The sequence below is a fragment of the Quercus lobata genome, chromosome 7 (genome assembly GCF_001633185.2).
Source record: "Quercus lobata isolate SW786 chromosome 7, ValleyOak3.0 Primary Assembly, whole genome shotgun sequence".
Classification (NCBI taxonomy): domain Eukaryota; kingdom Viridiplantae; phylum Streptophyta; class Magnoliopsida; order Fagales; family Fagaceae; genus Quercus; species Quercus lobata.
In genome coordinates, this window is record NC_044910.1 from 47,874,683 (window position 1) to 48,018,861 (window position 144,179).

The following is a 144,179-nucleotide window of genomic DNA, read 5'->3' on the forward strand; positions in this document are numbered from 1 at the left end:
TTTTTGATGCTTGTTTTAGTACTAATTCGATTAATATACATCAACCAGTGGCTGTAGTTTAGTGGTAAGAATTCCACGTTGTGGCCGTGGAGACCTGGGCTCGAATCCCAGCAGCCACATTTTAACTCTTTTTTTTCTTTATTTTTTAAACTTAGTGTTTCTGTATAACTGGGCCCAATTGGGCCTGCCCATACTGCCTTTGTGTATCACATCACAATCTTCAAATTAGCCCAATTTAAATACTCCTGTTTTTTGACTGTTTTTTAAGGTAGCCCGTTCCAATAGTATATAATAGTGATTCCGTTACCGTAGTTTCTAGATACAAAACACAAAGAGAAAGAGAGCTCCCCTCGCTTCTGCATCTTCGTCTTCGTCAACCAGATCGTCGCAACAAATCCCAGCCTCACATCGTAAGCTTCTTCACCTCTTTTTCTCTTTAATTTCGCCAATTCATCATTTTGTGTTTACTCTGTTTTATTTGATCTCAATATTTCGATCTCATTGTTCGTTTTTCGATCCCTCTTTTCTTTCTTTTACAACTGCAACAACAACAACTATAATGATAAAATTAGGGTTTTAGCTTATCAATTTTGGGAGTCAAATTGGTATTTGTGGTAAAATTTTTGATCTGGAGCTGAAATTGGTAATTCCTAAATGGTAAATCTGATCAATCTAATTCAAAAAAAAAAAAAAATCACAGTTTAATTTGTTCTCCATTTCAATTCAAGCCCTTGATCTCTGCTTGGATGCGTGATTAATTGGGTATCTTGTAGCCATGAGTCAATTTTCACTAATCGATCTAAGCAAGAATGAGAAAACGATATTGTGATGTTTTGGGGGTAAATTAATGGTGCTAAGTTGCTGTATTTGCGTGTTGTGTTGTGTTACAGATGATCGACGATCAGGACCTCGGCTTCTTTGCCAATTTCCTTGGAGTGTTCATTTTCGTACTGGTGATAGCATATCATTACGTGGTGGCTGACCCGAAATATGAAGGCAACTAAATAAGGTTTTCTGTCTGTTTTTTTGATGTGTTTGCAATAGAGATGTGTTGTTCTAGTTTTGTAGACTTTGAGCCGTTTCACAAAATGGGCGAAACTTGATGTAACCAAAATGTTCGCTTTGCTACATTGAATGTCACTTTACTGCTTTATTTTCATGAAAACTTAATCCATCCAGTAATAGATTCTTGCTTTGCATGCACATTTTGTTTGGCTGTGTTTTAATTTTGGTGATGCTGTTAATGTCTTGGGGATCATGGTGGCGGTGTGGTTCTATGAATGTCACATGAAATTGTCAAGTATCAATTCTAGTGTTGGCGGTTGGCACTCTTAGCTTTGTAGATTTGAGGTCCCATTTCTACTCTTGTCCAATTGCAAAGAGGATGGAAATAAGTGTGGGTTTTCTTATTCTTGCAACATGGATTAGGCTTTCTGGTTGAGACCTTAATCTGACCAAATCACATGTGGTGTCGAGGAGAGGTAAAGCATTTGTAGTTTTGTGTTTTGTGATTTGGTTGGATGCCTAGAGATGCGTGTTGTAACCTGACAGCCTTTCCATGTGGGACTCTTGAAATCTATTAATGGTTAGCCAAGAGTTTAGGTTTTCTATCTCTCTTCTCTTTCAGGCACCCACTAGTGTTACTAGGTTGTGGTGGTGTTGCTGCTGCTGGATTTATGAAAAGCAAGCACACTCCTGAATGTAACTAGGTGTTTGTAGTGCCAGTATATTATGTATGCAGGGCTTTAACTTTACAAGAAATTTCATACAAATCTATGTGGCTTGAAGGATTTTCCCATATGACTAGTTCTCTTACTTCATTCTTGATCTTCATTGTTTCTTTCATCAAAGTATTGATGCTGAACCCCAGCCCACCTAGACAAAGAATTGTTTCATTTTTAAGCTTGTCCTCACCATCACTGGTATAAATTTTGTCAGCCACTTTTCTTGAATGTTGGAATAAAGAGGCTGCAATGTTCTCAACCTCTTCTTCTGAACTTGGAACCCTGAATGCATTCTCATTTGTTGAAAAAGGGGGCTGCGATATGTTTTTCTTTTGCAACTCTTTTTCAAGTACTGCTAGAGACTTGATTGAAGTCACCTCTTCCAAGCATTTCAATGTAGAGCCAACTTCTTTCTTGAAATGCTCTAAAACATCATTGATATGTTCTTGGAACTCTTCCAAAGGAACTCCAACTCTCAGTGATTCTCGTGAGAGAAATTCAATTGTATGAGTTGCAATGAGTAATAGATCTACCATTTTTGATAAAGATCGTAGGAGGTTATCATAACAAGCTCCATGGAATGACAAGAACCAGAAATTTGGTTCCAACTTTGCTTCTGCAATCAACTTTTCTAATTCCTTGACTTGGGATTGTAGCTTGTTTTGCCTTTCCCTCAATGCGGGAAAATTTGAAGAGCAAATGTTCTGTTTGGCAAAAACTATGTCTTTGAAGCAGTCTTGAAGTGCACCTAAGCTTGTGGACAGTTTAGTTTTGGCCAGAGTTGCTGCTCGAACTGGGTTCACAAGCATTTCCACTGTGATGAAACAAATTAACCCGATTGTAGCCTCAGCGATTCTGGCAATTGCAAACTCGCTAGGAGGGCCATAATCTTTCCTACCCAAGATTAATAATGCTCCTACATTTGCTGAAACCCCACCAGCTTGACCATACATCTGGCTATGTCTTAGTAAACTGCCAAAAATAATCCAAGGAAGAAGAGGTAAAAGCCGTAAAACCACATGCTTATGGAATATAAAGCAACACAGGACTCCGTACACTGATCCCATTGCTGTCCCTTGTGCACGAGCATTAGCAACCGCAAATGTTGCCTGTCGTCTTGTTACAAAACTAATGGCAATTGTGAGACCTGACCAGTATCCATTTTCTTTGTTATATATCAAACCAAATAACACGGCGAGACCCAAAGAAACTGAGCACTTGAATGCAAAAACCACTTGCTGGCTAGTTGGTCTTAATTTCAGAATGTTCCAGGTCTTTTGGAAGGGACACTTTACTTGTTTTTCTGAATAATCCATAGAGTCAATTTCTATAACGCAATTAGGATTTTGAGCAGTGAGTAAATTATATAGGAGTTCTATGCAATAGAAGAAGAATGAAGCTGGGAAATCTTCAGGGGTTACCAAAGTGGTCTTAAGGTTCTGCTCGAATTTATCTGAAAAATTTCCTGTTCTTTCTGGAGCTGTTGTCGCACCAAAACACACAGACCACTTTGCTTGCTCTAGGTTTAAGCCTATTTGTTCTTTTAAACTTTGTAAGACATTTCTGAGCTCCTCATCTTCCATGCCAATAGGGAAGGGATGGCAAGAAGTTACTGCAATTTCCATCCCTCTTATTGGTATTTCCATTTCTCCCAATTTTTCTCCAAGGTCCATGGAATTGGCTGTTACAAAACGCAACTGAGGTCTCTCCCACAGCAGGCCGTCCTGTTAGCAAAGAAATGACATTAGCTATTTGAAGTTTTGAACTACCGAAAGCTCCTAAGCAGAAAAGAAGCTAGGAAAGCTCAGCTACCAATAATAAGCAATAACATGCATTAGTAGAACAACTCCTTATATTTCAAACACAGTACGTGAATATTTGCTTACCAGATTATATTTGATGCTTTCAATAAACTTGGCTCCTGCTGCAGAAAGGGACTTTACTTGGGAGACTAATTCGAGTGCACTTGAGTTGTCTTGAGGAGAGAAGGCCCCGGCTAAGAGATCTAATCTCTTTGAAGCAGTTTCAGCATATAACTGACACGTTTTCCTCACCTATAATATAGAACCCCTTGTCAACTTATTACCATCTATAAATGCATGCATTCACATCAGTTCATCCAAAAATTTTTATCTATTTTAGCAGAAAAACCTACTTTTTTTATTTTACAAACTCATTTTTCAAAATACCTCACATCAGATTATCTATTTTATACTATGTTTCATTCAAATATTAAAATTTTTTTTTTAAATTTTTAATTGATTCTCTTTCTTTACACACAATAACCACTATTCACCCTCTTCTTTCATTCTCAAGATACGTAAAAAAAGAATAAACAACTAAATACAAAATAAATAGTATCAGTATAAATATATATGGTTATTGTAGCCAATTTGTAAATTTACACAGATTGATATAAGTCATTTTTAGGTAGAATTATGTAAATTTTATACATTTTTCTATAATATACGGATTGATGTAAATGCTCTAATGATCCAAATCATGTCCGGCATTCATTATTATAGATCCTCGCTAGTATAGGGGGGAAAATTGTAGGTGTAAGTGAAGGAATTTAATGTTAAACATCTAATGTTAGTACCATTGGACAAATTAATAAAATCTCATAATAATGTTGTAATGGGCTGTCTTTGACAAGCTAGCAGTACTTTGATGTTGTAATTGTTAGGCGTGTCAGTAGGTTGTAGTGAGTAAATTATTTGAAGTATATATATAACAAGTAATTGGGCGATATAACATTGTTTAAAATTATACTAAGTGTAACTTGAACTTAATCATATGTATATATATATAAAAGCAAATTAAATGAGATTTGGTTGGCAATCGAAGGTGCATATCAGCAAAAAAAGAAGAGAAAAAGAAGAAGAAGAAAAAGAAAGAGGATTTCTTTACGCAAATAGGGTTCAGGATTCTGTTTATCAACTTATTGAGCATATTTGGTGGTGTATAGCTACAAGGATGGATTAGATATATGTCTACCTATGAGGCTTCCATAGAGCTTACTGTCCTAGATTGGAGGGAAAAAAAAGGAACGCTCCAGAGGATGCCAAATAGCTTGCACAGGACACCACTCTGGTCTCTGGCTAGCCCGTGGCTTGTTGAGTTCAAGAGAGTCCTGACCCATGTCCAAAAAAGCGGACATAGGAACAAAATCGAAAATACTATATGGAGTCAACTTGGAACCATTATGTTAAACCATACCCAATAATTTTCCCCAATTTGAAATATGAATCGCATTAATTCCTTCCCCCAACAAGTTTGAAGCTGAACGAGTCCAGAAAATTCTCTCTCTATCTCCTTCCATTTGGAGTGGCAGACATCGAGACGTGGTACTTTGGAAATTAAGCCTTTAAGTATGCATGCAAACTTTAGAAAATTGAAGATGCCTTCAGCATAAAGAGCCCCGGAAAATTGAGAAGCAAATATAATTCTATTTTATACAAGCTATGACTAAAGTTAGGTTCTGTCGGTTCATAAGAAATTAACTTTAATATTTTAATAAAAATTACTACTATGTTTAACATTTTATTTGAACTATTAAAAAGTTCTACAAAATCTTTCAAATTAATTTGAAGGTTTATAAAGTTGCAAGCCTTTTCGCCATTTTTATGTGTGAATATATGGAGTCAAGGTTATGTTATATTCTTAACACGTAACTTATTTATTACATTGTCACTTTATAGATTTTTCCCCACCCATGTTTTTGTAGATCATAGAAAAATTTCTTTAAGGTCATGTTATACTTCCAAGCTCCAAGTTTCATGCACCCATCTCAACTATGGAATTGAACCAATCCTAAATATAAGTAAAATTTTATAAAGTGAGGGACAACTAAATCCAGAAGTAATAAAGCTTATACCAGTTACCTCGTTATAGGCTAGCCGAGGATATGGAAAGAACATAGCTAGAACAGAAGCAACAACTCCAAGGGCCGTACTTGATGCCATATGAATTAGGTGCTTAATGATTCCAGTCTGTGCGCCATGAATCACAACCCCAACATACACAATCACAATCTGCCCAAACGCAATTCGTTTAGACATCAAGTGTGTAGACTCCGGCAACGCCACCACAAACGTACAAAGAGCCACTCCCACTGCTGCTAAGCTATTAGTGAACCGAGCAGGACCAACTAGCCATAAGCTTGGTATAGAAAGAATCGTAACCTGAATTGTAGCATAGATAGCATGCCAAAAACTTCTTAGGGTGTCACCAAGTGTCGCGTCTGATACGATTAAGATAGTTGTCAAATAAGAGAAAGCTGGATAAGCTAGTAAGCGTTGGAGAGTTTCTGGACCATAGAGGGTGGTGCAGCCAACTATGGAGCAAGCTAGAACGGTCCTTAACGCTGAGCAAAGACGCACGCGCCACAGTAAATGGGTTGGGTTCATTGAGTAAAAATGGGTGGCAACAATCGTGTGATGTCCAGAGCTGGGAAAAGGGTTTTGTAGTAGAGAAATGACGTATTGGTCTTTTATGGGAGAAAGAAACCTTGCCAGAAAGTCAGCAGTAATTACTAGTTTCGTGGAAAATTGAAATTAAATATAGTATCTATAGAAGGAATATAATCCGAGCTAGTTACTGGATCTTTCAAAGTTATTCTAGAATGTTGGAGGTGCTGCCATGCGAGCCACTATATATGGCAGGTAGACATACGTTTGCGACTTGGCGGAGTAAATTAGAAGTGGAGTGACCCTTGCGTATCAAGTTTTTCCTCTGGTGTTTGATAAGTGATTGGATAATACATAACAAAGCATCAAATTTGACAATACACAAAAAATCGTCAGCCAATTGTCCAAACTTGTAAGAAGACTTGAAGAATTAAACGCATATGGAGTGCACTAGTGTGGTGCTTGCCAAAGACTCTGTAATGGTTGTTAAGTCTTGGGCTGTCCACCATTTGTCTATACTCGACAAATTTGCTCAATCTGATGCCATCTAACCCAAAAACTATCTAATCCAAGCAATGGTTAGGTCGACGACAGGTCATTGGTGCAAGGAACCAAAGAGATTGGTTTGAGTTGCGGCCTGGCCATCTAAGAAACCAACGAATGCAACCCACTGACGACTGGTTCTTTCTTCATGACAAATTGCGAAATTTGGATAAAAAATTCAGTAAGTTTTAACTCTTTCTCTGCAAATTTAAGAAAATCTCAGCCAGATTCAGCATCTCTACCCCTGCCACAAACCTTACTCCGGTCAACACCCACTTAACACCCAATGAGACTCAATCCGAAGCTCCTTCACTATCGACTGCGAGTTTTGATCTTCCCCATCCAAAATGGTCAGGTCAATTACGGGTTGGGCACAAACCCGACTCGAATCGACCAGTGGACACCCCTAGTTAAGTTAGAAAATAACAATAATATCCGAGAACTTTAAAAGTGTGAAAGTCAAGAAATTATGCATGTAACTTGGAATGGAGGAAGCATGGTGCTTATATAGTGGTCTAGGGCTGACCACGTTCCCAAAAATTTAGGCACTTCCCTTGTAGGGAGCGTAATGGAAGGAGTGGAGTTAATGGCACCAAGATCTTTAGGTTCAACTTCCCATACTTAGTGGATATGAATCTATAGGAAGATCTTTTGGCATAGTGTGCAATAATTCTCGTATGTGGGTAAGTATAGAATGAAGTTCATGTATCACTTTAAGGATTTTAGTGTCCTCATTTGTCCATCCGTATGGGTGTCAAATGAATGAATCTGGTTGGACGACTCACATCGATGAATTGAACTTGCGATGGTTCAGCTAGCTACTCAATCAAACATGTCAGATGAGTAGCACATGTTGGACAAGTCTACTTGTCGGACGGTTCTAGCATAAATATTCCCTATCAAAATTCTTGAAAATTCTTGAAAGGACAAGGCAAGATTGGAGGTTGGAGCATACGAGTTCTACTTGTATTTAATTAATATTAATTTATTATTTTTTATGGGGTATAGAAATGTATTATTAGTAGTACAATTGCTACCGTGTACTCTTGGTGCAGTAGTCACTCCACAAGTATAAATGCTGGTGGGATATGAGGGGTAAGGGCTAAGGTTCAAGTCTCCAAGAGGAAACTTTACATACATATACATTTAAATTAAGTTAAAGTAGAATTTTTATCTTATATTTAAAGTAGAATTTTTATCTTATATTAAAAAATAATCAGTACAATTATTGGACTAAAACCTTAAAAACTCATTAAAAAAGTGGAACCTCAAAGTTAATTAAGTTATTAACGATTTATATACATAATAGTCAGATAGTATAAAATGGCCAATGAAGCGCTAGATTGGCAGTTCAGAGCATATAAATTATACATTTTATTTGATAGATCAGTTAGCATAATATAAAAATTAAGTATTCATTATTCTCCATTATTAATTTGGATAGAATCTAATCCATCGAATATTTATTGCTTTACTGCGTCGGATTTATTAGCCATTGAATAAAGTCATGCTGAATTGATCCTTAAAAAAATAATAAAATAAAATTCAGTGTTAATAGTTAATACTTGTGTCCTCATACGGAGGGTAGGCCATTGGCCTTCATATGTGAGCTTTACCTAAATGCCACCATTATGGGGGAATGTTTGTTCATGTTTTAGACTCTGTGATTTCAAAAATTGTAAGAGTTAACCAACACTCTAAATGAGTGAGATGAGTAAACATAGTGGAATCCGCAGATCAAACTATTCCACCTGGAATCCTATTATCATCAATCATCAATGAATTAGAATGCTTTTTTGACAGCATGACTTGTGATGCCTATTATTCAATTACGGAGTCTAGCCTCCAGGAAAATTCCAAAGAACTTGTAGAAGGAATCAGTTCTACCTCTTTTCTTTGCAAATGGTACACTGCTTGGACAACAAAATATGAGAAGAACATTAAAAGTTGAACCATATGCCCTGGACAATGCTAACCTCTAATTTTGGAAAAGAATCTTCTTTATTTTAACTGGGTTCATTTTACGGTTCATAATAAATATTACAAATCTTAAAACATAAAGACTGTTACGTCATTCTAATCTTACGGGGGTGACGACAAAGATCCTAAGAGGACTCCATGTCTGCGATCTGTCAAAAAAGTCATTTAAAATGAAAACAAAAAGGTGACGAAGTAAAAAGGCTACAGTTGTTATAACATTGCTGTATGCATTAAGCTAGGGCTGGGGATAATTGGAGTCATAGAATTCGGGAATAACATTGAAATTTTGACTACACAAGTCATGAAAGTGGAGCGAAAGAAACAACTCATTTCCTTCCTTCACGTCCAATCTAAGAATATATTTTTTTACCTTACCTTTAGGTAAAGAACAAAAAATTCAGACTTAAAATCACCTGTCGAGAGAGGAAACTCCCTCTCCCAAAGAGAACAAGCCTTTGTAAAAGAAAGTTATTCGAGACAAGTGCACCTTTCATAGTTTATTGTGACTGATCAATTTGATTAGGCTTGTGCAATATAATAGTTCCTCAGGTTAATTAGACTAAGGCCTCATTTGAGAGGAAGGAATGGAATTGAATGGAAAGGAATGAAAAAAAAAAATATTTTAGAATATTATTCCCTTCCCTTGTTTGAAAGTTTTAATGGAGGGAATTGAAAACTCATTTCCTTGTTTGGGAGTTTAAGTGGAAGGGAATAGAATGGGTAGAAGGGAACACCCATTCCTCCCTATTTCCTTAAAACCTTAAATTTTCATTTCCCCTGAAATTAGGAGAAATGAGAGGAAATGAAATTATATTTAATGATTTTTTTACTAAAACTCCCAAAATATCCATATTTATTTAATCATTTATTTTAAAATAGGGATCTAATAATAATATTGTCATAAAATAATTTCATTTCATTTCTTCCATGTTTCTCCCAAAACAAGATTACTTACATTCCATTCATTTTCATTTCTTTATTTTAAAACATCCAATTAAGGTTATTTAATTCCATTTTATTCCATTCTTTTCCCTTACTTAAATATATTCCATTCGTTTCCATTTCCTTATGATCATTCCATTCCATTCCCTTATGAACTCTCAAATGGAGACTAAGGCCTAATTTAGGAAGAGAGAATGAAATGGAATGAAAAGAATAATTTTAGAATATTCTTCCATTCTTTTTCATTTCCTTTCATTCCTTTATTTAAGAGTTTAAGTAAGAGGGAATGAAATGGGTAGAATGAAATACTCATTCCTCTCTATTCCCTTAAAATCTCAAATTTCCATTCCCCCCGAAATTAGGAGAAATGGGAGGGAATAAAATTAAATTTACTGAATTTTTTACTAAAACTCTCAAAATACCCCTATATATTCAACCCTTTTATTTTAAAATAGAGGTCCAATAGTAATATTATTATAAAATAATTCCATTTCATTCCCTCTATGTTACTTTCAAACAAGATTACTTACATTCCATTCATTTTCATTTATTCCCATTCATTTATTTTAAAACATCCAATTAAGGGTTACTTAATTCCATTTCATTCCATTCTTTTCTATTAATTTCCTTTACTTAATACATTCTATTCCTTTCCATTAACTTATAATCATTCCATTTCATTCTCTTATAAACTCTCAAATGAAGCTAAAAGAAATTTGATATTTATTTATCAAAAAACAGACAGTTAGTCAGTCTGTCTACCATATAAGATAGTCATGAGAAAATGTGTGGTAAATGTTGTGGTCCTAGAATAACAGGCATGTATTTGGGCTGAATAGTGTATCTTATCCATGAATGATTGAAGGATAGAACAATTCTGTATAAGCTAACAGTTGGCCAAGTTATAAGATATGTTGCAGCCCTCATCTCATGCACGCGGCCTCATGATTGTAGTCATAGGCATAGCAAACCCACTCAAAGAATTGCCCACGGTGGTGGTTCTATCAATATATAATATATCATGTATGCAAAGCATTAACTTTACAGGAAATTTCATTCAAATTTACATGGTTTGTGGGATTTTCCCATTTGACTAGTTCTTTTACTTCTTTCTTGATTTCCATCGTTTCTCTTATCAAACAACCAATGCAGAAGCTCAGGCCAGTCAAACATAGAACTATTTGGCTCTTAAGCTTCTCCTCAATTGCCTTAGCATAAATCTTGTCAGCTTCTTCATTCAAGTGTCGAAGAAAAGAACTCATAATGTTTTTAACCTCTTCTTCATCTGTACCAAAGAGCTGGAACGCATTTACATTTGGTGAATTTCCCAACTCAATGTCTTGAGACATGACTTTCTTTTGCAACTCTTTCTCCAATGCTGCAAGGGACTTGATTGAAGTCGCCTTTTCAAGGTGTTTCAATGAAGAGCCAACTCTTTCCTTGAATAGCTCTAGATCATCATTCATGCGTTCTTGGAGTTCATTAAAATCAAGTGCAAATCTTCTTGATACTTGTGAGAGGAACTCTATTTTATAAGTCACGAAACTTGTAAGGTCCAACATCTTTGACAAAGATTCTAGGAGCTTACCATAGCAAGGACCATGAAAAGGCAAGAACCAGAAATCAGGCTCCAAACCTGCCTCTGAAATGAACTTTTCCAAATCATTGAAATGAGTTTTCAGTTTGTTCTGCTTTTCTCTCAATGCCTGCAAAGTGGAAGCTGGCATGTTCTTCTGGTTAGAGCAAAGAACTATGCTGTTGATCCAATCTTGAAGTGCCCCCAAGGTCCTTGAAAGTTCAGTTTTGGCCAGAGTTGCTGCTCTTGCAGGATTCAAAAGAATCTCTACTATGAGGAAACAAATTAATCCAATGCATGCCTCTGAAATTCTAGCAATTGCAAACTCACTTGGACTGGTATAATTTGTCCTACCCAAGATTGATAATGCCGCTATAACTGCTGAAATTCCACCAGCTTGGCCATACATTCTGCTATGCATTAGAAAATTGGTGAAAATAATCCAAGGTAGCATTGCTAAGAACCTTAAATCCTCAAATCTTTGGAAAATATAGCAACATAGGATTCCATAGACTGATCCCATTGCTGTGCCTTGTGCTCGAGCATTTGCAACTGTAAACGTGGCTTGTCGTCCTGTTACAAAACTGATAGCAATCGTGAGTCCCGACCAATATCCATTTTCCTTGTTGTACATCAAACCGAATAGCACAGCAAGACCTAGAGAAAGTGAACACTTAAAAGCAAAAACCAAACTCTGGCTTGTAGGAAATATGTCAAGAGTGCTCCAGGTCCTATTGAAGCTACCCATTGCTTGATTTTGTGAATCAATATATTCTTCAGTGTCAATATTCTGAGTGTATTCCAAAGCACACTCAGGGACTTGAGCAATTGGTAAGTCATCCAAGAGCAATTCTAGAGAATACAAGAAGAAGAATGCTGACAAATTTTCTTGGGTTATGGATATGTTTCGGAACTTCCCAAGGTACATGTCTAAAAATTGTTCCTTTGTCTCTAAAAGAGTTATTGTTGCATCAATGGGCATAGAGCACTTAGCTCGCTCAAATTTTTGGCCTATTTGTACTTTCAAACTTCCCAAAACTTCTCTGAGCTCTTCATCCATCATGCTGCCAATACAGGAAGCTGTGCTACAATTTAAGGCCATTTCCATCCCTCTTATTGGTAATTCCATGTGTTGCAATTTCTCTCCAAGGTTAATGTAACGGGTTTTTAAGAATTTCGTCTGAGGTCTTTCCCACCGCAAGACGTCCTGCTCACAAAGAATTTAGTGACTTCAGTTAGTTTGATAGCAAGGGGAAGGAGAATTTGAATCCTGGATGTTTTCATTCAAAACACTAAAAAGTGCAAGTTGAGTTATAAGGCTCTTGACAATGACTTCAGCTTATTGGATTAGCTAAGCTCAGCTGAGCAATAGTATAGATGTGAATGTTAGCTTACCATATATTTTTTGATACTTTGAAGAAGTTTGTTTCCTGCTTTGGAAAGGGACATAGCTTGGGAAATCAGGTCACGTGCAGTTGTGTTGTCTTGGGCAGAAATGGCATCGATGAAGTAATTTAATCTCTCAAAAGCATTTTCAGCATATAATTGGCATGTTTTTCGTAACTGCAAAACGTAAGAGTCATTAGTTATGATTGGTAAAGTATATGGTGGAACGCAAAAAGTGAGACAGAGAATTTGTATCCGTATTTCATTTTCACAATCCACATATGAACTCACAAAATGTCTCATAACTTGCCCTATTGCCCATGGTCATGGACATACTTCTCTCTAGGCAGTCCCGTAGCATAATAGCTTGTAGAAGTCATATGACCTTATAATAATGGAGGAAGAATAAAAAAAAATATATATATATATATATATATATTTATGAGAGCCAACTTGGGCGCTTCTCTGCATGGTGGGTTGGATTTTAGATCTTCCCAATCCCAGCAAGCATAATGCATATTCATGATTCATGATTAGTGTTACCGACTGCATATAAAGAACCTGTGAATTGGCACAAGCCCTCACTTTATCATATGCTTCATGCTCTCCTTTTTTTTATTTTAGATGCGCTAAAATATGTCTAGATAGTGTACAATATGCCTTCTAGGATTTTTTTTTTTTTTTTTTTCCCCTCTTACTTTGTTCTTTTAAGTTTTAACTAAGCTTGTTGAAAAAAAAATAATAATAAAAAAAATAAAACTAAGCTTGTTTTGGAGAAGAGAAAGGAACAGATTGAAAGAAATTTTTAAGGAATGTTCCATATATATATATATATATATATGCATTCACATGCTTCATGCTCTCCTTTATAATTTCAAGACGCACTAAAAATATTTATATCTTAATGTATAATGCCCTTCTAAGTTCTAAGATTCGGTTTTCTCATGCTCTTATCTTGTTCTTTTAGCTTAATTCGTTTGGAAGTTTAGTTGGAATATATTAAAAGAATAGGAGAGAATACTCATTGAATTTCATTCTCTTAATTTCCTTGTAAACATTCCGAAATACACTTCCTTTATACATGCAATTTTAATTTTATTCATATTCTTAAAAAAAAAAACTAAAAAAAAGGCGTTTTTTAAGAGGAAAAAAAAAGTTAAGCAAAAAGTGAAGGGCATAATTGTAAAGTTATAATTTTTTTTTTCCCATTTTTCATTCCTTGTTTTATAAACTCTAAAAATAATAGAAAAACTTACCATATATATATATTTTTTCATTTCATTCCATTATTATATAATCTATCCATTTTATTCTCTTCTCTTTTTAAAACTTGGAAGCATAATACTGACCAAGATCTGCCTTTAAGGAGACCAAAAATCTTCGTAAATAAAAATTAAAAAAAAAAAAATTACTTATGCCAGCATGCAGCCAGAGAATGAATAATGCACAATGCATCAGAACCCCATGGTCATGGCCAACTTGAATGGTTATTAAACTGATGCTTCAAGACAAATCTAAAAAGATATTTGTTTGTTCTATTTGGGTAAATGCAATAAATAAATAAATAAAAATTGTTCAATAAGAGGCAAAAGCGCTTTTTTTTTTTTTTTGGTACTCTAACTTTGGTGCCAAATTAGCCAGTTATGTAGCTAGGACCTGCTTAATTTGCTCTGGTTGGTTTAACTGTCAATTTCAAGTCCAAATCAGGTTTTTTTTTTTTTTAAATACCAGAAAATACAAAAAAATTCCAGTAAGTCAAAGGATATTCCAATGATCTTTCATCTAGTAGTTCTCTAATTAAGTATTGACGTGCATGGTATTTGAAAAGCTCGCCCTAATTGAGAAAGTATTAAATCTTCATGGGCTCCGTTGAATGTTTTAATTAAGGGTGTACTTTCAACCCATCAACCTAATGAAACTGACCCAACTGAGCATGACATTTTGGTTTAATTTTTTGTGAGTTGAGTCAGATGGGTTGACAAAAAAACTATATGAATTATTATAATTTAATGAAAAACAATTGGCTTAAATAGTTGATGAATTTTTTTTATAAGAGATGAAACATTTAAGTCCAATCCAACTTAACCCAACTGGTTAAGTTGGTTAAGTCTGATTCAACCTGATGATGCACACCCAAATTACAACTAATTTACCTAAAGAAATAAAGCCATCAAAACTCAACTCCAACTTTTCTACAAAGTTAAAAATAATTAATTCCCCATATCTTGACCATCGGACCGATTGAAAGGGATAGACTTGACAAACTGGTTAGTTTGATGGGGTTCGGGTAAAAACTTTACTGGACCATAATAAGATATTATTCCTATGACCTATATCCTATTTTTCATTCAAGTTCAATTTCATTAGATCTAATTGGGGAACACCTTAAGTCAATTCTAATTAACTCAATTGGTAAATTTTTTATAATTGAATAAGAGATCTAGGGTTCAATCCACATCTACACCAAAAACTAATTAGTGTCTTAATCTGATGATAAAGAAATATTATCATAAGTGAGCGTCATAGATTGAAACTTTCTCAAAATAATAATAATAATAATAAAATAAACTAGGGAAGACCTTGAGTCTCAATAGTTACTTTTCATGTGCTCATTAAAGTGCAAAAGTGTAAAAGAAAGCAAATTAATTACCTCATAAAAGGCCAAGTGCGGGTAGGGTAACAACATAGCCAGGAGAGAAGCCAAAACTCCAAGGGCAGTGCTTGATGCCACATGAATTGGGTGTGTGATAGCTCTAGCTTTTGCACCATTAATGGCAGCACCCACATAGACTATCACAATCTGCCCAGAAGCAATCCTTTTACACATCAAGTGTGTTGACTCAGGCAAAGCAACCAAAAATGCATTGGTTGCGGCTGCCAAAGCTGCTAGCTCGTTGGTGAACCTGGCTGGCCCAATCACCCACAGGCATAGCATGGATGGAAGCAAAGCCTGAATGGTAGCAAACAAGGCATGCCAACAACCTCTTAGAGCATCACCTAGTGTCGCATCAGACACAATTAGGATTGTTGTCACGTAAGAAAAAGCTGGATATCTTAGAAAGTGCTTGACAGAGGCTGGGCTATACAGAGTGGTGCAGCCAACTATGGTGCATGCTAGTATGGTCCGTAACGCGGAGCCTAAGCGCACACGCCACACGGCTCGTGTTCGGCCTGTTCTTGGCTCTGTGGATGACATTTCAAGTGTTGTAGGGCTTTGTATGCAAGCTTTATTGCTCCTAAGAGCTGCAAAGGCAGAAAGGGTTTTACTTTTGCTTTTGCACACACGTTGATCTCAAATGTATTTGTTTTAGGTCCCTCAAAAGATAAGAGTTCTACAGAAAATGAACATGATGTCTTGCTCCTTTTGTGTATAGATGGAAGCCCATGTTATATACAGTAAGATCTAAGGGAGATTAAGGGCTCTATTTGCATAATTTTTCCTATCAAAGAAAACATTTTTCTTGTATGAGAGCATTGAGAGAGGATGTTTTTCCCGTTTCTTTATAGGTGTCCGACACAAGCTTATAATTGAGAGAGAGTCATAACGCTAAATGAGAGAAGAGTTTCAATTGAACTCTAGATTTTGTCGGACCACAAACCTTTCTTTCCAATCGTTTATTTTAAATTTAATTGTTTAATCAGGAAAAAATATATAAATAAAAGAATGGTGGAAATTAAAACACTTTAAAATAATTGTTATATTCTAATACAGTATGATCGATAAAGCAATAAAATGACACTAAGCATGAGCAGATCCTGATGTTGGCCCTTCATTTGATTATTTGTTAAATTACAGCTTTAATTATCTTTATTTGAATTTAATCGTTGACCTTTTCTGTTGTTTGCCATTTAGTTTTTGTACCTTGTGAGGGAGTTTTAAAATTTTAAATTGCTCGATCGTTCCAGTTGTCTTTCAATAAAATCCAACATTTCAGGAACTGCTTATTTATATCTCAAGAAAATAATTTAAAAAATGGTAGTAAGTAATTTCAGAAAACTAAAGGAATGAGCTTAAAAGGCCATTTTGAACCATGAGCGTCGGATGAACGATCAACGTTTATAAATTGATAAAATTATTTTCTTTCTTTTTTCACTTTAATTTATCATCCCAATTACAATATTCCCTAAAACGAAAAATTGTAATTTGCCCATGTTGAAAATCGATTCGTTTTATGCGACTACGGGAACCTTAGTTTTACCAATAAATAAGAATATGTCATTGATAGATAACGTGTTATGTTTCGTGTCACATTTAATGCATTGAAATGTTAGACACAAGCCAAACCCTTCTACCAAAAAATTGCTTTGCCACGCATAACGAGCCAATGTTCTTGTAAGTTGGCAGGAGAATACAGAAACAATCATTTCAAGAATAAGTTCCACTTCTTTTTCATTTTAACACCTGCACACTTGCGATTTGTGGAGAACAGACAACCGAAGAAAATTAGTGAACAAGATCCTCTGCAAGATGCTTACCATATATATATACTCAGCAACTATTCTCACATTGACAGGTCTCTTAGCCGTGTATCCTTATTCCTTTAATGTGAAGAGCAAGAGAGTCGTACCAACTAGCAAATGTTTGTCCTATTTAATCCATTGAGATGCATGATAAGAGTGTTTTGTAGGCCGAGAAGTGTTACATAAAATTTTCGCAATACTTTAGTAACAAATTTTATGTGATAAGTTTTTATTAGTTATAATTCAAATTTACTATTTTTTTTTTCTCTCAATAACAGTTAGTAATAATTTGCCAATAAAAATTTGTTATGAAAATATTTTCAATGTATATATAGCATTTCTCTTTCGTACCAAAAAAGCACACAATATCAAATAATAGATGGTGTTTCAAAAAGTTTTGTACACATATAGTGAGCATTTGGATTACGTTTTCTCCATTACGTTTCAACGTTTGCGTTTACTCACCACGGGGACCCACACTACAGTGCATAAAAATAAACGCGCAACTCTTCCCAGCTAAAACGTAGATGAAATCAACTTGAACGCACCATTTCATTAAAAAGTTGTGTGTGTGCATGTACTGTTCATGGACACAAACACGTTGTACTGTGTACGTGTACTGTTCACACACAATAACCCACGAAGAAGCAGAGTAATAAAACACAAAACGCATTTCAAACAACAATCTAAGTATTAAAATCCAATTCTCAAAATAGAAAGAAACAAAGAGAAAACACACACACAAATCATAGTAATGAGAATATTATGAAAGTAATATATACTTGTGATTTAGAACACAAAAGATCCACAATTCACAAACTCAAAAACCCATTTACCCAGAAATTAAACAAATGGGTCAGCAAGTGAAATTGGAAGAGGCGTGAAATGGGTTTATAGGAAGAGACTCGTGTTAGGCTGGGAGAGGAGTGAAATTGGAAGAGGGTGAAATGGGTTTATGGAAGGAAGAGTACACTTGGGCGTCGGACTGGGGTTGTCTTCCTTGTGGATTTCTCATCTGAGCTCTTTGTTGGCGTTGGACCGATGTAGGTCTTCGTTGTGGATCCCTCTAGTGGGCGTGGAACTCTCTGAAGGCACAGGCAGCATCGGACAGATGTAGGTCTTCCTTGTGGATTCCTCTAGTGGGCGTGGAACTCTTTGAAGGCACAGGCGTTAGCTAGGGTGGGTGAGGAGTGAGAAGAAAAAAAAAAAACGCAACCCTTAAATACTTTTAGCTGCGCTACAGTACCTGTATCAAAAAATAATCATATGCGTTTTTCACTTATTTGTTACAGTGTTTTAGTTTTCAGCAAAATAAACAGTATCCAAACGTACCCATAGTATTAACCCAAAAAAAAAAAGCCCAACACCAAGTGTTAAAAACTTAAAATAGTGTACAGCCGACCAAAAGAAATAAGTGGTTCCTAAAAAATAAAATAAAAAAGAAATAAGTGGTATCCTCAATGTGATCCACTTATTCGTAATTAATATCTCAAATGAAAATATTTTATTAAATAGAATTAATTAATAATATTATAATTTAGAATAAATATTATAAAAGTTTTCAGTCTTCTAATTCAATTAACATTTCTTAGAGTTTTCAGCATAAATTTACACCTTTCAAATTCTCCCCTCCCAACTATCAAATTATTTAAAAATTTATAAATTTTGAAATGAAAATAATATCATTTCATTCCATATTGCTTCAATATTTCAAGATACTTTAAGCATATAAAAGTTATGGGTTCCAACTTCAAGTACAAGCATCTCATGATAACATTTTAAGAAGAGCTTTACTATAACATATAGAAACAGCAATTCATTCTTATGAGTTATGAGTTTTGACCCAATTATACCACATTAATTTGTCAACCTTTATACTTATCTTTTTATATACGAGTATACTATTACCACCCACACATATGTACATAAGGATAATCAATATGCGCTTACAAATAATTTTGTCTTTTTCTTTTGCCTCCTAATCTATAAACAAATATAATCATGAAAAATCAAAGAATTACAAGCACTGGAATACCTTTATCTTTAGCTAAATGACAATCTCTCTACTTCACAAAATTATAGCATTGACAGGACAGAAAATGCACTTCCTTTTTGGACTAAACACCAAATCAAATCTACCAGTTATGCTCTGAAAATAGGATGTCATTTTGATTCAATGGAACAACTAGCTCTGGAATCAATTACTGGGTACCCCCACACTCAGAGTCTTCAATTAACGTATATAAAATTGTATCAAGCTGATTTGTAAAAACCATCCATGGTGGATGGAACTCTCTCTGCCCTAGCCCCTAGGGAATGGGATTCGCTTGGTATAGTGGATTAGGGTTAAACGTATCTGATTGTTTTGGAGGTTTGCGACATAGTTCCTAGCCATTCATTTTTTTTAACGTTAATTACCAAACCACGATACAAGCAAGAATGCCAATCCCAAACAAGAGGCTTATTATATTAGTTAATGGCCTGATAGTGATAATTCAAAGAGTTGGGCTTATAACAAGTATTTTTAAACTTTAAAACTATTAACAAAATATATGAGATTATTGATAAAAAAAAAATATATATATATATATATATATATTAAATTGACACAAAATTTGAAATACTTGTTAAAAACATATAAATTATATAACTATAGATTTTTGAAATATTAATTTTATAAAAATGTTGTAACATTAAAGAAGAAAGACACCATGTGTAATTTGATCCGCATAATTTCTTTTCTTTTTTTTCTTTTTTTCTTTTTTTCTTTAACTTTGATCAATTTTCAAGTCAATCTCCTAATATTAAACTTTTTCCAATATTTTAACTTTTATTTTTGTCAATTCAAATTCAATCCTTTCATCTACTTCCACTAGGTGTTTTCCGTTAACAATCCAAAAAATGAGATAATTTTGCTTTTATTTTTTTCTTGAATTTCGTACATTAAAATAATCCATAAAACTATTTTTTTTTCCTCATAATTGAAAAAAAAAAAAAAAAAAAAAAAAAAAAAAAAAAAAAAAAAATCTTTCTAGTTCGGAATTTTGTTTTACGATTAACAACTTTTTGGATTTTGTATTTTTTTAAGGAAAAACCCTAAACCTATTCCTAAAAAGATCAAATTCCATACATAAAATTTTACATCGGGATTCAAAATTTCTATAAACATATTCATCGAAACAAAAAGACCAATATAAAGATTCAACAAAAAAATTTCTATATATATATATATATCACCAATAAAAAATTTTGAAATTTGATACCTAATTTAAAAATGATAAAGTTTTCCTAGAAATTTAGTTGAAAGGAATCTTCTCTAATTTATTAAATGAGAGTTTTTTTTTTTGTTTTTTTTTTTGAAGTAGAATTCTACTCTAGAATAATCTAATTCTATGTGTATGAAATTCTCTCTTAAAAACTTAAATCCTAACCGTTGCCTTCCCACACTCCACAGACATTTATACTTAGAATGATCATCACGCCTAGAATGTGCAATGGTAAATGAGAGTTAAGACCATTGATTTGTATTTTAATTTCCCCTCCTATCTAATTTAGAGGGTTTCTAATTTGGAGGAAAACCCTGCCACTTAAGAATGTGAATAAAAATATCTGTATTTTCTTTTTCTCTTTTTACCGAATAAAAATATATGTAACATGATTAGCAGGCCAGCCGGCAGCCGACTAATTATTATTATAATAATGTGAATTTCCATCATAATTCAGATAATCTGTCCTAACTCCTATGGATGTCAAGTAGAAACTCTATCATCTGATTTAAAATAATCTAGTTTAACATGCATTATTAGGTGGCAAAAAATCAATAAACTGATCATGTTTTATTAAATTCTGTTCTCTTTCGTCCCACTACAATGATAGGAGAACACTGCACTATCCTTCACGCATTATCACATAGCAACATATAGAACACGACATTAACTTGTTATAAAGAACTAAATCATAATAGTTATAATTTTCTCATGGAACTCACTAGGAACTGACAAGAGGGGTTTGCTACACCTTGGGTGCATGTCTTCTAAAGAAGAAATCAGAATGCATGTAGATTTGCAGGAGATGTCTTGTTGGGTATAGAATCCACTCATGTTTCTTGCACCAAAGCAAGCTAAGTTAGCTTTGCATACTTGGAAATTTTGATTGGCCAGAATAAGGCCAAGTTTAATATAAAATAAAATTTAAACCTATGTATATTGATCATGAGTCAGATCCAATCAAAAACTCCAAGATTGGATAAGAAGGAAAAAATGTGAGCAATTAAAAAAATATAGTGAGTCAGTGTGAAAGTGACATGTAATCTGCCACATTAGATAGGATGGTTATGAAAATGGATATGGAATTGGTTGTAGTCCTAAAATAACTCGATAAGAAGATACTATTTTTATGCAAATGGCCATGTAAAGCATTCTTCTCACACTACATTGCCGTACACTAGTACTGGTAATGGAATTTTATGGTAATTTTTTGAACAAGAACCTAATTCTTTATGGGATACAACAGAGTCTTGGCAAATACCAGCCTCAAGAACACACTCGATTTATTGATTTGGACCCCTTTTATCTTTTTCTTCCATCTCCATGTGTCTTTGGGTAAGCGTGTGAGAGTTTGGGTGTAATTACTAGGTTGGAACTCTTTGCTGTAAGTAGCATGTTCAGTGTGATTCAGTCGGTCTTGGGGGGAGGGGGGGTTTCAAACCAAACCACAACAGTCGATTTTTAAAAATCATGCACTGTGATTAACAGATCAAGCTGGAACCCCACTCCAAATCGGCCTTGATCAGTTCAATCAATTTGATTAATGGCAGCTTTAGGAATTTTTTTTAGGATAGCCAATAAGAAAGATATATCATACCAAATCTAATAAAAAGAGAATTTGAATGTATGGGTCTCATATGGTTTTGTTTTTAGGTATTGGAAACACATTTTAAAAACCCTAACTTAACAATTTCCAATGGATTTTTAAGAGTGTATGTGTGCGCAAAGGGTGGTAGACTCACCTTGTTGAAAAGTACCCTCTCAAGTCTTCCAACTTATTATCTTTCTCTATTTACTGTTCCTAAAGCTGTGGCTATTAGATTCGAACATATACAGAGGAATTTTTTGTGGGGTTCCTCAGAAGAGTGTTTCAAATACCCCTTAGTGGCTTGGGAGAAGGTGTGATTCCCACTTGAGCAGGGTGGTTTAGGAATTCGGAAACTTGTGCCTTTTAATCAAGCTTTGTTAGGGAAATGGCTTTGGAGATATGGCCATGAACCTACTCATCTTTGGCGGGGGGTTATTGCAATGAAATATGGGGAGGGGAAAGGGGGGTGGAGCACTAGAGTTTGTAGGAGGGCTCATGGGTGTGGGTTATGGCAAAGTATTAGTGAAGGGTGGGAGAGTTTTTCTAAGCATTTCACTTTTGTGGTGAGAGATGGTTCTCGTATTCTTTTTTGGCATGATAAGTGGATTGGGGATAACTCTTTAAAAACTCTCTATCCTCAATTATTTTTGTGTTCAGCCAATAAGAAAGCTTCTATTTATGATGTATTGAGTCCTCAAGTGGGTGGAAATGACAAAGTGTAGAACTTAAGATTTTATAGGGAATTCAATGACTGGGAGTTAGCAACTTCTTACTCCTTTCTTCACTTGATCCAATCTCGAGTTCCTAGGGGTGGTGGAGGTGACAGTCTTTGTTGGAGCTTCAATGGAAGTGGGAAGTTTTTTTTTTTTTTTTTTTGATAGGTAAGAAACAAGTATATTCAAAAAATTGCTAAGTGCAAAAATACACTAGCATATCAAACATACAAGAAAAGAAAGAAAAGTCAAAGAAAAAGAGAGCTAAGGAAGAGCGGAAGAGAATCACTAGATGTGAGTCCCCAAGCCCTAGCCCAATCAAAAAGCGATTTATCCAAATTCTCAAATGTTCGCCAGTTGTGTTCCCTCCAAATACACCACATCAGACACAATGGAACTAAATTCCAGATGTGAGACGAACGCTTCCCCAACCAATTCCACCAGCTAAAAAGATCTGACATTGTACCAGAGGGGACCCATGAAATCCCAAAGATTCTAAAGACAAAGCACCACAGCCTATAAGCCTTTTCACAATGTAACAACAAGTGATCCATTGTCTCCCCATAGCACTGACACATAATACACCAATCAACGAAGTCATAGCCCTTAAGCCTCAAATTATCTCCTATGAGAATCCTATCTCATGCCGCTGTCCAAGCAAAGAAAGAGACACACTAGGGTGCCTTAACCTTCCAAATGCCTTTCCAAGGAAAGACAATGGGAGAAGAACCATGTAACTTGTGATAAAAAGAGCGGATAGTAAAATCTCCTTTCTTTGACAACTTCCATCTCATACGATCACCCTCAGTTACAAGGGGTTGATTGGAAGCCAAGAGTCGGAAGAACTCATCCATCACATCTGCCTCCCAATCATTAGGACCCCAAATGAAGTGAACATCCCAAGTTCTCCTATTCCCCTCTCCTTGGCACAACAAAGAAGATTCTACGAAAGCTTCCTTGTTTGCAGCAAAAGTGTACAAGATCAGAAAAGCCAACTGGAGAGGAAGGTCTCCACACCACCTGTTTGTCCAAAATTTCACTCTAACCCCCACCCCAACCTTAAAGTGGACATTTTTGTGAAACATTTCCCATCCCATCCGAATACTTCTCCACAGACCACACCCATGAGCACCCCTTCCCAACTTCGAGGTCCATCCTCCCCATTCTTCCCCAAATTTCAAAGCTACCACCCTCCTCCACAACCTATTCTCCTCTATCCCAAAGCGCCAAAGCCACTTTCCAAGTAAGACTTTATTGAACGTGGTTAACTTCCTAATACCCAAACCGCCATTAGTCATAGGCATGCATGCCTTATCCCAACCCAACAAATGTGTCTTAGTGTCACCCCACAAGAAGTCCCTTTGCAGCTTCTCAATTTTGTTCGCCACATGTGTAAGAGTGGTGAAAAGAGGTAAGAAGTAAGTAGGGAGGCTAGATAACGTGTTTTTAAGCAATGTCAGTCTACCACCTTTTGACAAATACAATTTCTTCCAACCTGCTAACTTTCTTTCAATTTTTTCTAAAATAGGGTTCCAAATAGAGGAGGCTTTATGGGACACTCCCAACGGCATACCAAGATAAGTCATAGGTAGGGTCCCAACCCTACAACCCAATATCTCTGTCAAAGCATGCACATTATTTACCTCTCCTATAGGAACCATTTCGCTCTTAGCTACGTTCACGTTCAAACCGGTCAAAACCTAAAAAAAATTAGCAACAATCGAATATGTAGGATTTGCTCCACCGCTACCTTACAGAACAAAATGGTATCATTCGCAAACAGCAAATGCGAAACACATTCCCCTCTACCCCTCCTGCCATCTGCCCTAAAGCCACTAAGTAAATTGCCCCTCCATTCTCTTCACCATCCTACTAAACACCTCCATCATAATTAAAAATAACATGGGAGATAGTAAATCCCCTTGTCTCAAACCTCTAGAGCTACCAAAGAAATTAGCTGGAGACCCGTTAACTAACACAGAAAACTGCACTGTCGAGATACAAGTTCGAATCTAGCTGCACCATTTCTCCCTAAAGCCCATTTTCTTCATCAACTTCAAAAGAGCCTCCCAATTCACATTGTCATATGTTTTCTCAATATCTAACTTACAGATCACCCCAGGAATTTTACTCTTCGTCCGGCTATCCTCACACTCATTAGCAATGAGAATTGAATCAAGGATTTGTCTACCTCCCACAAAACTATTCTAAGATTCAGATATCAGTTGATCTAGCACCACTTTCAATCGATTAGCCAAAACCTTGGCCAAGATCTTATACAAGCTCCCCACTAAACTAATAGGTCTAAAATCTCGAATGCCAAAGGCATCATTCTTCTTAGGGATTAAAACTAAAAAGGTAGCATTTAGAGATTTCTCAAACTTACAGTGCTGATAAAACTCTTCAAAAACTACTAAAAAACTACTAAAACATCACTTTCTACCACTCTCCAACAGTGTTGGAAAAATGCCATAGAAAAGCCATTTGGACCTGGAGCTTTATCCCCTTCCATATTTCTAACCACTTGTATTATCTCGTCATTCTCAAACCTCCTCTCCATCCAACCCCTCTCCGCCTCCTCAATTTGATCAAACTCTAAACCTTCCACAAAACGTCTCCACTCTTCGGTCTTTTGATATAGAGTTTTATAAAATTGAACTACTTGAGCAGCCACTTCTGCTCCTTCCTCATAAATCACCCCATCCACTTCTAAGAAACTCATATGATTATGCCTTCTATGGGAGTTAGCCATCTTGTGGAAGAAATTAGTATTATGATCACCCTCCTTAATGCACAACATTCTCAATTTCTGTCTCCATGAGATCTCCTCTAGAGAAAGAAGATACTCTATTTGTGATCTCACTTCGTTTCTCTCAAACATCTCTGTTTCAGTGAGTCCAAGAGCCCCATCCTTAGCGTCTAGCGTCGCTAAAGCCCCCAATAATTCTTTCTTCTTGCAGTCAACATTACCGAATTCTTGGCGATTCCACTGAATAATGTCTTCTTTCAAAGTTTTCAATTTTTTAGCGAACACATAACTAGATGTACCTGAGAAAGAATGATGATTCCACCATGAATCAACTTTATCAACAAAACCATCCATTTTCAACCACATATTCTCAAACCGGAAGGGACTTTTCCCCCTCACCATACCCCCTGCCTCCAAAAGAATTGGGAAATAATCTGAAATAGGTTATGGTATAATCCACTGGATCACATCCGGAAAGTGTTGCTCCCAATCATGTGACACCAGAGCTCTATCAATCCTAGACATGGATGGCTGGTTCGTACCACTGGACCATGTATAACTCCCTCCCTCCAAAGGCAAGTCTATCAAATTATGGTCCTCGATAAATTCAGAAAACTTTTCCATAGCCAAGGTAAGTCGAGATCCACCCCTCCGTTCACTAGGAAAGTGGAAAACATTAAAATCCCCAAAACAACACCAGGGAACATTCCAGTACTGCTGAATACCAACCAACTCATCCCACATATAACCCCTCAAATTGTTGTCATTTGGGCCATACCCCCCTGAACAAGCCCAAATAAAACCATCCTCCACCCCTTTCCATTGAACCGACACCGAGAACGAACCCACCAGAACCTCTAACTTTTCTAAAACCCTTCTATCCCACATAATCAAGACTCCCCCAGCCGTCTGATCAGCATCTAGAACTGCCAAATCCACATATGTACAGCTCCACAAACTGCAAACCATCTGTCTATCAATGCCGACAAGTTTTGTTTCTTTAAGCTAGATAACATCACACTTCCATTCCCGTAACAAATTTCTGACAACCAAACGTTTTTGTGAGTCATTTAATCCTCTAACATTCCAAGAAATCATTTTCAACTTCATTAATACTAACAATTCCCCACAACTACTTCTACTACACTACCAACACCCTATCGCCCATCATAATTAACCGAGGAAATTAAATTCCTTAACTCTCTTTTCCCTTTACCCTTTGAGGAGGCTGCCTTTTGGTTAGCCTCTGCTTTCTTCCGTCGTTCAATAACTACCTCCATCTCCCTTTCTAGCCTTTGACACTCGGTCCTTTTATCATAAGATTTGAAATGTTACTCCTAGTTTCCCTAGGAAGGGTATATGGAAAGTAAAGGTTCCTAAAAGGGTGGCATTTTTTATGTGGACAGCAGACCATGGCCAGATTCTCACTTTAGATACTCTTATGCTTCATGGTTGCCCCTTGGCAAATCGTTGTTGTATGTGCTGTTATAACGAGAAATCTGTGGATCATCTTCTTATTTCCTGTTCATTAGCTCGTTCTATGTGGATGCATATGATTTAGTTGTTTGGGATTGATTGGGTCATGCCATGTTCAGTTGTAGACTTACTTTATTGTTGGCACCATTAGCTTGGGAAATATAATTCCGATATTTGGAATTTGGTACCATGCTGTTTGAAGTGGGCTATTTAGACTAAAGGTAATCAGTGTTCTTTTGAGGATATTGAGAAATCAATGGCTCAATTGTTAGATTTGTGCTTGTGGACTCTCTTTGATTGATCTCAGTGTTAGGGTCTTTCGGATTGTTCTACTATTATTGATTTTCTTTTGTCTCTTAGAATAGGATGTTGATTCCTTTATTTCTTTTTGTCATTGTGGTTTTTTGTTCACTACCGTGAACTCTTTGTATCTTTTTTTCTCTTCTAGTAATAGTATTACTTTCTTACCTATCAAAAAAAAAAACTCTTACTATTGTAAATTTGTTTGGAAAATGACATTGACCTTTTTGGGGCTACAAAACTAACCTCAAGTTAGAATCATATAGCCCTCAGGCAGTATTTTGTCTTTTTTCTTTTTCCCCTTGTTTTTTTCTGTAAGGAATAGTGTCGTTCAATTGTCTACTTCCGTTTAAAGCTCATTCTGCACAGCATAATAAAAGAAGAAGAAGAGGGAAAAGCACAAACAGATGGCTAGAAGAGTCCATGTGTTAAAATTTTACTTGATATATTCACCTCAATCATCCACTTCATGGAAATATTCTTCATGATCCCCGTACAAACAAGCCTAGCTTGTCAAAGTCCCATATAATATCCTGGTCCTCCCTTTCTTACTAGAGAATATGTAAAGCAAGACAGCATCAAAAGAAGACAAGTATTACCACTAACCAGTTCTGCTATTGCTGTATTGCTGGAACTTCTATTTTGCACTATTCTGATGAAGGATCTGCTAACGCTTGCCTTGTGAGCGAGTCCGAGGGAGATAGCGTAGTCTGGGAGAAAACCGTGGCGGCTCTTGCTTCTTGGAAGAAGTTGACTTCCTCTTCTGGCCTTGACTATTGCCTGAATCTTTGCCTGCAATATTGTACTACATATGAAATCGTTGTGAAGTTTAAAACAAAAATATTCTTAAAGAGAGAAAAACTCTTAGTTTAGTATAGTTGCTATAAGCTGTTTCTAAGTTACACAAGCATTAAGGCTGAATCTAGCTTGGGTGGAAAAGCCGGGTGGCAGTATATCCCACACCCCCAGGAAGGGCTCAAATTATCCCTTGTCTTAATGGTGCCTCAGAGAGCCTTGCTCATGGGCAATGCTATCATATTGTCCAAACAAATAAGCATAAATAAATGCACCACTCACCCAGAATATAGTCAACAAGATGGGTATGTGTGACCGATGGTTTAGTGCTACATCCTCAACTTTGGCACAATCAGATGTGCATCATCCAACCAGTTTTTACTTCTTTTTGGAAATTACACAGTAAAATTTTATCAAGGTTAAACACAGATTGGTTGAATTGCACTAGAAATAAACTGTGACTTAGTGGATCCTAGACCACTTAACGTAAATCATGAGTTGATATATATCACCCATGAAGCCAACTATTACTCTAGCTTGAATCAACAATAGCAATACACAGAAAACTAGTAGCAAAATGCAGCAACATAAATCTGGTGCAGGGGAAATTTAAAGCATAAAATTGAATCAGATTTATGACAGGATGGGAAGTATATTACAAGTTTGGAAGCTACTTGTAACAAAAATGTGGTTAGAAGATCAGAAATAAGCAGGTAAATATTCAAGATTTGACTTGGGATACTAGGAGGAGGAAAAATGCATACTAGAGAAGCAAGTCCAGTCAGCCACAAAATATTCTTATTCAAGATCATTGACCTGTAGTACTTTCCACAACAAAAATTGGGTTACTTGTACCTAAACTAAAAATTGGTATAATTGGTTAGTAATATTCAGAGTGTTCTAAAAATACTTCTTGGCTATGTCTTGAAGATACTAAAGGGCATTGGAAGCCCAGAATGTAACTGAAGTAATGAGAATAAATTTGCAGATGTTTTTGCAAATATTAGAAACATAAAAACAAAACTTGTATAACAGATGTGTAGCAATTGGGATCAGGGTTGGATAATTAGAATTGTCAAAGTTGGATGTGAAAAACAAAAACAATAATAGACCACACTTTGAGTTCGTTTACATAACCTTCACTTTGCTGAGTGGTTTTGACTTCACAGGAACTCTGCCTTTTATTTCTTTCCTCATCAGGGATATTAATCTCAGCATCAAGCAGTGAAGAGTTTGCTTTCTTCTTTTTTGATACAGCACTGCTTTTTTTAGAAACATTGCTCTCAGGAACAGAGAGACTTCCTTCAGGGGAACATGACTCTTTATTATGACTTGACTGTTTCTCTTCCAACACTTGTTTGACCTCCATAACCACGTTTTTCGTTTCTTCACTAACTGTAGAACGAGTAAACCTTCTCTTGTTGATTGTAGCCGTTAACTTCATTTCTTCAGAACAAGTCTCTATTTGAAAACCCTCATTTTGCATTACTGTAACTTTCTGAACTGCTGAACGAGTTATTCTAGCAGCTTTAGTAGGCTGGCTAACATTCCTCTCTCTTTTTGAACATTTTAAAGTCACTTCAGAATTAGTGAGTTCTGATTCTTTTTTGCCACTCTTATTGACCTTGGTTGTTATTCCAGAAGATAAATCCACTAGTTGAGACATACTTTCAGTTGAGATGAGTGGATTTCCCACTTTGTCAGAGGCTGAAGTGACAGGAATGGAAGCATCTAATATTTCTGAGGAAACTTTATCCTTCATAGGCATGTCAATTAAGCCAGAGGAATTGAACATTTTAGTCCCATCCAGAGCAATACGCATGTGATTAGTTGACATTAATGAGGCCAGAGCTGCACGAGCAGCAAGAGGACTGAGATGGGACCTGTTTTCTGGAAGCTCTTCTTGGATGGAAGCAGCAGCTGATGGTTGATCCTTGACTTGCAAATCTATTGGCAGTTTACTTGAATTCTGTGTTGACCTATTCAACTGATTCTGACCATGAGGAGCTTGAGCATGTGAAATGCTTACTTCACATACTGAAACAGCGTTGGGTTGTATATGTCCCTTGTTATCAACTGCATTCACAAGAAGGAACATAAATGACATTTGCAACATCTTATAACATTAAATAGGATAAGGTAGAACTCTTTTATCATCTTATATTAGAAGGCGTGCCTTGCAAGCACAGCTTAATACCTGAGCTTTTGTATTGCTGTTCGCTTAGTTAAGCCTTCAAAGCCTCATTGTTGATTTTAACATCATTTTCATCAGAAATGAAAAATAGAAGAAAAAAAAAAATCTAGGGTAGCTAAGGTGTAAAGAAATGTGTGAGGCAAGCTATATTAATATTTCCATACCAAGAAGAAAGAGTAACATCATACAAAAACATGTTATAAATATAAATAAATAATATATATATATATATATATCACATCTAAAACAGATAGTACAGACTCATTTGACCATCATTACTTTACGGCATGGACTATATACTTAGTGATGCCTATATGCTTGAAGGTATAAAGGTGTGGCATTTCTGTTGCAATACTTTTTTTTTTTTTTTTGGATAGGTAGATAGCGGGGGAGGTGGGGTTCGAATTAAAGACATTAGACACCATAAGGATGCCAATACCATTGAGCTATCACTTGAACCCCTCTGTTGCAATACTTAAGAAGGGTGTTTTAGGTTTGAGGCTTTAGATGCAAGATAGTATCTTGAGCAAATGCACCAACAGAGTCTTCACCCAATACACCAACAACCTCCCACTGTCTCACAACCCCCCTCCCCCACCTCTTTAAAAATAAAAATAAGAGAGAGAGAGAGAGAGAGAATGGAATTAGAAGGAAAACTGCAACAAGATGCTTGAATTGATCAAATTGTTAAAGTAGTCATGTAGCATGCCCACCTTTAATCTCTAATAAAATGTCTTTTGACATTTTCTCCTTGGATTCAGCAGCTGAATTGCTGATATCTTCTATCTGCTTTTCTAGCAATTTATTGATGTCCATTTCACCATCAGTTTCTTCGAGCACAGTCGGAAAAAGAGATGCACAGGATGAGCGCATCTGTTTTACTGATTTCAAGAAAACGGCAACAGCTGGATGGTCATTTATGCTTTTAGTTGCTAGTTTCATGATTGAATTAGATGGGACAGTGAAGGCTTCTCCTTCCAGATCTTGGTGAAGCCATTTGATAGTGAAAGTGCATCTACAATAAATCTTCTTTGAGTGTCGTACTCTCACTACCTGATAATTATTATTTGTTGGGATGTGAACAGAATTAGAAAAAAGCATTTCTAAAAATTATGCATCTCACATTTAAAAATAACAAAAACTTCAATACACACACAGAAACCTGCACTGTATTTCACATAGTTGACTCTTTCCTTTCTTCTTTGGTGAAATGGGTGGTCTTCTATTATATACTACAATATTTCCAAATCCCACTTGAAACTATGAACCCATTCTTGTCAATGAGCTCTAGCTAAAACAACATCTTTTAAGAGCAAAGTGGAGGGTAAGATCATAGGTCCAAGACTCACCAGTTGCATGTTAATTTACCAATCCAAAAAGGAAAAAGCTATCAACCAGTTCTTGTTGGTCCACTCTTTATGGATCCCACTCTCCTACTGTCAACAAAAGAGATCCTTACTATTTTTCCATGCAATTACCCTAGAAGGAGAGGAAATGTACCTTTTCCACCTTGGCATCATAGAAGCGGCTCTTAAATTGTGATTTATGGGTGGCAAGAACATGATCTCCTTCTTCAATGTGCGTGCAGTCATCACCTTGAAGAGGAGTAGAACGGGAGCGGAGACATGTAAGAGCTTCCTCATCCTGCAATAGCATATCCTCCAACTCTTGGCTCCCAAACTCTATAAGAAGACCATCTTCAGCAGAGCTGAGCGCACAATCAGGAAGCATACTCAAACATTTTGTCTGAATATCTAAGTTGGTGAACTTTTGAAATTGATTGTAATAAAGGAAATGCAAATAACAGGCTTAAGGTAACTTTTGCACTAAAGCTTTTTATGGTGTTACGATTATTCTCCCTCCCAAATCTTTCCAGTTCAGCGAGGAACTCTAAACCATGTTAAATATTCATCAAGTCCTCCCTACATATTCTCACTGAATATCCCACTCCTTCCAAACAAAAAATGTACTCTTTTTCCAAGAGCCTTGTAGCTCAGGTTGAGCTGCTCAATTGGTGTTTTTGACGAAGATGTCCACGGTTCAAATCCCCGCACCCCCAACTATCGAATTATCCACAAAAAAAAAAATGTACTCATTTTTATTTTATTTCCTTTCTTTCGTTCCAATTTAAGGTCTGTTGTCATCAGAAAGTAAAGAAATTGAGGAAAACATAAACAGGAAAATAAATAGATCAAAACTCATTCTATTCACTTCAGATATGGTACAAAAATAAATGAAAAACTCATAAAAAAAAAAGTTAAATAAATAGATAATATTGTCCATGTTATAAAGAAGTAGAGATTTTTACTCTAGCATCTTTTAGATACACACATTAACTCACAATGATCACACATTTTAGTCATAACAAAGTTTCCTTATATATATCTACTATCCTCTTTTGTTGATCAAAAACAAAATTTAAAAATGCAGTCATATATTTTACACCCAAAAAAATCATCAATGCAGAGAAAAACGAAACCCACAAACACCCACACATATAACTAAAAATACAATCACTTTACTTACATAAAAAATAAAACCCACATAACTAAAATCAATCACTAACAATAATTTCTATTTTTGGGTATCCTAAACTGATCAACTTTTTTATTTTTGGGAGATGCCCATGACCACAAAACAAAGGAAATAAAATAATAAAAAGCGATGAGTATTTTGGTCTCACCTAAAAGAGACCTGGCAAGGGTGCCATGATGAGTCTTCCTTGCTCATGGCCTCGAGTTCTAAGGCACACTCTGCCTCACTGATTGTTCCCATTTTGAGTGAGTTCAGATTAGAGAGTGGCTTTGGGGTATAGATGAAGTTATGTTGGGGAAGGGAAACCAGTACTGAAGTTAATAGTCTTCCGAGTTCCGAGATGCCGCAGACCAAGTGAAAATAAATAAATAAAAAAGGTAAAATTAGCAAATTAGAAATTACCTATGGAATGAAATTTTGACCATTATCTTTTATCTATTTTTTAGTTGAAGAGATTTCCAAAATTTCTAAAGTCAACTACAATTTTATTTTAACAACATGGTAAATAAATTAATAAATAAATTTCATAATTATTTTTTTCTAATAAAAATTTGCAATTACTTTTTTTTTTTTTTTTGTAATTGATGATAATACTTGTATATCAAAATTTGTATTATCTCTAATATCTATGAGTACCACAAAGGTCAAATGAGTTTGGTGTGATGACTTAACCAAAATATCTTATCTCTATATGAGTGTTTGGTAGCTTGTTTTATTAAGAAATAAAACACAATGTACACACAAATTTTGTAAGAAAAAAAAATCACACGGTCACGAAATAGTGTAACAAATTATCAATTTATATTTATTTATATGAAAGTGGATACAATCTGTGTATAACTCTTTACAATGAAATAATACAATAAATTCTTTTCATTTGATCTCCAAGAAGTTTTACGATCCAAAGGGCTTTGAAACTTGATCTTGAATCGTGCCTTGTTGTTACCAAGTTGGATATTTTATTAGATGTATTTGATTTGAAGTCGAGGATTGTTGGCTTGATTTCGAACCAAATCAAATGAACTTGAATAAAATCCTTACTTTGATCTGAAGAAGTAGGAATGAGCCTTGATTTTGAGGGAGTAAGTTTTGAACTTAAAGATAACTCTCTATTTTAGCCAAATGTCAATAAGGTTTTCTCTCTAAAGTTTATCACTTTATCTTATATGAGAAGTCTCTATTTCTAGGCAACTCAATGGTCTTTGATTTGCCAAAGGCCTTGTAACTGAATTGGCACCTCCCCACGCACAAAGTGTTTGGGAGTCTAGGAGGGAAAGAGTTCGAGATGCGGGATTAGCAACATGTTGTAATTATTTCTCAAAAAAAAAAAAATAGTCTTTGTTTTGAAATTTTCTCTCATCGTTTATTAAGAGTTAATTATAAATTTTGAATTAAACTTTTATCTTGCATTTAATAAGAACTTTTTATGTGCATCTTTTTCTTCTAATGTTGCCACATGGCTTTCTTTATTTGAAATTGCCACCTAGCTTGGACACATGTCATTTTAATATGAGTCGTGGTAACTCAAAAACTTGACATGTGGCTTGATTTTATTTGTTCATTGTTGACTCATCATAAATTGAAAATTAATTTGATCATGATCAATCGAAAGGTTATAAATCTATCAAAAAAAATTTATGTCTACACACATCTTTATTCTCTTAAAAATTCAAGTTACAAGATAAAAAGAAAAATACAAATTACAATATTTTATTTCCTTGTAACAATCTAAGGAAAAAACACATGGCTATAATTCCGAGTTTAAAATGTAAAAATTACATTGGAAAAGCAAAGCCTTGAAGCCTTGAACTATTAATCCAAGGGCGGATGCTAGGTTACGAGATGCAAATGTGTTGGGTACCTACCTCATCCGACCTAAATCAGTCTTTTAGGAATTAATGTACATCTTCATGTCATGCATTATGCAACTCGTCTAAATAGAAAATTAAACACAATAGATCATTTACGTTATCATTCTTTTTTTCTGTTAGAATTATTTATGTGATCATTCAATTAGTCAATGACAAAATAGTTTTCCCATCATTTAAAACAGAAAAATAAGATTTGATAATGTTTACCATTTTATATCATTGTAATCAAATTCGGATTGCCACATCAGTGTCACAAAGGTCTTTTGATCTTTCTTTGTTTTGCAACATTCCATCAGGCTGAGTTCGTCCAAATCTTCTCGACACTGCAACAACTTTTATTGATACAACACTGCAACAACTGATCCTTCAAATTACATGCCAAAATTTTTTTGGTTTAAAGTCGATACAATAATGTAATAAAATGCATCAAACAAAATCCTGAAGATAATAATTGTTTTTGAGATTTTGATTAGCTATCTTGTAAAAAATGATAATTGGTTGGAATTTGAAAACTTTAAATATGTTAGATGATAATCTCATCATCAAATGGTTTGAAAAATGATTTGAAACCTATAATTATCCTCAAATGGACTTAAAAAATTAAGCAAAAATCAAACGAATTTCAAAATTGGAAGTTTGAACCAAAATCAAACACCTAAACAAACTTCCACTCAAACATCCAATAAAAGGGTAGGGTCTTAGAGTTCCACAACCAACGTCGACGAGTTGGGTGGCCATTCTCCTTCTCCAAAACCCAAGCCACCCAATCCAACTAACTAAGCCCTTGAAAGAGGCCAAAGCTACCCAGATCCAGTGAAAACAAAGTGGTTTTCGCTTAGATCCGGTGAAGATCTTGTGATTTTTGGTGAAAATATTCTCATTTTCATACAAATCCGACTATGATCTAGTGGGTTTTACTCAAATACGACTCAAATCCAATGGGCTTTACTCAAATCTAGCAAAGATCTTGTGTTTTTTTGCTCATATTTGGTGGGTTTTGCTCAAATCCAACGAAGATCCGATGTTTTTTTGCTTAGATCCAGTGGGTTTTGCACAAATCCAACGAAGATTTAATGCAAAATACAAATCGCCATTGAAAGGAACCTCTGGCAGCATCTTCATCAACTTCGACTAACTCGACCACCGAACAACCGAGTTTGATTTGACTTGACCAGTGGGTTTTCACGGTCAACAGTAAGTCATCTTGCTGGAAACTTGATGTCATCAAGTCGGTTGTGGGTATTGACTTGTGGACACCCCTATACAAGGGGGTGGGAGAGAAATTTAAATATTCTAATCCATATTCCTCCATAAAATCAAAAAGAAACCATCAAAAAGGGGATCTTGTCTCGGCTTTAAGCATTCAATTTTGTGTTTAAGAGAAATTATCGTAGATAGAAATTGGGTTGCTTTAATGCAACACCGCTTTTTGTAAGGGCACAACTAGAGATTGAGTGTCCCTTGCTTCCAACCTTCCAATCACCATTTTCACATCATATAGACCTCCATAATCCCCCCCCCCCCCCGGGGGCGAACATTGTAGACTATTTAACGTCCTAAACACTTTCTTATTCGACTCCAAAAGTTTAGGACTAAAAGCGCACAATGAGTAAATTTTAGAGAAATAAAACAAATTGAAATAAAATAAAAACAAAAGTAGGGTAAAATAGTCATTGTAAAGAATATCTTAAATCCATGATTTTAAAAATCAGTATGGTCAAAGAATGAGAAAAGCTCTCGATTTTTATTGGTTTTGGCCCTAATTAAGGACCAATTTTCGATTGAACCGGTTGGTCCAATTTGATTTTTAAAATTATGCTTAAATATATCTAACACCATACCCCATATTTTATTCATTCATATATATATATATATATATATTTGATCAAAAGGAATTTCATTAAAAGACTAACGAGAAAACAAAGGATCAGGATAGCGCCTGTTTACAGCCATTCCCTGGCAATCAACCGCAACAAGAGGCAGCAAGTCCACAGGCGGACAAGAATAAGAAATGAAATCAACTGCTTGACAGCTACCTAAATAAGCTAAGCGATCAGCACATCTATTAGCTTCATGATAGATATGCTTAATACAAATATGAGAAATCTGAGCAGCAAGATGTCTACAATCATCAAAAAGCGAGGAGACTATAGTATTAGCATAAGAAGGATTCTGAAGAGCATCAACCAGAGCTTTGGCATCAAGTTCAACCATGACAGCATTAAGATTAAGTTGATTACACAGGAGGAGACCATCACGCAAAGCCCAAGTTTCAGCTAGGAAGCTGTCCGTTTTACCAATTTTTCTAGTGAAACCCATGATCCAGCTGCCTCGATCATCTCTAATTAACCCTCCTCCTCCAGCAGTCCCTGCTGTAATATCCGCTGACCCATCGGTATTGAGCTTGACCCATCTAGTGTTTGGCTTTTCCCATTTGATTTGTCTAATAATCATTCGGCTACTGCATCTTGGCTGGATAACACAATGAACAAACTCCATTGCTTGTCTAAGAATCAAAATGGAGATATTTGGGTTAACTTTTTTGTTATTGAAGACAACTTGATTCCTCTGCTTCCATAGAGACCATATGGCAAAAGAGAAAAAGGAGTGCCAGGGAATTCCTTTGACAAGGTGAGAAGACTTACAGTTAGAAGACAGCCAAAGATTTAAATCTTGAGAGAAGAAATTAGGATTGCAGCTATGAGACCCCAGCTGTTGCCACACCGGCTTCACAAGGCGACAGTCACGAAGGGCATGGGAGATAGATTCAGGTTGCTCTAAGCATAAGGGACAAGAAATGTCTAAAGAGATACCTCTTTTTGCTAAGCACTCCTTAACACCAATGCTATTGTGCATACACCTCCAAATGAACATTTGGATTCTAGGCAAGGCTTTGAGATTCCAAATCCAAGAACCCGAGAAGGAGTCAGCTTCCATTTGATCTGTGGCAAGCAGATAAGCACTCTTCATATCAAAACTTCCTTTAGCAGAGAACTTCCAAGCCAGTTTATCACTACTTCTAGCAATTATCGGCATAGGAACCGCTTGAATGTCAGCTTTAATTCCTGGGGGAATGTCAAAAGGGATGGCAGCCTAATTCCACCCATAAGGAGCACGAAGATCCTTCAAAGTAAGACTGGCCGAACCTTGAGGGAGGGGGCCTTGAATGTTAGATCTGATGGTACCGCTATTAAGCCAACAATCCTCCTAAAAATTGATATTACTCTCATAGCCTGGCACCCATTTAACCCCTCTTTTGAAGATAGCTTCCCCTTTTTTTAACCCCTTCCAAGTAGAGGAGCTAGGAAGCCTTGACTCATTTCTAGAATTTGTCTGCTGCCTAGAGCCATATTTGAATCTGAGGACTTTGGCCCAATGCGCTTCCTTCTCAATATGAAATCTCCAGTTGAGTTTAGCTAGGAGAGCCGTGTTTCTCCCTCTTGCAGATTGAAGCCCCAAACCACCTAATTCTTTGGCCTTGGTTACTGTGTTCCAGTTAACCCAATGCATTTTCTTTTTGTGATCTGAAGTTAACCCAATGCATTTTCTTTTTGTGATCTGAAGACCCCCACAGGAAATTTCTATTGACTCTGTCTATTCCGCTAAGAATTTTGTTGGGTAACAAATTACTTTGCATAACATAGCTCGGGATAGCTGAAGTCGAAGCTTGAATAAGAACCATTATACCTGCCATAGAGAGCATGTTGGCCTTCCAACCAGCAAGCTTCTTTTTAACCCTGTCCAAAATGGCTCCAAAATCATGCCTTTGTCTCCCTGGATGCTTTAAAGGAAACCCCAAATATTTGCCGAGATTGGTGGTTGCACTGAAGCCCAACAAGCTAGATAAAACATCTCTTTAATCCACGTCAACATTGGGAGAAAAGAAAACACGGGACTTTGCTTCACTAACTTTTTGCCCAGATTTAATACAAAATTCTTGGAGCACAGAACTGATAATAGTACAATTTTCTGGAGTTGCACTGGCAAAAAGAACCAGATCATCTACAAAGAAGAGATGGGAGAAAGCTGGACCACTTCGGGAAGCTTTAACAGGGGTCCATAACTTAGCAGCACATTTTTCCTCAATTAGGTGGCCAAGAAACTCCATGCACAATATGAAAAGGTAGGGAGAGAGGGGGTCGCCTTGCCTAATACCTCTCGAGGGAAGGAAAGGATCGAGACTGCCACCATTCAAGAGAAGGGAAGTGGACACTGAGGAAACGCAGCTCATGATAAGCTTAATGAGGTTCTCCGGGAAATTAAATAAAGTGAGCATCTCTCTGATAAAGCTCCATTCAATTCTGTCATAGGCTTTTTCTAGATCAATCTTGATGGCCATGGTCCCTCTACTACCTTTGGTTCTACCAATGGTGTGGATTAATTCTTGGACAATGATAGCATTATCAACACCTCTCCTGCCTGGAACAAAAGCAGTTTGGTAAGGGGAGACAAGCTTGTCCAAGTAAGGTCTGATCCTGGAAACTAAAATCTTGGTGATGATTTTGTAAACTGAATTACATAAGCTGATTGGTCAGTAGTTCCCAATAGTTTCCGGGCCTTGAATCTTGGGAATGAGAACAATATGAGTGTTATTGAGATACTCGAGAACTTTCCTATCTAAGAAAACTTTTTTGACCTCTTTCCTCACTGAATCCCCAACTAAGAGCCAAAACCTTTGAAAGAACCCAGCATGTAGCCCATCCGGACCCGGGGCCTTGTAAGGTTTCATGGCCTAGAGAGCCTCCTTGATTTCTTCAGTAGAAACCATGGTATCAATTAGCTGTTTTTCCTCCTCTGACAGCTGAACATGCCAATGACTCAAACCAGGGGGGTTCCAAGAGACGGACTCTTGGGAAGTAGTGTATAAATTCCGGAAACCAGCCCTAAAATACTCCATAACCTCCCTTTCCTCAGTAATCCACAACTCCCTCTCATCTTTGACTGCCGCAATGTGATTTCTTTTTCTCCGAGCAAGGGTAGAAACATGATAGAAAGAGGTGTTTCTGTCCCCATGGATCATCCAATTCAGCCTAGACTTCAATAACCAGAGGTCACGCTCTTGATCCAGAATATTTTCCAACTCACCAAGAAGCTGGTTCTCAAGACAAACAAGAGAAGGGCTAGGATTGATGGATAAAGCCTTCTGGGTCCCATGAATTCTAGCCAAAATCCTTATCTTTTTCTGATGAATGTTCCCAAAGTGGTTTCTATTCCACGCTGCTACATCCTTAGAGAAGTGATCAATGGACTCCTCTAACTCCCTATTACCATTCCAAGCATTGGACACAATAGTGGGAAAGGATATGTCGGAGAGCCAAAATTCTTGAAATCTAAACGACCTATTGAGCTTGACTATACTGGCTAGAAGAGCTTCCATGAGAACAGGGCAGTGGTCAGAGTGACACCTAGGGAGATGAGTTACTCTGGCATTAGGATACATGACGCACCACTCTGGGTTCATGAAAAATTTGTCAATCCTTTCAAGAATCAAGTTACTACAGTCTCTCTTGTTGGTCCAAGTATATCTAGGACCCGAAAAACCCATATCCACCATACTACATCTATCAATACAATCTTTAAAAGCCAGAGAACGATTGATGCTAACACCTCTACCCCCATATTTGTCCTCATCAACTAGCGGCTCATTAAAATCTCCAGCCATAACCCACGGCAACTTATGTATTTCTGCAACTTTAGCTAAATTTTCCCACAAAATATTTCTTTCCTCACTCCTAGGACTAGTATAGATAGCAGAAAATAACCAAGTGAGTCTAGTGTTTCGTACCTGAACTTCAATGTGAATTTCCTGCTCTGTCTTCGCAAGTAACTCCACCTCCACAAAATCAGAATTCCACAGAAGCCACAGCCCTCCAGAGTACCCGATGGTGTTTGTGTGAATGGCACCATCAAAAGGCAACCTATCAGTAATTGCCTTAGCTCTATCACCTCCCAATTTTGTCTCCATAACCACAAAGATAGCTGGATTATACTCATGGACTAGACTACGGATATGTCCCTAAAAATTAGGCTTTAAGGCACCTCTACTGTTCCAGATAACAAAATTCATGATGGATAATAGGAGAAACAAACTGGAAACTTTAGAGGAAAGGGGCGGCACCACCTCCCTCATCGGACACCATATGGTCAACAGCAAGACTACCATCATCGGACACCATCTGCTCACCGGCAAGACTTCTATCTTCGCAATCCACACACTGAGTTGGGAATTGAACTCCCTCATCTGGCACCATATGCTCATCGGCATGGCAACTCTCTCCGACAACCTGAGCACAAAATCTTCCATCATTCTCGCTAGCAGCTGGCTGGTCGAACTCAGCAGTGGCTGCCGCCGAGAATTCAAAGGCGACTTGGTTGAGCTGGATGGGTTCAGACCGAGTACCAGGCGAGAGGGTTAGAGGCTGGGAGCTGCTTTCCTTATCTGAACCGGCTTCACCTAAAGGTGCGGCGCACTTGAGTGTTGAACCAGTGGCTAATTTTCTGGCCAAATGCTTTTTGTTTTTCACTGAGGAGGGTTGAGGTAAGTCTACACGGATGGATGGGCTTGGGTTGTTATTGAAAGATAAGCTAGTCACTGCCTCCTTAAAACTGTCCACAAATGATCTGGCCAAATTTGGGCTTGAAATGGGCCTAGCCTTTATAGTAAAAGCGCCAAGAGTTTTAGCAGCCCAGGGTTTCGCTTCCTTCTTGAATCCGGGCCCAGACTTAGGCTTAGTACTCCTACGTGGCTCACTAATGCTGGATGCAGGACCACTAACGGGCATGTTCTTCCTTTCCACAAACATAGGAGGCAGTTGGTTCGTGGCATTCCATGCCGAGCTGCCAGCATTCCCAGAATTGTACTTTGTCCTATTCTCTTTCAGTGCGTAGCGTTTCATGCTAACCATCATCCACGGCCTGTAGTACCCTTCCTCCTTTGTCGCCTCACATGCATTATGCTTGACAGTACCTTGCTTATTCTGCCGATCAGCACTTCCGTCCACACCGTCGCTGGTTTGGCTAGCCTGAGTTTTCTCCGTCGGGACTAAAGGCTCCTTACCCTTATCCTTGCGAATAGTATATGGGCAAGCTTCAACCTTGTGCCCAATTCTTTCACATGAAAAACACAGCTTTTGGATTCCCTCATAAGTCACCACCTGCTCAAAACGTCCAATAAGAATGCTGTTGACAATCGGTTTGTTGATGTCGATCTGGATACATATTCTAGCATATCTGCCGCGAGCCTCCACGGCTGTGTGTGAGTCAATCCTTAACACCTTGCCAACGTGTTCACTGATTTCCCTAAGAACCTCTGTCTCGTAAAGTTCGATGGGGAGTTCATTAAGCCTGATCCAAACAGCGATAAGAGAAACATTTGCTGAGGAAGGCTTGAAAAATGGCTCCCACGGTCTCAATGAGAGGAAATGGTCCCCAATGAACCACGACCCCCTTTTAATCACCCTCTCTTAGTCATCTTTGGCGAAGAATCTAACCAGGAAAAAGCCATAACTGAGGTCGATGCAGTCCATCCTACCCTCAGGTGACCATAGTTGTGCTAACCTGCTCTGCATATAGTTCAGTCCTACTACTTTCCCAACAAGTTTCACTATGATAGCCTTGGACCAAGGACCACGAATACGTTTCTTAGTTTCTCTAGAAAGCTTCATTCTCACCTGCCCCTCCCAGACTGAGTTGGAATCCTCACCATTCTCATCATCAGAATCTGAATCTTCTTCCATTTGGTCAGACAAGTCGAAAGCTTGTGCAAATGCACCTGGTATTTCCCCTACAAGCTTGTCTTTAAAAGACGGTTTGGCATTAGTACCGGTGGCTTGGTTATCCAGCGAGGGAGAGGAAGCCCGGAATCCACCGTTAAACTCCGCATGGTTGATGTCTTTTACCTTTTTGTTACTCCGGGGTAGCTCGGCTTCTTCCTCTCTTGAGAGCGTTCTTGGTTGCATGTTGAGGCCTTTTCACCACCTCTTCTCTCTTTCTCTCTCTCACCTTCACGCTTGACTCATTTTACAAAATATTCATTCATATATATAACTACTAGAACATTCTAAACTCTTTTACATCTAACTAGTTACTTATACCACTGGGCATCTTTGACTCAATAGTTACTCTACAAATATAAGTACTTATGAGGTGTAGAGGGCAGAGGCCAGGGTTTAAGTCTTCAAGAGGAAGCTTCACATACATTTACTTTTAAATTAAGTTAGAGTAGAATTTCTATCTTATATATATTATAATAATAATAATAATAATAATAATAATAATAATAATAATAATAATAAATCTAGTTACTTATTTTGAACAAATTATTAGACAATAGTAAAAAAAGGGGGTATAGTTCCTGCATGAGGTTAATTGTAATGACAATAATTAAAATAAGTAAATATATTAGTGTTGGTATTAATATCTGTTTCTGTTTCAAGGTTGCAGGAAAAAGGATAATAATATTTGTTACTTGGGTCTTGGTTGAAATGGAATTACATTTCTCTCAAAAATAAAGAAGAGTTTTGGTTGAAGTGATACTGAAGTGGGCCTTTCGGAACGGGGATGGAATGGGTTGGGTTTTACGTTCTCCACCGTTCAAGAAAATTGGGATATGCACTAGTTGTTTGAGGAATTATGGGCCTGTAGGGACAGAGTTCAATAGGCCATACCTTTGGTGAATTAGCTCACTTAAGTTTGAAATTGATGCCTCTGTTCTGTGCGTGTTTTTTGTGTCCTTTAATGGAAAATCCGGACTCTCACAACCATTTTTGAAAGACAGCCATTCATGATTTGAGGTAGCAGTTAGTAGTTACAAAGGAAAATGACCGAACACTAGTTACGCTACTCTGTCCAAATCCACTTAGCCAAGCAAGGAACCAATCAAACATCGGAATGGATAAGATGTCCTATTGAATCTTTCAATTTCCTCCAATTTTTATTTAGGTATAAGAGATGCGGCAATTAAAAATCATATAAATATCATGTGTTCCACGTCCTACTAAAAGTCTAAAATTGGGAGGAAATCAAAGGAGTCATTTTTCGAGATTTTTCAATTCACCAACAATAAGACATGTAGCAGTTAAAAATCAAATAAATATCACGTATTACACATTCCATTAAAAATGAGAGGGAATCAAAGTAACGAATTGGAAGGAGTTATTTTCCCCGGGATTTCTTAGTCCACCAACAACCACCTCTTGATTTAATTTTTCTTTTACCACATTCTTAGTTCTATTGCATTTGCATTTTTATTTAGCAAAAAAAAAAAAATCATTTTCTTTCTTTACCCCCAAATATGGGCCAGGATGAGCCCAATTCAATTGACCATAAAAGGCTAAAACAAAGGCCGATCGAGCTGAGAGAATAGAAGTCAAGTCGGCAACCCAGGCCTAAACGTTTTCACATGGTCCCCACAATGTTCGTTGCGTGGCCTATATTGCCAATATTTAGCGAGCAAGCCAGCAAAAGTAGCAAAGCAAAAGTCTTCGGTTGCGTTTGGATTGGGCGTTTTCTGCCCAATCCTGCGTTTGCATTTTTCCAAAACGTTTTTTTTTTTTTTTTTTTTTCACGCGTTTTGGGGCGTTTTGGGTGTTGCGGTTACTGTTTATGTACTGTTCAATGAACAGTAGTCGCAAACTTTGACTTTTCAAATTTTTTTTAACCAATCACAGCACATCGTGTACTGTTTACGGACCCACAAATTTTATTTTTCAGCAACTTTTTCATTAAAAATGGATCCCACGATACTATTCACACATTTAAAAATTATTTCGCTATAGTGTTTTTCAGTTTTCAATTTCAATTTTCAATTTTCAGCTGTATCTAAACGGACCCGAAGTCGTCTTCTCGTGCTTTTTCCTGAGGAAGATGCTATCACCAATCACAACTTGCAAATGTGTACAGCTGCATTATTCATCAAATGTGTACAGCTGCATTATTCATCTCAATACCCATTACGTCACACCCAATGACAGCCAACTTCTTCTCTGAATTTCCCCATTACTAGATTTCCATCTTAATCCCTCTCCTCCTCTGACGTGTCACATTTTTTGCTCAATACAGTCATTTTAATTTTTGAACTCTATTAAAATATATCAAAATCAATCATTGCCTTATTATTATTTTATAGCAAAGTTATTGCCTTATTCTTGAATCTTCCTACGGTCATTTTGTTAATGAGAGGGAAATTTTTTTAATGATAAGCTATACAAGTATGATCAGTTTGGTATTTGATGCAGGAAAGTACAGTTTTTGTTAACAAAAATTCTAGAACCGCATAAAATATTACAATTATTGTCACAACAGTCTATGTGACTGACTATGAATTGCCAACGTAGTATTGTTGACATATTTGAAATAGAATAACCATCTGTTTTGTATTGTATGCATTACATAGTGGGTATAAACTATAGAATCAAATAGAAAAATTCCTGGGATGATTCATGAATTTGAAATAGATCCATGGGAGTAAGGAGTTATTATTGAAAGATCTAAAACTGGAAATAAATCTTATAAATTTTATGAATATGGAATCATAATCTAAAAAAGAAAATATAATCATGATCTAAAAAAAACGCATCCATTAGAAACATAGTATAAAAAAATTAGATCGATTGATTCGTTCTAATTCATTGATTAAATCTTTTGGTATAAATATTGTAATGTAATAAAGAATAAATATTGGAAAAAGATGTGACTTCGCAAAAATGAATAGATATATATATATATATATATATATCTATTCTTTTAATAGTTTTCACAAAAAAAATGTATCCCCCCCTTGCCCTTGAAGGAAGGCTTTTTCTTTACTGAATCGTTTTCTATATTTTTATAGTTAGAATCAACGCTACATACCTATTCAAAAATAGAATATGAAATGACTCACTATTCACCCGGTTTTGAGGCCATAATCATTGTGTAGGAAAGTTGGCCGAGTGGTTGAAGGTGTAGCATTGGAACTGCTATGTAGGCTTTTATTTACCGAGGGTTCGAATCCCTCTCTTTTTGTACCTTTCAACCAATTCACCGATCTTATTGACAACAATGGATCAAAGCAAATAACAATAGATACCATTATTCCTTAGACCTTGAGGGAAAAAAAATTAATGTAGTACTTGGGCTATGTTTGATTGCCGTAAAACGTTTTCCGGAAAATATTTTCTAGTGTTTGGAAAATATAATTTCTGGAAAAGGAAAATATTTCTGTGTATTTGGTTGCATTTCAAAAAATTTTCCGGAAAATATTTTATAGTGTTTGGAAAAAAAGAAGGAAAACACAAATCCAGACACAAGCCACAACCCAAAAAACACGAATCCAGAAAACACGATCGCGATTCGAGATCGCGATCTCGCCAGAACGCGAGATCGCGATCAACGCTTCGGGAGATCGCGCCGTCGATTGCGATCTCGATCCGGCGCGATCTCGCGAAGGCGAGATCGCGATTGATGGCGCGATCTCTCGAAGCGTCGATCGCGGTCGTCGGACTGGTCTTCTCCTCTCGCGCGCGCGGACTGGAGATTGGCACGGACTGGAGTTCGGACTGGTCTTCTCCTCTCGCGTGCGCGCGCTCTCTCTCTCTCTCTCTCTCTCTCTCTCTTTTCGGAAATCCTTTGAAGTGAAAATAGAAGTAGTAATTGATTTTCTTGGTCAAAGGCCTTTTTTTTCGGTCAACGGATTTCAATTTCAGGAAAATAGAATTTTCCGGACCAACCAAACAGCCTCATTTCCGGAAAAGCATTTCCAAAAATGATTTTTACCCAAAACAAACACAGCCTTGATAACAGTGAAATCGAGTACTTTCTTTTCCCTACTATTTGTTTCGTAGTAGAAGACTACTGAAACTTCCAAGCAAGTGACTCTGGACAACTGACTTTTCAAAGATTGGTTCTACTTTTTGTTTCTACTTTTCGATTTTTGTCCAACCATCCCACTCCCACAGGACAACTTTACTTTTCAAAGTCATTAGAATTATTAAAAACTCTTTTCTCTTATCTCTTTCTTTACACTGCAGTCAGTGGCTTCATTAAAAACCCATTCTTTACATTGCAATCAGAAGTTTCAGCAGTCTTCTACTACGTATCAAAAAGTAGAAAAAGAATAAAATAAAAAAACAAGGTACTCCATTTCGTACCACATTAGTTTTTTATCTCTACATAAGAACTCGAATTTATTGAACTTAAATACTATTTAAAATTCGATTTTGATAAATTTAAATACCAAAAAAGTGGTACATTAATACTTATTTTTAAAGTAGTGTTAATTTGTCATAAATTTTACCAAAACTTAATATTTAGTTAACTTTGGCATATAAACAGAGCTACTGTACTGTTTCTTTAGCTCTCCCTCACTCAGATGTCTTTTTTGTTTTTCTCCAAAAAAAAAAAGAAAAGATCTCTTTTTTGTTCAATTCTTCTATAGGAAGATCATAATGGCCGGAAAAGGAGAAGGACCGGCGATCGGAATCGATCTCGGAACCACGTACTCCTGCGTCGGAGTGTGGCAACACAACCGTGTTGAGATCATAGCTAACGACCAGGGTAACAGAACGACGCCGTCTTACGTCGCTTTTACCGATACGGAGCGTTTGATCGGTGATGCGGCTAAGAACCAGGTCGCCATGAACCCTACCAACACCGTCTTCGGTAAGATCTCTGAGTTCACTGCTTCGTAGATCTGAAAATAGCTTCTTTTTGACTTGGCTTGACTAGTTGCTTTATGTGAATATATCTCTTTGTTGATTATAGCTGAAGCTTGTGGATCTGTCTAGCTTTGTTTTGAGCTCTCCGATCTACTATTCTGTGTTGTTTGTTTTTACTTGTGTTTTAGATCTGAGTTTTTGTTGTTGCTGATGATATGCTATTTGCAAGTTCGGTATGGTAGTTTTGATGTTCATCTCTGGAGTTAGATTTAATGTTTTCTGTGATTCTGTTAATGAAACACGTATTTACTTATGATTAAAGTAGTTGCTTAAGTAAACAAAGTAATTGAGAGGCTGTAAATAATTCTTAATTCAAATAGGTAGTCTTAGATTCAAGAGAAATCATGGTTTATGTCCTATGTTAATACTGTTTATTGAATCGAAGGTTAATGTTAGTTTTATTGAGATGTAATGGTTTCCTAAAAGGAAATACTAAAACCGTTACAAATTGCTGATCAGTAACACATCAGTTTGTAAGCTTATTGTCCATGAACTTCAATGATTGGAGAGTTGTATTATAGTCAATTATATGGAATTTAAGAGGCTGATTGGATGACTTGTTTCCATAACTCAATTATTTGTTTTGATAACTCATAATTCAAAAATGGTGGGACCCATAGCTAGAAGTCCGTTTGACTGCACCATAATTCTGTTTTCATCACTCATAACTCAATGGCATTTTTGTAATTAAACACACATGGAACCCACTAGTCATTACTCAGCCGCATTTTTTGACCATCTTTTGACTTTTTTTTTTCCTTTTCTTCTCTGGATTCGGTCTTCTCCTCCGGGTGTTTTTTTTTTTTTTTTTCATTCATTCATTAGGTTCGATCTTCTCTTGGGTTTTTTTTTTTTTTTTTTTTTTTTCACTGGGTTTGGATGATCTAAACTTTTTTTTTCCTTTCTTCTTCACTGGGTTCGAGTTTCTGGGTACTGAAAAAAAAAAAAAAAAAAAAAAAAAAAAAAAAAAAAAAGCTGCACTGAGTGATAGGTATGGGACCCACAAATAGTGTGAAAAATATTGAGTGATAGCAAGTAAGTGATGGTGCCAAACACCCTTGGTATTTTAGAGTGATGAGTGATGAGTGATGGAAATTGAGTGATGAAAAAAATGGATCCAAACAGCCTTTAAATTTAGTTGAAATAATATGAAATTTAGAAAATAATAAAGGGCTATTTGTTTTTTGTGTTTCCATCACCCATAACTCTGTTTCCATCATTCATAACTCAAAATATGTGGGTCCCATGACTAAGAAGTCTATTTGGCATTATTTCCAGTTTTTGTTTCCATCACTCAATTCTCTGATTTTTGAGTGATAAGTTTAGGTGTTTTTAGTTTCCAAAACTCAGTTTTTAATGGTATTTTCGTAATTAAACACACATTGAGGGACCCACTAGCCGCAACTTTTTGACTCACTATTTTTTTTTCACTTTTCTTTCTTCTTTCTCTATTCTTCAGTTAGGTTTTTTTTTTTTTTTTTTTTTTTTTTTTTTTTTTTTTTTTTTTTTTTTTTTTTTTTTTCATATCTTAGATCCATAAAAAAAAAAAAAAAAAATCAAGAAACAAGGCTAAAGGGGGAAGGGGAGGGAGCTTCTTCTACGGCGGAGACAGTGGTAGAGTCACCATCTCCGGCGTTGGATTGGTGGGCCCCGATTTGCTGTGCCGATGTGAGTGTAATGTACGGCGTCTAATCGTGGTGGGACATCACAATCGGACCACCACCACCATCACCATTGATGATGTGGTGGTTGTGGTTAAGTCGCATGTGGGTGTGCTTCTTGTTGTTGGGTTGCTGATCGTGACCGTTGAATGATTCTTGTGATGGCGTCTCGAAGTTTCGGCTTGACCCCACCCCTCCATTTTCAACCACGGCCATGGTTTTTTTTTTTTTTTTTCCTTTTCCTTCTTCTTGTTTATTTTGAAGAAAGTAAGTAAAAGGAGCATTTTTTTTCTTGTTTCATATTTTCGAGTTTTGCTTTGGGAGAGTAACAAGGCTGAAGAGGGAAGGGGAAATGAGAAAAGAGTATAAGATGGGGATGAAACCTTCCTCGGGTAGGCCAGCTTTGCTCTGACCAAGTTACAAGTATGGGGCTCACAAAAAGTTGAAAATTTTGAGTGATGACAAGTTGAGTGAAGTGTGCAAAACGGGTGGGTATAAGAAATTGGGGTATTTTAAGTGATAAGTGATGAGTGACGAAAATTGAGTAAGGAGTGATGAGTGAGGGAAAAAAAAAAAAAAAAAAAAAAACCAAACATCCCCTAGGCTTCTTGATACTCGTTATTATTGGCGAGTCATGTTGGACGACTATATATATGTGAAATAATCAATTTTGATTCATTGAAATTTGGGTCTTTTCTTGTTTGTTTTGTTTGTTATAATCAATGTTTTGTTCTTTTTTGTTTGTTATAATCAATGTTTTGTACTTAAATTGTGCCTATCCTTTGTAGATGCCAAGAGGTTGATTGGACGGAGATTTAGTGATGCCTCAGTTCAGAGTGATATTAAATTATGGCCATTCAAGGTCTTTAATGGACCTAGCGAGAAGCCCATGATTGTGGTCAACTATAAGGGTGAGGAGAAGCAATTTGTTGCTGAAGAAATCTCATCCATGGTTCTAATGAAGATGCGTGAGATTGCTGAGGCTTACCTAGGTTTCCAAATCAAGAATGCAGTGGTCACTGTCCCAGCATACTTCAATGACTCTCAACGTCAGGCTACCAAGGATGCCAGTGTCATTGCTGGTCTTAATGTCATGCGTATCATTAACGAGCCCACTGCTGCGGCCATTGCTTATGGTCTTGATAAGAAGGCAACAAGTGTTGGCAAGAAGAATGTTTTGATTTTTGATCTTGGTGGTGGTACCTTTGATGTGTCGCTTCTTACTATTGAAGAGGGTATATTTAAGGTGAAAGCCACTGCTAGTGACACCCATCTTGGTGGTGAAGATTTTGATAACAGAATGGTCTACCATTTTGTCCAGGAGTTTAAGAGGAAAAACAAGGACATCAGTGGCAACCTAAGAGCTCTTAGGAGATTGAGGACATCATGTGAGAGGGCAAAGAGAACTCTCTCATCCACTGCCCAGATTACCATTGAAATTGATTCTTTGTATGAAGGAATTGATTTCTACTCCACCATTACTCGTGCCAGATTTGAGGAGCTTAACATGGATCTCTTCAGGAAGTGTATGGAACCTGTTGAGAGGTGTTTGAGAGATGCCAAGATGGACAAGAGCACAATCCACGATGCTGTCCTTGTCGGTGGTTCAACTAGAATTCCCAAGGTCCATCAGCTTTTACAAGACTTCTTTAACGGGAAGGAGCTCTGCAAGAGCATCAACCCTGATGAGGCCGTTGCTTTTGGTGCTACAGTCTAGGCAGCTATTTTGAGCGGTGAGGGCAATGAGAAGGTGCAGGATCTTCTGCTCTTGGATGTTACCCCTCTCTCCCTTGGTTTGGAAACTGCCGGTGGTGTCATGACTGTGTTAATTCCTAGGGGCACTACCATCCCCACAAAGAAGGAACAGGTGTTCTCTACCTATTCCGATGACCAGCCTGGTATTTTGATCCAGGTCTATGAGGGTGAAAGAACGAGGACCAGGGACAACAACTTGCTTGGTAAATTTGAGCTTTCAGGAATCCCTACTGCTCCCAGGGGTGTTCCTATGATCACAGTGTGCTTTGACTTTGATGCTAACGGTATCTTGAATGTGTCTGCTAAGGACAAGACAATCGGTCAAAAGAACAAGATCACCATTACCAATGACAAGGGTAGACTCTCAAAGGATGAAATCGAGAAGATGGTACAAGAGGTAAAGAAATACAAGTTTGAGGATGAAGAGCTCAAAAAGAAGGTTGAGACCAAGAATGCTTTGGAGAATTATGCATACAACATGAGGAACACAATGAAGGATGAGAAGAATGGTGCCAAGCTTGCACCAGCTGATAAGAAGAAGATCGAGGATGCCATTAAGCAGGCGATCAAATGGTTGGATTAGCAACCAATTTGCAGAGGTTGATGAGTTTGAAGGCAAGATGAAGGAGTTGGAGAGTATTTGCAACCCAATCATCTCCAAGATGTACCAGAGTGCTAGTGGTGAAATGCCTGGAGCTGTTGATGATGTACCTGCTGGAGGAAGTGGCGCTGGCCCCAAGAGTGAGGAAGTCGACTATAATGGTATAAAATTGTATCAATTTGTAAAAGAAATTGATAGTAGTTTTGACAATTTCCTTTCTATAATGGTATAAAATTGTAGGAAAATGCCATATAAAAAGAAGGCTAAAATGCAAAACTGACTCTCTAATTTTCTTCAGATTTCATTTTAGTCCTCTAACTTTGCTTTCATTCGTTTCAGTCCTCTAAATTTCAAATTTATTCAATTAAGGCCTTTTAGTTAATTTTTGTTAAAATTTTTTGAAAAAAAAAATCTGGAAAATATTTTTCAATCATTAATTCAATTTTTTTAATTTAAAAAATTTGAAGAAAAATTTATAAAATTGAAAAATTAACTACAACATATAACAAAAGTTGATAGAAAAGTCTTAATTAAATAAACTTGAAAGTTAGAGGATTAATATGAACAAAAGTAAAGTTAGAGGACTAAAATGAAATCTGAAGAAACTTAAAGGGTCGGTTTTACATTTTACCCTAAAAAGAATCATAAGATAAGGTACTGATAGGGATGGCAATTTAAACCCGATCTGCGAGTACCCGGTCCGGCCCGACCCTAATGGATCGGATTTTACCCGGCCCGATAAATAATAGAGTCGGGTTTGGGTTTTTTTTTTTTTTTTAAAAACCCGGAACGAGTCCAGGTTGGGTCTGGGTTTTAGTAATACCCCGCCCAAGCCTAGGGATGGCAATTTTTGCCCGACCCGCGGGTACCCGGCCCGGCCCGATCCTAATGGGCCGGATTTTACCCGGTCCAATTAGGAATAGGGTCGGGTATGGATTTCAAAAAAAAAAAATCCGAAGCGGGTCCGGGTTTTATTAAAAAAAATTCGAGACCCGACTCGAGACCCGGCCCGAAACCCGACCCGTGCAAAAACCAGCACCTGAAATTACAAAACTACCCCTTATATATATATATATATATATATACCTTAATCTAACCCTAACTTTCTTCACTCTTTCACTCTTCAGCAGCCTCCCTACTCAGTACGACAGTCCCTCTCTCTCATTTCAACTCCGACACTCCATCACCCTTACTCCCACACCACACTCCGACACTCCCTCACACCGCCGTCCCTCAGTCCAACCCTCACAAGCCTCCGTCCCTCAGTCCGACCCTCACAACCCTCACTCCCACACTCCGTCCCTCAGCGTATCTGGTACCCTCCGTCCCTAAGTCCCTCAGTCCGACCCTCACAAACCTCCGGCTCCGGCTACCCTCCCTCTACTCCTGGTTACGGCAGCCGTTCGCGTCTCTGGTACCGTCGGCATCTCTGGAACGTCGTCGCCTGCTTCAAGATCGCCGATCAGGACGGGAGTGATCTTGGACTTTCGGTTTCATCACCTACTCCAACCGCAATCACTGAGGATCTTGGACTTTCGGTTTCAGAGGGGTGAATCTGCAGGCTTAATGTAGGCAAAAATTAAGATTTGCAAAATTTGAAGCATGACTTTAAGTATATTTAAATGGTCAAATATGTAGTTTGTGTTGTAGTTTGTCTTCTCTTTAATTTTTTTAATTTTTTTCCTGATTTTAAAACATTTCTGAGTTTTCTGTTTTGTAATTACCAATGTGGAAAGTGTACAATTGAAATTAATGGAATGATTGATTGCGGACATTTTGTCTATTGGACAGAATTTGAAGTTATCTTTGTGTTTTCGGTGCCACTGTCTCCTGGGCTCAATTTTTTTTTTTTTTGGATTGGGCCTAAAAATGCAGGCTTAATGCAAAATTAAATTTGGGCTTTTTTTTTATTGGGCCACGAATTGGGCCCAATCCCTAAACGGGGCCTGCGGGACCCGCGGGGCCCGACTGGGGCGGGTCCGGGTCCCGGGAAAAAACCCGGTATCCTAAACGGGCCGGGTCTGAGTTACGGGTCTTGCCCCACGGGTCGGGTCCGGATATGAAAAAAACCCGGCCCGAACCCGACCCGTTGCCATTCCTACCCAAGCCTAACCTGTATACATATAATATTAAAAAAAAATTAAAACCCTACTACCCTAATATAAATACTCTCTTTCATTCTTTCAGACTTCATTTTTTTTTAACTCTCAGCTGCCTCCTCTCTCTCTTTCTCAAGCTCTCAAGATCTCTGCCACCCTTTCTCTTTCTCTCTCTCTCAAGTTCTCATTGCCGGCCACCCTTTCTCTCTCTCAAGCTTTCACCACCGGCCACCCTCTCGGCCTTAGAGGCTCCCTTCACGGCCTTTTTCAGCCTCACGCTCCTCACCTTGTTCAGCCCCATGGTCTCACACAGCCACGCCACCCTTTACCTCTCATCTCGGTCCTCTCTCATTCTCACTCTCGTTTTCTCTCAACCGACCCTCACCCAATCACAGAGGAGCACAGATCTTGCGGTGGCTGTTGTTTGTCAAGGAGGAGCACAGGATTGTTAGATCAGATCTGAGAGAAATGAGATGATCAAAGGACGGAATTGTGTTTTTTGTTTGTGATTTGTGTGTTTTTTTTTTTTTTTTTGTGTAAAAAAAATCTGTATTAACAAAGGAGCAAAAAAAAAAAGTTGATTTGTGTTTCTGTTATGTTTGGGATTGTGATTTATATATATATATATATATTTTTTTTTTTCTAATGAGGGAAAAATCTGTATTAACATAGAAGAGCAAAAAAAAAAAAAAGCAAGTTGATTTGTGTTTCTATATATGTTTGACAATCTAGTATAAGTATATGCATCATGGGTTCTTAACTATGCCATAGTGTAAGATTTTTTCTCCCTTTATTTATTTATTTATTTATTTTTCATATTTTAAGCTAATTGGGCCTATTTTTGGCATTTGGGCCTTTAAAAAAATAGATTGTGATTGAGCCATGATTTGGGCCGAGAATCGGGCCTAAATCTGGCCTAGATGGATGGGGCCCGCAGGGCCCGGCGGTGGATCTGGAGCCCGAATAAAAATCCATTTAATAAACGGATCGAGTTCGAGTCACGGGTTTCAGCTTGCAAGTCGGGTTTGGGTATAGTAAAACCCGGCTCGAACCTAACCCGTTGCCATTCTTAGGTATTGAAAAAGAAAAAAGAAGTGCAACGAAGCTTGCCTAGGAAATAATAAAAAATAAAAAAAAAAAAATTAAAAAAAAAATAGACAAGCCCATGTGCAAATGCACATGATATTTTTGTCATTTATTTATTAAATTCCTCCCACTCAGTTTTCTCCATTTTGAAGAGAAAACATTTTGGTGGGCCCGGAGAGAAAACACTTGGGCCCCATCAATTTTTTTCCCTCCCCTCCCTCCAACCAAACACCCACAAAAAAAGTTTTCTTTTCTATTTTCTCTACAAAGTTTTTCATCCTCTCTATTTCACCTCCAAACAAACACACCCTAAAATAATTTTATAAAATCTTAAATTGATTAAGAAACTACATCATTGCATAATTTACTCTTGTATAATTTCAATTTATGCTACAAATTGATGAAGAAGTCATTACTTGAACGTGCAATGGCTTACAAAAAATTTGTCAAACAATTTCAGATACTACAAAAAAATAACTAAAAAATTTAGGTATTAAAACTTCTGAAAAACCAAAAAATATTAAAGAAAAATTATCAACGTTTGAGTTTGAGTTTGAGTTTAAGTTAGACTTGTTAGAGAGATAGAGTTTCACTCCTTGTTAAGTTGGGATTAAACAAAAATAATTTTGTTTAAAAGAAATGATGAGTTTGAGTTTAAGTTAGATTTGCCAGAGAGATAGAGTTTCACTCCTTGTTAAGTTTAGACTAAACAAAAATAATTTTGTTTAAAAAAATGATGAGTTTTAGTTTAAGTTGGGTTTATCAAAGAGATAGAGTTTCAATCCTTGTTGAGTTTGGATTAAACAAAAATAATTTTGTTTAAAAAAAATGATGAGTTTGAGTTTAAGTTGGACTTATTAGATATATAGATTATGGAGGTACATTATGAGGTTTTGAGGTATATTATGGAGGTACATTATGAGGTTTGTTACGGGTTGAGTGTCAAATTATGATGCACAGTGATGTGTAAAAACTGATATGTGATCGATCAGAAGTTTCTACAAGTTTTATTATTTGATCTTACAAACTAATGTGTGATCAATTTAAAGTTTAGCATTTTTTTATTAAGATAAAAAAAATGATACAAACTCATGGATAGAACTCACCCTTAAAAACCGGCTTGCAAGGGAAGGGTGGACCAAGAGTTTATATACACATGCTTAAGCTTGCACTTAATTCATGTGGGATACTTGGATCGTAACATACCACCATACTCCACAGCCAACGTACACGACATTTCACTCAATCGACACTAACCCGATGGTAGCCCTTTCTCATTTTTGGTGACTCCACTCACCTATCAGTTATTCAATGACTTAGCAAGACATTTTAATCTAACGAGTTATGTTTGATTACTCAACATGGTAGTTGGCTTTGATACCGATGTTAAGAATCATAATGGGATTAGGGATATTGTAGTAGGTCACTTCAAGGGCACCTAGACCTCCATAGCACAGAGAGAGAGAGAGAGAGAGAGAGAGAGAGAGAGAGAGAGAGAGAGAGAGAGAGAGAGAGAGAGAGAGAGAGAGAGAAGAGAGAGAGAGAGGAGAGAGAGAGAGAGAGAGAGAGAGAGAAAGAGAGAGAGAGAGAGAGAGAGAGAGAGAGAGAGAGAGAGAGTCATAAGCACAATGTTAATCATCAATGACAAGATACAATGAACTATTCTCTTCTTATACAAGCATCAGCTTCTAACTAACCTCCAGATTAGAGAGAGAGAGTCATAAGCACAATGTTAATCATCAATGACAAGATACAATGAACTATTCTCTTCTTATACAAGCATCAGCTTCTAACTAACCTCCAGATTATCAGCTAAGCTAACTAATCCAACTACTTATTGCTAACTGTTATACCCGTCACTTACAACACAATACTATTCTACAAACATAGGTACAGATGCCTAACATTCTTGAAGTACAACCAGAAGTTTCTTTTTTCTTTTTTCTTTTTTTTTTCTTTACAAATTTTCCATAATTCCTCAATCCAATAATAGCTTCTCATGGAAGAAGAGGTGCAGCACGTGGCCGTGGGAGTTTTATCCATTTATTTTACCTTTTATCATCAAATGGATCTCATTGAACGCTGTATATTATTATTCATTTTTTTTGATAATGAAAATCTTTCATTTAATTTATGATCTAGCTTATGTATTTTCAGAAACTGCTACTTATTATGATATTAACTCATACTCGCTGATTTATTTATTTTTTGTGCTGATCGTTGATTCTCCAGATGAAACTTTTGATGTCCCAGACTCTGAGAAACAAAAGCCATTACCATCCCTTGGCAACCTCTCAGATTATTCTCTGAAGCAATTTTCATTTGAAGATTTAGCCAAGGCAACTAACAATTTCTCCGAATCCCTTGGTGAAGGTGGTTTTGGTTATGTTCATAAAGGAACCCTTTCAGGTGGCAAAAAGGTTGCAGTTAAGCAGTTGAAATCTGGAAGTGGACAGGGGGAGAAGGAATTCCGGGCAGAGGTTAATATCATTAGCCGTATCCATCACAAAAACCTTGTTTCACTGGTTGGATACTGCATAGATGGGCCACATAGAATGCTTGTTTATGAGTTTGTCCCAAACAAAACATTGGATTTTCATCTACATGGTAAGTCTTTTTGGTGATTATATTATTTTGTTTCATCTGTAACCTTTTTTCTTTTTTTTGGGGGGGGGGGGGGGGGGCGATAATAATTCATGTTGGTGGTCTTAAATGTAAAATATATTTGTCTCTTTTGTTCTTACAAACAGAAATGCCCTGTTGTTGTTGAAAGAATAGAGCAAGAAGTTATCATTTCCCCAAGATAATCTATTAAAAAAGTGAAGGTCCTTAAGCATAGTCATGATTCAATTGGTTAGCTCCACTTAATTTTTCCTATGTTGGTTCTAAGTCAATCAAGAATTTGCATCACTAGTTCACAAAGTACAGGATTACTGGAATGTTGACCTCAAGAATTACATAAAGTTTCATGAGATAGAAAAAATGACCAAGGGAAAGCATTTTTATGGTAAAACTTGAATGAAAAAGCTGTAAACTGAAAATATTTAGTGTGCGTTTGAGATTCGCTTATTTTGCTGAAACTAAAATTTTTTTGCTGAAAATACTGTAGATAAAAGTAAACGTTAGCTGAAATAGTATAGTGGGACCTATGAATAGTACCAAAAAGTGTAATGGGACTCATGAATAGTAGCAAAAAATAAGCTGAATAGTAAAATAAATTGGCAAAAATAATTCATGCCAAACAAACACCTAGAGTAATAAGATTCTTGAAAGATTTTAGTTGTATAAGTAGAATTGTAGAACTAGTAAATAAAATTGTCAAACGTAATTGAATCAGGGCTTACTTTATGAAATGTATAATGATTTAAAAAAAAAAAAAAACAAAAAGCAAATAAATTAATACTTAATTTACTATGAACTCGAGTTGCTTCAAAATATGGTAAAATATAAGCAAAATTAGAAGATGACATATATCATTATATGATATAGAGAAGTTGAGTTATTGTAGAAGAAGAAGAAGATCTTTTGCATTGTTAAATATTTCTCTAGATTTCTCTATTTGATACAAACCTCTTAAATGTAACTTAATTGGCCGAAAGTATTAGTGGAGAGGCATAAACCTGTTTAATAACCTTATGTGAAAAAGAGAGAGAGTAAAAATAGTCAAATTGGTGATTAAACTTCGCTGAGTAGCATCATTGGGTTGTCATTTCAAGTAGCATTCCTATAGGGTTTTACCGTCCTGAGAGTTTTAATGGCAAGTTGGATCACAATGTGTTGTTAAGATTGAGATCATTGTTTTTCAATTTGATTTTGGTCTAGTAACCTTATTTTCTAAATTACCATACAATGTTTTATTAAAGAAAAATGACATTGCAGGAGAGAGGGCACCGACTCTGAGCTGGCCAAATAGAATGAAAATAGCTCTAGGCGCTGCAAAAGGATTGGCATATCTGCTTGAGGATTGTGAGTTTCCTTTATGTTCTATCTTTACATCGCTAACAATAAAAATATTTTCTGGTTATAGTTTCACTCTCCTTTGGAGCTATATGTTCTTCAGGTCAGCCTAAGATCACTCACCGTGACATCAAGGCAGCTAATATTCTTATTGATGATAACTTTGATGCAAAGGTAAGGTTATTAAGTTTCAGAAGATTATTTGTTAAGTTTCAAATATCTATACATGAATGTCTGCATTGTTTATTTTTGACTTGCTTCTCCATTTATTCTGTGATTGAGTTTTGAAAGTTCTAGATTTAGATACATTTGGATTATCCTTGGCTTGGAATGGGTCAGGAGATGCTGCCATGATGGGAAAAATTTTGGTTCCCTTTTCTCTTTTCCTCTGCCCACAACAAACAGAAAGTTGTGTCATTTAATTGCATGGTGCTGTTTGCATGGCATAAGTTATGTGGAAAAACTTCATTCTCATTTTGTAATTAAATACTTTTTTAATATTGACTTTTATGATAAATAATGTACCTGGGATCTTTTGTTCAGGTTGCAGATTTTGGGCTTGCTAGGTTTTTACCAGATGCTGATGCTTACTACACTAGAGTAATGGGAACTCTTGGGTAAGATCCATTTCTATGTGTTCTTTCTGCAAAGCTGTGGTGCTGCCATGACTTTTAGTTATGGAGCAGTCTAATTAATGCTTAAAAAGCAATGATGGCTTGGCTATTACATATTCTTTTTAACTTTTGAATTAATTGTTTCTTAATATCTTGAAATAATCCTGTATTCACCAAATGCAGTTATTTGGATCCAATTTATTATAATGATGGACAGCTCACTGATAAGTTGGATGTTTACTCCTTTGGTGTTGTGCTTTTGGAGTTGATTACTGGACTCAAGCCTATCAGACAAAATCCACCCTTCAACATGGTTAATTGGGTATGTATTCCATGATCACTAGTCCTTAATTGTTCACTATACTTTGTCAATGTAATCAGATCATCTTGGGATATAACTTTTTTTTGTTGTTGAAATATTAAAAAGAACAATCACTTTGTTTGGAACAAAAAAATCTTCGCAAGTACGTGTTCATTTGCATGGGGGCAAGGGTTTTGGACAAAGTTTACTGACAAAATTGGTTGTAGTCTTAAATTACAACATTACTCAATAAAATAAAAATTACTACATATTTTGAAAATCTAATCGTCGAATTGCATGTTCTTTACTCTCTTAATACACATGTCAAATTGCGTGTCAATCAGATATTATTTACTATATAATTTATAAGTGTTTATATTTTATGCATAATTTTAAACTACAAAAAACTTGCAATTTAAACAATTTATTGATAACATAGCTATTGATTTTTAATTTTCTAGAAATTTTGCAAGTATGGAGTTTATAAAAAGAAGATGTAATCCAATAGTTGATTTGTCAAAATTCATCTTCAATAAAAAGATATTGAGTAAGGTTGTAGTCTCAGACTATAATCAATTTTGTCCAGGGTTTTCATTGTTCCTTTATGGTGTCCTATTCTGTGTTTGTATGTATGTGTGAATTGATTTTAGGTTCTTCTCTTAATGAAAAAATTTAGGTTAAAGTACAAATTACACCTTTTAAGTTTGGAAGTTTTTAAATTTTACACTTTGAAACTTTAAAATTTGAATTTTATCTCTTGAAGTTATATTGTGTGCATTAGCAACCCCTTTGTCCTTATTTTTTATTAAATGTCATATAAGCTTGCCACACGTAATTAGTTCTTCCAATAAAATAATGCCAATATGGCTCTTAAGAGAACACTTTTTTTGATAGGTAAATCCTCTTAAAAAACTGGTGGTGGAAAAGAGTGTAGGGTACCTTCTATAATAATAGTATATTGATTCATTGATTTGATTTAATTTTTTGTTTTGTATAGGATAGTTGATATCCTTTCAGTTATGCGTTTGAGAAAGTAAACCCATGTCATTTCTTGTTCATTATATTTTAATAAAGCGTTCTAAATTCATAGGTTTTCTAGGCCCTTTAGACATGCAGATACAAAGAAATTTTTTAGTGTATCCTCATTTAGTTTAGGCTGTTATAACTTCTATATTTTTTTTTCTTCTTAAAAGATGCAGCATTTTAATTGCATAACTTGAGTGACATGAGACAAATAACATTTTACTCTTACGGAATTTTAGGCAAAGCCTTTGCTCCCACCAGCTTTGAAAAAGAGGAAATTTGACGATCTCGTTGATAAAAGGTTGGAAAAGAACTTTGACTCTAAAGAAATGGCTCGAATGGTTAGTTGTGCTGCTAAATGCGTGTGTCTATCATATGAGGAACGGCCAGGAATGAGCCAGGTAACTCTACCACTTTCTAATATTGAAAATTTGAAATAATTACTTCTCTTTGTCTAATCCTCTTATCTTCATTCTTTTTAGCATTGCAAAATTACAAATAATAAACCTCCTTAGCCCTTACTTATTGTGTTTGTGAACTGTAATGCCCATCATCTTGTTTAGTACGAAATTTTTATAGTTGATTATTTTGTAATTTGTAAAGTATATGGAATATCTAGGTTTTGTATCAATATATTGCTAAGTTTTGGCAGGTTGTTGTCTTTTTAATGTTCAAAATCACCAGAACGTTTATGAAATTTAGATTTTCCTAGTTGGCTATCAAAAGCTGAATTGGTTTTGAAACTGGTACAAATTACAAAAGCATTATTCTTTGCGATTGTGCACAATCCTTATTCATTTTTCACGATGGAATATAACCCTATTGCTATTCTTGCTAAAAAGCAGATACTTCGAGAGTTAGAAGGAGATCTTTCTCAAGCCGAAAAAGGATTTCGCTGGTGGTGGCCCAAAAATACTTCCTAAATAGCCCGAATATAGATATGTAAGAGAAATGCTATGTTAAGTGCCAGGTAGAGCATTCTCATCAACAATTGTAAAAATTTTAGCATTTACAATTTTAACATCAACAATTTTAAAAATTTTAACATCAAACATTCTATTTGTTTTACAATTTCATTTAAATATTTTTTCTTTAATATTTTTGTTCATTTTTTTACAACTTCATTCAATTTTTATTATTTCTTTAAAAGAAAGCGGGCCCCACTTAAATAAAAAAATAATACAAGTTTTACAATTTGTGAACAGTGCGGTCTCAAATTTGAGATTGCACTATTCATCAATGTCAAATATTACGGCATTTAAAATATTTGATGAAAGTGGTTTTTTAAAGTTTGGTGTGTCAAATGCCAAATATTTGGCATTTGACATACTTGATGGGAATTCTTTTATGATTGTATATAAATACGCAAAAGAAATGCTATGTTAAGTGACAGGTTGTTATGGTTGTTACAAGTGGGCAAGAAAGCAATTTTAATTGTGGGTTCAAGTTAGAATTTTAGAACCAATAACAATTTACCATTTATGATTTGTTGTGAAAATATTGTGAATATTTTTTTTTTTTTTTGAAAATTTTGTGAATATAACGTTTCTCAAATATGTAATGTAATGTAATTAGGCTTTGGTAGCCTCACAATTTTCCATGTCTTTTTTTTATAGGTTTATTTATTTATTATATTAAAATGACAGTTTTAAACCTCCACATAAGCTTTGGTAGTGTTAATATAAAAAATAAAATAAATAAATAAATGTAGTAGTTATTTATGCCATATAGTAAATAAATTGGCAAAAAGATGACATTTGTAAGTGATAGTTATTTTCTACGCGTAATCAACCCCTTCTTTGATTCGTGGGGTAGTTATTGGCTTAAATAACCACTGCCTATTTCCTATTAGTAAAAAATTGAAGTCTACAAGCAAATTCTCTTCAACATGTAATCCTCTATCAATAGCAACAATTCTCGATCAACATACGGATAATTTCATGTTTGCAAAGTGTGTTTCATTTCGTATGAATTATCTAAAAATAGGCTTGTGACTTAACTAGGAGTATTGTAACGTAATTGGTGTGCAATCTTTACCAATTTCAGTTTGTGTTCAATTGTAATCAAGTGACATTCTACCCGTGCTACTATGATATCAAGTGAGTTCTATTGCCTGATATTTCTTGTTTGATCATTTGTGCATTTGATTTGTTTATATTCCTCTTTTCTTGGTTGAATTTAGAACTTGTGAAGTCCTTCAAGTTTAGGTAGTACTTTGGGTAGTGGTAATGCTCATCTTTTTGGTGTAAAATTTAAAAGCCCCTCTCTCTCTCTCTCTCTAAAAAAAAAAAAGTTTTATAATGGCCTCAGAGGAAAGTGACACCGTCTTCGCCGATGAAGACTTCGATGACGACGATGACGAATTATCAGAAGAAGACGACGAAGAAGAATTAGACGACGATGAAAACGACGACGTTCTCCTTGATCCAGAGGACAATGACATCATCAACTTCGCTTCTCCCTCCACGTCATCCCCTACCGTCACCGTCGCCGTTCCTTCCTCCTCTGTCACCAACGCCATCCTCGCCGTCGAACCGCCAATTGCCAAGTTAGCAATCACCACGACGGTCATAACAACCGTTGCCACCACCACAGCTGCAACAGCAACCACCACGCCTTCCCCGAAACGACAGCGTATCACTATCGAGCCACACCTCGAGGAGAAGAAGTCGCAGCCAATTCCTATCGACGATTCGCGGAGACTTTTTCAGAGGCTGTGGACCGATAAGGACGAGATCGAGCTTCTCCAGGGGTTTTTGGACTACACGACGTCGCGTGGTGTTGGAAAAATAGCATGGAGTGAATAAGAAATTGATGTGTTATATATATTCACTTGAAGATGTTATTATAAGTGGTGAAAATTCTTGAGTCCCACATTGGAAATAATAGAAAATATAAGCTTTGGGCTGGATATTGGGTTGGGCTTTAAGCATGAGTGGACTAGGCCCACTTGTCCAATTAATAATAATATTTTATTATTTTATTATTGAGTCAGTGTCTGTGCACAGAAGTTATCTCTGAAACAGTGTTTCAGTTTTTAAGTTATGTATAGTTTCATTGTCCCTCATTCATAAAATAAAACTTTTCAGAGAAAACTCTCCCAGTGAGAAATTTTTGGTTCATTCATTTTTTGTGTCAAAGAAAGAGAAAGAGGCATTGAGTAGTTCGTAGAGCACGACCCTGAGTGCTTCATCTTCGTGCTGTTTGATCATTTTATCTTGGGAGGCAGATGTCTAAGAGTCTCAAAGTACCACAGTGAAAGTGTGAGGGGCGAAATCCGCTTAAGGAGATTGGGTAAAACACAAGACTTAATCTCAATTATTCATCCTTTTAAGCATCTGGTCTGTGAGTTTTCAATTATTTGCAGATTTCTTATTATTTATATTCAGTATTTGTTTATTAATTTTGCCTATTATATCTATTTTGTGTTATTGTTTAATTTTAGATACATGTTTTGTTCCTTTTACTTTATCACATCAGTAAATTGTTGAAACATATCCAACACGTGGCTCCAACTCTTGGCTCCCAAACTCTATAAGAAGACCATCTTCCGCAGAGCTGAGCACACAATCCTGTGTGGATGTTATGGAAATAGAGAAACAAGACAATTTTTGAAAACTCCCCACTCAACCTGAAGCTAAAAAACCTTTGCATTCAAACTACAAGAGAATATTTCTATTATGTAAGCAAAGGCCAGAAAATAAACCGACAAATTTCTATCCAAGTGCGCTGGAACAAACCGCCAATGGGCTGGTTTAAGTTGAATACCGATGGTGCTTCTTTTGGCAATTCGAGCAAGGCGGGTGGGGGTGGTCTTATACGTGATCATCTTGGGAGTTGGGTAAAAGGCTACATGAGGAACATCGGGTTTACATCCAACATTATAGTTGAGTTTTGGGCTTTAAAAGACGGACTGATGCTTGCTTCCCAACTCGGCATCACCAGCTACTTGTGGAACTGGATGCTAAAGTAGTTGTAGACCTGATGCTTTCTTCAAAATCCTCCAATAACTCCTTTTCTGCTTTGCTTAATGACTGCAGGTACCTTCTTCGCCATTTCAACCAAGTCAGGATCAGCCATGTTTACCGGGAAGCAAATAGATGCGCCGATCATCTCGTAAAAGAAGGCTGCAACATGATAGGGACTTTTGTAGTTTTAGATGCTCCTAACTCGGATGAGCTTTGTATCAAATTAGAATCTGATGCTTATGGGTTGTACTCTTTAAGGCTTTTTAGCCAATACTTTGCCTTTTATGGCTAGCTAATCAATGCATATCATCCTTTTCAACCAAAAAAAAAAAAAAAGAGCACACAATCAGGAAGCATACTCAAACATTTTGTCTGAATATCTAAATTGGTGAACTTTCGAAATTGATTGTAATAAAGGAAATGCAAATAACAGGCTTAAGGTAACTTTTGCACTAAAGCTTTTTATGGTGTTATAATTATTCTCCCTCCCAAATCTTTCCAGTTCTGCGAGGAACTCTAAACCGTGTTAAATATTTATCAAGTCCTCCCTACATATTCTCATTAAAAATCCCACTCCTTCCAAACAAAAAATGCACTCATTTTCCAAAAGTCTTAGGCTCATTTGAGTAACATTGTTTGTATTCTTTTAAAATATGTATGAGTGAAAAAGTGAATGAAAATATGTGTAATATTGTTTAAAAACTGAAAATGAATTGTTTAACAATTCTACCAAACGGGCCCTAGAGTTTTTGACGAAAATGTCCATGGTTCAAATCCTTCACCCCCAACTATCAAATTATCCAAAAAAAATATATACTTATTTTATTTTATTTCCTTTCTTTTGGTCCAATTCAAGGTTTGTTGTCATCAGAAAGTAAAGAAATTGAGGAAAACATAAACAGGAAAATAAATAGATCAAAACTCATTCTATTCACTTCAGATATGGTACAAAACTAAATGAAAAAACTCATAAATAAAAAAAAGTTAAATAAATAGATAATATTGTCCATGTTTATAAAGAAGTAGAGATTTTTACTCTAGCATCTTTTAGATACAAACATTAACTCCTAATGATCACACAGTTTAGTCATAACAAAGTTTCCTTATATATATATATATATATATATATATATATATATATATATATATATTTATATATATATATCTACGATCCTCTTTTGTTGATCAAAAACAAAATTTAAAAATGCAGTCATATATTTTACACCCAAAAAAATCATCAATGCAGAGAAAAACAAAACCCATAAACACCCACACACATAACTAAAAATATAATCACTTTACTTACATAAAAAAATAAAACCCACATAACTAAAATCAATTACTAACAATAATTTCTATTTTTGGGTATCCTAAAGTGATCAGCTTTTTTATTTTTGGGAGATGCCCATGACCACAAAACAAAGGAAATAAAATAATAAAAAGCGATGAGTATTTTGGTCTCACCTAAAAGAGACCTGGAAAGGGTGCCAAGATGAGTCTTCCTTGCTCATGGCCTCGAGTTCTAAGGCACACCCTGCCTCACTGATTGTACCCATTTTGAGTTTGGCAGAAAGAGTTCAGATTAGAGTGGCTTTGGGGGATAGATGAAGTTATGTTGGGGAAGGGAAACCAGTACTGAAGTTAATAGTCTTCCGAGTCCGAGATGCTGCAGACCAAGTGAAAATAAATAAATAAAAGGTAAAATTATCAAATTAGAAATTACCTATGGAATGAAATTTTGACCCATTATCTTTTACCTATTTTTTAGTTAAAGAGATTTGAAAAATTCTAAAGTCAACTACAATTTTATTGTAACTATATGATAAATAAATTAATATATAAATGTCATAATTACTTTTTTTTTTTCTAATAAAAAGTTGCAATTACTTTTTTTTTTTTTTATATATAATTGATGATAATACTTGTATAACAAAATTTGCATGGATAAAATTTAGTTACAAAATTGGTTGTAACATAAGATTACAACATTACTCAATAGAATAAATATCATTACATATTTTAAAAATCTAATAGTTGAATTGCGTGTTCTTTATGCCTTTAATACACATGTCAAATTTTGTGTCAATTAGATATTATTTACTATATAATCTATAAATTTATATTTTATGCATAATTTTAAAATATAAAAACTTGCAATTTAAATAATTTATTGATGACATAGCAATTAATCTTTAATTTTCTAGAAATTTTGTAAGCATAGAAGATATATAAAAAAAAATGTAACCCAATTATAAATTTGTCAAAATTCACCTCCAATAAAAAAATATTTAGTAAAGTTGTAACCTTCAATTTTGTACCTAAACTTTGTCCAATTTGAGTTATCTTTAATGTCTATGAGTACCACAAATGTCAAATGAGTAAAGATTGCATGTGAATTTTGGAAAAATAGCTTTCAAACTTCTCATTTATTTTTGTATTGCATGTGAATTTTGAAAATATAACCATTGTATTAATTACATGTTCTTTTTATATCATCCACGCTTCCAAATTTTCAAGAAAATTAAAGATCAATAGATATGTCATCAATCAAATGTTTAAATTTCAAGTTTTTGTGGATTAAAATTATGTATAAAAAATAAATTTATTGATCGAATAGTAAGTAACATCCGATTTGAACAAAATTTTACATACGTGTTAAGAACATAAAAAAAATGCAATTCGACTGTTAGATTTTCACAATTTTCATCCAATAAAAACATATATGAAGGATTTGAAGGATTTTTCTCTAGACTAGAGAAAAACCTTATCCAATTGACCCGTTATTATTTTTTTATTTTTTAGAAGAAGCTTATATCTATTTTTTGTTTAAGAGATTTGAAAATTTCTAAAGTCAACTACAATTTTATTTTAACAATATGATAAATTAATTAATATATAAATGTCCTAATTACCTTTTTTTTTCCTACTAAAATGTTACAATTATTTTTTTAATAATTGATGATAATACTTGTATAACAAAATTTGTATTATCCTCAATATCTATGAGAACCACAAAGATCAAACGTGTTTGGTGTGATGACTCAACCAACCAACCTATCTAATCTCTAGATGAGTGTTTTAGATTTGGAGTGGTAGCTTGTTTTATTAAGAAATAAAGACAAGTAAATTGAGAAAATAAATAAAACACACCTTTATTCCATTAAAAATTCAGGTTACATGATAAAATGAAAAATTACAATTACAATACTTTATTTATTTGCAACAATATAAAGAAAAATCACATGGCTATAATTTCAAGTTTAAAATGTAAAAATTACATTGCAAAAGCATTGCCTTGAACTATTAATCCAAGGAAGGATGCTAGTTTACAACTTACGAGATGCAAATGTGTTCGGCATCTACCTTATCCTACATAAATCAATCTTTTAGGAATTAATGTACATATTTATGTCATGAATTATGCAACTCATCTAAATAGAAAATTAAACATAATAGATCATTTTTACGTGATCATTATTTTCTTTTCTTTTTTTTAGAATTATTTATGTGATCATTCAATTGAATGACAAATCAGATTTTTCTTTTAAGCATGCCTTTATTCAAAACATTAAAAATAAGATTTATTCATATTTACCATTTTATGTCATTGTAATCAAATTCGGATTGCCATATCGGTATCACAAAGGTCTTTTGATATTTCTTTGTTTTGCAACACACCATCAAATTGAGTTCATCAGATTCTCAACAAAAAAATTTGAGTTCATCCAAATCTCCTCGACATTACAACAACTGATCCTTCAAAGTACATACCAACATTTCTTTGGTTTAAATTCTAGACAATAGTGTAATAAAATGGAGCAAATAAATTTTAAAGATAATTATTGTTTTTGAGATTTTGATAAATTTTCTTTGCAAAAAAGGATAAGTAGTTGGAATTTGAAAACTTTAAATATGTTAGAAGATAATCTCATCAGCAAATGGTTTAACCTTCCAATCACCATTTTCACATCATACATACCCCCATAATCAACCCCGCCCTCCCACCCCCCCCCCACCCCCACCAAAAAAAAAACCCTAAACACTGTATAATGCTCTAAACACTTTTTGTTTTGACTCCAAAAGTTTAAGAATCTAAAAGTGCTCATTGAGTAAACTTTAAGGAAATCAATATTTTTAATTATTTTAAAGGTAAGGTAAATCAATATTTTTATTTATTTTAAAGGTAAGGTCAAATAGTCGATGGTAAAGAATCTCTTAAACCTATCTAACACCATACCCCACGTTTTATTAATTCATAGATATAACTACCAAAACATTACAAACTCTTTTACATCTGAACAAAATATTAGACAATAAGAGAGGAAAAAAAAAAGAAAAAAAAAAGAGCTGCATAGCACTGCAGGATGTTAGTATTAGTAATAACAAATAACAATAATTAAAAGAAATAGATATATTAGTGTTGGTATTAAATTATTAATATTCGTTTCTATTTCAAGGTGCAGGAAAAAAAAATACTAATATTTGTCACTTGAGTTTTGGTTGAAGTATGCCCTTTTGAATATACACTACTATAAGTATTTTTAAGACTTTCTCTCATCTTTCATGTGTAGTACTCTCAAAAAAAAAAAAAAAAGTTTGATTGAAGTAGAATTACCTTTCTCCCAAAAAAAAAAAAAAAAAAAAATTAAAAAGTTTAGGCTGAAGTGGGCTTTGGGGGAATGGGTTGGGTTCTACGTTCTCCACCTCTTCAAGAATAGTTGGGATATGTTTGTGGAATAATGGGCCTGTAGGGATGGAATACAAATATACAATAGGCCCTGCCTTTGTGAATCAGCTCACTTAAGTTTGAACTTGATGCCTCTGCTGTACTTGTGCGTATGTTCTAATGGAAAAATCTGGAATCTCACAACTATTCGTAATTTGAGGTAGTTATTACTGCAAAAATGGCCCACTATCAAGGAAAAAAATTAGTAATCTATCACTGTTTTGAAAATATGTAGAAATCTTTCACTTTTTTGAAACTCGAGTATATGAAATTCGAGTTTGCTGTGAAACACGAGTTTCAAAAACTCAAGTTCTTTGAAAAATATACTCTAAAAGATTTTGAAAAATTTTCCACAGTACTCGAGTTTAAGGAACTCGAGTACCATGGAAAACTTGATTTTACCAAATTTGAGTATCTAAAAAGTGTTAGAAACCTATATATTTATGAAACAATGGTAGATTGCAACATAATATGCAAAAATGTGCTATTTGGCTATTTTTGCCTAGTTATTACAAAGGAAAATGATCGAACACATATCCTACTCTTTCCAAATCTACTTAGCCAAGCAATGAACCAATCAAACATCACAAGATAAAATGTCCCTCTTATTGAATCTTTCATTTTCTTTCTATTTTTATTTAGATATAAGACAAGTGACAATTAAAAATTAAATAAATATTACGTGTCGCACATCCCCGATCCCACTAAATATAGGAGGAAATTAGGGGTGAGTTTCAATTAGCTCAACTGATAAAATTTATGATAGTTGAATAAAAGATCTGGGTTCAATTCCCATCTACACCAAAATCGATTAGTGTCTTGATCTGATAATAATAGTTATCATCAAGAGCAGATATTATAAGTTGAAACTCTCTTAAAAAAAAAAAAAAAAAAAAAAAAAAAAAAAAAAAAAAAAAAAAGAAGAAGAAGAAGAAGAAGAAGAAGAAGAAGAGAGGAAGTTAAGGGAAATACTGTCATTTTCTTGTTTTCTTTAGCCTTATATGTTGGGCTCAAAACAAGGCCGATCGAGGTGAGAGAATAGAAGTGAAGTCGGTAACCCCAGCCAGAATATTTTTGAATTGTTGTGGTCCCCTCCCCACGATGTTCGTTGCGTGGTCTATACTATACGGCAATTTATTTAGCGAGCAAAGCCAGCAAGGGAAAGCAAAAGTCTTCGTCGACGTCTCGTGCTTTTTCCTAAGAATCTTCCTTAGGCGCTGCCCCCACCAATCACAACGCTCTCTCTCTCGCAAATGTGCACATCTGCATTTGCCCATTACGTCACACCCAATGACGGCCAAGTTTTTTCTCTGATTTTTCCCCATCACTAGATTTCCATCTTAATCCCTCCTCCTCCTCCTGACGTGTTACATGTTTTGCTCAATACAGTCATTTTAAAATTTTAAATTCTCTACTATTAAAATATATCAAAGTCTTTGCCTTACTATTATTTTTTTTATAACAAAGTCATTGCCTTATTCTTGAATCTTCCTACGGTCTTTTTTTTTTATATGATAAGCTATACACTTATGATCAATTTGGTATTTGATGTGTTATCCAAAAAAAGAAAAAGTTTGGCATTTGATGTAGGAAAGTGCAGTTTTAGTTAACAAAAATTCTAGAATCACATAAAATATTACAATTATTGTTACAGCTATCCATGTGACCGACTATAAGTGATGGGTCCATATGAAAGAGACTTAAAACCAATCGCAGTCATAATCAACTTAGAAAAATATATATATATATATATATATGCATTCTTTTAATAAAAATATTTAATACATTTTTATCTGTGTTTTCTACAAAATCTTTGATATTAAAAATATAGTTATTTGCGGGCTATACCGCGGTACCAATCTACATACAAACAAAACTAAGTAGATTTTCTTTGACGTATATTTATGTGAAAATATTTAATTGTATTCAAATATTTCTTAATTGTTTTTTAAAATTTTGTAAGATTTTTTTGAGAAAAAATAATACTGAGGTGTGAAGTTAAAAATAATAACTAAAATGTAAATAAATAAATAAAAAGGTAAAATATAAGAATTATTCTTGAGATTGGGGCTAATATCATAAATTATTAAGACTTTTCAAAAATATTAAATTTGCTTTCTAAACATAAATGACAGACAATGCACACCTATTACATTGTAATTGGAATAATAATGTTGCAGGTCCTATTGGAATAGAAGCTCTCGGAGCTAATAGTGCCTAAAATTATTCCAAACACCGCGTCAAAAACTCTACAAATATAAATTGAGTAGACTTAGGATCTGGTTGGATATCATTTATTTTACTGAAAACTAAAAATACAGTAGCAAATAATTTTAAAACTAGACTAAACAGTGCACACATGGGTCCTAGCAAGGATGGACAAACTATTACGCAAATAAATGTTGAGACATGCACAATACACAGTGGCTGAAATGTGGTATTAATACCACAAAAAGTACACGTGGATCCTAGCAAGGATGAACAAACTGCGTGAATGGTTGAAACGTGTACAGTGCCGTGGGTCCCACTGTTCAAACGCCAAACACAAAACGTGCAAAACGTTATATCCAAACGCACACTTATACTTATCTTTGAGAGAGAGAAAGATTGTTTTCCTTGAACATCCTTTGAAACTTCCTTACTATTCTAACAACTTGTTTGGATTGCATAAGTTTCATTGGAATTTTATTATGGCAATCACAAACGCAAAAGAGTGTCTGCATAATTAATGATAAATAAATAACTATCAAAGATTGATAGAAAAGAAAGTATCACGAGAAATTTTAAACCGTGTTATGTAACGTTTGTCATTGCTATGCAAAGGAGTGTTAGGTAATCAATGGTAGATAAATAACATATCTCTCTCTCTCTCTCTCTCTCTCTCTCTTTATATATATATATATATATTAATAGGTAAAGTTAAGAGAAAATCCAATTAGGTTTCAAGTTGAATTTCAATTGTTGTTTAATTTTGCGTCACGTGTTCTATTTAAGTTTTTTTTTTTTTAATTTTTGTTTTAAGTAAGTTAATAAAGTGCAAAAGACGAAGGGTCTAATTTGAATCCATATATATGTAATTATAATTTTTTTTAATTGTACCGTACATACGCACAAGTGATGCACTAGTAAGATATAAATGATGAAGCAACAAGAGAATTTTTAACAGTGCCAAGTAACTTTAAAAAAAAAAAAAAAATGAAAGTTAAATGGAGTAGATCAGACAATTTTGAACTCTATTGTCTAATGTCTAGAGGGTAAATCAGACAAATTCCAACGGTAATAATTTATGTATATTACTTGTGGATTTTGCCAAAGAATAAAAAAATTCAAAAAAATGTTAATGATTTTAATTTTGGTCGGTGATTGGAAGGAACTGGAAAGTGGAAATCGTATGAAGAGGGGGGAATTGACGCGGATGCACACAAGTCAATAAAGCACTGGGCGGCGAAGGAAGGCACCTCATCTAGACAAATCTGAAACCGTTGGTTCCCACACGAAAATCGGACGGCTCCAATACTATTGTGCGATAGAACATTCTCGAATTCTTAACCCTTACACTATATAAACAGAGCTCCACCAAGCTTTTTCTTACTTTCAAACCCTAGCTGTTTGTACTACTATTCTTTTAGCTCTTACACAGATCTCTTTTTTACTTTTCTATTAAATTCTTCTTCGTCGACACAACTAATAGGAAGATTATAATGGCCGGAAAGGGAGAAGGACCGGCGATCGGAATCGATCTCGGAACCACTTACTCCTGCGTCGGAGTATGGCAACACGACCGTGTTGAGATCATAGCTAATGACCAGGGTAACAGAACGACGCCGTCTTACGTCGCATTTACCGATACGGAGCGTTTGATCGGTGATGCGGCTAAGAACCAGGTCGCCATGAACCCTACCAACACCGTCTTCGGTAAGATCTCTGAGTTCAGTTCACTGCTTCATAGATCTGAAAATAGCATGTTTTTTTGACTTGGCTTGACTTGTTGTTTTATGTGAATATATATCTTTGTTGATTATAGCTGAAGTTTGTGGATCTATCAAGCTTTGTTTTAGAGCTCTCCGATCTACTATTCTGTGTTGTTTGTATTTACTTGTGTTTTAGATCTGAGTTTTTTTTGTTGTTGCTGATGATATGCTATTTGCAAGTTCGGTATGATAGTTTTGATGTTTATATTTGGAGTTAGATTTAATGTTTTTTATGATTCTGTTAATGAAACACGTATTTACTTATGATTAAAGTAGTTGCTTAAGTAAAAAACGTAATTGAGAGGATGTAAATAATTGTTAATTCAAATAGGTAATCTTAGATTTAAGAGAAATCATGGTTCATGTCCTATGTTAATACTGTTTATTGAATCGAAGGTTAATCTTAGTTTTATTAAGATGTAATGGTTTTCTAAAAAGAAAATACTAAAAACTGTTACAAATTGCTGATCAGTGATACGTTAGTTTGTAAGCTTATTGTCCACGAACTTCAATGATTGGAGAGTTGTATTATAATCAATTATATGGAATCTAAATTTAGTTGAAATGATCTGAAATTTGGAAAGTAATAAGCTTACAATGTTATGGGTTTTATTATTAGCGATGCATGTTGGATGACTATACATGTGAAATAATCAATTGTGATTCGTTGAAAATTGGGTCTTTTTTGTTTGTTTGTTTGTTATAATCAATGTTTTGTTCTTTTTTGTTTGTTTGTTTGTTTGTTATAATCAATGTTTGTTCTTATATTGTACCTATCCTTTGTAGATGCCAAGAGGTTGATTGGACGGAGATTTAGTGATGCCTCAGTTCAGAGTGATATTAAATTGTGGCCGTTCAAGGTCTTTAATGGACCTGGCGAGAAGCCCATGATTTGTGTCAACTACAAGGGTGAGGAGAAGCAATTTGCTGCTGAAGAAATCTCATCCATGGTTCTAATGAAGATGCGTGAGATCGCTGAGGCTTACCTAGGTTTCCAAATCAAGAATGCAGTGGTCACTGTTCCAGCGTACTTCAATGACTCTCAGCGTCAGGCTACCAAGGATGCCGGTGTCATTGCTGGTCTTAATGTCATGCGAATCATTAACGAGCCCACTGCTGCGGCCATTGCTTATGGTCTTGATAAGAAGGCAACAAGTGTCGGCGAGAAGAATGTTTTGATTTTTGATCTTGGTGGTGGTACCTTTGATGTGTCTCTTCTTACTATTGAAGAGGGTATCTTTGAAGTGAAAGCCACTGCTGGTGACACCCATCTTGGTGGTGAAGATTTTGATAACAGAATGGTGAATCATTTTGTCCAGGAGTTTAAGAGGAAGAACAAGAAGGACATCAGTGGCAACCCCAGAGCTCTTAGGAGATTGAGGACCTCATGTGAGAGGGCAAAGAGAACTCTCTCATCCACTGCCCAGACTACCATTGAAATTGATTCTTTGTATGAAGGAATTGATTTCTACTCCACCATTACTCGTGCCAGATTTGAGGAGCTTAACATGGATCTCTTTAGGAAGTGTATGGAACCTGTCGAGAAGTGTTTGAGAGATGCCAAGATGGACAAGAGCACAATCCACGATGCTGTCCTTGTCGGTGGTTCAACTCGAATTCCCAAGGTCCAGCAGCTTTTACAAGACTTCTTTAACGGGAAGGAGCTCTGCAAGAGCATCAACCCTGATGAGGCCGTTGCTTATGGTGCTGCAGTCCAGGCAGCTATTTTGAGCGGTGAGGGCAATGAGAAGGTGCAGGATCTTCTGCTCTTGGATGTTACCCCTCTCTCCCTTGGTTTGGAAACTGCCGGTGGTGTCATGACTGTGTTGATTCCCAGGAACACTACCATCCCCACAAAGAAGGAACAGGTGTTCTCTACCTATTCCGATAACCAGCCTGGTGTGTTGATCCAGGTCTATGAGGGTGAAAGAACAAGGACCAGGGACAACAACTTGCTTGGTAAATTTGAGCTTTCAGGAATCCCTCCTGCTCCCAGGGGTGTTCCTCAAATCACAGTGTGCTTTGACATTGATGCCAACGGTATCTTGAATGTGTCTGCTGAGGACAAGACAACCGGTCAAAAGAACAAGATCACCATTACCAATGACAAGGGTAGACTCTCAAAGGATGAAATCGAGAAGATGGTTCAAGAGGCAGAGAAATACAAGTCTGAGGATGAGGAGCACAAAAAGAAGGTCGAGACCAAGAATGCTTTGGAGAATTATGCATACAACATGAGGAACACAGTGAAGGATGAGAAGATTGGCGCCAAGCTTCCACCAGCTGATAAGAAGAAGATCGAGGATGCCATTGAGCAGGCGATCCAATGGTTAGACAGCAACCAGCTTGCAGAGGCTGACGAGTTTGAAGACAAGATGAAGGAGTTGGAGAGTATCTGCAACCCAATCATTGCCAAGATGTACCAAGGTGCTGGTGGTGAAATGCCCGGAGCTGATGATGATGTTCCTGCTGGAGGAAGTGGTGCTGGCCCCAAGATTGAGGAAGTCGACTAAATTTCTGAGCGGCATTCCCTATAGTATCGTAGGCGGTTATTTTAAATTTCAAGCTGTTTGTTTATCTTAATTTTGACTCTCAATTGGGGCTTTGAAGTTATCGGTAATTTTGTTCAAAGCCATTTTATATGTCCTATGCTGCCACTACTTTCTGTTACTGATTATTGTGGCATTGATGCCTGGAACTATTTCATTGCCAGGCCTTTCTTATATTTTTAAATGAAGTGTTTACATTTAGACACATATTCTGCTTAAACTATTCTATTTTGTGTTTTTTAAAAATTTTAAGAGTCCTGATTCACAGATGAGATGTTTTTTGCTTCTACATCATCAGTTGCAAGTTCAAACCCACCAAAAGTATTTCGAACTAACCTACTTTTTCAGTGCTGCTGTATTCATTCATAATTGAGGAAGTGGGCAGAGGCTTGGGACAATATTGATCTGCTTCCAAAAGTTGTTTACCTTGGTGAGAATGAATATAACTTGGTTAGGAGCAAAATTTATGGCCTTTGTTCCTTAAGCTTCATGTCCGCGAGTTTCATGCCTAACTTTAAAAACTCGAACCAAATTTAGTTATTTTTGCCTCTTTTTAAATCATAAATCACTAGTAGCACGTGCAAAGCACCTGCTTGGTTTATTGGAGGATTTCATTTTTTATTTTTTATTTATGAACAATTGGAGGATTTCATTCTATCAATATCACTTAGCACTAAATATATGCAAATTCCAAGGTTATATATTTATATGGTTAATAAATAAATAAATAGATGTGGAAGCCTTTATTTATTATTTCAAAAGCGCAAATATATATATATATATATATATATATCTCAAAGGGTCGGCTGGTATGCTAGCCAAACTCGGAGTCACTCTTATTTCAAGTTTGGCAGGAAAACAGAGAATTATTACATTTTTATTTTTCACAATAAAATCTTACTTGGTAAGTTGGTGAGCTTGAAAAGAACTAATTACAGCTTGCTGAACCTCACAGTTCATGTGAAAATGATAGGATGTCAGTCATAGTTTGCCACATGACAAAAGTTGTGGTTCTACAATTAGTGTGGTTCTACAATTACTCGTGTACCGGTGGTGAAAAGTCTTCTCAAACAAGACCGGATGGTGGGTTGGTAATGGAAGAGCCGCTGGAATTTGGCAGGACAAAACGATTACCAAACCCAACCACGTTCAAATTTATTTCTCCTGTTGAACTTGAAAGTGCTCAATCCGAAGAAGCAAGAGTATGCGAGTTGATTGATCCTGATACCCGCTGGCGGAAGTGGAACTAAAGTAACCATTATTTACATCCTTTCTTCCTTCCAATTGATGTTGAGAGCGTAAAGAAAATCCCCCATCCAATTTTAATGTTGCGGATCACATCTTTTAAGTAAAAATGAGGCCATCCAAATTTACTTGGAATCACAGATTAGAGGGAGAAAAATGACATTTGCGGAATTCATTGAGCACATATATCTAATTTCTTCCCTGCCCAATATCCATTCACCATTTGCTTTTTTTGAGATAGTCAATGGAGCTGAAACATCGCCTGATTATAGTGGATAAAATGGAGAGCCTTCCATTCAAATCGGAGTTACTCAGCTCCTTTACTCTAGAGTCTTAGACTCAGGTAAAACTAATGTCCCAATTTATTCTTCTCATGAGCTGGCCACCCTAGCATAAGATTTGGCTCCCCCAACTTTTCTTTGCATGTTTTCATGTTTTGTCCATTAGTTTTTATCCATCTTCCTCTTAACATGTCAACTATCCATATTTTTACTAGCTTCTTTAGTTGAGCTTTTTCCTAAATACTTTATAGCTTTTACCTTTTAGTCACCCCAAAACTTTTTATCACTTAGTACTCTCATATTCTCTTCGATTTCAATTCATTAAAACTCTTCCTTAACAAAGCATATCTTAAGAAAAAATTAAATTATATCTTCCTTAACAAAGAGTTTTATAATATGAAGTTATGTGAATTTTGAGAGGTAAACAATTCTTGTTTTGCCTTTTCATTTCTATTATAGTTCAATCTTTTCTTATTAAGTTAAATTTGTATATATTTGAGAGGTACAAAAGTGATCTTGAATTTATTTTTTTGGTTGAATTTAGATTCAATTTATTTTATGGTTGCTAACATTTATTTTGTTATATTTAATTTCTATTAATATTATTTGTTCTTGCAATGTAGGCTAGCTTTATTATATACTTATATTTTATTTCTATGAATATTATCGACTTATAAGTGTCTAAAGGAATAGGAAAAACTTAAGAGAGAAAATAAATGACCTTAAAATGATCAATTGGTTGTTTAGTTTTATTAGTATTTTGAGTACTAATAAGAATTACATTGATTAAAAATTTCTAACAAAAATTTTGCAGCATACTTCCAAGTTAATTGAAAGACCTTTGTTATTATTTTTTATTTGAAAACTAATGCCTGATATATATATGAGAAGGTTTATAGATACAAAATTTTTCATATTTATTGATGTGACTAATTGTTAGCTATAGGTATTAAAAAAAAGGTGATATCTGCAGTGGGTGTAGGCTTAAAAGAGAACTAATAAAAGCTAATATGAGGCAAATCAAAGTAAAATTTCTAGCTCCGTCCTGCCTAGATTTATTCCTTATCGGTTTTCTTTCTCTCTTCTGGCGACTGGCTTTCATCCAGTTTGATACACAAGTCTACCTCACACTCAATATTATCAGATGATGGGGACAATTCTAGTTCAATCACTTGATCGTGTAATAATCAACTCTTTAAGGAAATAGGTCTCATAGATAAAGAAGTTGCTGCCACTCATACAGTTCATTAGATCAGCACATTAATTAAACTATATTTTGGCATCATGTTGGTAATGGAGAATGAAGACATTGGGTTTTTGTTTTTAGAGTGGACCGCCCGCTTTTGGTCAACAATTTTATGCTATATGTATACATCAACATTTTGATAGATGGCTACAATAATAATAATAATAATAATAATAAATTTTATTGGTAATGTACACATATGATATAGTGCATCTTAGATTTATGACTACTCTCTCATATTATATTAGGACATATGTGAGAATTGTTAGAGACATATGTTATTGTAAATTGGCTAATCCTTTGACAAAATGCACTTGTAATTTAGTAGATCTAGGATGAGTTTAGTATTTCAAGAAACATATTGTTCAAGTCAAGTATTAAAGCCATGAAGATTGGACCAAGAAACAAGTGAAGAAAAGCCGTTCATTAAAGCTGAACAGAAGTTGGATAGAAAATCTATCGAGATCTACAAAATTAGAATTTTCAGATTTGATTTTCGGCCCAAGCTGATGTGTATGTGTAAGGTTTCCTTTCTCACAACTCTAGACATATATAAGGCTTATTTTAAAGGCAGTCACATATGTATTGATTGACTATACATGAGAACACATGCAAAAAGTGACCTAGTGCCTTATTCTCTCTGAAAGAAAGTACTACGTCTTTGCACCTTAGAGTTTTGTAATCAAGTGCTTCTTGATCTTCATTGTTGATAAAATAAAGAACTTTGCAACACATCCTCAAATTGGTGTGTTAGTCACGTACTGAGATCCGTGCATCATTGGTTAATCACGTATTGGGAGTCGTACATTAAAAGGTAGTGTTCATATATTTAAGAGTTCAGAGATTCTGAAGCGATAGAAGGTTTCTACTATAATTTCATCTGCGAGGATAGTAGAGTCTAAGGACAAAAGTTTGGTACTAGATTTGAAACTTCTCTTTATTATAGTGGATTACTTTTCGAGAAGGTTTCCCGCCAAGTTTTTTACTGTGAAACTAATTTATTTCATTGATTTTCCTGGGTCATCATATCTTGTCTTATTTACTATTCCGCTATGCTTGATATTGACATGGTATTGATGTTAGTTTGTTTTAACAAGATTTATTCATAATAAATCTAATTAACAACTTGGATTTAAAACTGGTTAATTCTATCAACTGGATTCTAAATTTCCCAACATATTATTATCTATATATTATTATTATACGAGAAGAAAGTATTAAGTGAACTATAAATCATTTGCAGGGCACTATAATAGTACTATTGTTATAAATTGATTATTTTTTTTCTTATATTATTCCTAAATAATTTTATTTACTTTCCATTCATTTCCTTTCAAAAGATAAAATGTTTGATAATTTGCAACTCATTGAAGGATTATTTACACTATGTTTGGTTGGAGTTGAGTGAGGGAAAAGAAAAGAAAAGAATAAAGAAAAGTAAAAGGAAAGAATAAAGAAAGGGAAAAGAAAACATTTCTCTAATGTATGTTTGGAAATAGGGAAGGAAAGAGAAAAGAAAAGAATATGCTTATCCAACCTTTGTTTGGTTTGCAAAGGGAAGAGAAATGAAAAGAAAAATATATAATTTTTACTTTTATACCATGATAAAATAGAGAAATGACAAAGTTTAATTACAAAGTTGGTTGTAGTTTAAGGCTACAACTTTACTCAATGAAATATACATTATTGAAAATCTAACCATTGAGTTGTATGTTCTTTACACTTTCAATACATATGTCAAATTTTGTATCAATCGGATATTTTTACTATATGATTTACAAGCTTATATTTTATGCATAATTTTAAACTACAAAAACTTGCAATTTAAATAATTTATTGATAACATAGTTATTGATTTTTAACTTTCTAGAAATTTTGCAAGTATGGAGGATATAAGAAAATGTAATTCAATGGTAGATTTGTCAAAATTCATCTACAATAAGAAGATAATGAGTAAGGTTGTAGTCTAAGGTTACAACCAATTTTGTAAGTAAACTTTATCCATAAGAAATGGATAAAAGAGTTAATAAATAAAATTGCAATTTTCAGAGCCAACTAAAATTAAAAAAAAAAAAAAAAAAAAAGTGGCTAGAATTTTTTATTACTGATTTCTCTCCATTTCTACACAAATTGGACAGATTATAAGAAGAAATTATAAGGTTCTCATGGTGGACAAGTGATATGGTCCACTATTCCACTTAAAGACTCCCACCTGTTTAAAATTGCTGAGTCATAATTAATTTTTGTTTAAAAAAAAATTTTTAACTCAGCAATTTTAAACATGTGGGAGTTTTTAAGTAGAATGGTAAATTACGTCACTTATCTACCATGAGAATTTTATAATTTCTCGATTATAAGAGTTGTCCTAATGGATTGATTTTTTTTTTATTCACTTTTTTTCTTTCTTTTCTTTTCTCTCATACCAACCAAATAGCAGAAACTCTATCTTTTCCTAATTTCTCTTCCTTTCCTTCTTTTAGCTATTCCAAATGTGGTGTTAGTGTCATTATCAACTGACCTGCAGGCTGCACATTGGTTCGTTTCATACTATTCATGGTGAACTATCAATTCTAGGATAACATCTTGAGTACCCCATTTTCAAGAAAAAAAAATTTATATGCATCAAGTATACGTAACACCCCTCTCATATTGAGGTAACCCCTCTCACATTGGGTACCTCACAAGTATGAGACCAACCTCTATATAAAAGGGACAGTACATATATTTGATACACATACCTTCTCCATTTCCAAGCTAGTAGCACTGTAACAGGCCTGAAACTCGAAAAAATAAATTCACCTTTCCTGGCATTATCTAGGAAATATGCTATAGGCACCATACACCATAAAAAGATCAGTAAATATAATTGTTGGATTGAGATTTGACTATTGCACCATGCAATTAACATCTCATGTGAAATATAAAAGTTGATAGGGTAATTTTTTTTCATAATTTTTTAACCTTTTACTTTTCATCCTATGAATTTTTATATTTCGCATAAATATAATAATTACATAGTGTAATAGCGCTAGGCGCTTAGCTATTATACTGGATCCCAATCCATTTCTGTTTTACATGGGAGCCTAGTGGTATTAAGTTATTAACGGAGATAAATATTTATGTTTTCTATACACAAAAAGAATAGATTTCCGTTTAGTTGAGATGTTTGAATCATTCAACCAAAAACAAAACAAATTTTTTGAATCAAAATATTTTGTTTTTTGTTTTTTTTTTAATAATGCCTTTTTGTCCTTTTTAGTTTAAAATAATAAATAAAAAACGGAAAACAAGAAGACATGGAACTGACCTCACTCATGACGAAAATGCATTTTCCTACTTTCCTTAACAGCTCTATCTCTAAGCCAAGCACCATGTTCCTTCAGCTATTATATGTCTCTCTAATCTACTGACAGCAATGCCTCCCTCGTCAGCTGTATATAGTATTGCCTTTTATTTATTTATTTATTTTTTTTCTATGTTCTCACTTCAAAATCTCTTTCTTTATATCTCAAAACCAATAGGCAAAACCTAGGAAGCACAAATATCAATATAGATATAATAAGGTGATACAAACGATTTTTGAAAAATTATAATATAAAATAATCAATACGACACCGATATGACATGAATATGACATAAATTTAACACAGAACGACATCTGGATGAAATATCTGTGCTTTTTAGCCGAACTTTTAAGGGTCTTAATTTGATCCAGGGGAGGAATAGAAATGGCTGATCTGCTACAGTTTTACTAGGCCTCAACTGAGATTGGCTGGTTGTGTGCATTCCTTCCCAGCGGAATCCACATGTCAAATGTATAAGGAAACACCTAGGACTTGGAAAAGTAAACAAAAGCACCATTAATTGACGTTGTTGTATTGTAAATTCACACACAAAAATATCATTCAATGCGACGCCGTCCTTGGCCTCACCAGTCACCGCCACCAAAGTTTCCTCCTATGGCCCCCTCACCGTATCCAAATAGACAATTAACGTTGACTCAGCGTTCACATTATTGATCAAAACGTTTTGGTTTGGCCCTTCTTTTATCCCAAAATATCACTCAAAAAAGTCATTTTTTATTTATTTATAGAGAAACTTCCTTTTGCTTAAGTGGCAACACAGTATTGGCTTCTGAAAACTTTGAGATATGGATTGGTGCCTTTCACAATAGTTAGGCACCATCATGAAAAACAAAAATCATGATTTAAATATTAAACAGGTACTGTCTTATCTCTGTCAATAAATGTTTTTTGCAAGGATTATTCATATCAAAATACGCTACCAGTCTTTACCCACCTCAAACAGACCCAAATTAGTTCTGCAATCCGATGATGTATTCTTTGTTACTAAGTTTAAATAAAATATTATATGTATAATCAATTAAATAAAAACTATTTGATTCTGCTATAGATTAAGACCAATATAGGAATTGTTTATTTTTTTTATTTTTTATTTAATAAAAAGACCAACATGGGAACGAAGGTGTGAGTGTGACCATATTTTAAATATTTACATGTAAATTGTCAGAGAAAAGTTTGGGTGCTTAAGGAATAGGTGCTTAGTCTTAACGTTATACTTTATGTTCCCCAATTGAATTCAATTTATACAATTGTATTGACCAATACAGTAAAAATAGTGTTATCTTCTTTATATAGGGTAATTAAATTCAATCATATAGTTATTCAACCAGGTTGTTCATTAGTTAATGCAACCACATGGTTCAATTTGATTGAGGAACAGTACTGCATTTTTGGGTCACCTGAGGCTGAAATACTCATGCAGCAGATGATTTCAAGAGCAAACTTGGCCCCCACTTGTGAACTTCCTAGCTGAAAATACTCAAGCTAGGCTTGATATTTTGATGGATCTGTGCTTGCGCATTGTTTGTTCACATACAAAAAATACCAATAACGTTAAGTCATACTAACTGATTGAAGTCAATGGCTTCTTCCAGGAGAAAGATATGCAATGAGAGAATGGAAAATGGAAGTGATTTAACAGTAGGCAAGATGAACAAGCAACAAAGTACTTGGCCGCAAATTTTGTTTTTATTGGAGACGCTAGACTACACGTAACACCTTACGGAAACCACAGCAAATTAAATCAGAAAGAAATTATTGATGTCAACGTACAAGCTATCACAGCAAAATCCCTCTGGACACCTCATATCCAAACTTTATAAGCTATCAATAAAAGGTGCGAGAGTGAGACAGAAATTTACAGATGAAAACATATCCAAGCCATGAAAGGTTATTCAACTGAAGATATAATGACTTTTATAAATAACTTGATTCCAATATAGGTTGAAAAGAATCATTACAGTCAAAAGCTGAACAGATTCATGGGCACAAATACCATAACAGTTAGCGAGCAAAATTTGCAAAGACAAATGTGAGATGCACAATTTGTTTCATAGAATACACTGTATGGTACAAAGTTAGTAAAACAATGAAGCACCAACCATGGCAACAATGCCTACAAATTTTAATAAACGCCTATCTCAAGTCAACATAAGATCATTGCCTCCCAGGTGAGGGCGAAGGCAAACACGAACCTCATGTTCTTCAGGCCCCACACGAAGTTTTGGCACTATAATCTCAAGCACAGATCCTGGCCCATCATAATAAGCTTCTATGTTAGCGTCTTCGGGAATCCGGGTTGAAAGTGAGATTTCTCTAACAAATTCCCCTGGAGGGCAGTGTTCAGAAGATGGATCTGTAAGCTTGAAAGTCCTATCATGTCTCTTGATAAATGGCATGCGAGATGTGCTCACACAAGATACCTTTATGATACCACGAGTGAGAGTATTCCTCCAAGAAACTTTCACCTTCTGAAGATCCACAAAGGGCAAACTGACAATGATCAAATATCCTTCTTCATCCTCATAGATTGTTTTTGCAGCTGTAACAGGCCCATATACATTCTTCATTACCCCACTAAAGTCATTCAACCAGAGTGGCTCATTATTAGGGTGAATTTCAATATCCGGAATTTTAACAGCCAAGTAGCAATCATCATCATTCACATGTGGGAAAAAGTCCTTCTTCCTCTTGCTGCTGGGTGATAGGTCCATCGCATCACCATTGCTATGATTAGACAGCTGAGTAGACAAATTCAGGCCAGACCCATTAAGCAATTTTTTGGAGTTGGAATTTGAGGCAGTCTTTATTGGAGGAGCTGGCCTCTCAAGCTCAAAGTCTGTGTTAGGCAGGTTTCTCCATGAACTAAAATCACTTGCTTCTGTAGGGATTGTGAAGTTCAAGTCCCTGCCTGTGAGTTCCATCCACCTCTTCCGCTCTTCCTCATCGAGACCCATAAGATTGGGCGCTGGAACAACCTCAATCCCATGCACACACTGGGGATTCGACAGACCCCTATAATGCTTCCGTTGCATCCTGTGAGATCGGACAAAACCCCTATCAACGCTGAATGGAAATGGACGCTCACCTTGACGAGAATGTCCATTCATGTAACTCCTCAGCTGCATCTTGCCCAATGCATTCTCTGGCCTCTCCTTGAATACCCACATGTACATATTCTCCATGTCATGCTGAACCATGAAGACATCGAGCTTGAGATCAGATTTGTCAAACCCAGACACTCCATTGCTGTCCCGGACAATCTTGGCTTTCGATTTCTCATTTAATGAGGGTTTAAAGTAAAAGCTAAAGAAAAACCAAGCACCCCAAATACTATCAATCCGCTTGGCACATTTCCTTCCAGCCTTGGGGATATTAAGGAAAGTCTCAGTCTCATAGACTTGTGGAGCAAGCCCAACATCTAAAATATCACAGGGCTCTGAATTCCACGATGGCGGAGGCGGGCTGCGTTCGGCTGACAAGGGCAAATTGATGTCGGGTGGACGGGACAGTATGATTTGCCGATTCATCTCCAAATCTAAATCGTCGTGGGAGGAGGCGCTGGAATCCATGGACAAAATGGTGGATGGATGATGATTCTCCATTGAAAGGGCAGTGATGAGAGAATCTACCATTTCTCAGCTCATCATCTCCTTGGTTGTGTCTGGTGAAGTTGAAATTTTTGCCATCCCCAATACAAACAATTCAAGAAAAACAACCTTTTTACAAACACCTTCAATCAAATCACTCAATCCCCAGTATATCTCCCCTCCATCAAAACCCTAGATTTTTCAAATCAAATAACAAATTCCTCACAAACCCACATCAACAATAACATAATTATTCAATTACCCCAACTCAAACAACAACAACAACAACAACAAAAAGATAAATTTTTTTTCTGAAGTATACAAGCAGTATCAAAACTAAAAACAAAAACCCAAAAAATAGAAAATAGAAAAAAAAATAAATAAATAACAGTTTTCTCTTCAATCTCTACCTATGGAGAGAGAGAAGGAGACTCAGAAAACGCTAAAGAAAGACTATATCCAACCCTAGCCCAAGAATCTCCCGAAATCCTCCAAACACAGGTGGGAAACACTGAATCCAAACCATCAAATCCATCAAAAAAAAAAAAAAACACTTAAGAGACTACTTTTTTATTCTTTTACTTAACTACTACTACTACTACACACACACACACACACACACTAAAACTATATAAAAAAAAGCTTAAATATCCAACCCAAGAAGAAGATTGGGGATCTTCAAAGAGTACCTTTTGGGATAAGCATCAGAGAATTGAGAGGAAGAAGAGGGAGCTCCAGAAGCGAACATGATGATTCTCATCTCCACCATATCATCATCATCATCTACAACGACCATTTCCTTTCTCTTTCCCTTTCCCTTTCTTTCCTTTTCTTTTCTTCTCTCTCTTTTCTTTTGGGGTTTTTTTTTTTTGGTTGTTTTTTCCGTCAAAAGAAACAGATGAAGAGAAGAGTGAGAGTGGAAGAGAAAATAAAAGCTGTGACACAGCGTCTCGTTTTAAAGACAACAACCTTGAACCTTCGTTTAGTAAAAGCCCGCACGAGATAGCACCACGTTTGATCTCTCACCGTTTGTTTACGGTGACGGTGCACTTTTTTGGGCTAATGTGTGCGTGTGACTTCTCATTTCTGAGGTCAATACTTCTCAACAGAGAGCTGTGGTTTGTGATAGCTGTCTAGTCTAGTGCTTATCATCTCGTACTCCTACCAATAGAGAGATTTTTTTTTTCCTTCTTTCCTTATCCCTTTTTCTTTTAAAACTGTTTTTTTTTTTCGAACTTTTTAAAAAATATTATCTTTTTCTATAAGTACAAAACTACAAATACAAACACAAATACCTTGATTCAAGGTTACATCGGCTTGAACACATATCGAGGGAAGCCAATGGTCATGCAGATGCTCTCTCTAAAATTGGAAATTCAAGTATTGGTAATTTTGTTATTTTTAGGATCCGCTACTTGTGGTGGAAAAGTTTCTACTCCTGAATAAAGAGAGAGTTTATTGTAATAGACTTATGACTTTGTAACTGTTTAATGTTGTGCATTTTTCTACCAAAAAATATATATAAAAAATGAGACGGTTATTAAATAATAGAAAAACACACGTTGAGGGAAGCCAATAGCTATGCAGATACTCTTTCTAAACCTAAAAGTTCTAGTTCTTGTAATTCTGTTATTTTTTATGATCCGCTACCTATGGTGGAAAAGTTTCTATTCCTAAATAAGGAGGGAGTTTATTGTAATAGACTTGTGACTTTGTAACTGTTTATTGTTGTGCATTTTTCTACCAAAAAAATATAAAAAATGAGACGGTTATTAAATAATAGAAAAATACATGTTGAGGGAAGCCAATAGCTATACAGATGCTCTTTCTAAACCTAGAAATACTAGATCTTGTAATTTTGTTATTTTTATGACCTGCTACTTGTGGTGGAAAAGTTTCTATTCCTGAATAAGGAGGGAGTTTATTGTAATATACTTGTGACTATGTAGTTGTTTAATGTTGTGCATTTTTCTACAATATATATATATAAATGAGACGGTTATTAAATAATAGAAAAACACATGTTGAGGGAAGCCAATAGCTATGCAGATGCTCTTTCTAAACCTGAAAGTTCTAGTTCTTGTAATTCTATTATTTTTTATGATCCGCTACCTGTGGTGGAAAAGTTTCTATTCCTAGATAAAGAGGGAGTTTATTGTAATAGACTTGTGACTCTATAACTGTTTATTGTTGTGCATTTTTCTACAAAAAAAAAAAATATAAAAAATGAGACGGTTATTAAATAATAGAAAAATACATGTTGAGGGAAGCCAATAGCTATACGGATGCTCTTTCTAAACCTAGAAATACTAGATCCTGCAATTCTGTTATTTTTTATGACCTGCTACCTGTGGTGGAAAAGTTTCTATTCCTGAATAAGGAGGGAGTTTATTGTAATAGACTTGTAACTCTAGAGCTGTTTAATGTTGTGTCTTTTTCTACCAAAAAATATATATAAAAAATAAGATGGTTATTAAAAAAAAAATACACACGTTGAGGGAAGCCAATAGCTATGCAGATGCTCGTTTTAAACTTGGAAATTCTAGTTCCTATAATTCTATTATTTTTTATGATCCGCTACTTGGTGGAAAAGTTTCTATTCCTAGATAAGGAGGGAGTTTGTTATAATAGACTTGTGACTTTGTAGTTATTTAATTTTGTGCCTTTTTTTTATCAAAAAAAAAAAAAACTAAAACGGTTATTAAATAAAAGAAAAACAATATATTTTTTCATACAATTTTTATAGATATGATTAGCACAATACACAAATCTTTAGGTATATTTCCAACATTTCACTCGGTCCAGTCATGCCGGGTTATAAGAGAAAGCAAACCGATTTCGATTGGTCATCAAAAAGTTATCAACTGTCAGATCCATTGAATTCTCAATTAATGAGTTGATGATGGGGGAAACACTGATGAATGTGGGGGAGATCTTGATCTCCATGGTCTTTGGAGTCGCCGCTACTAGATCTCAACCTTTGCAATCAAATTTGGACATCTGCAACCAAATCTTGGCCTCATCTACATTGAAAAGAATTAGATCTTGACATAAACTACTGAAAGCTTTTGTGGTCGTCGAAGATGAAAGGGGGAAAAGATAAATGGGAAATTTTGATGGTTTTAAGCCCTTACCATCAATATCCAACAAAACCAAGTTAGGTTTGATAATGCATAACCTGCCACTAATCAGTATCAATTAATGCTAATTGATGCTTCTATTTGGCTCGGGTCAGATGAATAAATTGAGTCCACTTGTTGGACACTCCTATATATGGTAGGATTTCAATTTATGATATTCATTCCATGATGATCACTCTTTATTATCAAGTTAAAACATTAATTGATTTTTAATATAATCGTGATTTGAACTTAAGTTTCTTATGTGAGGGCAAGAAACCTTATCACTTGAGCTAACTATTACTAGAGCACAAAAAGTCACACAATGTTTAATAAATATAAAAGGTTATCATTGAATTTTTCTTATTGAGAAATTCAATTTGTTTTTAAAAAATGTGATGATCATATAAAATTTTTAATAAGTAAGAACTACAAATTTTAAAAAGTGGACATGTATTTTCAAATGTAAAAAAAGAAAAAGAATATATATATATATAGAGGAAAAAATTGAAATTGAAATTAAAGGAAAAAATAACTCATAGTTGTGCAAAAACCTTTGATCAGAATGATGTTTAGCACGTAGTAACCATAAAATATAGGCTAAATTGTAAAATACACCCCTAAAATTTAGGTGTGTTTGGATTTTACACTTTAAAATTTTAGAATTTAGATTTTACCCCATGAAGTTTTATTCCATTTGCATCAGTAGTCCTACCATCCATATTTTCCGTTAATTGCCATATAAACTTGCCACACATGTTTAGTACATCTAATAAAATGATGCCACATTATTTTTATTATGCCATATCATTTTTAATTATTTAATTTGTTTAGACTACAAAAATGATATGACAAATTTTGTATTGGACAAATTAAATACGTGTGGCAAGTTTATGTGACACTTAACTGAAGGAATGGCTAATGCAAACAAAATATAACTTCAAGGAGTAAAATCTAAATTCTAAAATTTTAAGGTGTAAAATTTAAACATGCAATTCTAGGAACTTGACATACAATGAAGAAAAATTTAAAGTAAAGTTTTTTTTTTTAATATATAAATATTATATTTTTTACTGAATACAATTCTATAATGAAATGCGAACAAGTGTTAATTTAAAACTAAACATGAGACAATAAAAAAAAAAAATATAGCAGTACAAAAATAAAGTAATATAAAATGCCTCCTAGTTTGACGTTTGATTTAAAATTCCTAAAAAATAGATTTCAATTGACCTTATTTACTAACATTAATTAATAATTTAATAGGCAACCTTACAACAACAGTAACTCAATATCCACGCTCCATTACAATTGGTGATGGTAGTTTCTTTGACTCGAACATTATGTTTGTCAAAGATCTTGTAATTTAATAGTATAACATATTTGAACTTTTATTAGAAAAAAAGGGGTTCGAATCCTCTCCCCCCATAATGGCAACTATTAGATTATATTTATAAAAAAAAAAATTATGTTTGTTTTTAACTTTGTATCATTTCTTTTTTATTAATTATAATTGCAACTCAAAATTGGACAAATTAAATTCTAATATTGACAATTTGACATATGGATGAAAGCTCTATTTTGTTCCTTCTAAAAAAAAAAATCTCTATTTTTATTGTTTAACTAATCACAAACTCATGTAGCATACGAAAAAGTTCAAAAAAAGAAATTTATGTGGTAAATATGTAACTAAAATTTTTTAATAATAAAAATTCAAATTAAAATTTATATTAAAAAAATAATTTAATAAAAATTTGTTTAAAGATCAAGCATAATTGAGTAATACTACAGTCACAAATTATTTTACAAACTGTTGATGTGACCAACTTTTGATTGGATTTCATCTAAACTCACTATTAACATGAAATCTCTATTTGTAGTTCTAAATTTTTTTTTAAAAAAAATACTTATTAGATTGATAATGTGACCAAATTTGGGTATTCAAAGGCTTATGTGGCAACATTAGAGGTGTAAAAAAAATTAAAAAATCAATGGTTTCAACTTATAATTATATTATATATAGATTTTTTTTTTGAGAGATAGTTGACCAAGACACCAATTGATTTTTGGTGTAGATGGTGATTGAATCTCAGATCTCTTATCCGACGACAAGAGACTTTATTAGTTGAGTTAATTAGAACTCACTTTATATAGATATATAATATAAATAAGCAGAAGACAAGATTAACATACTTTTTTTTAACGATGCAATTGGTAATTTTTTAACTTTTCAAACATTTTTTAGTTATCTTACAAAAATTTATACGTATAGATGTTCTAAAAGTCATAAAGTAATTCTGTCATAGAGTTCTTAAAATCTCAATTGTTACATTGTTACATGATTGGTTAAATTTTTCTATATCATCAATTACTCAAATAAATGTGAAAACATTACTAGTATATAATTATTTAAATGTTTGTGTTAATTAGGAAAAAATTTTAAACCACACCTTTTAAATTAAAAAAAAAAAAAACCAAACAACTAATTTGATGATGAAAGATTGAGATTTTAATAACTCATAGAGTCTTATTGTATCTAATTTAGAAGTAACGGTTTCAGATTTTAATAATTCATAATATAGTAGGTTTTATAATAATTGCTCTTTATCACAAGTCAAAATATTAATGAATTTTATTTTTATATAAGTGGGATTTGATCCCAATTTTTTTGTTCGATAACAAAAAAAAACTTTTATCAATTAAGCTAACTAGATAATGCAAAAAGAATTTATAGTAGTAAATCTAGTATGGTTATATAGCTTGGAGGATCCATCTATTCTCTCTCTCTTTTCCCCTTATTATGACATAGAAGAATAAATTAGGACATTAAGCATGTTTATTACTTATTAAACTATACTGATTTTTTTTTTAATAATTCGAAACGAAAGGTTATAATTTGTTGATTAATTGCTTACCCTTAAACAACAAATGCTGATTTTTCAGATGCAAAACCGCAATTGAAAAACAAGTTTGTAGAAGTCTAACACAAAAAACCTTTTTGAAGGGACTGAATATAGTTCTTATACTTAAACAGGGTAACATCCATTAATTCATTTCATAACTAATACTATAATTGAAAACCCAATCTCCCTCGTGTATATATGTGTTTGTTTCTTAAAAAAAAAAATTGAATACCCACTCATGCCTCAATTCAGACCAAATAAAACTAAAAGAATATTAAAAATTATGGGGGAAAAAAAGAAAAAGAAAAAAAAGAACAAGATATGCCAAAATTACTTCCGTATAAAAGTTACACAAAGAAAGCTGATTCTTGCAGATCAAAAAGCTGAAGAAGATATAAAGCGAAGAGAGAGAGAGAGATCACGGCCGTTAATCGTTGCAGCGAGCGTTATATGCTACAGCCCTTATCACAATTGGGCAACCTTTGAGTGAGGCGGTGGCTTTTTAATACATGCAATGTTTCTTCCTATCACCTACTTTTAATAAATTTCATTAGGCATGCCATTATTGTCAAAGAAAGAATTATTAACTCATCCAAAGAATTGTTAAGATTCTACCATATAATATACATGTTGACCAATTCTACCCCTCTACCAATCTTTATATACTTTCTATAAAAAAAAAAAAAAAATCAATCTTTATACTATTTGGATCATTTATTAATTTTTAATATGTATTCTTAAGATATTAGTTAATTTGACGTTTTAATAAAGTAAAATCATATGATCTGAATCGTAATTTTGATAACCTTATTTGTACTTCCCATTTGTCTCTCTTCTTTATAAAATAAGTGTCAAAACAACCTCGTTAACGAGATAATAAAATACCTCCAACCTACCCCTTTCCTCTCATGTGGGCTTTTCTCGCGTTGAAGATGGAGTGAGACATTCACATTCATGATCTAACCTCACCTCATCTCGCCTTATTGCCATCCCAAATGGTGGATAAGAAGAGAGTTGGTTGAAATTTTTTGAATTTTGACTACCTATGCGTGCCTTTTATATTGAAATAGAAATAGCAACTAATCTAGCATTTAAAGATTTAGGGCATGTTTGATAAACTGTAATAGTTATTTCTATACTTTAGTTATTCTTTAGTTTGATTATATTTTTATTACAAGGAATAGTAATTCTTTATAAATAGCTATTCTTCAAAATGAAGAATAATTATTTCTCTTTAAAAGGTTGTATTAGTTATTCCTTAGTAAATGCAATAATTTCAAAACTTAATATATTTCCAAATAAACAAACTTTCCATATTCATCTAACAATTATAAAAATAAAAAAATCATAAAAAATAACACATATCTCTCTTAAATTTAAAAATAACAATTTTAAAGGAGATATAATTGTATAAGTAAGATATTTCCTAAAATAAATGTTAAGTTTCATTCAAATGTTATAACTCACAACCAAACTAATAAATATGTTTAATTATTACATTACAACAGTTTATTACTAGTAATAAATATTATAATTCATGTCGTAATCTTCATTCAATATACCAAACATACCCTTAAGATTTTTAAATGGTGTCATACATAGATAATTTCGTTGTTAGTAATGGAAAGGCTAACGTTTTCACTTTATTCCAATGCACAAGATGGAAAGTGTACTATTGAAAAAGTAGAGGCAATGTAATATGACCCCAAGTACAGGAGAGTAAAACGTATCCTGCCCTTTTTATAAGAAAATAATTTAAAATAAATAAATAAATAAAAATCTGTTATGAAATAAGTTTCAAGAGTTTTCATTCCAGGCGATTGCCAATTGGTTCAACAACTCATTAGTTTATTCTCATCTAGCATATTAATTAAAAAAAAAGAGAGGATAAAATTATATGTTTGATCCCTGAAATTCAGTCCAAGCTTTATTTTAGTATGTAAAATTTAATATTTTCATTATTATTCATAAAATTAAATCAAATTGTACCAAGTTAATTATTTTTTCTGTTATGTTTCCATTATATTGATTAGGTGTATATATGGCTAACAGGGAGTTGATGTGACACATTTCTCTTTCTAAAACAAATATATTTTTGGTATATAAAATTTGGTCTAAGTTATTCAGTCCCAAACATTTTAAAAAATCATTCTTAATTCTCTCTCTCTTCTTTTTTTGATAATTCAATAGTTGGAGAGATATAAATCCTGAATGTCTTCTTTAGAAATACCAAGAGGTATCAATTGAGTTACAAAACTTTTGGCTAATCTTAAAAAATTAAAATTTAACAAATTTTTTCTTCTATCCCATTCCCATTGTCATGCAAGGCTAACACAGAGTATCAACTTGGCCTTTAAATTTTCATAAGGATAGAGAATGGATTTTGTGATCTCAGTGAATCTTTAAGGGAGAAAAAGATATTGTTTCAAAAGATCATTTTTTTTAATGATTTGTTTCAATCTTTAATATTATGTATATAAATAAAAAGTCATTTTAACGTTTGCAATTTGTTTTACTTTAGTTGGAAATGGAAGATTATTATGGCTTACGAGTTACGATGACTCATGTTCATTGTTTTAGATTTTTTTTCTTTGTTTTATCTTATTATTTTTATTGGTAATCTTTATCTTATTATTTTTATTGGTAATCTTTGAAGAATTGTTTTTTTTTTTTTTTTGAGAAACAGAAGAATTGTATTTGTGCCAAGCTTTAGGGGAGCGTTTGACAAATATGTTTGGGATTTATGCTCATTTTGTGTGTGTGTGTGTGTTTTTTTTCACTGAAATATGGAAAGTTCTGTCGTGGAAGTTTAAAAAGGTCATAGAACCCACATACACCATGAGTGACAAATATATGGCCACGTATGTTGCCTAGGAAAAGGTAAAAATAATTTTTATTTTAAAAACAAAAAAGGCACATCAACACTATTATTAGTCTTTCTCCAAAAAAAAAAAAAAAAAAAAAACACTATTATTAGTCACACCTTCTTCTTCTCTTCTTCTTCTTCTTCTCTTCTTCTTTTTTTTTTTTTTTTTTTTTTTTTTTTTTTTTTTACAAGATAGAAATTATATTCTAACCTATTCTAAGGATCTATTTGTATATCGCTTATTTTGTTAAAAATTGAAAATTGAAAACACTATAACAAAATAATTTTTAAATGTGTGAATAGTACCGTGTGACTCATTTTTAATGAAAGTTTTGTTAAAAAAAGGTTTGTGAATCTGTGAACAGTGCACAGACCCATTGACAGTGCCATTCCAATGAAAAATTTGGACGTTCAAAGAGGTAGTGGGTCCCATGCACTGACGTTCAAATAGGTAGTCGGTCCGTACACAGTGCATGGGACCCACTGACAGACACGTGACAGACACATTCCAACGTGAAATGCGCTTCTCAATTAAAAAAAGAAAAGAAAAAAAAAAGAAAAGTAAAATGCAAACGCAGCACAGCCAGAAATGCAATCCAAATGCAAACTAAGTGTATAAACTCCTTCCTGGAAACTTGAACTCTGACCCTTACTTCTTACATCCCACAAGTACTTATATTTGTAGAGTGATCATCGTACTATTATTAATCACTTAAATAAGTATTTTAACATCCAAGATACTTGTAATTTAAATAATATTATTTGTTCTCTAGTATGAAGATAACCATGATTCAAATCTTCTCCCTCATTATTTTTAATATATATATAAAACAGGGAGTGAACGGGAGAACTCATTTGGTACGTTTTATATGTTCAAGGACTAAAAAAAAAATTTAATTTCAGGAACTTAAATAGAATATGAATCAAATTTCAAGGACCAAATGTAATTTTTAATTTTTATTTTAAAAAGCCACATCTGCCTTAGCCACGTAAGCAAGCAATATAATGGAAAAGGAATAGAATGACTAACTTGGAGGCTGAAATAGAACTTAAGAACAAATTTTAAGAACTTTTTTATTTAAAAAAAAAAAACCCAAAAGTATATTTTGACATTAAAAAAACACATGAAAAGATGGCAACATTATCATCTCATATGACTAATCTCAATACACAAACTATTTGTTTAATTTAATAACCTTTGGAGATTCGCATTCCATTCTCTCTGCCTAACAAAAAAAGCATTACTAGTTTAAAATTATTGTGATTGGAGTTCCCTTTTTGCTTAAAGAAGAAAGTATTCTCCACCGGTCCTCTCTCCCTTTTTAATGGTGGGTGTGGCTATCAGTCCTATCACACTGAGACTCAGCTTAGGAACACATATCACTAGTTATTCCTAAACCCACGTCTCTCTCTCTCTCTCTCTCTCTCTCTCTCTCTCTCACCCTCCAATGAAAAGTGGGATTGCTTTTGTAGTTTTGTGATACATATTGAGTCTTGAACTCTTTTGTTGTGTTCATGTAAAAAAAGATCAGAGGTTTTCTTTATTTAAAACAAAAGAACAACTAGAACTGAGCCACCTAAGGAAGGTTTGGTTCATTTTTATTATCATCAAATATATATTACTTATTAATTATTATAAGCAAGTACATATAATTAGTTTTGTCTCATATGCGCACTTTATGGACCATTAAATATTTTTCTGATGAAAAAGGAGGTGTAAAAGAAAATACTTATACGATATAGTTACCTCATATGCTTAGCTCATGTCCAATTTTTCAAAGTGTAAAACTTTGTTGCACGTTTTTATTTATTTATTTATAAATGTCAAATTTAAAGTTCTTATTCTTCATCCTTTTGGAGAATATGTAACCAAATATGAGATTTATTTTTGACAAAGTTCTGGTAAAGTAAACATAGGAGGTGTCCATATACAAGGAAACTCTATTATTGTTATTAGTCATACAATTAAGTATAATGACCTAATAAGTCAAACCCCAAAACATTTATCCTAAAATGAAATGAGTACTACTACTAAATTTTCAAAGACTCATAGAGAACAGGTGTATAAAATTCCCCTTTGAAAACTGTGATGAGCTTAAAAGTTAAGTCACCAAAAAAAAAACATAAAATTACTGTAAATACACTGTTTTATCAACGTGTGGCCACTGTCTCATAAGACAATAATTGACAAAGTGGAGTGCACTCTACTTACGCTCCACACTTTCGTGGCACTTGCTCATAGTTTATTAAGAGAAAAGTGAAAAAAAGTAACAATACAAGGCTTTGTCACTCATCCATTTAAAAAATAAGGGACATGTGTATGAGTTCTATTAATTTAATAATTAATGGGGGTTGAAACATTGAAACTGGAACTAATAACCAATATTTTAGTCCATCCACTTATGTAACAAATTATGATAATTTTTTATTAATTTTCTTTTCAGTCACATTATGCCTCAGATGTGTATGAGTCTTATTAATTTAATAATTAATGGGGATTGAAACATTGAAACTGGAACTAGTAACCAATATTTTAGTCCATCCACTTATGTAACAAATTATGATAATTTTTTATTAATTTTCTTTTCAGTCACATTATGCCTCAGATAACACCCATGCCTTTAGTTCGGGTGTTTCTGTCTTTGAAACCTACCTAGTAGTTTCATGTTTTCATATACGTACGAAGAAAAATGGAAATGGGGTCACATGGTCCCATAATTATTAAAATGCAGGCCTGCCTATCACTTTGTTTGATAAATTGACAAGTGCATCACGGAAGTAATGAATGAGAGAAGAATGGGAAGCAACCTCCCTCAGTAAATAATTAACTCTCCATTGAAAAATAATGAAATTATTTTATTCCCTCTATATAGGCTCTATTCATGTCAATAGTTTGCTCATTAATTTGTCGTTAGTAAAAGATCCACTAGCCTTAATCTTTATGTCAACTGGCATTTTTTGATATTTTTAACCTGGACTCGAATTTCTCTCCCGAACCTTCCTAGATGTATCAAAAATGGGTTTAAGTAATAGTCCAATGATAATAATATTTTTTTATGGTGTCCCATATAACCTCCCCTCCCCTCTTTTATTATCTACTTATCAAAAAATTTATTAAAAAAAATTAAGAACTACTTAACCTTTAATTGAGCTGTGCCTTATTCATGATTTGTATAAGGTCTCATAATTTCTTCTAAGTAAATCAATATCTTTTAATAAAAAACTAAATGCATCATTCTTTGATGACTGTTTTATTTGACACAATAGCACCCAATTAAACATTTAATAGTAGCTCATTACAATAAATTGCAGATTGATCATATACAATGACAATTGCAATAAATAATAATTAAACCAATCAACAATTAGTTACAATAAGTTTCATATTGAGAAATTTTAGAAATTTTATAAATTTCACAAATTTACAAATTATAAACAAGTAATACAATAACAATAGGTGGTTGAAAGAAAAACTCTAGCATACAAGGCTTATTTATTGATGTAGAAGAACTTTTACAAAGAGTTTTTTCGCAACATTTTTTTTAGTGATATAAAATAATTACTAAGTATTGTTTTAGTCATTATGAAACTTAATCTTTAAAAGAAAAGGCATTTAGCTATTTTCACATTAACTCTTATAAGTTACAATTCTAAAAATAGAGCAATCATTTTCCTAATACAAGTAGAATACTAAGAAAATAAATTGAAAACGCAATAGATAAAAGAGGAAGACAAATATATTAGATAAATTAAGAATGAATTAATCCTAGTACTACTAATTGATAGATTTATTCATTTTTAGAAGGAAACATTCCACTAAAAGTATACCTCATTGATAGATTTCTTCATTAAAAAGGAAACATTCCACTAAAAGTATACCTAATTACATCTTTCCATTTGCATTATTAACAAAAAAGAAGAAGGTTAGTTTATTTCAAAAAAGCTAAATTATTTGCTAGAAAGTTGAGACAAAAGGCAAAAAAAGCCAATTTTTATTCAACAATTTCTAAACGTACACGTATTAATCAACCAGCATAGCAATTAAAACGCACCCACCTCATTGTCATCATACCATATTTAACAACCAATCATGGTCATTTATATATCAACTAAAACCTTAAATGTTATCATTTTTCTTCTCCATAACTACCTCCCCAAGGCCAAACACGCCTCATCTATCCAAGGTCTGATTTTCTTAACCGACCAACCATGGACAAGTATATTGGAGACCATGATGGCTTTGGCGGAAAAGGGAGAACGATGACTTATTATGATTGGAGTAAAATCAATTTTACTAAAAACAACTATATGAAAGAGTATTGCTAAGAACATAACATTAATCTCAACTGTAAACATCACTTATTATGATTAGAGTAATATCATTTTTACTTGAGTATACAATCAACATCACTTTTATTATATGCATTAATCATAATAGATCTTATCAACAGCTTTGAAAATTGATATTTCCCAGACTATTTGCATCAGAAATGAATAACTTTGGGTAAACCTTAACAGGAGAAGGGAGGTCCTTCCTCCCCAATCCCCATAGCTAAACAACAAAGAACCAAACCTTCAATAATAGGACTGCAATCATATGAATTGGGCTGAAATTCTAAGTCTGATTGATGCTTGGGTTAGGTCGGATTGAACTCAATAATTAAAAGGATCCCATAAAGAAATAAAGAAGAAATAATGCAACTGTTAAGAATATATATAACCCAATCCAATGTGCACCCCCCCTCATAATTGGTTTATTATAATTTGTGTTTTCACACCAAAAAAGCGAAAAACAGATCCTATATATTAAAGTTATGGCTGTAAATTCTTCACCAAAAAAAAACAAAAAGAAGTTATGGCCAGTAACAACAATGAAAGTGGCACTGTCACTATAGGAAAACTTTAGGATTAATTTTATTAAAAAAAAAAAAAGAAGGTAAAAACCAGAGAGGTGTGACCATGGTGGAAATGGAGTAATGGGGTTGGTGGAATTGGTTCGAGCATCATCAATAATAGCTGCGTTATTGTACTTGTTGATGACTCTAGTCTTATGTGAAGACTTAGAAAAAGTAAAATAGATAGGGGTTGCCATTGGGCCATGAGAGTTGTGCTTGTGAATAATTTAGATCTCTTTTAATCTTTATAGATAAGAATATCTCAATAATTGAACCCAAAACCCTGTGTATAGATATTGACAGATATTGGTGGCATTTGGGATCCTACTCGTATCACAGATCAAAACTGTGTCCAAAGCCTTTTATTTTTTTAACATGGAAAAGCAACATCTTAAGTTGGTGGGAATCAAATCTTCCATATCACTAATATTGCATTTCATTGGCTTTTGGGTTGTAGAAAGAGCTTAGTCTGACAATAATATATATATATATATATATATATTTAAATATTTTTCTACTGATCATTCTATGCACCAACTAGCAAAGTCTGAAAGTTCATATATACGCATGAGGTTTTAATGGTCGGCCTTGTTGAATTGGTCAATAGATTAAATATAAAATTAACCCATGAATGTAAAATTTAGATAAGGGATAAATATCTATAGCCACCCTTAAATTTTGAGAGTAATTGCAATTTGGACCTTAAATTTAAGAAATTTATAATCAACGTACACTCTAATTAGATTAATTTTGCCAAAAAGTAATTATAATATGGGTTGTACTGTATGGTTCATCAACTGTGCAGAAATGCCCAAGAATGGGTTATACTGTACTTGTACATGACCAAGCCCCAACAAAATCCTGAGCCCAGCAATAATTCACACAATTAATTTAGCTTTGTCATCATGCTCATGCACATAATTTAACTTTGTCATCATGCTCATGCACATAAAGTCAGCAGTCACCGACTACCACTACAACCGGTCTAAGGGTTTGTTTGATTCAGTTTTTTCAAATAATATATTTTTTTAAAGTGGCAGTTTTAAAATGTGCAGTATGAAATTGAGTTTTTTTAGGTGGAAATATAAAACTGACTCTCTAAATTTAATCATTTTTCATTTCAGTCTTCTAAGTTTGGGTTTTGTCATTTAAGTTCTCTATGTTTCATTTATTCCCAGTTAAATCTCCTGTTAGTATTCTATTAGTTGCTGTCGCTAATTTACAAAAATGACGCGTTTTGGACTTTATCTTTTATTTCTTAATTTTAGAAAAATTGTTAAAAAAAAAAAAAATCCCCACCCCCACCCACCCAGTCTGAGAAACCTAGAATGAGAGAGAGGGAAAGAGAAAGAGTGAGAGATCAAGAGGGGGAAAGAGAGATGGGGAGGGGGAAGATTGAGAGGGAGAGAGCGAGAGGGAAGATCAATAAGATTTACCAGCAATATATATGCCTTTCAGTTCCAAAGAGGTCCTGATACATTACAGTCCAACAAGTTTTGCTTATATACTTTGTTGCAGTTGCAATGAGTAGGAGATTGACATATTATATATCTCCATTTTACACATGGAACAATTTCATTTCAAAACAAACAAAAATTAGAGAGGACAATGATGCTAGAGACAGATTATAGACCAACCCAAAGAAACAAGTTACAACAAGATATTTATGCTGCCAGTACAATTTGATGCAGATAAAGCACTACTACATAGAAAGGTAAAGTGTCATATCCACAACAAAGGTCAACAATTACTCAACTTAGCAGTAAAAGAACTACAAACTACGGATCTGCTTTGCAATTGCATCTTTAACTGGTTTGATGAAACAAAAGACAAAAAGGGTGGGTGATCTTCCCTCTCGGTCTCTCCCTCTCGATCTTCCCACTCCCAATCCCTCTTTCTCTCTCTCTTTCCCCCTCTCTCATTCTAGGTTTCTTAGATATCGGGCGGGTGGGGTGGGGATTAATTTTTAAATTTTTTTTTTATTTAACAATTTTTCTAAAATTAAGAAAAAAATAAAAATAAAAAATAAAAAAGAAAGTCCAAAATGGTGTCTTTTTGTTAAGTTAACGGCAACAACTAACTGAATGCTAACGGATGACTTAATTGGGAATGAATGAAATTTAGAGGACTGAAATGACAAAACCCAAATTTAGAGGACTAAAATGAAAAATGATGAAACTTAGAAGGTTAGTTTTGCATTTTGGCATTTTTATTTTTATTTTTTAAAAGTAGAGTGTTTGGTAAAAACTGTTAAAAAATATTTTTTGAAAAAACTGAGTATTTGGCTAACACTTATGGACACAACATTTTTACAAAAATTTCACAATAAAATCTATATGACAAGTTGTTGATGGTAGATAAAAATAATAATAATGTCAGTAGTAAGTCCAGATGAAAACCAATAACAACTTACTGTGTAAACTTTATTATGAAATTGTTATGAAAATATTGTGTTAATAGCACTATTTTTTTTTTTCTAAAGAAAAATGGCACAAATTTAAAAAGTTCAAAGATACAATAAAATGTGATAATATTTTCACAATATTCTTTATTTTTAGTTGTGGTCAATCTTAGTCTAATATTATATTAAGTTATTTAATTTTATTTTGACATATGAAAAATTTGACATCTCAACTGTTGTGATAATTTTGTAATAATTTTTTGCATCCTAACACAATTGTATTTTTATTTAGTAAATTTTCTTGCATGATGGACACGTATCTCACTCAAACCACGTTTTACTTTTATTTATTTATTTATTTATTTTGCTTCTCTTTTTTCTTTTTTCTCAACCATAGTTTCTTTCACCCGTATCTTCTTTCACCTTTATCTTCTCCCATCCACAATTATCTTCTTTTTGCTTCTCCTTTTCTCTAATTTCATCAAACAGCTTCCAAGAACCAAACCGAATTCCTCTCAAATTTGTCATCCAACCTCACGCATGCCAATTAAAAATCATTGAGGGTGAGTTTATTTTTCTCAATTTCACCCAAAATCAACTCCTCTCTCTCTCTTTCTCTCTAACCCCAAAACCAAATTGGAAGTGAAATTAGATGTTGAGATTTGAGAGTGAGATCAACAGTGGAGGTTTCTGTCCTTTTGTGTATAATTTGTCGCATTTTTTGTCTATTCATCAGCCAATAATTTTCTTTACATGTCCTTCTTTGTCTATTTTGTGGTTGGTTGGTTAAAATTTGGAGGAAAGGAAAAGAAAGAAGAACCACTACTACCGGTACAGTGGGATTCTTCTCTTGGGTTTCTTGCAATTGATGAGGAGAGAGCATAAAGTGTAGAGAAATTCTTCTCCAACTCCATGACGGTTTTTTTTTTTTTTTTTGGGTAGAGATTTGGGTAAAATTGGGATTTCAAAATAAAAACAATGGTAGATTTGGGATAATACTTAAAATGACCAACGGTAACATTACAAATCATATTTGCGTTTTTACATCGCAGCTCTAAGGTTAAATATGAAAACGCAAGAATCCTTCGTATTTGAAAAAGCCATTTTTGGGCAACGCGCAATGGCAATAATTTACCAAACACGCATTTTGGGTTTTGGGCTTGGAAATGCGCGTTTTGGGTTTTGAAAGTGGAACCAAACTCACACTAATACATTAGAAAGAAAATTTAGTCCCTTGGTTAATTTTATGTATTATTGATTAACTTAAAACATTAGCCGATCATGAATTCAAATTGATTTCCGGTTAATTATGCAAAGCAAACAGGTCACCAATTATAAGTAAAGTAAATAATACAATCAACTGTGAAGTGAAGTGAAAAACCTATGGAACCATTACTATAGTTAACCCTAATTGTAAGAAGAATTTCACTATTTAAAATCAAAGTTTACAACTAGGATATATCCATGTGGGGATCGATCGATTAATGGGCCCCTAGGGTTCAGAATTGGTTCAGAATTGTTGGGCCCGTGGCCCGTCCCAGGCCGTATACCCGTCCGAGAACACCATGCTCCTCGGCAGTACGCGTCCAAGGACGATCAGGACGTGGTCTCACTGCGATCAGATCTCAGAATTAGGTCATCGCAAAGGATAAAGTAGCCGACTAAAGATGAAAGAGATAAGACAAACAAATATCTGAAACTACAGCTGCCTCCGCATTAATGACCTCTCAACCAACTCTCTGGCCGCATTAATGTGGAGGTGATACCTGAACAGTAGGGAAGTAGCCTTACAGCTGCCCATAGGAAGTTCCAGGATGTCCCAGATGGGACAGAAAGAAATCCTCCGGACACAACCTACACGTGTGCGGCAAGGATGGAGCGCAAAGGGGGGTATATAAACTAAAAGAAGAACATGAAGAAAGGGATCGGACAGAAAAAGAAAAGAGAAGAACAGACATAAAAAAAGAAGAAGAAAGGAAGAGAAGAAAGAGAGAATTGCCCTAATCACGAAAGGAAAACGTTCGATATACTAACCTTAAACCTTGGACGTGCTTGAGAGTAAATCTTTGGAGGAGATATTACAGTTAACCTAGTTCTTACACCCACGCTCTACAAATCATATTGTCTGGGCCTTTTACGTGCGAACCCAATACTGTTTAGGTTCGTCACAAAATCGTGTCCTTACAATTGGCGCCGTCTGTGGGAAGAGCTTGTGTTAGCTTGTACAACCTCTGGTATAACGTTTCCGATGGAAGGAGTGGAATTACCTCATCCTGCAGCGGGGCTGCATCAGGACGATGTCAACTTGCATCAGGCGGAGTCAAGGGGCTCCCAGCATGGTGGTCCTCGAAGGAGTCCCGAACGAAGGGAAGTCCGGGAGGGGAGTATACATACCACTCATACAACAAGGAGCCATACACGCGGGAAGAGTCACGTTTCCCACGCGAAGCATGGTGGGGATCTGCAACGTGAGATTGCGGACTTGAAGAGAGAGTTGCGCCATGCACGCCGGGAACGTTCCCCACCTCGCTCTGAACCATCATCCGGGGAGTCGGATGGAACTAGCTACAGGCGGAGGTCGAGGACTCCGCAAAGCGAGACTTTCTCCTACGAAGAGGAGCGTCGCCGTAGGCGTAGGCGTAAAAGTCCAACTAGCAGGGGCTAGGTTTGAAACAGCAGGACTTGACAACCTATAATTCCCCTCTGGTCAGTTTTGAGGGAAGGTTAGTCATTCCCATGGGGCTAATCAGGCTACCCGTGCAGTCAGGCACAGAGGTGGTGGAGGTGGATTTTATTGTCGTAGATGTTTATTCTCCGTATACGGCTATCTTGGGCAGACCTTGGCTTCACACACTTAAAGCGGTTTCATCCACCCTACATCAGAAGGTGAAGTACCCATCCGGAGACCAAGTGCTGGAGATAGTAGGGAACCAAGCGGCTGCTCGGCAATGCCAAGTAGCGGCTATTTGGCATCGGCCGGAGGCAGAAACCTCGGCTACAGCCGATAATGAGTCATAGCAATTAAAGTCCCCAGCATTAGGTTTAGACGTACCAACCAATGGGGTAGGGTGTGAAGATCTGGAGAAGGTGACTGTTGCTGATGATCCAGAGAAATTCTTCCGGGTTGGGGCCAAGCTGCCTCTGCAAGAGAAAGCGAGTTTGCTGGAGTTCCTCCGAGCTAATGTGGACGTCTTTGCATGGGACCCGTATGAAGCCCCAGGAGTAGACCCAAGTTTCATTTGTCACCGACTCAATGTAAACCCTGCCGTTCCCCCCAGGAGGCAAATTCCTCGGCGACCATCGAAAGAGCATGTCGAGGCAGTCCGAAGTGAAGTTGCCAAGCTAAAACAGGTTGGGGCTATCAAAGAGGTCTTTTACCCCCAATGGCTGGCCAATACGGTAGTAGTGAAGAAGAAGAGGGGGAAGTGGCGAGTGTGCGTGGATTTCACGGATCTTAATAAGGCATGCCCCAAGGACCCATTTCCTATGCCAAAGATTGACCAGCTGGTGGATGCGACCGTGGGCCACCCTAGGATGAGTTTCTTAGATGCCTTTCAAGGGTATCACCAAATACCGTTAGCCGCCGATGATCAAGAAAAGACCGCTTTCGTGACCCCGGTTGGGAACTACCATTACAAGGTGATGCCTTTTGGTCTAAAAAATGCTGGATCTACCTACCAACGCATGATGACGAAAATGTTTGAGCCACAGCTGGGCAGAAGTATTGAAGTTTATATTGATGACATGGTAGTGAAAAGCAAGGTAGTGACTGAACATGTGGAGGACCTCACCAGCATCTTCGGGATACTGAGGGAACATAAGTTGTGCCTGAATGCTTCGAAGTGCTCCTTTGGTGTAGGTTCTGGGAAATTCTTGGGGTACATGGTGACCCATAGGGGAATTGAGGTGAATCTAGATCAGATTAGGGCTATTAACGATTTGCAAGCGCCCCGAAATCCAAAGGAAGTGCAGAGGTTGACGGGGATGACTGCTGCGTTAAACCGGTTCATCTCCAGGTCGGTTGAAAGGTGTCGTCCTTTTTTCCGTCTGTTACATAAGTGGTAGGGATTCGAATGGACCGAGGAGTGCGCTGAGGCGTTCCAGCAGTTGAAAGACTATTTATCCAAACCGTCGATCATATCTAGCCCTGAAGTGGATGAGGTGTTGTATGCCTATCTGGCGGTAGCTCCTCACGCAGTCAGTTTCGTCTTGATCCGAGAAGACAATGGCGTCCAGAGGCCAGTTTATTATGTAAGTAAATCCCTCCATGAAGCCGAGGTGAGATATCTGTCGTTAGAGAAGGCCATACTGGCGGTCGTCCATGCAACACGTAAACTTCCGCACTATTTTCAAGCCCACACTGTAGTTGTTTTGACCCAATTGCCTCTCAAATCCATACTTAGAAGTGCTGACTATACCGGCAAAATTGCCAAGTGGGGAACGATTCTGGGTGCTTTTGACATCAAATACATGCCCCGCACCTCTGTAAAGGGTCAAGTTCTCGCCTATTTGGTAGCTGAATTCGCTAAGTGCCCTGAGGAAGTTAGTAGGAATCAAGATCACATGGATGAAAAATCGGTTGGCGTGATATCAGCGCCAGGAGGGCCGGTATGGAAGGTATACGTGGATGGGGCCGCAAACCAACGGGGAGCCGGATTGGGATTGGTCCTGATATCTCCCGAAGAGGTCATCATCGAGAAGTCGCTAAGACTAGGGTTCTCGGCTACTAACAATGAATCAGAGTACGAAACTCTGATAATGGGAATGAGCATGGTCCATAAAATGGGTGGAAAGGCGGTGAAACTGTTCTCGGACTCGAGGCTGGTCGTTGGCCAGGTGACTGGAGAGTTGGAGGCCAGAGACTCAAGGATGCAAGGGTATCTGAACCGGGTTAGGCATATGCGAACTGAGTTCGAATCTTTCGACGTATTACATATTCCACGAGGTGAAAATACCCACGCTGACTCCTTGGCGACCCTTGCCACCTCTTCAGTACGAAATTTCCCTCGGGTAATTATCGTCGAAGACTTGCGTACTCCCACTTCACCAGAAAAGGAGGTTTGCCAAGTTCGTCAAGCTAGTTTGACGCCATGCTGGATTGACCCTATATTAAAATTTCTCGACAGTGACGTGTTGCCCGAAGATAAGGTGGAAGCTGAGAAAATACGAAGGAGAGCTCCTCGGTACTGGTTATCCGAGGATAAAAAGCTATATAGACGGTCCTTCTCTGGGCCATACTTGCTCTGCGTGCCTCCTGAGACAGCAGAATCAATCCTGGAAGAGTTGCATGAGGGCATTTGTGGAAGCCATACAGGAGGAAGGTCCCTGTCATGCCGAGCACTAACGCAAGGATATTGGTGGCCGAATATACAGAAAGAAGCGCAGGAGTACGTTAAGAAATGCGATCAGTGTCAAAGATATGCCCCGAATATCCACCAACCCGGAGGAGTTCTTAACCCTCTCTCAAGCCCTTGGCCCTTTGCACAATGGGGGCTGGACATTGTCGGCCATTTTCCTAAAGTTATAGGAAACAAGAAGTACCTGCTGGTCGGCATAGACTACTTTAATAAATGGGTTGAAGCTGAACCCTTGGCGAACATCAGAGATGTAGATGTGAAGAGATTCGTCTGGAAGAACATTGTTACGCGATTTGGGATCCCACGAGCTCTTGTTTCGGACAATGGGCTCCAGTTCGATAGCAATGCCTTTAGGAAATACTGTTCAGAACTGGGAATAAGAAACAAATATTCCACTCCAGCTTATCCACAAGGGAATGGGCAGGCTGAAGCTGTTAACAAAGTCATTGTCAATGGGCTTAAGAAGAGACTAGATGACGCGAAAGAAAAATGGGTGGAAGAACTACCACATGTGCTTTGGACGTATCGGACAACACCCCGACGTTCGACGGGAGAAACTCCCTTCTCCATGACCTATGGGGCCGAGGCCGTTATTCCCCTGGAAACTGGATTCCCAACGTTGAAAACCAGTGCATTCTCTTCGAGTAGTAATGATGCGATGTTGGGAAAAAGTTTAGACCTGATTGACGAACGAAGGGAGAGCGCGATGGTTCGGCTAGCTTACTACCAGCACAAACTCAAGCAGTGCTACGATAGCAATGTGAGGATGAGGCCGTTAGCCATAGGAGATCTGGTGCTGAGAAAAGTCCTGGGGGCCACTAAGAATCCAAATTGGGGAAAACTGGGACCCAATTGGGAGGGACCATATCGGATTACTTCTGTAGCAGGAATAGGGGCTTACTATCTAGAGGACCTAGATGAAAAACCTGTACTCCACCCTTGGAATGTAAATAATCTCAGAAGGTATTATTATTAGTAAAGTAGTTTTTAATTCAAATATTCTCTTTTAACTTACGTCAAATATGCATCCTGTAAATCTCGCATCCTGTCATATCATACTGAATTGTTAAACAGAAACTGAGTTATGCCAGGTCCTCGGATCGCAAACTTAGTGGAAATTAACATCCTATCATACTGAATTGTTAAACAGAAACTGAGTTATGCCAGGTCCTCGGATCGCAAACATAGTGGAAATTAACATCCTATCATACTGAATTGTTAAACAGAAACTGAGTTATGCCGGGTCCTCGGATCGCAAACTTAGTGGAAATTAACATCCTATCATACTGAATTGTTAAACAGAAACTGAGTTATGCCAGGTCCTCGGATCGCAAACTTAGTGGAAATTAACATCCTATCATTCATACTGAATTGTTAAACAGAAACTGAGTTATGCCAGGTCCTCGGATCTCAAACTTAGTGGAAATTAACATCCTATCATTCATACTGAATTGTTAAACAGAAACTGAGTTATGCCAGGTCCTCGGATCGCAAACTTAGTAGAAATTAACATCCTATCATTCATACTGAATTGTTAAACAGAAACTAAGTTATGTCAGGTCCTCGGATCGCAAACTTAGTGGAAATTAACATCCTATCATTCATACTGAGTTGTTAAACAGAAACTATGTTGTGCCAGGTCCTCGGATCGCAAACTTAGTGGGAATTAACATCCTATCATTCGTGCTGAATTGTCAAACAGAAACTACGTTATACCAAATCCTCAGACCACAAACTCGGTAGAAATTGACCTGCTAAGTGGTGTATTGAATTGTTAAATGGTAAATAGAGTGGCGATGAGTTTTCCAAATCATAAACTTGGTGAAAATAATGCCCTATGAACATTCATTAAGGAGTTAGAAAGAGAGAGTTTCGAATGCAAGATTGGCGTACAATGAAAAGGGTGGTTGAAATGAACCCATACAAAATTACGACGACAAAGTAAGTAAGTGTGAAGATAACTTAGAGCCATCAGAATGATAAGAAAGTAAGCGAGAAAGTCCTCTATTAAGTGTCTATTTAAAATTACAAAGCAGTTTCTACATTTTTACTTTTAATTGGTAATGCCCCCAGTTGATTGAACTGTGGAGTCCAATTCTTGTTGAAAACCCTGTGAGATCGTCTCGGCCTTCGAAGCAATGGTGGATTTGTTTGGGGAAGCTCCTGGAGGGGAATTGCGAGGCAAAACCTCCTCGTTAGGGTTAATAGCTGGAGAAGGAGTATCAACCTGGTATGGTTGAGGAGCCGAGGAGCGTATCACTTCGGGGTAATATACGTTCTCTGGTTTACGTAGTTCAGATGAGGCTTCAACCCCAGCGCGGTTAAGAGCCTCGCTCCAGGTTCTCGCGCAGAAGATGCGGCACACCTCCGGAACTTCGGCTCTTAAGGCTTTCTCAGTTTCAGCTACCCCAATTTCGTAGCCCCTCTGCTCGGCTTCATTTATTGCTTGTTCAGACTTGATTTTCGCTTCTTAAGAACAAGAACTTGCTCCTGAGTCTTCTTCAGCTCGGCATTCGCCTCGCGCAGAAGCTTGGCTTGTTCCTCGGCCTGCTTCTGGTAGCCTTCTGATGTCGATTCAGCACTCTTGCGAGCTTCTTCTTCGACCTGTAGTTTTTTCCTTGCGTCGAGTAGATCCTGTTCAGATTTGGACAAGGTTTGTACAGCCATTACCCTTCTTTTCCTTTCACCATCTAGCTGGTTGGAGTAAGCATTGAGCATCTCATCTAGCTTGAAAGTATTTTGGATGATCTGTAAAAAATGGGAGGGGGGTGAGTTAGTGTTATAGTTAATGAAAAGTGCGCATTAGTAAGTAACAGTCACAAAATGAAGCAGTGCAAAAGACAGCTTCTCACCATGCCCAAGTATCGTTTATTGTCAAGGATGAGTTGATTCTTCCTCACATTCCTTATCTCAGCCATATCCTTTGGGAGCAATAAGGCCTCCTCTATGGCCGAGGCTACATGACACCCAATGCCGCCGTTAAAGTCCCTTACAGAGGCATCGTCTTGCAGGGGCTCCCCACCAAGCATAGGAGCTGGCAGCCACGCTTGTGAATCGGGATGTGGGGAATCGAATTTATCTTGGCCTCGCGTAGCGGGGTGCCTAGTTTTCTGCTGCTTTGCAGCTCGTTGGACATCCTCCTCTCGAGTGGGACGAGATTTGCTTGCATCTGCCACCCCCTTACCCTTCTGTTCTCTGCGCTTCTCTTGCTCGGTAGCGCTAGGCGGCGCTGGTTGCGGAGATGATCGAGGAGGGTGGCGAGGAACTGGAGGAGGAGACCTGACTGGAAGAGGTGAAACCTGGGATGGTATTGTTTGGGCAGGTGCAGACTTTCCCTGTTGACCTCCTATCAGCTCCATCAAGCTTTTCTGAGGTATCCTTTGTACCCCCATCTCGTCAGAACTTTCCTCGGGGCTTGAGGGCTGATCGAAAATCTCGAAATCGTCCTTGGATTCAGATGCTGTTACAACGGTTTCCTTGTTTTTTCCCCTTTTCCTTCTTCTATTGCTTCCCTTTTTCTTGAGGGAAGGTGAGGGTGAAGAAGGTCCCGCCGAGACGCCGGCCACGAAAAGAGGCTCTCTGAGAGGTGTGTGTTTGGGAAGTGGAATACCCTCTGGAACCATGAACCCTTCGTAGGCAACACTAATACGGCGAAGCCGAGGATCGCGTGCCCTAATCACGCACTTCGGCGCCTGAAAGCCAAAAGAAAGAGGGGTATATCCAAGAATTAAATGTGCTGCCCGTAGCTGACCATCAGCCTCGTTCACGTATATTTCAACTTTCAATAACCTGTCTAGGCTCGCTTTATTGACTAATCTGAGATTGGGCTTCGTGTAGCGTCTATCTGCAAAACCGTTAATTTTAAAGTTAAAAGTTGTAAGACACGAAAATAATAAAGGTAAGTAAAATGTGTTCATGGGCTAAGTAGCATAGGTCTATAACTTCGCACCCACCTGGTGTTCCCTCTACTGTCGGGCAAGGTAGACCATCATGCCATTCCCCAGAAAAAATAAGGAAATCCTCTTTTAGGTACTTATTTGAAGTAGGGAGGCACTGAATTAGCCTTACTTCAGGATATCTCGACTTGAGATAATAGTCCTGGTCAGCTAGGCGGTGAAGGCTGTACACCCAATTCACGTCGTGATGGGATAGATTTAGATCCATTCTCTGATTCAGAGCGGCTACACTTCCCAGGATCCTAAACATATTGGGAGCACATTGGGTGGGGGATAGCCTAAAGAAATTGAGGTAACCCCTAGTGATACTACCCATGGGGATGGTCATCCCGCCTTCAATAAAGGCGATCATGGGGATAACCACTTCCCCAGTTTGCCTGGCATCAACCCACTCCCCTTGGGCTGCGTACCTCATCCCTACCGATGGTGGGATCTTGTACTTAGAGCGGAAGTTTCTAATACCCTCCTCGGAGTCAACGAGACACCGAAAGGGATTCCTCTGTTTCCCCATTTTTCTAAGAGACTTAGTAGAAAAGACTTTTTGGTTTTGAACAGAAATGGTAAAAGCTTCAAGAGGACTTACAGGTTCAAAGGAAGGACCTCGGACAACGTATGATTATTTGTAGTCGCCAGGAGAATAGCGAAGACTGGAAGAAGGCAGATTCAATGTATAAGCCCTGGAACCACGTAACCATTAAGGGTAAGGTGCAGGTTCAATTAGGAAGCGCTTTTATAGTTATGTGAAGATTGTGAGCGGTGAAATTCCCGCTCACAAAACAAGAGAAGCCCCCTACCGTTTGATTTAGATCTCACCGTCGAACGTGGGAGACAAGGGAGTTGTCAGAATTTAATGCTGCCAAAATCGGGGTACTGAAGCGTCAGGGGCATGCCCCAAAACGCGCACAGGTGCAGGTTTATGACGTCAAAATCCACCTTTTTCTCCTGAGGAGTTGAAAAGTAGGATTTTGAGGGGCTATTGTGGGGATCGATCGATTAATGGGCCCCTAGGGTTCAGAATTGGTTCAAAATTGTTGGGCCCGTGGCCCGTCCCAGGCCGTATACCCGTCCGAGGACACCATGCTCCTCGGCAGTACGCGTCCGAGGATGATCGCGTCCGAGGACGATCAAGACGTGGTCTCACTGCGATCAGATCTCAGAATTAGGTCATCGCAAAGGATAGAGTAGCCGACTAAAGATGAAAGAGATAAGGCAAACAAATATCTGAAACTACAGCTGCCTCCGCATTAATGACCTCTCAACGAACTCTCTGGCCGCATTAATGTGGAGGTGATACCTGAACAGTAGGGAAGCAGCCTTACAGCTGCCCATAGGAAGTTCCAGGATGTCCCAGATGGGACAGAAAGAAATCCTCCGGACACAACCTACACGTGTGCGGCAAGGATGGAGCGCAAATGGGGGTATATAAACTAAAAGAAGAACATGAAGAAAGGGATCGGACAGAAAAAGAAAAGAGAAGAACAGACATAAAAAAAAAAAGAAGAAAGGAAGAGAAGAAAGAGAGAATTGCCCTAATCACGAAAGGAAAACGTTCGATATACTAACCTTAAACCTTGGACGTGCTTGAGAGTAAATCTTTGGAGGAGATACTACAGTTAACCTAGTTCTTACACCCACGCTCTACAAATCATATTGTCTGGGCCTTTTACGTGCGAACCCAATACTGTTTAGGTTTGTCACAAAATCGTGTCCTTACAATCCATATTTCTAGTCTTTGCACTAGATATTTGCAAAAGTGATCCCACTATCCCTTGTAAGCTACTTGAACTCTTTTAAACTAAAATTCTACTATGAACCGTGTACGTGACTTTAAGGACCACTTTAAATATTTCTTCTCTGATTTAAACGAAGAAGGATTAACTCTATGGCTTCAGGCTTGATCACCAACTTGAAAGCATCGTCTTCATATTCACTTTTTGAATACGTGGTCAATAGAGCATTTAGAGTTTTGGTTTGATGTGTATGTCGATCGACGACTCTTCATATGTCGACGACTCTTCAATAGATTATAATGTGCACTAATAAATTTTAGTAAGTAGGATACAATTTCAAATCCATCAGCCAATTAATTTAGTGGGCTTGATTAAATTAGGTTTTTCGTGTCTCGATCGATCAAGACTCAATCGAAAGTGAGTTGAGATTCCAGAGACTTCCTTTTCTTGAGTTGATTCTTGGACACTTGATCTTGTACAAGTGAATTTGACGATTACAATTCCATGACATGTATCAATACGCGTCATGGAATTTGCCAGCACTACACCTGATATACATGAACATGAGATTCTCACCCTTGCAGGAAAAAAATGTAATTCACTTCTAGGTCTAAGGAATCTCAACGTTGAAATACAAAATCCCTTCGCATGCCCTCACTTTCACAACTGGGTAAATGACTTTTTTCTCTAACTGTGAAAAAAAAAAATTACTATGGTTATATGCGATTGCAATTGGAAGAGTCGTTTTCATGCATAATTTTTTTTTTTTTTTAAATTTTTTATTATCATTATTAAACGGGAACTGATTTCTTATAATAAAGTATTGAAGGTGTCCCTCAAATCTGTTCGAAGTTATGCATTTCAATTTTTTTTTTTTTTTTCAATGAACGTGCATTTCAAGTATTTCTCTCCTGAAAAATAATAGCAATATTTGTTTGCTACGTACCTTAGCTTGGTTGATATGAGGGGTTGCAGTTTGAATTGGTCCTTGTTTCAGCGAGACACAAAATGGGATATGATCTGGGTATCTTAGTCCCAAAAAGAAGACGAAAACGTTACTCTTTGTTGGCCTTTCATATATTTAGACTTGACTTCTGGATTGAATATAGCCCTAAGACCTTGAACCTCTTTGATAAAATCAATTTTGGGGCACTTGTAAAACTCAAACAAGTGGAATATAATTTTCCTGCCAATATCAAGCTAGTCAACAAGTATATAACTAGGATTAGATAGACCTTAACTTTATACCAAAAAAATATAACCTAAAGGTCATTTACCACGTCTAATAATTCGGCCATGTCCGTGTCACCCACGTCTATTAATGAAAATGAAGCCTTTACTTTGTTAACATATAGAAATGTACAAAAGAAAATTATAAAAGATGTATAGCACGAGCCATAGTCACCTAGATTTCATCGCCTAGATAATGTCCTAATACCCTAGCAATTCTGAGCAGCCATGCCATACTTTCGTCCCTAATGGATAGCAATAAGCACCCCCAATTTAGTCCATTTTTTATTGGTCTTCTTGGGGTCATAGCTGAAGCAATTGTGGTTGTAATCTACCATTTTTTTGCTGTTAGCTGCTGCAACCAAAGGCGTGAGCCAAGTCCATCAAATAGGCCTCAAACCAATCAAGAGGATAGGCCTAGTAGCACAAGCAATTCATTGGCGCAATTGATTCCAATCTTCAAGTACTCCCAAGAGAGTGGAGAAGAAACGTGTGCTGTGTGCTTGTCCGAGTTCAAGGAAGGCGAGGAGGTTCGGGTGTTGCCCGAATGTCTGCATTTGTATCATGTTACTTGCATCGATGGGTGGCTTAAATCCCACTCAAATTGCCCGCTTTGTCGAGCTGATACTATTCCTCCACTGCATGCGGTCTTGTCTACTCCAAGTCCAGGTGAAACTCTGCTGCCAGAGCTCCATATATAGATTGCCGAATTTATAAGCATAAACTTCAAACGATTTATAGATGGCTTTGCATTCCAACTCTGCTACTCTTGTTTGCAAGATGAAATTAATGTGTTTAAAAGCTTGGACCAATGTCGTAGCTAGATTGTGCATGTGAAATATGGCTGAAAAAAATGTTCGGTCATTGCATTAGCAATTTAACATAGATATGCTGTGTAGAATATTTGTTCTTATCAATTAAGATAGATACTTCTTTTTGATAATAATTAAGATAGATGCTTCAATCCTAATAGTTTTGTTGTGTTCATTTTCATTCAAAGACTATCATTAAAAACCTAATGCATGTAAAGGTTAGTTTAGCAATCCTGGTTTAATTTACAATCTTGGTAGTGAAATACTAAAAGCTAAACCCAATATATCGAATTTAAGATGATTACAACAACAATTTGAATCTAGTTTGTCTACGGCATACAGAGAAAAAAAAAATAAAAAAATAGATATTTATGATAATAAAAAAGAGAGAACATTCATTTAAAGCAACTAGTGAAACTTCTATTATGTAGAATATATAGCATATGATAGTATATAATTTGCGTTGGCTTTTGACATATGGTAGTATTGCTTGACTAATTAAATATTGAAAGGTTATTATTTAGATTCCAAAAGAATAAGTAGCATATTAATTAAAATCAAGGATAAATTACATGTACAGCGAAATTAGACGTATTCAGTTATTATATGCTATTATTTTTTTGAGAGGAGAGTTATTATATCTAATTTTACAGAAATGATACTTTGCCCCACAAATGCTCAAAATGATTGACACACTGCACCCCATTATTTTTTGAATTATTTTTGGGGTGAAGTATTAATTGTTTTGATCATTTGAGAGGTTGGAATTGGGGTGAAGTATCAATTATTTTGATCTTTTGGGTATAGCAAGTCTAATTTCTCTACAACTTGAGGGTGTCAACGTAATTTACCTATTAATTAATAGAACAAGCTTGATAATACCAAAAATTGTCAATTGGGTCACTCGTCTAATCTAGAGCTTTTGACAATCGTTTAAGATCTACAAGAAAATACGGAGTTGATCGAAGAGATCATCGAGTTGTGCCTTGTGGGGGAGCCTCCGATACTTAAGTTAGTATTAGCCTCATATATTTTGTATATAGATAGTATTTTGTAAGATTTTTCTCATACCTTAGCAAGTGAGGCAAATTTATATTTTTATAAGTGATTTAGGTAGTTATTGTACATAATTGTAGGTGATTATTACCCTAAATGTAACAGTCATTGTCTTGATAGGAGTTTAAGACATTTAGGTAATGATCACCATTGAATATATTGAATGTGTTTGAGTGGTTACTTATCTTTCTTTGATGGCTTACTAGTGACTTAGAGAGCGTTTGGATTCGGCTGATAAGTCTGCGTTTGCGTTTTGTTTTTTTTTTTTTTTTTTTTTTTTTTTTTTCACGTGTTTTTAGCTTTTTGAGTGCTGCGGTTACTGTTCATGTACTGTTTAATGAACAGTAACCGCAAATTTTGACTTTTCCAATTTGTTTCAGCCAATCACAGCACATCGTGTACTGTTCACGGACCCACAAATTTCACTTTTCAGCAACTTTTTCATTAAAAATGGGTCCCACGATACTATTCACACATTTAAAAATTATTTTGCTACAGTGTTTTTCAGTTTTCAGTTTCAGTTTTCAGTTTTCAACTGTATCCAAACGGACCCTTAATGTCATCTATTAATGTAGACAACCAATTAATTTTCCTGGACTCATCAAAGCTGTTAATTTATTGATTCCACGTAAACAATCGTTCAATCACATTTATTAATCACCAAATCTAAAAATAATAACAATAAAAGAAATAAAATCAATACACAAATTTTGGTGATAAATTGGAAATCTAATGAAGAGCCTTTTTAAAGGAAAAAATCACTTAGGGGGATCCAGCCCCTTAGAAAATTCACTAGAAGAGACAATAATAATCAATCAAAACATACAAAACTTATGTAACTTAAACACAACCTCAGTCTTTCCATCGAGGTGGCCCGGAAACTTGAGAATTCTTTTGCATGAGACTTCTTTATGAATAAATCTCGTTCGCAACGTCAAAACTCTAGACAGTAGATTCTCAAAAAAAAAAAACTTTATAGACAGTAACAATAGCGACCCACTATCGAAAAAATTAACTCTGTGGGTTTAAAAATATGTAGTCTAAGCTTAAGGGTGAATGGCAATGTAACAAGTTTTATGTTTAGGAACAGCTAAAAGGTGGTAGCATGATGGTAGGAGTCTTTTGAACCATCACCCTTACGAGTTTAAGGGTTGTAGTTTGAGTCATGGCGCTTCAGTTTAAAATGCTGTGTCCACATGGCAGTGGTGGAGCCATAAATTTATTTTTAGGGAGGCCATATATAATTTTTTTTTGGTATGAAATGTAAAATAATAATGTGCAATTTTTTTTTTTTTGGCTTTTTCTTTTTGCTGGAAAGGCCTTAATATATTGTTAAATGGACAAAATTATGGACCAAAGTCTAATTTTATTGGGCATAAAAAAACTTAGGGTGGTCACAAATATTTTTTTAAGGTAGACAATGTTTATTATCAAGTATGGGGGCCAAAATGATAAGATTTTTTTTTTTTTTTAAATTTTCAAATTATTTAAGATATTTCCAATTTTTTTTTTCAAAAATTTGGGGGGTGGAGGGGGAGGCCCCCCTCAATCCTTTAATAGCTACGTTACTGCCAAATGAATAGACCCAAACAGCTTCAGTGGTCCCACACCATAAAATTTGAATTTAAGTGGATCAGGGTAATGATACCGCACTGTATGAGCTATTTTTTTTTTCATAAAAAAAAAATAAAAAAGTTTTATGTTTATGAAGAAAGTTGTATTATCACAAATAAGGACTTATCTATTTTGGCTCAAGGAGAAAGGCTTTTAATGGGGCTTATATAAGTAGGTTTAGGTTTTGGTATAAGTTAATTAAAGACTTTTGAAACTTCTGAATAAGGTTTTCACAATTTCATTCAAGTGAGTTTTGCACGAATTTTTTTCATGCTTAATTGTTCCATTCGAGCGAGTCTTGATTTTGCTCGACTAGAATTACTGGTCTTCAAGTTCTTTAATCTTGACAAACATTTGCACATCATGAAAACTCAATTATAATAGATTACAACCCTCTTAAATCTTAACACATGGTTTGTCTTTGTCACATGAAATTTGCCAATCTCTAAAAACCTCACAAAGATGCTGATATATGATCCACAAACAAAATTCTGCAGAAGGGCCTTGTACATGCACATAATTTTAAGCCCCAACCCAGCTAGCCTCCGATGTTATATAAATTCTTCACAGCCCTGGCCCAGCCTGATTCTAGTCCGCTCTTCTGGTCCATACTCCATAGTCCATACACACTCATAACTATAGAAAGAAAATAAAATGCTTTGTAGTGTAGCAATCATTATGTAGGTTTGTCCTCTAACCTCATTTCCCGTCAAGTGTCAATTATTGCTGCTTAAAATTCCAAAGCAAACCCCACACCCACCGTTCACGAGGCACTAATCTAGTAATCTTCTGCATAAAGCTGCTTTAAATACAAAACAAAAAAACAGGAAAAAGCAAAAACACAAAAAAAACAGAAACAGAGTCTGACTACTCTCTCTCCTCTCCACCATGGAGAACGCACCCTCAGTTCTTCTAAGCTTCGAACCAGCCCCCTTCCCCGCATCGCCAAGCAGCGTGGACTTATCTCCTCTTGAATTCGTTCTCGCTCTTATTGCCGTGGTCACCATCCCAGCCTTAGTCTACGTCTTCTTCTTCGCCGTGAAGTGCCCTCCGAACCCTTTTCGAGGACGAAGATACCGGAGCTCCTCAAGCGAGACCGATGGAATTAGTAACTTAGATGGGGTTGCAGATGTTGTTAAGGTTGAGAAAGAAAGCAGCCACGCTAGTAAAGATGTTGTTGGTAGTGAGTGTCCTGTGTGTTTGATGGTGTTCGTAGAGGGTGAAGAAGTGAAGCAACTGAGTGTGTGCAAGCACTCTTTCCATGTTCCTTGTATTGACTTGTGGCTCAATTCTCATTCTAACTGTCCCGTTTGTCGTGCTTCTGTCTCTGTTAAGCAAGGTTCGTCGGATGCATCTGATTTGGTTTGAGTTTCACACTACTATTTACTATATATCTCTAGCTAGATTCTTTATCTTCTTCTTATTTTTGTTTCTTTTTGCTTTTTCTTGATCAATTTCTTAGGGGTCGGGAAGAGATCAATGTTTTGTTTTATGAATTCTGTTTGCTTTTCAATACCTTCATCACCGACAAGTTGTAGTTATAGTATTGTTGTTTGAAGGAGAAAAAGATGAGGGAATCCAAGGCAGACAAATAGGGTTAGTGATGTCAAACATTGTGTTTCGACATCCTTGTCATTTTTGTTTTCAACAATTTTTAAAATCTAAAAATTGTTGTTCATGTCTTAATTAATTAGCAAATTTAATATCTTGTTTGTTTACTGTAGTGTGACACCTTTCTGGGTATAGCTAAAGCATTGCTTCTTGAGAGATCCAAAATCGGATTGGTCATTGAATAAAATTGTGACTACATTCATAGTTTGAGATGAAAAATAGGTTGAACATGGAATTCAGCCCTTAATTAGAAACTGGTAGCCCCCACTGTTTGGTGACTATGAGTTTTTTATTTTTATTTTTATCACAGTACTAACTACCAAGACAGTATGATTACTTTGCTGAGCTAGGTGTAACTTTAATTAATTCGTTTGAATTTTTTGCTCCAATATCTAGTTTAGGTCGACCAATAAAACCCATTAACCTCAGGCTAAGAGACATCGATTGACAGCTTACCAAATTCGTTAAATAAGGTTTAAGAAAGTGTTTTATCGGAAAAAATTAAAGAAGCATAATCATTTTAAAAAAAAAACTTCAAGCAAGACAAGAAATAACAAAAGGGAAAATGATTCTTTTTTCACCCTTATCTTTCATCCTAATTACACTTATCCCTCCATATTATCAAAACGTACTATTAATTCCCTAATTTGAGAGTTTCGTTACAATGTGCCCCCTACCATCTAATTTGGGGTTAAGTCTGAAGCAAAAGCAAAACCCTCCATTCTAACCATCGAACTTTATAGAGACCCCAAAGTACCCTTTGCTCCCGTTTTAATTTTTCCCAATGCCATCTTTGTCACTCTCATTGTTGGCTCATCGGCTCTTCAACAATCTCGTTGTCAAAAATATTGCTGGCATGGAGTTCGTCGTCACCTCTAACATGATGTTGAAGAGGAGGTAATTTTCTTTTAGATGCTTAGAATTTATTTTGCCTGCTTCGGTTTTGTTTTGTTTGATGGAAAATGTAGAATTTTTCCCAAGAAACATATGCTAATCTGAACATATTTTCCCTAGAATGTTTATGAATTTAATTTATGTCAAATTATTTCATTTATTGTTGAAAATTGGATTTTATTTATTTATTTATTTTAAGAATCTTGGAAATTGGAATTGAGGGAAGAGATTGAAGTTGTTGGCAAAATTTGTTGTAGGTTTGGGATGGCATTTCTTGACGCTTGTTTGGTTAATGAGGGAAAAAAAAAAAAAAAAAAAAAAAGTCTCTTTCTTTGATGTTGGATTCAATTATCAATTTATTTCCGTTGTCTTCGGATTCTCTTAGATATCAAATAAGTTTATTGAGCGGTTTTGCAATCTGGGATGATGTAATTTTTAGTTTGGATTAAGTGGGTTAGTAACTTAGTATATATAATCTACTTTGATTGTGAAACGTGTGAGTGAGAGTGTTGCTGGGTTTGCTTCCTTGACTGGGTCTATCTGTTTTTTACTTCTTTTGCCTTTTGGATCAACGTTGGTGTAATATGCAGTTCGTTGTCATCTTTATCTTTTTTTCTTTTCTTTTTTATTTTTTATTTATTTTAATGAGAAACCAGTTTGTTGTCATCAATTGTTACTTTTAGATTGGTGATAAGAAAAGAGACCTAAGGGGTATTTTAGTAATTTCAAATGGTAACAAAATTACCAAAATACCACTTTATTGTTTAGATACCACGTGATTTTCAAGTACCTACATTCTTCGTTAGACTTTACAGTTTACACTAATAAATCAACTGTAGAGGGAATACTGAAACAAAAATATAACCTTGGAAGATCAATATTTCTGTGTTTCGATAGTTTGAGAGGTTAATTGAGATTAAAGATAAATGTGAAAAAGTGTAATTTTACCTAACCAAAAAAGAAAAGAATAGAAGAAGCAAGTAATAAATTAAGATGGGAATGCCAGAAGCACTTTAATTTTATTAAGAAGTAGTCGCAAACTCACTCGATGCATGGGAAAATGTAATATAATTATTGTAAGGACGCAATTTATGGCCCAAACCTAAGATGTATGGGATCTTAGCCTGATGAGCTCTATATAATAAATTAGTAGAGAGAAGGTCAAATAACTAGACCCTAATGAGTTGGACAACGGCTAGTACTGAATTAAATGACAATCAAACACAAATAAAAGATTCTGATATCAATGAACTTTTAGTCCGAGGATGTCACACTTATATAAATTGATCACAATTGGATACAAAGACAATTTAGATTGCTACAGTATTCTTTCTCTATTTTTCCAATCCTCTTCTCATGGAGGGTCTTTCACGTTATATAGCACCTATTAGATGATCTTAATCATACACTTGTTGATCATCTGATCCCTTACTTGAGTACCTGTCCCATCAGACACATTCTTTGGCTTTCTGTGAGTCGTGGTAGCTAAGACAACATTGTTCAGAGGCCTTCTCCACATAAATACGGCCAGAAAAGTAGTTACAGTCCATTTAATGCGGTGGTAGTAGCTTTTCCTTAGATATTTTTGGGTTTCCTTCATTCTCGTATGTTCATGAGGCACGTCTATATCATTGGAGCTTCCTAGAAGGTCATTCTAATTGCTGGAATTGATACTTGAGCTGCATTCATCATATCCGAGGAGGAGCTCCTCCTCGGCCCACCTTCCATTTGTTCCTTACTAATGAAACTTTAAATTGGAACTCCTAATAATTATTTGTTCCACCTCAGACCATTCAACGTTCTCGGACAAAGCCCAAGGCACAACATATGATCTGGGCCCTTATCCTTACAATTATTTTATAATAATATAATGTAAAATTTATAGGTTAAATAGTGCATGTGTTATCTAAAAGTATTTTTCTATTTTTATAAGTTTAATGTAATGGAACACATAATGTATTTTGTATTCAACACTACATAGTAATATATATATATATATATATATATATATATTACATAATTATAATGAACATATCCAAGAATATTTAAAAGAAAATGTACACCCTCATTTCATGAAACACATGTGTAAGGACTCAAATTGTAACGATCCCAAATTCGTATTGGGTTTGTACGTTAAAGGCTTAAACAATAAATTTGTAGAGAGTGGGCTAAAAGGCGAGGCCTTGGTGAACGGACAGTCGTTGGTCATGGTGTTCAAGATGCTTGCACAGAAGTGAGCTAAATTTATTCAAGAAGACTTTCTCTTTTACACGGCCTGCATGGCTCCGGTTGTTGGATCCCCCCCCCCCCCACCAAGGAGAGATTCTTAAATTATATAGCCTCTCTCATTTGATCCTGACCTTCCATCTGTCGGTCAGGCAGGTAACTACTTGAGTGCACGTCCCATCAGCCGCCTTCCCCCACCTTCTGTTAGTTGCAATAACCGAAATCATATTGTTCAGGGGTCCTTTCCCCATTAATGTAGCCAGGACGTTTATTGATGCATTCAATGCGGAAGTAACAGTTTTTCCTTGAACCGGTCTTACGCTGTACTCCCGTGCATGTTCTACTGTATTTGCCCTTTTTTCTGGGAGCACTTTGGGGGCTGTTTTTGATGACGTGTCGTTCTCCCCTTCTAGGTTTCCCTATTAATGCAGCCAGGACGTTTATTGATGCATTCAATGCGGAAGTAACAGTTTTTCCTTGAACCGGTCTTACGCTGTACTCCCGTGCATGTTCTACTGTATTTGCCCTTTTTTCTAGGAGCACTTTGGGGGCTGTTTTTGATGACGTGTCGTTCTCCCCTTCTAGGTTTTGGGATGCCGAGGACGATCCGATGCCGAGGACAGGATCATCCTCGGCCACATTTCCAGGATATTTGGACTTTCGTTGCATGTCCTAGGTAACATCTCTCCTCAGCACGGGCCTTGGGCCCTAATGTAAAGTAGGTCGGGGTCACAAATTCTCTGACTCCACAACATGTAACATAACATTGTTTAAATTATTATGTAAGTTTAAAATTGTAGCTTTTTTTTTTCCTGTCTAAATATAAATATAATACCTATATTATTGATACTTGAGTTTTAAGATAATCTTGTAAATATTTATCATTTTATTGCCTTTTTAAGGCCCTTATCTCTAATTTGTAACACCTATTTTATTTTTATTTTTAACCTAATTAAATTAAAGAGTGTGCCTAAATAGAATATAATTTCATACTCTTCAACCTAAAAGTTAAGAAAAATAAATAAATTTGAGCAAAAAACTGAAAAAACAATTTACAAAAAGAATCAATTTAAGGCCCTAATTAGTCTGGATGAAGTTTATTTCTCCTAACATCAATAATATTTTTGTATCCGATTTATTAGTTATGAAATAAAATTCATACAAAGCTGTTTCTAAAAAAATAATTAATTAATTAATAAGGCTTGAAATAAACTAAATTTGACTAAATTAGACCAAAATATATCAAAGTAGACCAAATGGGTTGAGTAGATCAAAATGCTATGTTGATGTGGCTTTAACAAAAACATATGTGTGTGTGTGTGTGTGTGTGTATTCTTAAGATAACAGATCGCATAATCATGATTTCCAATAGAGATTCAACGGGCAAAAGAACCTATTCTTTGTTTTGAATTAATTATTTGGCTGATGAGACCTACACGTCCATAGCGCTCCTGACCAATTCACATGGTTATTGATGAAGCGTGAATTCGTCAGTCAAGGTGGGCAGATGGAACTCCTTATCAACGCGAATGTATCCTCTATGAGGGTCACCGGTGTGGTGCTTGCCACAACGCCTCCGATGCCAAAGTTAGAACAGAAAAGCACTTTGTGAAATGAAAATGGAAGAACAAGATAATGATGGATACTTTCTTAGAGTGTGAATGTATGTACCTTCTGCTGACAATGTGAGGGCTTTATATATGTGATTTTGGTTGCTAGCAGTTAGGGTGTTAATGCCTTTCTTAGTAACGCCTTCTACCCAATAATGGGGCTTTTAATAGGCTCCCAACGGTTTGCTCGGCTGGTTTCGTAACTGCTCAAGTCACTGGCTGGCTTCATTGAATGACTTTCTTGCCCTCGTCAGTGATGACTGATTTCCTCGTCAATAGGGATGACCTCGTCATTAGTGTTGACTTTGTCAAGGGAACGTAACCTCGTCACTCCCATCAGCTGGCCCCTAGGTTCTGTGGTCATCTGTGACGTGTCATGAGGACCATAGAAGATAAAAAGTTTTCCTGAGTTGTCTGTGACTCTTGGGGTTCTGCTCCAAATTTAATGCATGGTGGCGGCGCAACACGCAATGTGGCCACATGGCGCGTGCTGATTGAGGGCGTTAATGGCATGACCCTTGGGTTTCCCGCTATTTTTCAGTTTCCTTGGATTTTTGGTTTCAAAACTTTTCTTTTCCTTCACTTTAATTTTTGCTCTGAGTATTATTTTTCTCGTTTATTCCTGCGATTGCTCCCACCTTGCTCCGGCGACGTTTCTCTTCGAATTTTCCTGGCTTTAATCGTTTTACTCTTCAAGGTATGCTACTCTTTTATTCCTCTTATGTTCCCCTTTCCTCAATAATCTTCCTATGAGTTCCTGATTTTTCTTTTGCCCCTTGCTTTTGTTGTTTTTTTGTGTTTGATTTTTGGGTTTTTAGGATTGTATTCCCTTTTCATGGTCAGTTCTGCTGAGGTTAGGGTAGCTTGCCCCTCGGTCTCTTTCTTTTTTGCTCGCTTAAGGGCGGCTTTGGGTGTTTCCGGTGACTTTTTCCCTTTCGTTGGGAACTATATTTTTGAAGGTTGTGGGTTGAGTGTACTTTTAGGGGAACTATCTCCAATATTAGGCCAGTCACTTGCTTGGTTTGAGGGTGAAACGAAGAGGATGTCGGAGGTGAGATCTAGCGAACTAGAAACTGGGTTGTCGTCCAGCGAAGGCCCGGTGGAGGGTGATATGGCCGTCTCCGTCCCTCGTCCGGTTAGGGCTTTTTACGCCCTTGGGGAGGAGTGTGGGCTGGACGCTGACACCGTGGCTAGGTTCAAGGATAGATTTCAGTTTCCTGCGTGGGTCCGTGTTCGTCGGCCCGATACTAAGGATCAGGCCTGCCACTTCTTCCCTGGTGAAGTATGCTTCTACGAAGCTGCTTTCACTTGTGGGCTTAGACTACCCGTCCATCCGTTGGTGATGGAGCTTTTGGGTTATCTTAGTATTACTCCCAGGCAACTTATGCCCAATTCCTAGAGGATAGTGATCAACTGTATGGAGATATGGTTGGCCACTAACGAGGACATGATCAAGGTGAGTGAGTTCGTTTACCTTTATCGTCTAAAAGAGTCAAAATAGTATGGGTATTATGAGCTAGTCCCTTGGACGAGGAGGACTAGAATCGTCAAGGGTTTAGCCTCGTCATTCAGGTACTGGAAGTCTCGTTTCTTTTTTATGTCCGGGGACGATTTTGAGACCCCTTCTAGCGAGGCTTGGGGTGATATCCCAAGGTTACTCCGTCGGTGGGGAACCCCAAACTTAGGTGCGTCAATGTTTCTCCTTGTTTGTTAATCTTCATCTTGCATATGTGGTCGTCCTTAACCCCTTTGGTTATTTTTCTTGGCAGTTAAAAGACGCCCCAAGTTAAAGAGCAAGTACGAGGGTCGTATTGAGAAGGCGATAGAATACGCCAAAACGATTGAAAGTTGGGAGGATCTCGTGGACCCACGGACGCTTGCATTCTATTGCTTAGGCCCGGACCCATCTCCCTACGTCTTGCGCAGCATCAATATTGAGGAAAAGAAGAGTAAGTATTGACTTCGTCAGTATTGATTTTCTCGTGTGTACTTGGATCTCTGAGTTTTTTTTTTTGTTTTTTTGTTTTTTTATTTTTTATTTTTTATAAAGAAATGACGACCAGGTTTAACAAGGACATGTACGCTAAGATGAGGTCCAAGAAGGACAAACCTTTGGCGAATATTGGGAAGAAGGTGGTCCGTATCACGGGGAAGGGTCCGTCCGTTCCCCGAGCTACAGACGCCACTCCCATCGTCTCTAGAGTTAAGAACGTACGAACGGCTTCTCCGGCTACCTCGGTTGAGGAAATCCCTACCCCTTCCTCCAAAAGGCAACGAGTGTCGGGTAAGGAGAAGGAGAAAATGGGTTCGTCCGTCTGGGATGACGAGGGTGTGGCCGTGGAGTGGGCACACGGTGTTGTGAATGCTGAGGACCTCAAGGTCTTTTTTGGAGTGCCCCTTAATGTAGTTGCGAGTCAGCACGTGCACAGGATCGTCCAAGTAAAAACACTTCTGCATTCTCTTTGTTCCCCTTACATATATTTTTTTTACTGACGGACTTAGTTTCCTTCATCAGGTGTTGGGGGAGAGCCTTCACCTTGCTTCGGAGTGCCTTACTCAAGAGGCTAAAGTGGCGTCTCTAGCATCCAAGATGGAGGCTTTGGAGAAGGAGAACTCCACATTGAAGAAGAAGCTCATCGATTCAATGGATGAAGTTGCCACTCTGTAGGAAAACGTCAAGGCCTTGAATGCCAATCTTAGGGTTGAGCATTAGCTAAAACTTGAGAAGGACGACCAGCTTCAGGCGGCCAAAGAAAAGCTTAAAACCATCGCTGCTAGGTTCGTTGAAGTCTTCCAGCAAACTGAGGAGTACTCGACAGTGCTCTTCAGTTAGTACTTTAAGGGCTTCAAGCTCCTACGGAGGTACCTTGTCAAGCATCCTACTGGAGTTGACCTGCCGAGCCTGGACCTTGAAGTGGTGGATTAAGAGATGGCTGTGGACGAGGCTGCCCAGACTTCGGCCCCTGAAGGTGATGCCCCTGGTGATTCCCTCCCATCTGGTGACGTTCCTGCTGCTGACGATCTTTCTGCTGACGTTCCTACTGATGCTCGGACCTGACACTTGTGTAAAATTTTATCTCGTTGTGTATGCCCTTTATGTTTTGGGCTTTTTGATAGCATTTTTTTTTATTAATCTATTTTGAGAACAATGTTTCTTGGCCCAGTGTTTTATGGGTCTTTAGAAAGAAAAAGGATAATTGCCCGCTGTTTTTGGGCTTTAATTGACTTTATGATTTCACACTTACCTGCTTGAATGATTGTGCTTTTGTTGGTACCTGACATGTTTGTGGTGTTTTGAGTTCATCCATACCTTGAACTTAGCATAAATTTCTTAGTTGTGATCTCTCCATTTGTCAATGACTCGTTACTTACTCATGACCATTTAGAAGGGCTTGGATACAGCCTGAGTTTTGTTTTGATTTGTTGCAAGGTTTTTGTACCTTTTCTTTTTCCCCTTTTTTTTTTTTTTTTTTGTGTGTGTGGATTCGTCGGTAGCCAGAATCCGTCAAGCGGGATCTTGTCAATTGCACCTGCTAAAGGATTGTGCCTGCGTCAGTGGCTTGTTCCCGTCAAGGCGGGGTCTTATTACTTGACTTATACTCATTCAAGGGATATTTGTTGCATTTATGGCTTCGTTAGTGACTTACATCCGTCAAAGCGGAATCTTATCACTTAGCCATTTTTTGGTGACGTACATCTATCTAAGGAATCTTGTCACTTAGCCATTTTTTGGTGACCTACATCCATTTAAGGAATCTTGTCACTTAGGCGTCGTCAGTGATTTACATCCGTCTTGGCGGAATTTTATCACTTAGCTTTTATATGCCTTATACCCGTTGGAGGGATCGTTAGTAACTTACATCCGTCAAGGCGAAATCTTGTTACTTAGCTTTTATATGCTTTATACCCGTTGGAGGGATCGTCAGTAACTTACATCCGTCAAGGCGGAATCTTGTTACTTAGCTTTTATATGCCTTATGATTTACTAGACCTGCTTACATAAAGACATTAGAGGAATAATTCTTTTATTAACTTCAAGAATGAACATATCCATTTGTTATATCTACTGTGGTACTTTTTTAAATGCTCAATGTTCCATGGTTGAGGAAGTCTTTGTTTGTCCATGGTTTCCAGGTGGTAACTACCTTGTCTTGAGTAGTGAATGACTCGGTAAGGCCCTTCCCACGTGGGACCCAGCTTTCCTTGGGTAGGGTATTTAGTTGCTGTGGTGGTCTTGCGCAGGACGAGGTCTCCTATGTCCAGTCGTCTAAGCTTAACCCTCTTATTGTAGTATTCGACCACCTTCAGCTAGTACTTCGTCATCTTGCTGGAGGCATTGTCTTTGACTTCGTCCAGACAGTCCAAGTTGAGTCGTAGTTCATCGTCATTGCACTCTTCGTTGAATGTCCCTCGTCTGACGCTTGTTACTCCCGCTTCGACCGAGATTACTGCTTCTGTGCCATAGGTAAGCCTGAAGGGGGTCTTTCCTGTTGGGTTTCTTGCTGTGGTTCTGTAAGCCCACAGGACATTAGGTAATTCTTCTGGCCAGGCACCCTTCGCATCGTCCAGCTTGGTTTTGATAATCTTGAGCAGCGTTCGATTCGTTGCTTCCGTCTGTCTGTTTGCTTAGGGATGCCCTAGGGACGAAAACTGATTCTTGGTTCCAAGGTTTGAACAGAAGTCTCTGAAACCTTGGCTGTCGAACTACCTCCCATTATCTGATATAATCGTCAAGGGAATCCCGAACCTGTAGATTATATTCTTCCACACAAAGCTCCGAATTCTTGCCTCGATGATCGTTGCTAGAGCCTCTGCTTCAATCCATTTTGTGAAGTAATCAATAGCAACTAGTAGGAACTTTACCTGACCTTTACCTTGGGGTAGTGGACAGACGATGTCGATCCCCCATTGTGCAAATGGCCACGGGGAGGATTTCGTCGTCAGTTTCTCTACAGGAAGCTGTTGTATATTCCCGTATCACTGGCACTTGTCACACTTCTTGACGATTTCAACCGCGTCCACCTGCATAGTCGGCCAGAAATAACCTGTTCGTATTACCTTGTTTACCAGGGATCTAAGGTCGGCATGGTCGCCGCAAACTCCTGCATAGATCTCTTCCAGTATGTATCTAGCTTCTTCCTCGTCTACGCACTTCAAGTAAGGCATGGAGAAGCCTCTCTTGTATAAGGCGTCATTAAGGATCGTGAACCTGGCCGCCCTCTTCTTGATCCTTTTAGCTTCTTCTGTGTTTTGAGGGAGGTGCCCGTCCTGAAGGAAAGATATTATGGGTGTCATCCAACCGTTTGCGCTCTGGATGAAAAATGTTGGGATCTCTTCAATACTGGGGTGTTTCTGGATTTCCATCGCCAAATCCATGCTAATCTCTTTTTCTGACGATGTTAGCTTCGAGACTCCGTCTGTCCCCATATTCTGACTTCTTGGGATCTACACGAACTCCACTCTATCGAACTCCTGAGTCAGATGTTTCGTCAGCCTAAGGTATTTCTGCATCCTTTCTTCCTTCGCTTCGTACTCCCCTTTGATCTGCCCGATTACCAGCTTTGAATCATTTTGGATTAACAGGTTCTTAGTTCCAAATGCCTTACCAAGCCTCAATCCCGTCAGTATCCCCTCGTATTCAGCTTTGTTGTTAGTAGCTGAAAATTTCAGTTGAACCCATATTTGAGCATCTCTCCGTCAGGGGTGGTTATGACGACCCCTACTCCCCCCCCTCCTTTGGGCTGACGAACCATCAGTTTGTATTGTCCATCTCTCAACTATGTCGATAAGGCTGTCTTCGTCTGGAGGTGTGAACTCTGCGATGAAGTCCGCTAGAGCTTGCGCCTTGATTGCTGTTCTGGGATGGTACTCGATGTCGAATTGACTAAGTTCAATTGCCCACTGGACCATTCTTCCGGCTGCCTCAGGTTTGTTCATTGATTTCTTGATTGGTTGGTTCGTCATTACGAGGATGGGGTTTGCCTGAAAGTATTGTCTTAGCTTGCGCGAGGCTACTATTAATGCAAACGCGATCTTTTCAATCCGTGGATACCTGGACTTAGCCTCTTGGAAGGCCTGGCTGACGTAGTAAACTGGGAGCTGCTTCGTGCCTTCTTTTCTAATCAATGCTACACTCATTGCTGAAGCGGACACTGCCAGGTATAATTATAGGTCTTTCCCTTCTTTAGACGGGCTTAAGAGGGGTGGACTACTTAGGTAATATTTTAGTTCCTGGAACGCTGCTTCACACTCGTCGGTCCAGGCGAAAGCCTGCTTCAAGGTCTTGAAAAAGGGTAGGCACTTGTCTGTAGCTCTGGAGACGAACCTGTTCAAGGCTGCTATCCTTCCTGTGAGTTTCTGAACTTCCTTGATGGTCCTGGGTGACGCCATGTTGATTATAGCTTGCACTTTCTCTGGGTTTGCTTCTATTCCTCTTTGTGACACCATGAATCCCAAGAACTTCCTTGAAACTACCCCAAAAACACACTTACTTGGATTCAACCTCATCTGATATTTTTTGAGGGTGGCAAATGTTTTCTTCAGGTCATCCAGGTGTGTGAGCTCTTCCTTACTCTTGACGAGCATATCGTCCACGTATACTTCCATGTTCCTTCCAATCTGTTGGCCGAACATTTTGTTCACCAACCTCTGATATGTGGCTCCGGCATTTTTTAATCCAAAAGGCATGACCTTGTAACAGTAGAGTCATTGGCTCGTGATGAAGGCGGTCTTCTCCTAGTCTTTCTCAGCCATCCTTATTTGGTTATATCCCGAAAAAGCGTCTATGAACGTTAGTAACTTGTGCCCGGTTGTAGAGTCCACAAGCTGGTCTATTCTCGGTAAACGGAAGCTGCCCTTTGGGCACGCCTTGTTCAGGTCTGTGAAGTTTACACACATTCTCCATTTTCCAGTTGCTTTCTTCACTAGGACGACGTTCGCGAGCCACTCAGGATAGTACATTTCCCGGATGAACCCTGCACTAATAATTTGGTAACTTCGTCAGTAACTGCTTAATCTCGCTCTGGGGCGAAGACTCTTCGCCTTTGCTGGACGGGTTTCTACTCCGGATCCACATTCAACTTATGCTGGATGACTCTTGGAGCTATACCCGGCATGTCCTCGTGGCTCCATGCATAGACATCTATATTCTCTTTAAGGAATTGGATAAGCTTGGTTCTTATCTCAGGGCTCAGTGTCGTTTCTATCTTTGTCGTCCTTTTCGCTTCTCCTTCAGTCAGTTCCACTGTTTCCAGGGCTTTCATTTTGTCTTCATCCTTCTCTTCAATCACCCATGTGTGGTTCTCCTTTGCAGCCAGGACGACTTGATAACATTCTCTAGTCAGGACTTGATCTCTTTTTATTTCGCCGACACCATTATCTGTTGGGAATTTCACCTTCAAACAGTAGGTTGATGTGGTCGCTTTCCATTTGTTGAGCGTGGGCCTGCCAATGATGACATTGTAGGATGAGGGGCAGTCTACCACTAAGAAGTCTAGCTGACGAGTCAACTAGGACGACGTTCGCGAGCCACTCAGGATAGTACATTTCCCGGATGAACCCTGCACTAATAATTTGGTAACTTCGTCAGTAACTGCTTAATCTCACTCTAGGGCGAAGACTCTTCGCCTTTGCTGGACGGGTTTCTACTCCGGATCCACATTCAACTTATGCTGGATGACTCTTGGAGCTATACCCGGCATGTCCTCGTGGCTCCATGCATAGACATCTATATTCTCTTTAAGGAATTGGATAAGCTTGGTTCTTATCTCAGGGCTCAGTGTCGTTTCTATCTTTGTCGTCCTTTTCGCTTCTCCTTCAGTCAGTTCCACTGTTTCCAGGGCTTTCATTTTGTCTTCATCCTTCTCTTCAATCACCCATGTGTGGTTCTCCTTTGCAGCCAGGACGACTTGATAACATTCTCTAGTCAGGACTTGATCTCTTTTTATTTCACCGACACCATTATCTGTTGGGAATTTCACCTTCAAACAGTAGGTTGATGTGGTCGCTTTCCATTTGTTGAGCGTGGGCCTGCCAATGATGACATTGTAGGATGAGGGGCAGTCTACCACTAAGAAGTCTAGCTGACGGGTCAACTGCACCGGGTAGGCCCCCACCGTCACTGTCAATGTTACTATACTCTTGGGGTATACCCCGTCTTCGCTGAAGCTGACGAGTGGGGAGTCAAAGGGGCACAGTCTCCTTAGATCTAGCCTCAGCTGCTAGAAGACAAGGAGGTAGATGATGTTTGCAGAGCTGCCTTGTCGACGAGGATTCTCTTGGTATTGAATCATTCTATATTCAGCATTATGACCAAAGGATCATTGTGGGGTTGCTTCACTCCCATGGCGTCTCCTTCATTGAAGGACATGTCGCGATCTGTTCGTCGTTGCTTAGATGCAGGTATAGTGTGGACGCTATTTACCTGCCTCTGGTATGCCTTCTTGAGGGATTTAAATGATCCTCCTGAAAATGGCCCTCCTGTAATCGTCTTTATCTCCCCGATCACCTTGTGCGGAGGTTGGGATGGACGGTCGTCATCCCGGGAAAAGGACTCATGTTGGCTCTTATTATCATCCCTGAACTTACTATATTCTCCCTTCTTCACATATTTTTATAATTTTCCTTTCCGTATCAACTCCTTTATCTGCTCCTTTAGGTCTCTACAATCTTCTGTGTTGTGGCCGTGATCTTTGTGGAACCAGCAATACTTGTTCTTATCACGGACATTAGGGGATGAGTGCAATGGTCTGGGCCATTTGAGATAATGCTCGTCCTTGATCTGCGTTAAAATTTTGTCAACAGGCATAACCATAGGAGTAAATCTTACCATCCGAGGACTTTTATCGTCTTTCCTCCTATTACCGTCATTGTTCCGACGGTCTGGTCGCTCTCTCTTTTGACCCCTACGGTCATCTTCTTTCTTTGCCTTGTCTCCTAGCTTCTCTGCGTCCTTTATGGCTGTTAAAGCGTCTTTAGCATTCATGTACTTCTGTGCTTTCAGGAGCATTTTTGCCATCGTCTTTGGTGGATTCTTTGCGAGGGAGGCCACGGGATCTCTGGACCTCAGTCCCGCTTTGAAGGTCGTCAACTGCACCTTGTCATCTGCTTCGTCTACCTCCAGAGTCTCCCGGGTGAAGCGTTTGACGTACAACCTCAGAGTTTCCTTCTCTCCTTGTCTAATGGTGAGCAAGTAGTCTGCCGACCTCTTTGGACGTTGCCCCCCTATGAAATGGTGCAAGAAGGCATTACTTAATTGCTCGAAGTTGTCTACGGATGAGGTCGGCAACTTCGTGAACCATTCTTGTGCGGCTCCTTTGAGAGTGGTGGGAAAGGAACGACATAGTATCTCGTCAGGTGGCTGTTGAAGACCTAAAGTCATCTTGAAGGTATTAAGATGATCTTGAGGGTTTCTGAGTCCGTTGAACGGCTCAAGTTGAGGTAAGTGAAACTTCGACGGCACAGGGCATTCAAGCACCACCGTGGTGAAAGGCGAATCTGTGGCCCTTACCATCCTATCTACGCTCCGATCCATCTTCTCCTTAATGGCGTTCCTTAGTTCGTCCATCTCCTTCCTCATTTCTCGAAAGAAATCTGAATTCTGCTCGTCCGGAGTGATTGGCCTCTAATAAGTATTCCTCTTGTGGCTATCCCCTTCTCCCTCCGGGTTACCTTTGGACCTGATCTCTTCCTGTTGGGCCTGTTGGACCTGTTGGAGTCGTAGCTTTATTTCTTGGTTTTGCTTGGTGAGTTCTTCAATGGTGGCCGTAAGAGCTTGAACTTGCTGGGCCAAGGCTGCGGAATCTGGATTGGGTTCCATCTTAATGTAAAAGGTTGATGGAAATTACGTTCTCAAATCTGAATTTGAAAATGTCGTTCCCCACAGGCGGCGCCAAACTGATGAAACGTGAATTCGTCAGTCAAGGTGGGCAGATAGAACTCTTTATCAACGCGAATGTATCCTCTATGAGGGTCACCGGTGTGGTACCTGCCACAACACCTCCGATGCCAAAGTTAGAACAGAAAAACACTTTGTGAAATGAAAATGGAAGAACAAGATAATGATGAATACTTTCTTAGAGTGTGAATGTATGTACCTTCTACTGACAATGTGAGGACTTTATATATGTGATTTTGGTTGCTAGCCGTTGGGGTGTTAATGCCTTTCTTAGTAACGCCTCCTGCCCAATAATGGGGCTTTTAATAGGCTCCCAACGGTCTGCTTGGCTGGTTTCGTAACTGCTCAAGTCACTGGCTGGTTTCATTGAATGATTTTCTTGCCCTCGTCAATGATGACTGATTTCCTCGTCAATAGGGATGACCTCGTCATTAGTGTTGACTTCGTTAAGGGAATGTAACCTCGTCACTCCCATCAGTTATTATACCAGGGGAAAAAAAATCTTGTGTTCCGGATACATGCCATTCCTTCTCAAACTATTAAAAAAAAAAAATCCAATGGATGTTGTTAGATGAGATTCATGGGGAGCCAGCATGGCCTTTATCAAAAATAAAAAATAAAAGCAAAAACAAGCGGAAGCTCATAGGAATTATGTCAGTTGCGACATCACCCAAAAGATTTAGAGGGTTATATGATATATCCATTGTTATTTTTGTTGTTGTTAGTTAGTTAGGCCTTGTTTGGGTGGAAAAATATCATCACTCATTACTCATCACCCGATAACTCATTTTCTATTACTTAAAAATCTCCAAATATCGCTTAAACCCGGTTATTTTTTCAAATCCAAAAACTCAAAAATGTGGGACCTACACTCTGAGGAAGTGAAGAAAGATGGGAGTATACTCAGTGTAGTGATGTGGTTGTGTAGATGGGGTTGTAGTTGTGGAAGCAAATGCTCATTAGAGCCGTTGGTGGGGAGTACAAAAAGGAGCTGTGGATTTGACTCTTCTCTGACCATAGGGCCTGCTAATGTGAGGGTATTTACGAAATTACCACCCATTATGCTATTTTTGTAACTCAAAAACACCTAAAATTTGTTTTTGTTTTCAGTAACTCATTACCCGGTTTGGTGAGAACTGAGTGGTGAGAATTGAGTGATTTAAACAAAACCCCAAAACCCATCCAAACAAGCACCTTCTCTGTGGGACCCACTTATTTTGGGTGATGAGGGATGGCAATAGGGGGATGAGTAATGGAAACCTACAAATCCAAACAACCCCTTAGTTTTCCTCTTCTTCTGAGTCACAACTAAGTTATCTTCATCCTCACCAACCGAGTAATTGAGTTTGTTTCGTTTTAGACTGGAGATTAGAGATTTCAGTTTGCACTCGAGTATCATTATCTCACAAATAGAGAATCAAATGCACAAAACTTTTAAATTCAATGTGGGAGACTATGAATATAACTTCTCCCATTTAAATTTTCACGGCTAAATTCTAATCCTAAAAACACCCATAAGGCCATAACCCTTTTTTTTTCTTTTTCTTTTAAGAAAGCGAATATTAAAAGAATTGTATAAAACTGAGATAGAGAATGTTGATTGACTTTTAGACCTTCTAAGATTTTTTTTTTGGATTTAAAAAATAATTATAAAGCCTACATCACACTTAATCTCACTATTTGGCGCATTAGGCTTTTCCGTTCAAGTACAGACAATAATTATTTTGAACAAAAAAAAAAAAAAGATTAATGATTATAGTGACACATTTGAAAGGTTATGGATCATTTTAAAAAATGGGACAAAGGTTTAGGAAAAAAATGATAAAAAAAAAAAAATTGTATATATATACTGGTAATATATCCATACAATGCATGAATTTATAATAAATTTTATGTGAAAGAAAAAGTATATCATAAAAATAATATCAAAACTATCATAAGCTACTTAAAATTCTAAATTAATTATCATAATACATACATATATTAAGTCACTTGATGTAAGAACAATATGTAGCGTGCGATTTTTAATATATTAAAATATAAAATTATGATAGATGATTAAAATAATTAAAATAAATATTAAATTTGATTTCAAATTTATGCTCTGTGTGTTTCGATATAAAGAAAATATTTTACCGTGTTTGTTTTGTTGTAAAATCTTGTTAAACGTAAAACATTTTACAGTCAAATTGAAAATTAAGGCAAGAAGAAGTAAAATATTTTACACTTAAAACAAGTGTAAAACATTTTACATCTCACGCTCAGTTGCTTCTCCACCTCCCTAACTCCTCATCAACCACGATACTCTCCCTTTCCCCAACTTCTCATCAACCATGACCCCCATAGCCGACCTTGCATCACCGCTCGAGGCCTCTTGTGGCCACCATTGTGGTGGTGGCTTCCATCTCCACCATCGCTGAGCTCCTCTAAACCCCAAATGTCACCATTGCCACTAGAGATGGTGTGCTCCTTTCATCTCACCCTTTTTCGATCACATTACCACTAGAGGTTCTTAAGTTTTGATTTTAGTTTTTGGCTTTGTGGGTTTTTGTGTTTTCAATATGAGTTTGTGAGTTTTTTTGGCTTTCTTTTTGGTGGTTATTGGAATGGTTTAGTTGAATTTGTGCTGATTTGGTGGTTTAATGTTCATATATTATGGATTGCTGGTGATTTTTATGCTTAGATTTTTTTATTTTTGGTAAACAGACGATGCATTAAACAAAACTAAACACTTACAGCAGTAACAACTCACATCCTATTGCAATAAACACCATTCAAGTCATCCTCAAAAGCATTGCAAATGTCCACAGGTGGACTTACAAAGGAAATAAAATCAAGCTCCTGAGCGGCACCCATTCTAGCAAGCAAATTCGCACACTGGTTGACTTGACGATAACAATGGGTAAACTGAATCTGATGGAACCGCGTTGCCAAGTGTCTACAGTCATCCAAAATGGGAGAAACAACGTTATTTTCATAAGCATTGTTCTTCAATACATCCACCACAACTTGAGCATCCAATTCAACCATAAGGGATTCAATGTTTAAATTACAGCAAAGTAGAAGGCCCTCTCTCAGCCCCCATAATTCTACTACGAAGCTACTCGTTGAGCCAATGTGTCTTGTAAAGCCCGCAACCCATTCTCCCTACTCATCCCTTACTAGGCCACCACAACCAGCTCTATCCAACCCTCCCAAGCATGATCCATCTGTATTAAGTTTCTTCCAGCCTGTTGGAGGCCTTTCCCAACGAAGGTTCCTACTGATTTTGTGATTCAGACTCCTGGGAGATTGCACACAGTAGATAAACTCTAATACTTGGTCCATTATCTCCTTTGGCAGATTTTGGTTCACCCTTTTCCCATGAAAGACAACCATGTTCCAGTTTTTCCATAAGCACCACATAGCAAAAGAAAAAGTAATTTTCCAAGGGGGTTTCTCTTGGGCACGGCTGCAATTGGTTTTCCCATTAAGGTTGATCCAGTCTTGAAGATTACTCATCCAAAAATCCTGGTTAGAAGCACACACACCTAGCTGCATCCAAATTCCCTTAACCCATTCACAATCTCTAGTAGCATGAATAATTGATTCCGGCACCCTTTGGTAGATTGGACATAAGTCTTCAATTGCCACCCCTCTCTTAGCAAGGCAACTCCTAACACCTATGCTATTATGTTGGCACATCCAAAGGAAAGTTTTGATCTTGGGCAGTGTTTCAAGCTTCCAAATCCACCCAGAACTGAAAAGAGGAGTATCTACATCAGCCGTGGCAATAGAATAGGCACTCCGAAGATCGAATGTGCCCCTTGGATTACCTGACCAAGCAAGCCTATCTTGACCTCTACTCGTGATAGGAATGGGAATGGCTTGGATTATGGCCTTCACCTTAAAAGGGAGATCAAAAGGAATCCGCCCCCAATCCCAACTAAAATCTGAAAGTAAATCACATACCTTCCATTGATCAGCTCCTTGGATTAGAGGACCTTGTATCATACAGCGGAGAGACCCCTTACCCGTCCAATTGTCCCACCAAAAACTGAGATTACTATCCCTTCCAACCGTCCACATGCTACCCTCATTGAAAGTACCCCTCCCTATCTTAACAGCTTTCCAAATTTGCTAACATGGCAGCCTATCTGCATTAGCAGAGCTGGTCCTCCTCTGATTGCAGTACTTTTTCCTTAGAACTTGGGTCCATAATGCTTCTTTTTCAACATACAACCTCCAGTTAAGCTTGGGAAGCAAAGCAGTGTTTCTGCCCTTAGCAGTTTGCAAACCAAGACCACCCTTCTCCTTTGGTTTCGTAACCTTTTGCCACCCAACCCAATGAATTTTCTTAGACGACTCCGACGACCCCCAAAGAAAATTTATATTCACTCGATCAACTCCCTCAAAGATTTTGTTCGGAATGTGTGTACACTGCATGACATATGCAGGGATAGCCGCCGAAGAAGCTTGAATAAGGACTGCCCTTCTAGCCAAAGAGAGCAAGTTAGCTTTCCACCCCGCTAACTTATTTTTAACCCTATCAAGAATGAAGTTAAAATCTTGAGGGGAAGATCCGGCGTGCATGCTTAGATTTTTAGGTGATGGCTATCTTTTTTCTCTCTTCCATATCTAGTTTTGGGGGTGGTTGGTGGTGGTTTATGCTCATTTGGGGATGGTTGGTGGTGGTTTGCATATTCGTATATTTTGTCATTCCAAACACTTAAAAATGTCTTCATAGTAAAATTTTTTACATTTAAAAATATTTTACATCAAAACAAACGAGGTGTAAAAAAAAATTGATGTATCACAATTTACCCAAAAAAAAAAATGTTTCAAATATTTGTTTACTAGGTGATTGAAGCCCACACATCACATTTATCACCATACCACTTTTTAAATTTTGTATAATAAAATTTGTAACATGTCTTAATAAGATAAAAATAATTTTGAATTTCTTCAAATTTAATAATTTGAATTTTAGATAAATTAAATTATCCTTCTAACCACACCTTTTCGAATTCAATTTTTACAATGAACTTGTTTGAGTTGTTTCTTAAAAAAAAGAAAAAAGAAAAAAGAAGAAGTTTATAATGAAATTTAACTTTCCCCCCAATTAAAACTCAGCACGTGTATGAAAGCTTTAGAGACCCAAGGGTGGTGATTTGGTCATGTACTTAAGGCACAAGGTTATTTGAATCGAAACACTTCTGGCGGATCATTGAACTTTGAGAATAGTTCTCTCTGTAACGTTTCTACTTCTAGGGTTCTTTCTCTTTCTTGATAACAAACAAGTCGATCTTCACTTCAGGTACCTCACTCTTTTTCTCTATGTTCCTTTTTTATTATTATTATTATTATTATTATAAAGCATTATATTCATGGATGTTTGTCTTATGTTAGGTTGTCCCTTTCGAAGGTTTTAATTCCTCAAATTTCGGAATTTCCTAGTACAGAGTTGTCTCTGCTCTGTTTTTGTCTCTGTTCGATATTTGGGCATTTGTTTTGGTTCGAAAACTTGCCAATAGGGTAGTGAAAAAAATTTGATCTTTTTTTGCTTTTCATGGTTTTGGGTCTGGAAATGTCTGAGGCTGAGGAGATATTAGCGTGGTGGACAAATGGGGTTCATTTTAAATTTTCATTTTTATTTATTTATTATTTTTTTAAGTTTAGAGTTTGGCAATGGTTTCTTGATGTTTACAAATGAAGATCAGCCATTACTGTAGGACTTGTGCTGTTTGCACGTTAAAGAAAGAGGGTGTTGAAAATGTGGCTTGTTTGGAATTTCTCTTCTAAACCAAAAAGAGTTTGTTTAGGGCCTCTGTAAATGTAAACCGATGTCCCCAATGTGACTTTTTTCACTCTACGTGGTCCATACAACCAAATGATTGAATTTAATTGGCGTGCCGAAGATGCAACACCTAAGGAACTGTATGTAAGTTTTGCCCATAGTGGAAAATTTGAGTAGAATAATAGCATGGTGAAGGGAAGGGAAAGACTAATTCATTGGGCAAATTTGGTCCCAATGTAAATGTCACATTGGGTACATTGGTTTAACAAGGCCTTACATAAACTCTTTTAGTTTTGAAGAGAAAATCCAAAGAAGTCACATTTTTCCTGCTCACTTTAATGTGCAGAAGTTTGTTGTTTCCTATACATCTAAATGTAGGCCCTAAACTTAAGTAGAGACGAGTGGTCTTTCCTCTATGTAAGGCTAGAGACAACTTTGGAGGTTTAAATTGTAGCATTATTTGCTCTATAGTCTATATTGACTTTCGGATTGTTTTTGGAAGGTTTGGTGGCAAATAGATTTTTTGAAATGAATTGAATTCAATGTGGATCATTTGAAAATTGTGATTTTGCATATTTCTAAGTGACCTTTTCCTTTATGGGATGTTAACATATCAAAGAAGCTCTGAGGCTTAAATTTTTAACTAGAAGTTTTGTTTTTTGACAGTTTAAGTTTTGAGACTTGTTATGAGATGCACCAGGAATAAAAGACATGGCATCTGCCAGTGAAAGTAATATTGGCCTATTCTGAGTAATATTAACTTACCTTTGTGAAAACCAAACAAAAAGCTGTAGAAGGATAGTATAGATGATTTTCATTCCTATAATCTGTTTTTGCTTTAGGATATAATTATAAATTCTTTACTAATTAATATATTTTTTTTTTAATTTTTGAATTTCGTATAATCTTTGTCAGCTTTTAGTTTTTTTAGTTTTATAGTTTTTTTTAGCTTACAGCATACTTCCTAGGAAATTAAGAATATTATGTGAGGGAATTATCTTCTAGATTTGATGGACTACAGGTACTTGACATATATTTTTGGTGGTTCGAATCAGAAAATGTCTAGTGGAGGGGTTCCAGGTGGGGCTCCAACAAAGATTATTAATGTTGGAGCTTCTTGCCAAAGTAACCATGGAATGAACCATACGGCTTCCCATCAGGAGAATGCCTGCAATGCAGTTGTTGAAAGGTGATTAAAAGTTTCTTATGTGTCATGCTTTTCATTTTTCTTAGTACCAATATGTTAGCAGCTGAACAGAAGTTACTGTGTTACAGTATTTTTATATAAGAATTTTTATGGGAAGCAATAATTGGCACTTTTAGACTATAGAGAGCTGGTTCTTTAGGCTTCTCAATTTTGATTGTGTTCTTTCTTTTTACCAAAAAAAAAAAATATATAAATAAATAGAGCAGCAAAGAAGAAAAGGGAATCAAGAATTATTGGTGGAGGACTGCGCCAGTTCAGTGTTATAGGTGTGTACAACCTAAATTGATTTACTGCAACCTGTCTTTCTTAAATTTGTGCTTTAGCATATTTTCTCAGTTCAATCATGAAATCTACCAACCGTAGGGATGTTGAAGCCTGAATGGTTTGTTCATGGTTTAATGATTGTCAATAGTACGACTGGTAATTCTTTGCCATTTAAACAATTTGTTTTTGTTCTTTTTCTCAGTTTGTCAGAAGTTGCAGAGCAAGGTTAGGACTACATATAATCAGGTATATTTTATGTTTTGATTGAAAATGTGAAGATTGTTTTAGTGAAGAAGCTTTTTGGAAGAGAATCAAGAGCTCCCTCTGTGCTAATTGTCTCCTTGATCAAATTAAATAAGTTTTTTTGGCATTTTTTCTGATCACGAATATTTTACATTTACTTCAATGGTGATTTTGGGATTTCACTTTGACCTTCCAAATAAAAATCATGCTTACTCAACTTGAGCAATCTATTGAGATTTGAGAAGCCATAGTTTAATGTTGTATATTGTGCAATTTCGAAGCCAATAAATTTATCTGAAATGGCATTTCCTCCTTCCATAAGAATGGGATGGAGGGTAAGTCATGGGTTCTAGACCCATTGAGCGCATGAATAACTTACCAATAAAAAATATTATGCAAATAAAGTGAAATTTCAGGTCGAAAGCTAGATTTTTCTATTTGACTAGAATCTTAAGTAATATCATAGCATAAGTCATTCCTTTTGGTGGTCTACGATTGTGGAACATGCTATGTTGTTTTTCTTAAAATCGTTGGGTAATGCATCATGGAAAATAATCTGTCACTTTATTTCTTAAGTACACAGGGCTTAATTTCAGGTTTATCTATAGATCATGCAATTGGCCTTATAGGGTCCAAGCAAAAAGAAAAAAGAAAATGTACTTATGGGGAACGATATCTTCCACTTCACTAAATAAGCACCCCCCCCAATATGAGTCCAACAATGGTTGTTCATATATTTTCACTGGGACTCGTAGAAGAGTCTTTGCCTTTTCTGATTGATTACCTTGTGTACTTTTAATTTTTAAATTTGGTGGATTGGTTGATGAGGTCCAGGTTGCAGATGAAATAATTGCAGATTTTGCTGGAACACATAGTGATACAGTAGTGCCTTTGGAGGTTCAGTTCAACTCAATAATTAAACATTTTCTTTTTGCTTCAAGCTACTTTATTATGTTGTGAAATGACATTTTGGTTAATCAGTCTGATGAGAAGAATATAAGACGACGGGTATATGATGCACTAAATGTTCTTATGGCGATGGATATCATTGCCAGAGACAAAAAGGAAATCTGGTGGAAGGGACTCCCAGAAACAAATATGAAGGATTTGGAAGAGCTTAAGGTTGGTAAGCAACCTCATTTTTTATTTACTTAAATTACACTACAAAATTCATGGGACCTCTCTCTCTCTCTCTCTCTCTCTCTCTCTCATACACACACACACACACACACATGCACATGAACACACTAATGAATCCCAGAATATTTAAATAATCTGACTCTGTTAATTTTGTTGCTGTTTCTATGCAGGCATTGCATGCTGAGATGATGAATAGGATTGGAAAAAAAGTAGCCTACATGAAAGATATAGAAGAACAGGTAATGTTATGTGATGATGCTTTATAAATTTGCCATTTGATGATTATGTTAGATTTTTAAAACTAAAAAAAATTATTTGAAGAATAATCATTTTACTGTTACCTAGGTGCAGTCTGCAACTCCACACCAGTGTTTTATGTATTCTTTTAAGTGAGATTGGTATCTGTATTGAACATTCTCAATTCTACATATCAGTTAATAGTTTTAACAGTCCTCTTTGTCTTCCCATGTAGCTTAAATCTATCATGTGATTTTTGTCATCATCTCTGATTAATTTATTGAGTATTTGTGATAATACCAGATCATTAATATGCTTAATGCTGTCAACAGTGTGTCTAATTAATGCTAAATAAGTAGAAATATTGTAGCTCTCAAAGTTACAGCTTATTCTTTGTATTTGAAGTTTTTAAAACCATGGTATAAGATCCTCATTTTTATGCTAATCATGTACATGATATTGGCAAAGATCATTTTGGGTGTTGATATTTCTTTCTCCAAAAGGTAAATGGGTAAGTAGGTCTATGTGTCAAACTGGGAGCATTTAATTGATGTCCGTAGTTTGTTTCTTGTGCATTTTAATCTTATACAAACATTATAAGAAAATCCGTCATTGGAGTAACCTTTTAGAATTTCCTCCGCTTATAAGTTATTGGGGGGGGGGGGGTGAGGTCAATGGTTCTAGACCTATTACTGCATTTGTAACTTACCAATGAAAAAATGTATAGAAATAATTATTAAATTCCACAAGCTAAGTATTATGTGGAATGATGGCATGTAAATAGGGCTTCAGTTTTTAGCAAATAGATACTCCTTTTACTTTACATAAAAGATATAATGAAGTTGAAACTTGACAATAGTATACTCCACATGATTCATAAACTATTCCTACATTCATGTCATGTTATACGACCTATTTTCCATATTTCAGAAATTTCAATTAGTTAGGATTATATACACCAATATTTTTGAATCAACAGGATATATTCATGGCATTTGGATGAGACTGGTAGGCTCAAGGGTTTAATACTTACTGCATATACAAACAAAGAAAAGTTAGAATGAGGACAGTTTATACTTATTTATTACTCTGCTTTCCATGTTCTCAATTCTTTTAATGAAATGATTTTTATTTTTAAATTCTTGTTAGTGAAATTATTATACCTTTTTTGTGTGTGTGTGTTCTCAACCGTTTTGTGGGAAAAAAAAAGATTGTAGGTCTCCAGAATTTGATGGCACGCAATCGTCAGTTACTTGAGTGTGGAAGTGCCTCTCCAGAAGGAAGATTTTCTTTGCCTTTTCTACTGGTTCAAGTATATATTTTCGTTCAATCTATATGTTTGTTTTGTTTTAATAAATAAGTTTGTTTGTTTTGCATTAGTTGAAATTTGAAACATTATTGCTGTTCTGTTCTGCATTTCCACCTTATTCTATTTCTGAAACTATTTATCTTGTTTATGATTAGGATGAACTGGAAACTTATGCTTACATTGTTAATGCAATCTTCTTTAGAGCTTAGAAATCCCTAATGTTTTCTGCTAAAAACATACAAGCTTTTTTTTATATTGTAATGAAAAAGTTTAAATATAAGCCCCTATTCTCTGCCCCTTTAATAATTTCTTTTGCTAAGTAGCCCCTTCAATAACTACTGAAGATAACTGAAAGTTTTATTCTACTTGAAAAAAAAAAAATCAAAATTTTCTGAAAACCTTTTATCTTGTTAAAATGCAAGTAGGAAAAGTTACGTTAGTGGTTTGGAATTATGAAATACATTCTAGTTGTCAGTTTCTGTTTATGTGGGTAGTGCATTACCTAATTGTAACCTCTCTTTCTCTCTCTAGACAACCCCTCATGCTACGGTTGAGATAGAGATTTCTGAAGACATGCAATTGGTGCACTT

At 36.2% G+C, this 144,179-nt stretch overlaps 12 protein-coding genes, 1 non-coding gene and 1 pseudogene across 15 annotated transcripts in view; 7 read left to right on the forward strand and 7 right to left on the reverse strand.

The window, feature by feature from the left end:
- The first annotated feature begins 47 nt into the window (after nt 1–47).
- On the forward strand, nt 48–119 carry TRNAH-GUG. Its single transcript has one exon. It is a non-coding gene; the product is annotated as a tRNA-His (tRNA).
- A 182-nt stretch (nt 120–301) lies between these two features.
- Nucleotides 302–1,195, forward strand: LOC115952547 (dolichyl-diphosphooligosaccharide--protein glycosyltransferase subunit 4A). Its single transcript, XM_031069715.1, has 2 exons — nt 302–410; nt 891–1,195. Exon 2 carries the CDS (start codon nt 891–893, stop codon nt 1,002–1,004), a length of 114 nt encoding a protein of 37 aa, XP_030925575.1. The 5' UTR covers nt 302–410; the 3' UTR covers nt 1,005–1,195.
- LOC115952546 lies at nt 1,046–6,156 on the reverse strand. The gene is made up of 3 exons (XM_031069714.1): nt 5,609–6,156; nt 3,611–3,778; nt 1,046–3,448 (listed from the first exon to the last, which is right to left on the reverse strand). The coding sequence occupies exons 1-3, from the start codon at nt 6,131–6,133 to the stop codon at nt 1,730–1,732; spliced, it is 2,412 nt and encodes an 803-aa protein (XP_030925574.1). The 5' UTR covers nt 6,134–6,156; the 3' UTR covers nt 1,046–1,729.
- Nucleotides 6,157–10,571: 4,415 nt separating this feature from the next.
- On the reverse strand, nt 10,572–16,015 carry LOC115954148. The gene is made up of 3 exons (XM_031072050.1): nt 15,211–16,015; nt 12,570–12,737; nt 10,572–12,381 (listed from the first exon to the last, which is right to left on the reverse strand). The coding sequence occupies exons 1-3, from the start codon at nt 15,754–15,756 to the stop codon at nt 10,618–10,620; spliced, it is 2,478 nt and encodes an 825-aa protein (XP_030927910.1). The 5' UTR covers nt 15,757–16,015; the 3' UTR covers nt 10,572–10,617.
- Nucleotides 16,016–25,001: 8,986 nt separating this feature from the next.
- On the reverse strand, nt 25,002–25,739 carry LOC115952154. Its single transcript, XM_031069231.1, has one exon. The coding sequence runs from the start codon at nt 25,737–25,739 to the stop codon at nt 25,002–25,004; it is 738 nt and encodes a 245-aa protein (XP_030925091.1).
- A 1,782-nt stretch (nt 25,740–27,521) lies between these two features.
- On the reverse strand, nt 27,522–32,990 carry LOC115952440. 2 transcript variants are annotated; one of them, XM_031069612.1, is made up of 5 exons: nt 32,786–32,990; nt 31,603–31,810; nt 30,816–31,155; nt 29,046–29,984; nt 27,522–27,905 (listed from the first exon to the last, which is right to left on the reverse strand). In XM_031069612.1, exons 1-5 carry the CDS (start codon nt 32,875–32,877, stop codon nt 27,781–27,783), a joined length of 1,704 nt encoding a protein of 567 aa, XP_030925472.1. In that variant the 5' UTR covers nt 32,878–32,990; the 3' UTR covers nt 27,522–27,780. The 2 variants fall into 2 exon arrangements, with proteins under 2 accessions (XP_030925472.1, XP_030925473.1); XM_031069613.1 differs by having other exon boundaries at nt 31,603–31,799; nt 32,786–32,869.
- A 6,250-nt stretch (nt 32,991–39,240) lies between these two features.
- On the reverse strand, nt 39,241–40,473 carry LOC115952155. Its single transcript, XM_031069232.1, has one exon. It carries the CDS (start codon nt 40,471–40,473, stop codon nt 39,241–39,243), a length of 1,233 nt encoding a protein of 410 aa, XP_030925092.1.
- Nucleotides 40,474–46,810: 6,337 nt separating this feature from the next.
- Nucleotides 46,811–61,307, forward strand: LOC115952441 (annotated as a pseudogene). The gene is made up of 9 exons (XR_004083410.1): nt 46,811–47,147; nt 49,653–51,381; nt 56,638–57,012; nt 58,285–58,371; nt 58,466–58,536; nt 58,906–58,979; nt 59,160–59,298; nt 60,540–60,701; nt 61,146–61,307. The product of XR_004083410.1 is annotated as a heat shock cognate 70 kDa protein 2-like (transcript).
- A 1,293-nt stretch (nt 61,308–62,600) lies between these two features.
- On the forward strand, nt 62,601–63,107 carry LOC115952156 (probable transcription factor At3g04930). Its single transcript, XM_031069233.1, has one exon. It carries the CDS (start codon nt 62,601–62,603, stop codon nt 63,105–63,107), a length of 507 nt encoding a protein of 168 aa, XP_030925093.1.
- Nucleotides 63,108–72,577: 9,470 nt separating this feature from the next.
- Nucleotides 72,578–75,737, forward strand: LOC115952443 (probable mediator of RNA polymerase II transcription subunit 37e). The gene is made up of 2 exons (XM_031069614.1): nt 72,578–72,909; nt 73,752–75,737. Exons 1-2 carry the CDS (start codon nt 72,696–72,698, stop codon nt 75,476–75,478), a joined length of 1,941 nt encoding a protein of 646 aa, XP_030925474.1. The 5' UTR covers nt 72,578–72,695; the 3' UTR covers nt 75,479–75,737.
- Nucleotides 75,738–83,574: 7,837 nt separating this feature from the next.
- LOC115953128 lies at nt 83,575–86,337 on the reverse strand. The gene is made up of 2 exons (XM_031070642.1): nt 85,928–86,337; nt 83,575–85,430 (listed from the first exon to the last, which is right to left on the reverse strand). Exon 2 carries the CDS (start codon nt 85,281–85,283, stop codon nt 83,790–83,792), a length of 1,494 nt encoding a protein of 497 aa, XP_030926502.1. The 5' UTR covers nt 85,284–85,430; nt 85,928–86,337; the 3' UTR covers nt 83,575–83,789.
- A 31,556-nt stretch (nt 86,338–117,893) lies between these two features.
- LOC115953769 (RING-H2 finger protein ATL33-like) lies at nt 117,894–118,863 on the forward strand. Its single transcript, XM_031071564.1, has one exon. The coding sequence runs from the start codon at nt 118,066–118,068 to the stop codon at nt 118,543–118,545; it is 480 nt and encodes a 159-aa protein (XP_030927424.1). The 5' UTR covers nt 117,894–118,065; the 3' UTR covers nt 118,546–118,863.
- A 9,632-nt stretch (nt 118,864–128,495) lies between these two features.
- LOC115952157 lies at nt 128,496–128,945 on the reverse strand. Its single transcript, XM_031069234.1, has one exon. It carries the CDS (start codon nt 128,943–128,945, stop codon nt 128,496–128,498), a length of 450 nt encoding a protein of 149 aa, XP_030925094.1.
- Nucleotides 128,946–140,118: 11,173 nt separating this feature from the next.
- Nucleotides 140,119–144,179, forward strand: part of LOC115953572 (transcription factor-like protein DPA) — a 4,541-nt gene continuing 480 nt past the window's right edge. Inside the window, exons 1-8 of the mRNA XM_031071302.1 lie at nt 140,119–140,378; nt 140,598–140,662; nt 140,863–140,906; nt 141,738–141,800; nt 141,885–142,025; nt 142,214–142,282; nt 143,491–143,592; nt 144,121–144,179. The exon at nt 144,121–144,179 is cut by the window's right edge and continues 12 nt beyond it. Coding sequence (XP_030927162.1) covers nt 140,200–140,378; nt 140,598–140,662; nt 140,863–140,906; nt 141,738–141,800; nt 141,885–142,025; nt 142,214–142,282; nt 143,491–143,592; nt 144,121–144,179 — 722 coding nt within the window. The 5' untranslated portion in view covers nt 140,119–140,199. The remainder of the gene's footprint in view (nt 140,379–140,597; nt 140,663–140,862; nt 140,907–141,737; nt 141,801–141,884; nt 142,026–142,213; nt 142,283–143,490; nt 143,593–144,120) is intronic.

Bases quoted from the DNA above. Each gene is read 5' to 3' on its own strand.
- LOC115953769 (XM_031071564.1), top strand. From the start codon at position 118,066: ATGGAGAACGCACCCTCAGTTCTTCTAAGCTTCGAACCAGCCCCCTTC.
- LOC115954148 (XM_031072050.1), bottom strand. From the start codon at position 15,756: ATGTCATCCACAGAGCCAAGAACAGGCCGAACACGAGCCGTGTGGCGT. The intron at 12,738-15,210 runs GTAATTAATTTG...TACGTTTTGCAG, and splicing joins CGCACTTGGCCTTTTATGAG to TTACGAAAAACATGCCAATT. The intron at 12,382-12,569 runs GTAAGCTAACAT...CTTTGTGAGCAG, and splicing joins AAAGTATCAAAAAATATATG to GACGTCTTGCGGTGGGAAAG.
- LOC115952157 (XM_031069234.1), bottom strand. From the start codon at position 128,945: ATGGGGACAGACGGAGTCTCGAAGCTAACATCGTCAGAAAAAGAGATT.
- LOC115952547 (XM_031069715.1), top strand. From the start codon at position 891: ATGATCGACGATCAGGACCTCGGCTTCTTTGCCAATTTCCTTGGAGTG.
- LOC115952154 (XM_031069231.1), bottom strand. From the start codon at position 25,739: ATGGTGAGGGGGAAAAGTCCCTTCCGGTTTGAGAATATGTGGTTGAAA.
- LOC115952155 (XM_031069232.1), bottom strand. From the start codon at position 40,473: ATGGAGACAAAATTGGGAGGTGATAGAGCTAAGGCAATTACTGATAGG.
- LOC115953128 (XM_031070642.1), bottom strand. From the start codon at position 85,283: ATGGTAGATTCTCTCATCACTGCCCTTTCAATGGAGAATCATCATCCA.
- LOC115952156 (XM_031069233.1), top strand. From the start codon at position 62,601: ATGGCCTCAGAGGAAAGTGACACCGTCTTCGCCGATGAAGACTTCGAT.
- LOC115952443 (XM_031069614.1), top strand. From the start codon at position 72,696: ATGGCCGGAAAGGGAGAAGGACCGGCGATCGGAATCGATCTCGGAACC. The intron at 72,910-73,751 runs GTAAGATCTCTG...TATCCTTTGTAG, and splicing joins CCCTACCAACACCGTCTTCG to ATGCCAAGAGGTTGATTGGA.
- LOC115952440 (XM_031069612.1), bottom strand. From the start codon at position 32,877: ATGGGAACAATCAGTGAGGCAGAGTGTGCCTTAGAACTCGAGGCCATG. The intron at 31,156-31,602 runs GTACATTTCCTC...AATAATTATCAG, and splicing joins ATGATGCCAAGGTGGAAAAG to GTAGTGAGAGTACGACACTC. The intron at 27,906-29,045 runs GTTATGTAAACG...ACAATATTGCAG, and splicing joins AACCACTCAGCAAAGTGAAG to GCAAAGATTCAGGCAATAGT.
- LOC115952546 (XM_031069714.1), bottom strand. From the start codon at position 6,133: ATGAACCCAACCCATTTACTGTGGCGCGTGCGTCTTTGCTCAGCGTTA. The intron at 3,779-5,608 runs GTAACTGGTATA...TCTATATTATAG, and splicing joins CTCGGCTAGCCTATAACGAG to GTGAGGAAAACGTGTCAGTT. The intron at 3,449-3,610 runs GTAAGCAAATAT...CTTTGCTAACAG, and splicing joins AAAGCATCAAATATAATCTG to GACGGCCTGCTGTGGGAGAG.